This window comes from Pseudorasbora parva, chromosome 5, assembly GCF_024679245.1.
Source record: "Pseudorasbora parva isolate DD20220531a chromosome 5, ASM2467924v1, whole genome shotgun sequence".
In the NCBI taxonomy this organism is placed as follows: Eukaryota; Metazoa; Chordata; class Actinopteri; order Cypriniformes; family Gobionidae; genus Pseudorasbora; species Pseudorasbora parva.
In genome coordinates this window covers 13,039,996-13,184,174 of record NC_090176.1, presented here as the reverse complement: position 1 = coordinate 13,184,174, position 144,179 = coordinate 13,039,996, and the positions used below count along the sequence as shown (strand labels likewise).

Genomic DNA, 144,179 nt, shown 5'->3' with positions numbered 1-144,179 from the left:
TGGAAGCAAACCATCCACCCGCACCCGATCGTCACAACTTCAAATCCTCCGTGTTAAGCGCAATGCTATCGTCACATATTAGCTACACTAAAGTAGGTTGCTAAACAAAACAAAAAAAAATATTTTGGCAAAATTACATTTACATAAACCAGGGTCGACAACCTATACATCACACGGAGGAATAACCGCTAGAACGTGATCAAACACGAGATATGTTTAATTAAGTTAAAGTACACCACACATGCTGATCTTTTGAGCTAATCATTCATCATTGTAACACAGCTTGTTTTAAGTTAGTAGCTATAAATATGATTTGTGATATTTAAATTACACAAATCAATGAAAGCACGCAGCTCTGAGCTCTGAAAGCGCTGCTCATCACACACACACACACACACACACACACACACACACACACACACACACACACACGCGCGCGCGTTACAGCTTGTTCTGATATTTGTTGCGCCTAGTATTGAGAACATCTAATGGTGCATTTCCAAGATATTATCAAGTAGGATATATAAAGTCTCATTAAAGATTTCACACACATCACAATGACGGTGATCCATGTGCAAAGCTGCAAACTCCATCGCGTTCATGTGTTTGGAGTTGCTCGTATCTCCTCAGCTGACGCGTGAACTGCCGCAAATGAAACTTAAATGTTCAGCGTCGCATCCTGAAGCTCAACACACAGTTTTCTTCATTTAAAAACAGCGATATTAAATGATATTACCAGTGCTGATGCCCGCCCGCTCTCTCTCTCTCTCTCGCATTGCGGTCTTTGGATCTCGACATGAGCTGAAAACGAAAGTTAAAGAACGACACGCATTCATTGCGTTTTAGCGTGATATGAGAGTTCCGCGTCTTTATTAAAATCAACATATTAACGATTTCTCTCATCCACCTGCAATGTTTGGGATGTTTATGCACCTGAACCGCAGATATAACCGCAATCCGCTCATACTCCGAGTCCTTACACAAAAAATGTCTTTCTGCAATATCTGTGTGTAGTTAAATGGACTAAGCGAAGCATCGAGGCAGATGATTTTGCCTCGAGGATTTTTTTGATTCGATTAACTCGAGTAACTCGATGAATCGTTTCAGCCCTACTCCAAGTCTTCCGGAGGCGTGGGCAGAGCTGATTCGAAAGACTGCTGCAAACGCAACTCGGCCGTCGTCATTATGGCCCCGCCCGCCGACTCTATACACGATGTGATTGGGCCGTCCAGATTCTGAGGAATACAGCTCAGATAGGAATTGAGAGTTGCTAGACCACACTTGTGGGCAAATTAAATTTGCTGCCGCTAGGGTGCGTCTAGATTTCTAGGCTAGTATGCTGTCATTACACCACCAAATCATTACACATATAAGCAAACTGGCATGAGAACATGCACTTTGAGTCATAAAGACAACTTTGTTGAGTGGATACAGGCTAAGTATAAATCTGTGGGCTGTTAATAGTTTTATGTAGTTACAGGATAAGTACAATAAAAATAAATCATGTACAAAATCAAATATTACTCTGAATCATTGCAAGATTTGCATGCTAGATTTGCAATACGAACCAAGGCCACAAAGCAGGAAGCAGGTATGAATGGAAGTGTGCTCACACATTCAAGCTTTCGCTTCCAAGCTGAGCAGTTCTCACTATTCTGCCCTGCAATCATTGTTTAAGTGTGTTCAACGATCAAGGAAGATCCCCAGAGTGTTTTGGCGTAACAGTGTGTCAGCCGCTACTAAAAGAGCTTTACTCTGCATTCATTGCAGTTCATCTAAAAGAGCATTGTGTACATTACAGGCTTAGGCTTATCAATATAGTCTAGCCTTGTTGAGCCCCTCTGTTATTGACTAGCCTTTAGCATGTGTGTAAAAGCTCAGCCGCAAGTCTGCTTAACACTCTAGGAGACCAAAGATTAAAGTGGGGGCTTCTCAGACATGGACCTCTCCCACTCCTCAACAGGTTGTGTGCTGCCATCTTATTGTCACAGCAAGCCCAATGGTCCATTTGCTGTTCTAGATGAGGATCAGATGTCGATAGCTGCAACAGAGAGGGGGCTGTTATGCTCTGGAGATGAAGATGATGCTGAGCTTCCCACTTCAGCTGTGTTTGCTCATGCTTATTCGGATTCAGAGTTGACAGCCATGCTTTCCTAGGCTGGTGAGTGGCTGGATGATTGGTTTCTGATGGTGCAGCATGATACAGTCAAGGGGTTTGTGGGGACTCCCCAGGTTAAGTTTGCAATTGCGGTGTGCTGCCACCTGGTGGATCATCCGCAAGTCCCTTCCACCACCTGAGAGACCACAGCAGCTTTGGCTGCTGTGCCTTACAGTGCTGGTGGATGTACCGACTTTGCTCGGCCAGATGATCTCCATCTTGGTGGTCCAGAAGCAGCCTCTGGCCAAACTGGCCAAAATCATAAAATGCCTTTTTTGTCAATGCTGCCCAGCAGTCCAGAAGCAGGCTGAGGCAATCAAGAGCCTGCCTCAATGTGCGACCAGACCGTCATCTACTGCCATTTAGTCTGCTCACCACCAAGGGTGTCTGTCACCCTGCAGTAAAAAAAGAAATAAAAAGTAAACACCCACTTCATTAGCTCCCTGCAGAGAGGGAGGGACACTCCTTAACACTCCTCTGGAGACCCCTGCTGGATGATGACGATGCCCATCTCAGCCACAAATAAATCCTCTGAAAATCTTTTGTTGAGTCAAATTTCTGTTCAGCCAGCGGTAACCAAATTCCCAGTAAAAGAACAGTTTCCTCCAACTCTGGGTCAGGAGACAGGTTTGACAGTTAGTGTCGCTATGCCTAGCCACTTTCAACCCAATCTCCTTTCAACAGCAGGTAGGAGGTACTGTTCGATAGACGAGCATAGACTCACTGTGTCAGAAAGAACAGCAGTGATCAATAGGCTCTCTGCATTAAGTCTTCTCATTTATTTGCCTCACTGGAAGAGATAGCAATTGCTGAGTTTTGGTAGGGATACCAAATCGTCAGTTCAGTTCTGACGTAACACTGAACGTCTATGACTGATAGGGAACACAATAATAATAATAATAATAATAATAATAATAATTTGTTACATTTATATAACGCTTTTCTATGCGCTCAAAGTGCTTACATGGAAAGGGGGAATCTCCTTAACAACCACCAATGTGCAGCATCCGTATTTCACCAGAACGCCCACCACACACCAGAGGATTGGTGGAGAGGAGACAGCCCAGTGGAGCCAAACAAGGGAGGAGCTGAGATGAAACCGACTGGTTGACAAGCTGAGGTGGAATGACAGGCTTGGTAGCTAGAGGCAGAAACAGCGGATCCACTTGTCCAGGTGGAGCTAGAGTCTGCAAGTCCCAAGACAGATTAGAGATGCTGATTGGAGCCAAAGGACTGAAGGGAGCCAGCAGAGGCGGGGCTGAAGATCTGGTTGTTTTTGGTAGAGGAGGCGCTAGAGGGTGGGACCAGCAGAGATGAAATACAGTGCTTCCTCATTCATGATCATGATTCTGTTTCCAGTAGCACTGCAGCTTTAAGAACTAGTGTGTCTCTAATAGCACTGCATCTTTGAGAACAGCATGTCCCAATAGCATTCACTAAATTCCAGGGATTTCAAAACCACAAAGTAAAATGGGCGTGTCTCGATGCGGGGAAGTCCCCTTTCCAAAAAAGAACAACATTACAAGCTCACAATCATGCCAGAATACAGTTTTTTTTTTTTTTTTTGCACAGGCATTTTCAATCCCAGGAATCAGGATCAGCTGCCATGGATAATGAAGAAAACCGTCACACCTGCAATATGTCTGAGCACAGATGTGTATCAGGAGCACATTTCCTGATACAGTTACTACAGTATGAATGTAATATGACCTGAAACACCCGTGATCAGGACAGGTATCTGAAGTTACTACAGTATTAATGAATATGACATGAAACTCCTGTGATCAGGACAGGTATCTGAAGTTACTTGTAATATGACACGAAACACCTGAGATCATGACAGGTATCTGGAGTTATTACAGTATAAATGTAATTTGTCACGAAACACCTGTGATCATGACAGGTATCTGAATTTATTAAAATATGAATGTAATATGAAACGAAACACCCGCGGTAAGGACAGTTATCTGAAGTTACTGTAGTATGAATATAGTCTGACATGGAACACCGGCAATGGCAGATAGGTACCTGAAGCAAATGGCGTTCCCAAATTGTGTATGACCATTTACCTATGCAGATTCTAAAATAGGCCACGTCTGCCCGAGGACGCAATATCTGTTACGCTGTTCTGAAATCCCTGGAAATAAATGCTAGCCTGTTTCCAATAGCACTACGGCTTCATGATGACACCTGAGATGAAAAATGCCGTCTGTTACCATGTTAACCAATTCAGGAGCTTGCTTGCTGCTGTCACGTGATGAAGTGATGTGATTAACGGGGGAAGGTTCACCAAGAGTCACTCACTCAACATTGTGGACTGGAAAAAAGGGTAAATATCTTAATGTAAATACATTTAGAGAAGTTTCTTTAATTAAATTAACTCAAAGATTCTATTCAGCAAAAAGTTATCTTAGAAAGTTTAAACCTGACATTGACATAAAATGTAGTTTTTTCCTCTGGTGGTTATTCCTGTTCTTGTTCTCCCTATTGGTACCATTTGTTACCTATCTCTTGTATATTTCTTTCTTAAATGTATTCTTTCTTAAAATATTTCTTTCTTCACGCTTTATCTGTAATGCTTCATTGTTCTTAATAAAAAATAAAATAAAAAGTCACTCATTCAACATGGAGGAATGGCTGATATTGGAAGTGATCAGACATATGGACCCAGCACAGGCGAAAAGCTGAAAGCGGCCAGCATCCAGGAACAGCTCCTGTAGCGCCTCTAACGCACATCTATTTTGCTTCAAATGCTTACTTTATATACACGTCCAATTTACTTTGGATGCACAAGTGGATTCAAAATGTTAAATCGTCTAACTAGGTGCGATATAAGCAAATTTAACGCTCAATTTGCATTTGGTGTGATCGCAGCCTCAGAACAAGTGGGTTTCCAACAGTACTGCAGCTTTAAGAACAGCGTCTTTCCAATAGCACTACAGATTAAGAACAATCGTGTTTCTAATAGTACTGCAGCTTTAAGAACAGCGTCTTTCCAATGGCACTACAGCTTAAGAACAAGCGTGTTTCTAATAGCACTGCAGCTTTAAGAACAGCGTGTTTCCAATAGTATTATAGCAACTATAATTAATTTCAACTATAACTTTAGGAACGAACATATAGATAACAGAATCAGAATAAAAGGTGAGCTGACTCAACTAAACAATGACTGTGTATTATTGTCTTTAACAGCTGCACCACATCAGAAATTATTCAGTTTGTACCATTAATCGTTTTTCCTGTCTATCACTGCAATCTGCTTAAATACATGGAGTATAAAGTGAAGAAAACATCCAAAGCAACCTGAACTAAGTTTAATTAAGTTATAGCATGTTGCAGCGTCAAGAAATTTGCCAGTGGCAATAGATTGCATAGCCTTGCACAAGCCATTACTTAAAAAAGACTAGAAGCCTAAGCAACACGGATGGTCTTAGCAATGAGCCTGTTGCCAGTAGCCTACCCTGATAGCTTTTAGCAAAAAGCATAAAAAGGAACTTAGCTTGAAGACTTTCAAGGATGATTATGTGGGTGTTACGCAGATGCTTGATCTTCTCTTGAAATCATTCTTTATGCAGGTGAGTTCAGGCCAATCACATTGTGTATAGAGTCGGTGGGCAGGGCTTAAAATAATGACGGCCGAGTTGCGATTACGTGCTACTAGTAAACACAGAAACTGGCGAACAGCGGTCTTTCGAATCAGCTTTGACCGCGACTCTGGAAGACTTGGAGTCAAGCTTTTCTTTGAGAAAAGAACAAAGAACGCCACTGAAGTCATTGTTAAGAAGGGAAGATGTGTTCTGAGTTTTGCCGACCAGATACAGAAAGATCTGTCAACTAGCTCTGCTTCACCTTCGTTGCTCTGGCTGGTTGTAGCGCTATCCAATTGGGTGCACGCTGTGCAGAGGGAGTTTGAAAGACAACCGTTTATCCCGCCCCTCGGATTGAGCCCAATGGTGAGCTTCCAGACCAAACATCTTGATGTGGGTCTGGATTGTAAGGCTCGGTGAGTGCAGATCTCATCTAAACTGTTCTTGGTTCAGTTATGCTACATTAGTAAACTTCAGCGAGTCCATGTCAACAATGCAGTGATGTGAGATGCAATGCCAACTCAGTAACTTCCAGTTCAGGCAGCTTTCAATCAGTGCAGCAAATCACGTGTTCAAGTTTGCAAGCTTGAATCAAACTGAAGTGAAATCCATGTGGAAAATGAATTCCTCTCTAAAGTTCTTGCCAGAACTGATGCGACACTTGATAATATACATAGGACCATGGAACTAACAATGACAGGAAACTCATGCAAAATGGGAACAAACAAAACAAAACAAAACTATGAAAATAAACAGACTTAATAGAACCCTGACAGCCAGCTGACATCTGCAGATTTAAGGCCAATCTTTGTTCACAGAAATACATAAAAATCACAGATTGTTGGTTCCCCAGAGGGTATATGCTGCATTAGACATTATAGGAGTTATAAAAAAGCAAACTCAGACCCCAGCGCTTTAAATTAAATCTACTTTTAGAAAGCTTGGATTAAAAGACTGCTTTATTTTAGATAATTATTGATTGAATGAGAGCTGTTATTAATTTGCAATCACATATCTTCCTCCCTCTCTCTCTCTCTCTCTCTGTCTCTCTCTCTCTCTCTCTCTCTCTCTCTCTCTCTCTCTCTCTCTCTCTCGCGCACACACACACACACACACACACACACACACACACACACACACACAATCTGTCCTCTTAATGTTGCCAACAGATGGTTGGACAAGCATGATGTTGAGCTTCAAGGTCTGACAGCAGGAGCATTCCTCTGGGCTCAAAAAGTTACTAAAATAGTAAATGATCTAATTAAATATTACTAATATATGAGGAAAATGGTCATACTCAGAAAATATTATCCTATGTAGCTACTAATGTTCTAAACTACTGGTGAACTTTAAGATGTGATGCTCTAGGTATTCTGAGCATATTTGGGATGAAGTGGAAACGCAGAGCAGCAGCTGTTTACCTGATTGCTTAGTAATGACAGCGAGTGTGAAGGCGGCGAATGCGTATAGTTTCTCGTTTAACTTTTTTATATTTTTGTTTTTGAATCATTGTTTTTTTTACCAGAGCTTTAGTACGTAATGGCACTTGAGTCCATCTGCAGATAATGTTCTAAAGAATGCAGAAGACGAAAATGTAAATTGTCATTTACTCATATGACAAAAATAGTGCCAGTTGAGCCAGTGATAATATATTTAACAACAATTGACAGTTTAGAATGTGCCGGCCCTACTATCACAGATGCCCCAGTTTCCTCAGATGCCTCTTCAGTTCCCTCATTGTTGGGCTCATCAGATGACACAGTATTGCTCTCCTCTCCAGACAGTCATGGACAAAGATCAAAGTCATGGCCATCACTGTTTGAAATTCCAGACTTTGCCTATGACACTGAGCTGATTATGAAGTCTGCTAATGATGCATTCAGAAATTATGGAACTGCTCTTGAACAATCCAAGAGTGAAGTACGATATTCTGGAAAAAATCTTTTTTCAGAAGAAAATTTCCTCAGTTGCAGATGCATTAATAGAAAAGCATCTTTGCTTAAAGGAGCCTGGGTCATACATACAGATTTTATGAATGCAAACAAGATTAAAGTACAAGATCGGAAACTATCGGTCAAAACTCACATGTATAGGTTGCACAGAAGTAGCTGTGAACTTGGCTAAAAATTAAATATGTGCTGCTGATTAAAAATAAATAAATAAATCCTAACTACCTACCTCCAGATCTTTTGGGAGTAACTCTACAGAGTCTAGAACACAATTGGGTGGAGCTTCTTGATGAAGTAAAGATAAGGGATAACTGGAGAAATATAAATCAAAAAAGGACCGGAACTTTCTCCTAGCTCAGATACTAATTTGAATTTTTTTCAGAATATTCTACTGGAACTATACAGCGGCAAACTTTCTACAAAGGGTTATTCCCTGAAGAACAGGCTTCTTTGCTAAAAGGAAAGAAATTGATGTTGTTCTGACATTACTACTCAAAATATGTTTTAGTCAAAAAACATATTTAGCCATATGCATCTGGCAGTACAGTGTTAGTCTGCAAATGTTTGATTGCAGTCTTGTTTAATCTCAGGAAGTTTGATTTATGTTTCAAAAGTACATTTTAGAAAAACTTGAATATTTTAGGAAGTGTTACAAAGAGTGAAAAAAATATTAATTAAATCAAGGATGTGCGCTCAAGGACATACACAAGGGTATACCTGACCCCAAGCTCCTCTGGGTGGTGACCGACCTCGCTCTCCGGGTGACGAAGATCACTATTAGTCAGGAGATGTCCACCATGGTGGTCCAGGAGCGCCATCTCTGGCTCAACCTGGCCTATATTCAGCGACACGGTCAAGAGCTTTGCTCAGCAGATCTCGGCCGCCCAGAAGCAGATTAAAGCCCTTATTCGGATTAGAGGATGGATACCCGATCCAAGCCCGACGGGACCCGACGGTACCCGACGGGTCGGGCCGGGTTCGGACAGATATTTAGAAATGATGTTCGGGTTCGGGTCGGGCTCGGTCACGTCAGCGCGATATTGCACATTTAACATTTAAAACAGCTTATTTTATGGGTAGCCAATGGGCCTAATTAACTTGATGCAAAGGTTTGTTTTGTGATTAAAATACATTTTAAATATTACCCTAACCGTCTTCCTGTGTGTATACATTTGTATCTGTGACAACGCGCAACACGTGCATGTTACGTGCGTGCGCGTGCATAGTATAGTGTATTATTAGGCTACATGTGGCTGGCAGTGCAACGATGGAAGATGTTAAAAAGAAGTTGGCCTCAGGAGATTTTAAAACTGCCGAAAATGAAGGAAAGTCTACAGTGTGGAAGTATTTCTGCATAGTTGTCAAGGCTGATAGTGATGAACCTGTTGGTTATGTTCAATGTAAGGGTTGCGGATTTCTCATGAAATATGACAGCAAGAGGACCGGGAATTCCGCCCTGCAGCGTCATGTGGATAGGGTTTGTAAGTCACCCGGGCTACTGCAGCCGAGCATCACTGCCTTTGCTAGTACCTCAAGAAAAATCCCTCAGCAGGCTAAAAAAAAACTGACTGAAAAATGCGTTGAGTACTGCTGTAAAGACATAAGGCCATTTCGTTCCATTGAAGGAGGGGGTTTTATCGAGCTGGCCCAACAGCTTATTAACATGGGCGCTACATATGGTTCAGTGTCAGCGCGGGACGTACTGCCTGACCCCACCACTGTGTCAAAACAGTGTCATGAGCTGACAACAGAGAAACGCACAAAGCTTGTTGAGCAGCTAAACGACATTCTGACTGAGGTGAATTCGATCGGAATGACTACAGATATTTGGACGGAGGACTACCACAAATTAAGTTACTTGACCATCACTTGTCATTTCGTGACACAAACGTTTAAAATGATAAGCACTGTATTGACAACAGTCGCATTCCCGCTGGAAGAGGCTAAAACAGGGGAAAATATTAGAAAAGAAATCATCAGACTGCTAACGGTGTATGGCCTGGGTATGAGTCAGCTGAATAAAGTGGTGTGGGTGACAGCCCAGATAGCATGGTGACATTGATTCAATGTTGGAATTCCATCAGAATCATCATTTTGGTTGAGGTTGAAACTTCAATGCTAAGTAATATTGGATCAATGTTGAAAATTCAATGCTAACACCATACTGGGCCAATGTTGAAAATTCACTGCTAAATAATATTGGATCAATGTTGATAATTCCATGCTTTTCAGTGTTGAAAAGACAAACATTGAATCAATGCTGATGTTTGGTCAGCTTAATTCTCCACCGGTGAGGCTTACGGTCAATCTATCTGTCCCATTATTCAACATGTTAAGGCAAGTCCAAATCAATTGGGTACATTTGTGTGAATGTTAGCACATTTATTATCCTCAAAGGATACGATGAATACACCAACGAGTATGTGGATTCACAAAGAATACATAAATGTAAATTTTGTAATTGTAAGCCTTTCTTTAAATTTTTCTGGAAGAGTTAAAATTGTATGCGTGTTTGATTTCTGACTCTTCCAATAAGAAAGCTGTAAAAACTATGAATCTTTTTAAAAGGTATATTATTTTCCTGCTTACTGGCATGTAATGTTGTCATTCTGTGTTTCATGTTATTATAATAAAAAATGTAAAAAACAAATAAAAAAAAAACAAAGAACTTCTACCATAAATTTAGTCTATCAGTTTTAAATAAATTAAAATTTAGCCTATTATTATTATTTAAATCATGTAGAATGTACATGTATTTCATTATCTAAAGAATACAGTTAATAAAGAATTTAGAATATGTGTCCCTATCGAATGCGCCACAATCCAATCCAGCAGGTGGCGGTAATGCACCTTCAAGACATCCACCAATCAACCAAAGCAAGCGCAGCTGAACAGACTTCAATCGCGAAAAAGGGACACAGGACAATGACCATCTTTTTTAGAGGTAAGTGGCCTACAAAAATATAATTATAAAATTCATCTCAATTTTAATTTAGTGTTTTTATTCATCTTTATGTTTTACAACTTGTGTGCTTCTCCTCAGTGAGTTAGAGTGAACTGCAATGTTAATAATAGTCACATGAGCGCCCTCATAAGTTACACAACCAACGGCCAGGGTAATCTTAATACATTGAGTTTCAGTTTGTTTTTCACCAAACCATATCATATTTGTATTCATTTTTTTTTTCTTAAGATTGGCATATATACTGTGAATTGCGTCCGAATTCTGACTCGTGCAACTTTTTTTTTGTCGTGCGTTGTTTGTTGTGAGGTGTTCATCTATTTTATGAGATGATTTTAGTATTAAGATAATTCATCTGTGCGAGTAAAATGTGCATCTGTGGAAACGGTGCTGCACATGCATTCATTGACTTGTGAGTAGATCCTATTTGATTCATTTGGATTTTGAGGCCATATAGGATCGACTCACAAGTCAATGAATGCGCGGCGCGGATCCACAAACGTATCTTACTCGTTGCACACACAGATGAATCATTTAGAATCATCCTATATTCGTCCAGTGTATAAACGAGAGGCGATCGGAAGGTTAGATGAATTTCTGGCTTGTCAGTAATTGTGTTCGCCACTCGTGAGAGTATCTCACAGCTGAAGCAGAGCTACAACTGATTGACCTGTTAGCGCTGTGAGGGGAAATACAATCAGTTCAGCTTCAGCTGTACGATATCATCACGAGAGCAGATCACAATTACATCATTAGCTACAGTTTAATCTTTAATGCAGCAAGAAAAGAGTGAGATCTTTAAGTTCTTTAGGCAGCTATATCAAACTACAGAAATTTAGTAAACAGTTGTCCCTCCAGTTCGTGTTGTAAATGAAAAAAAAAAATCTCTTCCAAACCACCATGTAGCCTATACAGCTCCTCTTTTATTTCCTAATTTATCTATTTGGTCATTCATTTACTTGTTTCATTTTCACACTTTATTTATGTACTATTAAATACAATAATATTATTAGATAAAACACCGGATATAGTCACTTTGCTTTTTCATTCATTGTGTGTCTGCAAGTCCTTTAAAGTCTATACTAAAATGCATTAAATAGTCCTGAATTTAATGTTACCGTTTTAACTGGGATATCAAGATTTTGATAAAATTTCAAGTTTCACTTCATTTTGTAGTATGCTATATTTGTAATGTATAATTAATCACATTTCCAAATATTTACTAACTTCTTGTTGTTTTAGATGCTGTGAATGCTGATAAAAAGGAGGCATCAGAGTTTATCTTTGCTGGGACGGTGCCAAACTGTCTCCATTACAACCTGAAAGGCTTCGGGGCATTGCTCATGGTGGAACCCCCTGAGTTTGGAGTATTTTATTCTTTCTTCTACCTTCTCTCTTTCAGTAGTACTGTGTAATTTCTGTATTTATTGGCAAGTTTACATTTGTATTTACTTCCATTTTGCAGATGCACGTTGTCATGTTTTTCCAGGCTCTTCTCATTTGTGTCATAAATTCAGATGTAATTGTTTTAAGTCAATGTGAGATTTCCTGTTGTAACTGGGGCATAAATAAATACATTTGCATGTAAACTGAAGGATGTTGTTTACTTTGAGTGACTTTTTGATGCAAAATCATATCGACTGCAGCCACACATGGTCTCTGATCAAAATGAATAAAATAAAGAGACAAATGAACTGGCATAGAATCCTGCTGTACATAAAGCAAGATTGATCTATTTTTCATTGTTGAAATAACATTATTTCACGGTGCAAACCTGATGAAAAATCAATGTTATATTTCAATATTGATTCAATGATATTTTGATTGATGCATTAACATTGATTCAACATTGATTCACTTAAATAAGTGGTTTAATTTTAGTTGTTAAACTATTGATTTTAAGCCCATCTTGATCTATTTTTCATCGTTGAAATAACATTATTTCAGGGTGCAAACCTGATAAAAAATCAACATTCTCAACATTGACATCTCAACATTGATTCAATGATATTTTAGTTGATGCCTTAACATTGATTCAACGCTGATTCACTGTTTGTCTGCTATCTGGGAGACCAAGGCTCAAACATCATCAGTGCCCTCAGACCATATCGAAGACTTGACTGCCAAGATCACCTTTATAATACGGTGATGCGACACGCCCTGGACCTCACACAACTGGCCCAAGATGCTCCGACTGTTGCAGACACTCTGCATGCAACCAAGGCACTGGTCAAATATGTTAAAAAGACGGGCATGGCAGCTTTGCTGTCAAAAACAGTCATCCAAATGGCAGACACGAGGTTTAGCACAGTATATCTGACCTTAAATTCTGTCCGCTCGGTTTATCAAGAACTACGCGAAAAACTAAATGACCGTGCAGAGGGCTGGCGGATCGATGCAATATCTCCAGATGTCCTTGACTTTCTTGTTGAGTTCCTGCAACCATTTTATGATGCCCAGCGCGAACTTGAAGGGGACCAGTACCCAACCATAAATCTGGTGTTTCTGTGGTTTGAGCGACTGAAGCGTCACTGCAACAGAAAAACGACTGACAGCCCCTATCAAGCCATCATCCGCGAGCGTCATCTCACTTGGATTTTGCGTAAAGTGGAGATCCAAGAACTCCAAAAAATTGCAACTTTCCTTTGGCCTAGATATAGCCAGCTCCGAATGTTGTCCTCCTCAGAAAGAAACAACCTTCACCTGGAGGTTCGGAGACAGCTCAGTGACCTCCGCACCGAGAAGACCGCCATTGAACCCACGCCCAAGAAAGCTGCAGTTGACTTTGAGGAGTGGGAAAATGTACCTGTGGCAGATGCGACCGACAAAGTCGAGATGTACTCAACTCAAAATCACGCAATGCAGGACGACAGAGATGTTCTGGGTTAGTGGAGAGATCAGCAACTCACCTACCCGAAGCTAAGCGTCCTTGCCCGTGGCATCCTTGCCATTCCAGCCAGCAGCAGTAGCAGTGAGCGCAACTTCAGCGCTGCTGGCAGGACCATAGAGCAGAGGAGGACAGCCCTGAAGCCGTCCACAGTTGACGCAATCCTTTTTCTCCATAAAAACCTGGATTAGCCTAAACTGATGTATGGATTATGTTAATATCCCATGTTGCAGTTTGGTAGACTGTATTGTCATTTCAATAAGCTGTGTTTGTGTTACGTTGTTTTGTTCTGTTAGCTTGGGCCATTTTTGGTATGACTTTGTTAATTTAATTTCAGTTGGCTAAGCTTTGTTGTCCCGTGTGCGCGGCGCGCTGATGCGCTCATCTGTTCTGTAAGCATTTTCAGAATGCCACAGTTGCTTAATAAAAGTGGGTTTTCCACACAAACAAACGTACGTGTGTCTTTAGTAAGAGGGGGAAAAAATTATTTTAACTGTGTCGGGCTCGGGTCGGACTCGGACATAAATATCTTAATGCCTGTCGGGCTCGGGTCGGGTTCGGTTACTGCGCTGTCGGACGCGGGCCGGGCTCGGACAGAAAAATTCGGCCCGATCCGCACTCTAATTCGGATGGGATTAGATTAACATGGGGACGTGGGGGTAAAGTAATTTTACCTCAGGACGTCTGTAATATTAATGGCCAATTCGCACAGGATAAGACATCTCAGTAAAACTAGCTGAAGTGGGAGGAGTAACTCGCTTTACGCACCACGGTAACCTCCATGTCGTCATGTGCGTTTGACATTGCCGTTATCACGTGAGATAACGCAACATCAAAGCCAGTCTGAACTCCGTCTCCTATATAATATGTGTGTTTCAATAAACAGTTAGATCCAGTCTTATGATTCTGATTGGATTGTGTTGGTAATACACTGTAAAAAAAAAAAAGTCTGTAAAAATAGGGCACAATGTACAGTATAAATATGAAGGAATTTTCCGTATTGGTTATACTTATATTTGAATTACACGTTGCATTAGTTTGTGTTTGAAGGGTTAACGGAAATTTCCGTAAAATTACTGGATAATGTCCTGGCAGAAAATTACCAGTACATTTTCCATTTTTATTTTTTTCAGTGTAGACACTTTCCTAGAGCTAAAATAAGTGTTGTGCCTCTAATAAATGCTTTTGATCTTCTTTTTGCTTTAATTGATATGCGGAAAATACTGGACGTTTGCTACAGAGTTGTCCAACCACCAACAACGCAACCAAATGCTTCAGTTGCTTCCAAGCTCGCGAAATGTGCTCCGAATAGGGCTATTGTCCGTAATGATTACCGAGATGGCACATTCAGACTGGACTAAAATCACAGAGAACCTCTGGTAATAATTACTTTACCCCCATGTCCCCATGTTAATCTTATCCAGTCCAAATAGGGTTTAAAGGGATCCCCTGGTGTTGAGACTTGTATGGCTTAATATAACATAAATGATGTCTCTTACTGAATTATGTAGTAGAAAACCCATGAAAGACCTACGTTATTTTAAAAATCGATTTTGTATTTGGACCATGGGCGGCGCCATTTTGTTTGCGTTCTAGGTTGATGACGTAGAGTGGTTGAACTCCTCAATCAGCTGGCATTACCCGTAGCTATTTTTACCACAACGCAACTCGAAAATTGTTTCAGAGTTAAACAAAACCAATGAATTCCTTTGTAATTATACTTAAAACACACCCAAACATACATGTGCACACAAACTCACCTACACAAGTCACAAACAGATCGGCGGGCGCGCACACGACAGGCTCTGTTTCAATCGAGATGTTGGGCTGCTCAGTCTCCACGACAGGGGCTGAATCTGAAATCGACCCTATACCCTTAAATAGCGCATTATTTGAAGGGACGGACATTTGTAGTGTTGTCCGACACCATAGTGGACATGTTCGAGTGCAGTCATTCAGTCTCACGTTCCACCGCAATAACGAGTGTACAGCCGATTTACAAACAGCTGTCCGACTTCACGCACTCAAACATACATGTGCACACAAACTCTCTCTCTCACACAGACTCACACACACCCCAACAGATCGGCGCGAACACACACACACCCCAACAGATCGGCGCGAACACACACACACACACACGCACGCACTGCGTGCGCGCATACATAACCCTCAATCTATTCCCTGTGTTGATCCTAGATAGACTGTTGATAGTAGATTAACTGCCTAATGTGACCAGCAGAGGGAAATATCTAGGTAGGACGATGGGATAAAGTAACGTGAGGAAGAGAGGCAGGATGTTTTGATGCATGCGATTGAGACAGAGCAGTCTGTCAGTGTGTGTGTGCGCGCCCGCCGATCTGTTTGTGACTTGTGTAGGTGAGTTTGTGTGCACTTGTATGTTTGAGTGTGTTTTAAGTACAATTACAAAGCAATTCATTTGTTTTGTTTAACTCTGAAACAATTTTCGAGTTGCGTTGTGGTAAAAATAGCTACGGGTAACGCCAGCTGATTGAGGAGTTCAACCACTCTACGTCATCAACCTAGAACGCAAACAAAATGGCGCCGCCCATGGTCCAAATATAAAATCGATTTTTTAAATAACGTAGATCTTTCATGGGTTTTCTACTACATAATTCAGTAAGAGACATCATTTATGTTATATTAAGCCATACAAGTCTCAACACCATGGGATCCCTTTAAGGCCATCAAGCACATGCTGCTGCCTCCACCCAACCACCAGCTGCAGTTGGTCCGCCTGCTCTTCGCAGAGGTTGTCTTCCTGTTGCCGCCCCCATTCCCTCTAAAGCCAGCAGCAGCCTCCATTGTAGCAACAGTGTGGAGCCGGCCGTAGAAAGCCCGATTCAAATTCGATATGGTGGGTATAATATTCTGTGTTATTGTTAAGTGCAGTGCCCCACAAAAGGCACAAAAACAGTGAAATAAAAGTGTTCTAAAGCCATTCCATAGTTTAATGTAAGGTACAGGTGAATATATATTTTAAACCAGCAGTCATATCACCCTGTAGCCCAAGACTGGTTTCCCACTGAAGCCGAGCCTGGTCAGTACCTGGATGGGAGACCAACTGGGAAAAATAGGTTGCGAAAATTAGTTTGCTACTGGTAGAGGTGTTAGTAAGGCCAGCAGGAGTTGCTCACTCTGTGGTCTGTGTGGGTACTTAAACACCAGTATAGTGATGGGGACACTATGCTCTCAAAGAGCTCTGGCCTTCGGATGAAACGTTAAACCTAGGTCCTGACTCTCTGTGGTCATTAAAAATCCCAGGATGTCCTTCAATAAAGAGTAGGGGTGTAACCCCAGCATCCTGGCCAAATTTGCCCACTGGCCCCTGTCCATCATGGCCTCCTGTAATCCCCATATCCTGATTGGCTTCATCATTCGGTTTGCTCTCCACCAAACAGCTGGTGTGTGGTGGGCGTTCTGGCGCAATATGGCTGCCGTCGCATCATCCAGGTGGATGCTGCACATTGGTGGTGGTTGAGGAGATTCCCCCTTGTAAAACGCTTTTAGTGCCTCGAAAAGTGCTATATAAATGTAATGAATTATTAATTATTATTTATGTCATTAAATTAAAGTTCATATCAATGCATGCTTCCTTCCGCTGACCGCTAAGGCTCAGTCACTCTCCATTCAGCTTTAAAACTTGCGTTCGGTTACAACAGTCAACAAAGTCAACATGATAAAACTCTCTCCATGATGGTTCATTGTTCCTGTTATTATGCTTGATCCGTAGTTAACGGTCTATTGTTTCTCATAAAATGACATTTTCTTGCTGGCATTTATTGCTGTAAATCATGTTACTTTTCACGGGTGTCTGTTAGATCACAACATTGTACTAGTAATTGTATTGTTATTTACACACAGTAACTTAAATGTTAAACTGTTAAAAGTAACGCAATAATAAAATATTGCATAGTACACTACGCGTCGATATATCTTCCCTTTCGCTCGTTTCACACATACTCCGTTTGCAATGCGTATGCGGTGCTTATTTTTTCTGTACCCATGTTAACGGATTACAGCTTTCACACTGCACGCGATGCTGTCTGTCGGTCCATTCCAAGTGCCATGCGTCTGCATCAATGCGCCGATCGTTTCCGTACCGAGTCAATTTTTTGCTGTGCTGCACTGCAGCATTAAAGGTTGGAAAGGTAGGAATTGGTTAAAAAACTTTTTTTTCCAAGCTTGTTTAAACTTTCTTTATATATCAATACATAATTAAAATGTAAGTACTCTGAAAAAGAAAGTATAAAAATTGAGTGTCTGTAGACCTCTCACGACTGTTTTAAGGGGGGGGGGGTGAAACACTCAGTTTCAGTCAATCTCATGTCAATCTTGAGTACCTATAGAGTAGTATTGCATCCTTCATATCTCCGAAAAGTCTTTAGTTTTATCATATTTATAAAAGAAATATAGGCTGTACCGAGTCTTTCTGGAAAAAAACGAGCGGCTGGAGGTGTATCGTGTGGGCGGAGCTAAAGAATGATAAGCGCGCAAAGCGGTGACATCCTCAAGCGTGGAGAAACCCATGGCTATCTCAGCTAATACAGATATGATCCAGAATCAAATCTGAGGCCGAAATAAATTGATCAGGAGAAACGGCAACATCAGGACGTCCATCTCTGTGGTATGTACTGTATTTAGTGGCCTCTCCACATTTCTGTGTCTTTACTCGCAATGTATGAGGACATGATTCGGTTTATGGACTTTTGTATGCGACTAGACCTTAGAAGTAGCAAACAAAACGGTTTTGCACGTCAGACTAGTGTAACATTATACAGAACAACAATGGAGTAACCGTTAGCGCATTTGAATGACGAAGCACGCGATCGTGTCATTTACTGATGTTTACTCATGCGACGGTAGCCAAAAGCAGAGACATTTGAAGCAGTTTACCTCACCAGCTGCTTCCAAAGCAGGACCGAACCTTTATCGCTGGGACCGCTCCGTCAAAAACACACTTCTTTGGTATGATTTGGTGAAGTCCTGTGACAGCAATGGCGTGTAAATCCACTTTGAGACGCGACTGAAACGATGTTGTGAAGCTTCCCGTCATTTCTGCTTTCAAATCGGTTCAAATGCAGCGCTGCCTTCCCGGAATGCTGTGCTGAAGTCGCTTGACGTCACTCATAGGAATAAAGTGGAGCGCGGCGCGGCACGCCATATAAGTGTTCACGGACGACTGGATCTGCACCTGAGAGCAGTGTTTACGGCGTGCATTTCCTCTCTCTCGCTCTAGTCACGCGCGCGCGGGACTACCGGGAGAAGAGCCCGTACGGCCCATACAAGGACCTTCCGATCTATTAATGTCAAGTAGACCCATACTCGAAAAAACTCGCCGAAACTTGTGAGAAACCGGAAGGAGTATTTTTAACACAGAAATACTCCATCAAACGTCCAACATTAGTTTTTGAAACTTTGTCTATGTTTAGGATTGGAATCCAAGTCTTTAACAGTGTAAAAAGCTCAGTATGCATGAAACAGCATTTCACCCCCCTTTAAAGACAGCTCATTATTTCCATTCACTCCACCTTCTCCCTCCCTGGGCTCTTTCCAAAGCCACACCCCCAAAATATATGAACGCGCCTCACGACAGCTCTGCTGGAAGACGCTTTATTTACGAGCGGAGTGTAGGTAGTGACATGTCAGAATCACATGTGATAAAAAAATCTAACTTTATCAGTATGAATATAAACAAATAAGATGTCTTTTAGTACTCACTATCAAGTTATAGCTAGTTATATTTACAAGGCAAAGAAAACGGGTAGCATCATGTTTTTCCAATAACATCAGTTATACTGTGATGAAGATGAATTTCGTGTAAGATTCATAACATATACTGTGTTCTGCATGTAAGTTTTCATGATGAAAGCATTGTTGATTAGTGCCAGCTAAAGCTAACTTAGCTCTAAAAAAAGTTCCTGGATGCGGTGTACTAGCTTTTACACATGCATTTTGTTATCTAAAGTTAATTTTGCGAAATTCAACACGACAGCGCTCAACTTGAGCTAAACATATTGAGTATTTATCATCTCTACTAATGGCTAAATGTATAATATTGTAACTTTATGCTAAGTAATGTTATTAGCTATATTAGGCAGCTTCATGTGCTCTCCCAGATAGCAGGCAAACAGTGAATCAGCGTTGAATCAATGTTAATGCATCAACTAAAATATCATTGAATCAATGTTGAGATTTAACATTGATTTTTCATCAGGTTTGCACCCTGAAATAATGTTATTTCAACGATGGAAAATAGATCAAGATGGGCTTAAAATCAATAGTTTTTCAACTAAAATTAAACCACTTATTTAAGGGAATCAATGTTAATGCATCAATCAAAATATCATTGAATCAATATTGAAATATAACATTGATTTTTCATCAGGTTTGCACCATGAAATATTATTTCAACAATGAAAAATAGATCAATCTTGCTTTATGTACAGCAAGATTCTATAACAGTTAATTTGTCTCTATTTTATTCATTTTAATCAGAGACCATGTGTGGCCGCAATCGATATGATTTTGCATCAAAAAGTCACTCGAAGTAAACGGCATCCTTCAGTTTACATGCAAATGTATTTATTTATGCCCCCACAGTTACAACAGGAAAATCTCACATTGACCTAAAACAATTACATCTGAATTTATAACACAAATGAGAAGAGCCTGGAAAAACATGACAACTTGCATTTGCAAAATGGAAGTAAATACAAATGTAAACTTGCCAATAAATAAAGAAATGACCAGTGTTGGGAGTAACGCATTACAAAAGTAATACATTACAGTAACTTATTACTTTTTGCTGTAACGCAGTAGTGTAAGGTATTACTAATCAATTTTCAGTAATATTTTACTCGGTACATTTCCAGTAATGTACCGTGTACTTGTACACCCCCCCCCCCCCCCCCCACACACACACACACACACAAAAATACAATAAAACGAAAAAGGAAAAAAAGGCGATTAGAACATCAAACAGGTTCTCCCCACTCAGTGACGCACCCACTGAGGATCCTGTTGAAAGTGCCCTAGTTATTGGCGATTCTATTACACGGAATGTGAAAATAGAGACACCAGCCACCATAGTCACATGTTTACCGGGAGCCAGAGCGCCTGACATCAAAGCTAATTTAAAAGTGCTGGCTAAAGCTAATCGTAAATTCTCTAAGATTATTATTCACGTTGGCACTAATGATGTTCGACTTCGCCAGTCGGAGATCACCAAAATTAACATTAAAGAGGTGTGTAAACTCGCAAGTACGATGTCAAAAGCCGTATTTTTCTCTGGTCCTCTCCCTGCGAAAAGGAGTGATGAAATAGTTAGCAGATTATCATCACTCAATGGCTGGTTGTCTAAGTGGTGTCTGCAAAATAACATAGGTTTCATAGACAATTGGAAAAGTTTTTGGGGTAGACCTGACCTGTTGAAGATAGACGGCATTCATCCCTCCTGGGCTGGTGCTGCTCTTCTCTCTAGTAATTTGGCACATAGTCTTAGAGCTAAACCTTGACTCACTGGGGCCCAGGTCAGGAAGCAGACAAACTGGCTAAACCAACCGTCTGCTAGCTGTCTCACGTCACCAAAGTCAGCTAAATCCCAGCACATAGAGACTCTTTCACCTAGATATTATCATATAGAGACTGTGTCTGTTCCCCGAATTAGTAAATACAAAAAACCATCAAAACCATTCAACAGTAAAAATTTAATTGATGTCCAACAAATAAACAACAGATATAATATGGATGAACAATTGATAAAGCTTGGGTTGCTGAATATTCGATCCCTTTCGCCAAAAACGCTTGTTGTCAATGATATGATTATAGATCATAACTTAGATGTGCTGTGTTTGACAGAAACCTGGCTAAAACCTGACGATTACATTACTTTAAATGAGTGCACCCCCCGAGATTATTGTTACAAAATGAGCCACGTCTGAAAGGTAAAGGGGGAGGTGTTGCTGTAATTTATAATAATATTTTCAGTATTGCTCAGAAGTCTAGTTTCAAATATAATTCCTTTGACAGGGAACTACACTAACCTTTTCCACTGGTGGCACTTGCGCTACTAACTTTTTCAGTTACTGGCACAAAACATGATTTGGTCGCACAAATTATTTATAGTAAGCCACTCTGGATAATAACAATAATGAAACTGTATTGCATACCGATGTGCTTTTTTTTTTACTTGCCATCTTTTAAACCACATGCCTTCTTGTTTTCTTTAACAATGGTTGGGATAGATTTATTGCAATAAAAAATACAGTACACAATAAAGTGCAAAATTAATTTCTTTTGCATTTCAACATGCTGTGGTGGGCACAGATGGGCAGACTCCTGAACTCTTAAGGAAAAATAAAATAAATATAATCCATAAAATAACAAGAAAAATACTATCATTGTGAAGCTTCAGTGCGTTTACATGGAGCACTATAATCGGTTTAAAAGTCCAATCCAAATGAAAATGCTCCATATACACACCTCAATCTGAATAAAAATGCCCAAACCGAATGAAATTGTAATCAGTTTGAGAGGGGTGGGATAAACCTTTTCATGAAAAATGTAACCATGTTAAACGACCTGACCGGATTACTTTTCAGTGTGCGTCCTTATATGACGTGATACACAGCGCGCGCCTTCACTACTGACTGCGCGCCGCGCTCAAACGCAGGCTATAATGTTGAGAGGAAAGTTTATTTTTCTGAGGGGTAAACTTTTTATTTCTTAAGAACGTATGAAGATAATGTTGGCATAATGACAGACATAGCCTTGCTACATCCTCTCATCTTGACAGCGTTTGTCCCAGGCACTTTTTACTTTAACTGCGCCTGACAGAAGAATTTATTTTTTCTGAGATGATTATTACACTTTACAACAAATAAATAGCTTTTATAAAACCGTGTAAGTCCTGGTGGCTGTTGAGAGTTGCTATGGCATCCGTGAACACATTCAGCTGCTGGAGAGGAGCGTCGACATTTCTGAAGCGGCAGACAAACTGCTCTGTGATGATTGCGATTGAAAGTCAGCTCGGTTTAGATAACGTCTCATGTAAACAGTCCACTGAATCTTTCAATCATAATTATTTTAATTGGAATGACAAAAAAGTGTGCATGTAAACGTGGCGGCTAACGTTAATGATTCGTGTTTGAATTGTTTTGACGCAGTTACAAATTTGGACAGTCCTGCAAGCAATTGATGGCCCACAGAATTTACAGTACATACAGTGCATTGCTCCGTCTTGGTACCTTAACCACTGGTAACTTATTCTTCGAGCCACTGGTGTCGAAATTCATATGTCCGTTTCGTTTTTCCCGCGTGTGCTTTCCCTGACGAATCCCCTCAGCCACATCATTCCCACTCACAGGCTCCGTTTGACATGTCGCATCGACATCAAGTGATGGTTCTGATCATAGACCGTAAAAATGTTACACTTGAACTTCCCTTCTTACAATATGAGTCAATTGTCCGCTTAATTTCAACACGTACAGATTGTAACTTAGGCTATGTTGAGATATATATGCGATTGCTGTGTGTGTCTTAACGAGAGGTATATTATTTTTAATCAACGTACGCCTCGCCTACATTTTGGGAGGGGGCGGGGGTCGCGGGGTTGAAGCCAACTTGATGTGAATGCTCAGAGCACGTTATAAAATGTTTTCTTAAAATACACATTTCTGTATTAATAAATGCTCATAGTAAATCATAGTATATTGCCTAAAACATAAGGTAGGTACAAAAATAATCAGTGATACATTTGCGACCCCATAGAAATTCGGGTCGCAATGGCATTTCAAAAGGTCGCATATGCGACCATTTTGGTCGCAGTGTAGTTCCCTGTTTGAAGTTTTGGTGCTTTATGTAACGCTGTGTAGTGTAAATGATAAATCCCGTCTGACATTTGTGTTGGCTACTGTATACAGGCCACCAGGGCACAATACAGACTTTATCAAAGAATTTGCTGGTTTTGTATCGGAGTTAGTATTAGCTGTAGATAAAGTACTAATTGTTGGGGATTTTAATATCCACGTAGACAATGAAAAAGACGCATTGGGTTTGGCATTTAGAGACATTCTAAACTCTATTGGAGTTAGACAACACGTATCGGGACTAGACATGTGCCGATTTTCGATAATGCGATTTATCACGATAATGAATATGCACGATATTGTTATCGTGGGCACTTTAAAATATCGTAAATAATAATTTATTAACAATTTATAATTTTTTTTATAATGCATTCAAGAATACTTTGCCAATCAACCGTATAAATGCTCAACACCGCTGTATTCTGCGTCAAAGGGACACACTCTCAGATATAAACAAGCCCAACGTGCGTTTGCACATGACTGAATGGGTGAAGGAGACGCGCTGCTGAAGTGCCGCTCAGTGACAGCAGAGGGCGCTGATGAACTGCAGAATGCGGCTGTTACCCCGGGAAACCCGCAAACAAACAAAAAACGCGTGTAGTTGTTAAAACATCCATTCGTTTTTGTAATCTCAATGTTGTTCATCAAGCACCAAATACTTAATACTTAAAGACTTAATAGGCTATTTATTTTCAAACTTAAACATTTTTATGTTTTAATCTGGACTACAACATGCCCTAATAATTAGAACTGTTCTGATTATTTGTTATTGTTCAGTAAAACTTTGAGACATACGACTTCATTAGTAACTTAACATGTTAATTCATTATTACCAAACTGACAATGAAAAATACTTATAAAGAATGAATCATTCTATGTTAATTTCTTAGTTACTGTTTAATAACATTAAAATCAAAATAACCTTTGTTAATGGACCTAAGATAAAACTAACAATGATCAGTATTTCTTAACTAACATTACCAAAAACATTATACTTTCTGTAACAAATGTAGCTATTGCTCAATCTTAGTGAATGCATTAAATAATGAGACCTTATTGTAATTTGTAAGCCTACCTGTTGTTCTTTATACCCTAATTTTTTTGCAATTTAATCTGTTTGAAGATTGTACTTCTACAGCTCTGAAAAATATCAAGAGACTACTTAACATTGATTTCACAATGAGGGGTCTCTTAATTTTTTTCCTTTATTGTATTTAAACATTGAGTTATTTTTGTTCTTACAAAAATAGTTCTTAAAGCTGTTATGCTATGGCAACACTTTTTTTTGCAACTTATTTCAATATCGTGATAATATCGTATATCGTGATAAAACTTCATCAATTAATCGCAACATGAAAAATTGATATCGGCACATGCCTAATCGGGACCCACTCATCGCCTTAATCATACTTTAGATCTAATAATGTCACATGGAATAAATGTTGATACTGTTAAAATTCTGCAGCAGAGCGATGACATCTCAGATCATTACCTAATATCATGCATACTTAATTTACCTAAGGCTGCAAAGCCATCCCCTCGCTTCAAATATGGCAGGACGATAACCGCTGCGAATAAAGATTGCTTTGTACATAATCTTCCTCATCAGTTCCATCTCCTTAGCATTACAGATAGCCAAGAGGAACTTGATGCTGCAACAGAAAATATTGACTCTCTCTTTACTAGCACTTTAGACATAGTTGCTCCCCGGCGCTTAAAGAAGATTAAAGCAAATAATCCAACGCCGTGGTACAACGAGCACACTCGGGCCCTTAAAACAGCAGCCAGAAAAATGGAGCGCAGCTGGAAGAAAACAAAACTAGCTGCCGACTGTTTTTTCGCCTCCTGAAATCTGTCGACGACGTTATTAACGGCGTCGCCGAACAGACCAGAAGGCGAAATCGGGGCATCAAGGAGAAAGGTTTTATCCCTCTCCTTCATCCCCGATAAATTCAACCATAAATGTCTCTCCACAGTCACCATAGATGCCATGGAGCGGCCGATGGCACGGGCCGTCTCCTTGGTGATGCGGAGAGACAGGTCAGCAGCTTTACGGAGTTCTAAAATGTCTTCATGGGAGGGACCCTCTCCCTCATCTAGCTCTTTGAGGAGGTCGGCCTGGTATGCCTCCAAAATAGATAGTGTATGCAGGGAACTACCAGCCCACCCAGCCGCCATATATGCCCTGCCCACCAATGCAGATGTATCACGGCATGGCTTGGTGGGCAGTGCCGGGGCTTTAAGGGACGATGCCGATTCGGGCGAAAGATAGCTCGCGAGAGCATCTTCCACCCGCGGCATCGTCCCATAACCAGCCTCGCGCGCCCCCAGTACGTTAGAGTAATCCAGTACCGGGGGGTTGGAAACACGCGCTGAATAAGGCTTATTCCAGGACCTGCTCAACTCGTTGTGCAGGTCCGGGAAAAATGGTAAGCCCCGGCGAGGTGTTGGAGCCCGGCGAGAGAGAAAGCGGTCATCCAGCCTGCTGGGTGGCTGGATCTCCTGCCTCTCTTGTGGCCATTCAATATTTAATTTGGCCACAGCACGGGTCAACACCTCCACTAACTCCTCATTGACGGGTGGATGAAGTGGCGACAATATATCTTCATCCCCGCCTCGATGTCGAACTCATCTGGCTCCTCAGAACCAGAGAGCACGAACATCGGACCGCCCACCCCGGGGGAAGAAGCCGCAGCGCGGGCTTCCACACGGGGAGGACGGTCATCTGGACTGTCAGCGGATGATTGAGAAAGTGCCTCGGCAGTCTCAATCTCCGCTGACAAATCCAGTTGTGAACCCCATGATCTGAGACGCCGAGCCGCCTCAGCGACTGCGGGTCCCGAACCACGGGGTTCACGGGGCTGACCGCCATCATTAAAAACGGCCAGCCGCGAGCGAAGCACCTTGAGTGTGAGCCTCTCACAATGCTCACAAGCGGCTCCCTCGAGAGCCGCTGTGGCATGCTGCACACCCAAACATAGAACACAAAGCGAGTGTGTGTCCGTGCCCGACATAAATCGAAGACACGGAGGCACACACCGCCTGAACTCAGTGCTCTTAGTCGCCATTATACTCTATATATATTTATTTTACTTTGCTAGAAAGACGTACAACAGTAAATAGACAGGACAATATACACAGAGCGTTACTGCTGAAGAGCGATAACTGACGCTACTATGCGCCGGACATCCCTTTATAGCTTCTGGTGATGCCGTCACATCTACATCATGACGTTGCACCAATCAGGATTGGACAGGTTTCATTCATACTTCAGATGCGGTTATGCTTAGGGAGCATCCCCAATTCGTCGTTTCGACGCAGTGCGAAGTTCCCTCGATATAGGGAACCAGGAATAGAGGGAATGCCTCGAAATCACTTTCCCGCCGGAACACGTGTATGTGGCTGAAAACACATGTCGAAAACAAAATTTTTATTTAAATTTTGAATATATTATAGACCTATTAATAAAAAATGAACAAGTTCTGAGCATATAAGCACCATGCAGAAGTGGAGAGAATTAGAATTTAGATCTAAAACAGGTCAAACCATAGACCAGAGACAGATGACCCTTTTGGAGGAAGACAGAGGTGGCGGAATGTTCTCACAAGACTGTTAACAATTATACAGTCTCTTGCTGAGAGGAATCTTGGATTTAGGGGATCCACAGACAAACTCAATGTTTCTGATAATGGTCATTTTTTTAAAGGAATTGGAGCTCTTGGCAAAGTTTGATCCAGTCATGCAGGAGCACTTGGCTAAAATCAAAGATGGAAGTACACACACACACTACTTGGGGAAAGACATACAAAATGTGCTACTGAATCTGATGAGTAGTCAACTGACCAAAGAAACTGTTGCAAAAATCCACACTACAAAGTACTTTTCTATCATTGTACACCAGACATTAGCCACCTGGAACAGATGTCTTTCATAATACGTATTGTGGAACTACAGCCAAAGCCAGAAATAAAAGAATATTTTCGGGGATTCTTGGATGTGGAAGAGACAACTGGCAAGAATCTGTCTTCAGTAATCCTAAACAGGCTGAAGGACCTTCAGATTGACTTCATGGATTGTCGAGGTCAGTCATATGACAATGGGTCAAATATGAAGGGCAAGAAGCAAGGCGTACAAGCCAGGCTTCTTGAAAAGAACCCAAGAGCCCTGTTTGTCCCATGCGGGGCACACACATTAAACCTGGTTCTAGCAGATGCTGCAAGAGTTTCAAAGGATGCCATTGGATTCTTTGGACACCTGCAGAAACTATTCAACTTCTTTTCAGGATCCACTCAGAGATGGTCTATTTCGAAAAAATATGTGGACCTCACTCTTAAATTATGGAGTGACACAAGGTGGGAGAGCAGATTGCAAAGAGTTCAGGCTGTCAGGTTCCAGGTTGCCCAAATCAGGGAAGCGCTTGTAGAAGTACGGCAGAGTTTGTCTGACCCTGTTTCTAAAGCCGGGCATACACTGTGCGATTTTCGTCCGATTTCGAGCCGAATTCTGACTCTTGCGACTCTTTTTTGGGTCGGGCCGATTTTCAGGTTTATCGTGCGTCGTTTGTCGCGAGTTGTTCATGCAGTGTACAGGGGGAAACGAGAGGCGACAAACCTCTCACGATCGGGAATCGGATGGTCGGATGAATTTCTGGCGTGTCAGAAATTCTGCTCGCCACTCGTGAGGTTATCGCACAGTTGAAGCAAAGCCACGAACTGACTGCCCTATTTCCCCTCACTGCGCCTGCGCGAAAGCAGAAGTTCAACCATTTAATTTTTTAAAGCATTAAGGAAAAAACGAAAAGGGGGAGATCTTTAATTATGTAGGCAGCTATCAAATAGCAGAAATTAAGTAAACTGTTGTGCCTCCAGTTTGTGTTGTATATATCCAGTGCATATTATTCATTTAGCTGATCATTAATTTAGCTAGGCTACTTGTTTTACTTTCACTTTTTATTTTTATTTTTTAATATTAATTAATATTTAACCTTCTCCATCTTGACACAATGTCATGTTGCAATGTGTTCTTTTTCTTCATGAACGCGAGTCAGTGGATATCACGCAATGCGCAGTTTAAACGCAGTCTCAACCCCAGTCAATTATTCACTACAGAAAGTGAAAGTAAAATCTGACAAGCTTTCGGCGCATATTCTCAGACAACGAGAGATAAATGTAATTCAACATACTGATAACGCATAGCCTATTGCCTTATTTTCTTTCTTATTTATTTTCTTAATATTTCTATTTTGGTCCATATTGTGAGAAAAAAAATAGAAGAGAAGTAGGCCCATTTTGTGTTAAACAAGTTGTTTTTAGATAAATCTGCCTTTTCATTGAGACGGACATTATTATTGCAGTGTTCTGACATTATAATCATATAATTAGACCAATAATTCCTTGTTTAATCGGGCTAAATGTTTTTAAATAGTGAGGAGTAATCTATTATTTTAGTATGCAGTGTGTCGATTATGTATTATTGTTGGGGGAGGGGGCAAATTAATGTAATATCGATTTAATAATAAAAGTAGGCCTACTCTAATAATAATAATAATAATTTTATACATAAATGCTAAATACTCCTGATATCAATAGCTGATGCATTTGATAGGCTACCTCTCTTTAATACACCATGGTCTATCGTTGCCACGGGGGTTTTATTGCGCATTTTTCACCCGTACAGTGTGAGCAGTCAAGACGCGCTCGACGGTCGGACCGCACAGTGAGAGCACATCAATCGTGAGCTCTGGCTTTACATCACATGCGATCTACTCGTACAGTGTGAGTAGGTAACCTTGCTGAAATCCCATAGAAATCGCACAGTGTATGCCCAGCTTAAAGTGGAGGCCCAAGTTCTTGCTGAAGAATTGGGGTATTATCGCTTTTTGATTTGTTCTGTTGTCAATAACACACTTGTCAATAAGCTTTTCCAGTCATCTTCTATGCAACTGGACGTTGCTTCAAACTTGATCACATCCACCAAAGCAGCACTCTCACAGTATAGGGCATCTGGCTTTGCTGCAGCACAAGCAACTGCAAAGGAACTATGTGAAGAAATGAATCTAGAGGCAGTTCTCAAACAGAAGAGACTGCGTAACACCAGGAAACAGTTCTCTTACGAGGCTGCTGATGAGCCTCTGACCGACGCACTGCGAAACCTGGAAGTGATTTTTTTTTAAAACAGTCGTGGATGTTGCACTTCATTCTCTTGAGGAGAGATTTCAGACCATGGAAAATGTTAGGGACACTTTTGGTATCCTTTTGAATTTCAATGATATGGCAACCATGTCAAGAGTTACAGTAAAGAAACACTGTAAAGACATTGAGAAGGCACTCAGCAAGGAAGGACATGCAGATATCTCTGGAATTGAAATGGCTGAAGAGGTCCTCAACCTTCCACCATTACCATCAAAAAGCACAGCCCTGGAGCTTCTGAAATTCCTTCACCAGAAGTAACTACAGGAGATATTTCCAAACCTCTGGATTGCTCTCAGAATTGCAGTTACCCTGCCAGTAACTGTAGCAGCTGCCGAGAGAAGCTTCTCAAAACTGAAGCTTGTAAAAAATTACCTGCGCTCCACAATGACTCAGGAACAGCTTAGTGGACTTGCTTTAATCAGCATTAACAGAGAACTCGCACAGCAGATTTCTTATGAAGCAGTTATTGATGAGTTTGCTTCAAAAAAAGCAGAAGAGTGCCTCTTTAGGTGGCCATGGAATGAGAATAATAAGAGCTGGTCCAGATTACTTTTCAGAATTACTTTTCAGTGTGTTCAACTTAATTAAAGTTATTAATATGCATATTAAAGTAAAAATATAAAAATACTTAAAACAGGTTTTGTATAAATAAAATGGTTAGGAATCATATTTGTTTCAAGTGCTTTTTATTTAATGATGTTTTATTAACAAAGTTTGGAAGGAGCATGTTCAGATAATTAAACCTATTAAATGCGAGTGGAGCACATTCAGTTAATCAACCCAATCAACGAAATAAGATGTATATACTGCAGACTTACCTATGCTCACTGACAGTTTAACAGTATCCAGGGTTGCAAACTTTTAATTTTTGGTTGGAGTGAGATTTTTTGTGGGCCGATGGGGGGGGGGAGGGGGTTGGGGTTAGGATGCAAGTTATTTAAGTTTTGAAATTTCACATTTAAAGAAATCTAGTGTTTGATCATCATATCTAAATATTTATTAGAATGCAAAGACTGCAATATATTTTTGAGCAACTAGATTAGATACATGTATATTTATTAAAGAGCCATAAGGCACCTAATGGCATTACAAATAAACATTAATATTTTTTAGCCACAAAATGACTAATTTGCCTCTTTGAATTGGAATTCTCTATTTTAATATTAATTACTACACTAATTGTAATATAAATTTTAGAAGAAATACAAATATTAGAAGAAAAATATTTTAAGTGGTGATTTATTGACAATAATTGTTGCACAAATAGTATTTAGTACCAGAAGATCTCCTCAAAATATTCAATAAATATAATTTAATGAGTATGAGTGTGACCTATTAGTAAGGAATACCTGAGGGCTAAATACAAGAATAACATTAATGTTAACAATGTTGAATCTCTATCACTCTCCATAATAAAACGATCCTGTAAATATGGCTGACTTAATAATCAATAAACACTAACACTATGCTGTACTGTTTACCAAAACTTGCAGCAAACATCTATATGGTGAAACTGTTGTGTATCCGCTTAAGCCATTTAAATTCATTGGCACGGCGCTAGAAGTATTGAGCGCTCATGGACCACGTGACCAGCGCGCACCGCAGGGAGACGAGAGCATGCAACTCCGCTTTTCAACGACTCTGGCTTTAACATTATGCCACATTAGCGCCAAAACGCTATTTATTGTTTGAATTTCATTAAAACACATTTAAAAAAATTAAAGCTTATAGCTTTGTTTAATATCAAAAGCAGGTTTGGCAATTTGGCGTGAGATTGAGTTGGGCGGAGTGAGAGCGTGAGACAGAGCCTGAAAGCGTGAGTATCACGCCAGATGCGTGAGAGTTGGCAACCCTGCAGTATCCCTCCACCACCTCATCTCCTCACTTTGATTTTAATAATCTCTTATTGGATGTAGACAACACAATCAAAAATAAAATGCAATCTAGTTCTAGATTATTTCTATCACAAACAGGGGTTAATACTCTTACTTCGGGCCAAAATTCAGAGCCCGGAGCCCTCCCCCAGACAGTTTGCCAAATACGCATAATCTTAACTCTATTTAATTTTATGTGTAAGTGTGAATTTGTGAATTCTAAAAGATGGAGGGGAGGAGGGTGTGGCAGGGGGCCTCCAACATACATTTTGCCTAGGGCCTCCAAATGTCTAGAACCGGCCCTGGCACCCGGACAAACACTCGAGAGTGAGTGGTGATGCGGTGAGTGGATTCGAAGTTCAACACCTGTGATTGGCCAACTGCGTTGTAGATATCTACAAACATGTCTGTGATTGGCTACATTACTCACCGAGGCGAAAACACGTTGGAAATGTTATCATTTGACGAGTGCAAATACAGATACACACTAGATCATTTGATTGCTCCTTTTCGCTAATAATATGCTATTATTACGAATTCTTACAGAGAATAACATATCCTAGACAAGTAGTTATTGGCAGTGTCTCCCTCTTAAAGCTGAAGCAGCAGCAGGTTGGCTGTGGTTTGAGTGAGAAAATTACAAGCTATTATCAAGCCCATTTCAAGCTCGGAACAGCGATGTCCATTGGGGCGTGGACAAGCCTCCCCCTACCCCCCCTCCGACGCCGGGCCTGGTTTTGTGTGTTTTTGCTGCATTCACGCAGTAAACCAATGCTGCCTCTCAGTCTTTCTGCCACTCAGTAGGGCGTAATCACAGTCGCTACAGCTGACGGTGACGTCACGTGCATTCCCTCTATTGCATGACAACATAAAACATTAACCTACACCAAAACACCCTGTGACAGTTGAGTAAACTCAAATATTTAAGTACATATAACAAAGGTATTCTTTTTAAGTAAAATTATTCCAAGTTGGGTTTACTTAAAAAGTGTTTTGTACTATGAGGTAACAGTTATACCCGGTGCTTCCTCTGTGGTACTTTCCATAAAAACCATGGAGGGGCCATATTTAAAGAGCCACTACGGTTACAAATAGTAAATGTAAAGGTTATTCATAATCTGACATTGGTTAGACTTTTCCTGTGACATGGACAATGTAACATTTCTTTTTCGGTTTACTATAAATACCAATGTTGGTAAAATGTTAATATTTATAATTCCAGTACTTAATTCATCTATAAACATTCACATACTTTACTTACTCACGGTTTAACAAGTGAGTGTAGGGGAATGTGCAAAACTTTATGTTCATGTTGTCAGTTTAAACGAAACTGTTCCGATGTGAAATATCAATGCATTGTTATGGAATTATTATATAAGTCACTTAACTTGCCTTCACTGTCAAATCAACAAAAAGCTTTTAACTTATTTTTTTTTTTTTTTACTATTTACTATTATTGTTTTGCATCTTTGTAGCATCTACTGTATATTGTCACATATCTGTCTAGTTCTGTTGGGTTTTTGCTTGGGTCACATGTTCCTTTTGTCTCTGTTTCCCGCCACTTGTCTGTTTCCATAGTCACCCTCGTTAGTTTAGTTCTGTCAGCTGTGTTTAGCTAATTATCATCTGTCACCTGTCCCCCTCATTATGTCTTTCATCAGTGTGTGCATTTTTTCCTCCTTGTTCAGTCACTCATGTTCCGATAACAGTTATACTACCCGTTATACTAGAGTTGAGTTATTCTTTTATTTCCAGAAGTTCTTGTAATTCCGAAACATTTATCAGTAAACTTAATTTGAGTTCTACAGTTGCCTGTCTCTGTCGTCCTGCCTGAGCCAACTGTAACATGTATGGGGATTTTGTTTGATAAGCAGTTACAAAGTCCATGACTCATTGGCCAGTAGCTTGTATATTTCATTAGCCTCTGTAAATATGGATGGAATGGAAATGCCTCTTGTTTCAAAGACTGTGGTGAATTATTATTATTATTTAATAAATTGCATCTGGTGATGTGAAGTTTTTACCCTGAAGAGTAGCCTCAGATATTGTTCTGAATACTTTGTTTGCCACCAATAAAGGATTGTCTAGACTAGAAACAAGCTGTTCTGCATACTGCAGCAGGTCATCATCATCTTTGCAGAGCATATCAGCAAAGCCTGTGGGAAGATACAAATTCCTTTTTTTAAGTTGGCTACTGCTTTTCTAAACCATTTTAATTTAGATAAAAATGCATACCTTCGGGTGATGAGTATCACTGATGTAAAAAAGTCTGGTTTCCCAAATGGACTTGAAACATTTGTTGCTTGTGAATGTCATGTGTGTTCCAGTCTTTGCTCTATGTTCAACTATCTCTCAAGAAGGGGAAGGGATATTTCTGTAGGTTAGCAGGAAGTACTGTTATTTTTTTTCCCAATAAATATAAACAGATACATGAGGGCAGATAATGTATACGTGATTGCCCAAATCTAGCATGCAAGATACCATTATGGCCTACAAATACATTTTTTTATAAAATAAATTACAAACATGTCAATAAACATTTGCCATAAGATCAGATAACACACAAGTAATGTATATAATCTAGGGCTGGGACTTTAACGCGTTAATTAAGATTAATTAATTATGGGACTTTAGCGCATTAATTAAGATTAATGATGCAAAAAATAAATAACAATTTCAGCCACACTTATTTTTGCACCGCAGAACGTTTTTCAATGGATGAGTTTCGACGGACCGATTATACTGGAACACCAACTAGCGTTCACGAATGGTTCACGAGACGAGTCACGACAACAACACATGAACAAAGAAGCTGATGAGACCGCTTTGCTTGGCCCCGTGGATGGGAAATTTTGTTTTAAAAAAAAAACGAAAGGATGGAAGCGTCGACAAGAGCATGGCTGTGTGCAAGCTATACAACAAGGAATTTGCGTATCACTACCTCAAATATCACAAATATGCTTTTGCTACACTTAAAGGTGCCGTTCTTTGAGTGTTTTCGAAGCTTTGATTGTTTACAGTGTGCAAAATAACATGAGTTCATGTTTCGCGTGTAAAAAAACACCGTATTTTTCACACAATTGACTTATCTGTACAGCGCTGTTTCCTCTGTCCTAAAAACGGCCTGATGATTTCCTTGTTCTATGAAGTCCCTCCTTTAGAAACATGTAACGAGTTCTAATTGGGCCAGCGCTTCCCGTGTTGTGATTGGACAGCAGCTTAGCGCACTTTGCCCAGAAAGGTCCCCCCTTTCCAGTAGCTAACTACATTATACAACAAGTAGCGGAGTAGCGCGACCAAAAGCTACATTCTGTTTTTTGGGTTACTTTTTCAAAATAGTAGCTTGAATGTAACTTAACTACTTTAACTTACATGTAGCTTGTAAAGCTACAGTTTCAGAGTAGCTTCCCCAACACTGTTTAATAATAATGGCTATTTCGGTGGCTGGGATATATAAACCTACCAACATTTCGCAATAGGTTTGGAAACGCGGCTACTGAGTAGGCTATATACACATACATTAGCCCTAATGGTCAAACTGTTATCTGACAGTCCAGAAAATAAAAGTTATGTCTCCTCAAAATAAATGAGGGTACATGACAGGTGCTGTTTAAAAGAGTAGCCTATGATAGGGGGTTTTAAACTTTATGATGCCAGGGACCCCCAAATATGATGAACCTTTATGAGGGACCTATTTTTATGTTAGAAAAAAACTCCTGTTATAAGCAACTTTCACAATAAATGTATGTAAGCAGCTCACGTTCTGCATTAATAATACCGCCTTACAACCCCAGTGAGCAAGATAAAGGAGACTAGTAAGAAAAAAAATCACAACAGATAAGACGCAAACATATACAATTCAAGAAAGTACAGCAAGAAAGGAGATAAACATTTAGATATAAAAGAGAGTAGTCTTTATTCATTTTGCTTGCTTTGCTTAAATTTAGAGGAACCGTGGCCTATGATTTATCTGTGTATATTTAATGCATGGCATGTGTGTTTCACCAGCTCCATTTCCATGGGCACATGTGATGTATCTGATTCTGGATACTTCCAGATAATTAGTCTAAGACGTGTGATTTATAATATGACCACACTAACAACCATAAACATTATACACAGGGATGCTGTGACTGTCCACAAGTGAAGTGTTACAACAAAATGTTCTACTGTAACTGACGCCTCGTTCTATTTTGGATCTTTGAAATATTCAGTGTATTCAGTGTTGGGCAGTAGCAAGTAGCAACGCTACTTAGCTTAATAACATTTTTCAGTAGCCTGTCAGTAGCTCAGTTACTTTTAAAACAGTGTAGCTTTTCCGGTAGCTAACTACATTATACAGCAAGTAGCGGAGTAGCGCGACCAAAAGCTACATTCCGTTTTTGGGTTCTGAATCTGACGACCGATGAGAACGAGCCTGTATAAGGAGTCTGTAGCTGAGCGGTGGGGCAGACACTCAGCTCAATAATCCGCTCTATGCAGACGCGCTTCACTTATGAGCTGCTCAGCGGTAAAACAACATGTAAATAAACCAAAACTTAGCAGGCTACTTGCCTCACAGACATGAGATATATAATAGGCTATAGAAACCTTGAAATGTCCACTTTTAAACGAAACCATTCGAAATGAAAATAAATAGGCAAGCAAAGCACCTGCACCGTTCACGTGAGCAGCTCATGATATTCACATGTGGTTCTGTTCATAATGCTGCGCTCCATCACTGCATGTGCTGTGACTTTAACCTAGCCTGCATTCCAGCCGAACTTAGCCCCACCCACAAATTTTTTAGGTCGGGCAGTTCGGTCTGGCCTCATTATAGAGGAGTAATTATCCCTCAACAGAAACTGTTCGGACCAATGAAATCATCAGGGTGGGCTTTAGACGATGAAGGACAGATGATAAACAGTAACGTAATCATGCACGTCATCAAAGGGGCTTGGATCATGGGCATAGATTACGTAGAGGACGTGTCCCCCTCACTTTTAATAAAATGTATTTTTACTGGGTCTCACCGATCCTAGTCGACCCGCTCCGAGCGGGCTTCGAACCGGTTAACAGGGACGCTAAAAACAGCTTTCTTTAATCTCGGTTGATAGCGCGCTTCTTGAGGTCACGGGCAAGTGTATTTACATAGAAACCAATGTGAATACATCAAGATTTAAATTCAGAGAGAAAATATAATTTATGCATGACCTGTCATTTTATTCAAATCTAAATATGAGGGCGCTCTCACAGAAAATCCAAAAGTGTATTCGTAGAGGTAATATCCAGTCACACTGGAGCTGCAGCTGAAGGAAAACAATCGTTATGAGTGATGAAACGTGACGACCACAATCAGACGATTGCGACAATATATGCTTTGTGTGTTTTTCAAGTCCTCTCAATGTAGGCTATTTGTTGACAATAAAGTAAGCTGCAGCTTTTAATGTTTAGTATCTTCTGCTCACCAAGGCTGCATTAATGTAATCAAAAATAGTTAAAACTGTAATATTTTGAAATATTATTACAAATTAAATGTGAATATATAGTAATTTATTCCTGTGATCAAATCTGAATTTATCATCATTACTCCAGTCTTCAGTGTCACATCATCCTTCACTAATCATTCTCATATGAGGATTTTATAATCAAGAAACATTTATGATTATTATCTGTGTTAAAAACAGTTGTGCTGCTTAAAAATGTTGTGGAAACCATGATAGACTACATGTTATTCAGGATTATTTAATGAATAGAAAGTTCAATGGACAGCATTTATTTGCATTTATTAAATAAATTATTATCTTTTGTAATATTAAAAATATCACTTGTGATCAATTTAATGCATGTCTGATCAACAAAAGTATTAAGTTCTCTCTTTTTTTAATTTTACCACAAATGTTTAGATGGTTTCCACAAAAATTAAGCAGCACTATGAGCAGCACAACTGATAATAATCATAAATGTGTGTTGATCATCAGATCCTCATATGAGAATGATTAGTGAAGGATCATGTGACACTGAAGACTGGAGTAATGATGATAAATTCAGCTTTGATCACAGGAATAAATTACACTTTACTATATCTTCACATAGAGAACAGCATGGTTTACATCAGAATATGTATATATATATATATATATATATATATATATATATATATATATATATATATATATATATATATATATATATATATATATATATATATATAATTATTATTATTTATTTATTATTTTTTTCTACATTGCATAAAATCTATGGAGTCTTAATGCACAAGTGTTTGTAGTATATAAACCAATCATAAAATTGGCACAAAAAGTAGGAGAATAATATTATAGATATCAATTAGTGGTTATTGTTCAGCAGTGTATCTGATATCTTGCCCAAGTAAAAGCAAGAGATGCGATAAATTATATTGGTCCCCAAAAAAAAAAAATGCTATTACGACATTTCTGTCCCCCTCACTTCTGAAAAGATGGCTACGCCCCTGGCTTGGATTATATTTGTTCGAATCCTAAACGGAGAGCTTGTTTGTATATGCATTCACCTTCACAATTTCTCTCAGAAATGATGGTCATGTTGGGGGTGGTAAATGTGTGTTATTTTGGCAAGCTTGTCTGCTAAAATTCGCACTAATGGGTTCAACCCGCGGACATAGAAAACAACCCGCATGGAAAAAAACACGGACTTGGCAGCACAGTGCAGTTGACCTATGTTGACATTTGACAATGCGCTGCTTTGTTGCTCTGATTGGTTGTATGTCTATCCAATTGAGGTCTTTCCTGGTTCAGTTGAAACACGCCCCATAATGACAGCCCAATGGTGCAGTTTCAGACTCCATTGAAATTTTTTGACTAGAATTGAGTATGACCACGTCAGGTATAACCTGCATTTCAGACAAATCCTTACTAAGGTGACCACCCATCCCGCTTTGCGTGTACCGTAGGCTACAGGATTTTTACCCCTTGTCCCACGAGTCGCATATTGAGAAAATGTCCCACATTTCCATCAGTCTGTTAATTTTTAATTATCATATTAATAAATGCATCTGTTCAGAAAATTGGTAAATTGGTTATATTTTTAATATTTAATATAAATGAATATTTAAACTGTCATTAAACTAATGTCATGTTGATTTATATTTTATTTCATTATTTATTTTGGTTTGGTTTTAGTTGGACTTGGTCAAATCTCTCTCAAAAATAGAAAATAGTTTATCTGCATGATTCCTGCTGCCTTTGGGCTCAGTGATGTTGAATTTAAATGTAAAATAAAGAAATGTTATGTTAGCCTACATTGTGATGTAATGGTGTTTTCTGGTAGGGACATTTGTATCATCTGAAAGGGAAAATACAAATGTTTTAATTAACTTAGACATTATATAACAGTTTCAGAGTAGCTTCCCCAACACTGATTGTGTTTGAAGTGTTTGTCACATGTTGCACATGTACAAATAGGAAATATGAATGGGAAGTGAGTTTGTGGTCTTGTTTGAAATACATTGATCAATATGCTTGCATCGATGTCACTGTATCCTATACAGGTCCTTCTCAAAAAAATTAGCATATTGTGATAAAGTTCATTATTTTCCATAATGTAATGATAAAAATTAAACTTTCATATATTTTAGATTCATTGCACACCAACTGAAATATTTCAGGTCTTTTATTGTTTTAATACTGATGATTTTGGCATACAGCTCATGAAAACCTAGCCTGACGTGGTCATGCTCAATTCTAGTCAGAATATGAGTCTGAAACTGCTCGATTGTGCTGTGATTATGGGGCGTGTTTCAACCGAACCAGAAGACATCAATTGGACAGACCTACAACCAATCAGAGCAACGAAGTGACACATTGTCAAATGTCAACAGAGCTCAACTGCACTGTGTTGCCCATGGTGTTGCCAAGTCCGCGTTGTTTTTTTTCTTTCATTTTGACAACATTTGAAAATACAATATTGTTGCTGTTAAAACTGATCAGGTATGCAGCGCACGTATGCTTTAACTCGCCTTGTTAGAGAATTTTTAATTTTTAATGGCTATTATTGATCACACAATAAACTGACATTTAACATAAGAGACTGGGTTGTGTTTATGTCATATTTAATTTTATTATAGTGATAATCATGTATATGCACTTATTGCCTGTACCACATATTAATGTTTAATATTTTTTAATGTAAACAAAAAGAGGCTGGGTTGTGTTAGATTTCGTTTTTTATTTAAAATATATGCAGTGAAGATAATCCATATGCGTTGCTTGAACCAGATTTGTGTGGCTATTAATATTTGTTAATTGAATGAAAAGAGGCAGAGACTGGTGTTTCATGACATTTCCTTTTATTGTAGCCTAAAATATACAAAATATATAGAGTGAAAGCAGATAACTTGCGCGAGACAGGCGAAAGTACCGCTGAAAGCGGCCATAATCCAGACGCAGCTCCTGGAGCGCCTTGAACGCGCGTCTATTCTGCTTCAAACGCTCGTTTTATATGCGCGTCCAATTCGCTGTTGAAGTGTGAGTGGATTTAAAATGTTCAAGCATCCAATAGATGAGAATTTGATGCTCTATTCGCATTCGGTGTGAACGCAGCCTCTCCTCCTCGCCAACCACAATAACACTGAAGCCGAGAACAATAGTGCCTCACATTTTCTGAAATTAGCTTTTGAATGACCAGCACCTGCCTGGGATGTTTGGAGGTATATGGCCAAATTCTTATATCACGGGTTAAATTTTAAACTAGTAGGCTATAACTTATTGTATTTCGGCCACACCACAAGGTGTCACTGTGGCCTCAACGCTCTGCCACCTATTCTGAGCTTGATTGCTATATCTGAGGTCAACCACGCCCTCCTTAGTAGTGACTTACTATCACTACTACAAAAGAAATGGAAGAATAAATAAATGTAAAAAATACATAAATGTAGAAATAAATAAAACAATAAATAAATGTGTAAAATTTATTTATACATAAATAAGGAAATACATGTACATTAAATTTTTTGGCAGCTTTGGAATTCCAGATGATAAAAGCTTCAGCAATGAATTGCAACATGAAAATGTAATAATGTCACATGCCTAGTTAGCACAAAAATTTACGCAAACATGTTGATCAAGTCACTGATGCCTCTGTGCATGGGCTGAAAGCGCATCAGCTACTTACACACCATCAAGTGAATCTATGAAAGGGTACTCATGATCTATATACATAGAATAAATTAACATGAAAAAATTACACCATCATTTGATACATGTAAATAAGATTTTAATTTATTTATTTATTTAAGAATCTGTACATTTTTTATGTGTATGTGCATGGATTAATGTGTTTGCGTGTGGGCATAGCTTCATGTGTACTCAATACGCATAATGTTTGTGAGAGTGTGTGTATGTGAAAAGACTGAGGGATGCAGGTGCACCCCCATCTGTACACTCTACAGTAAAGAGTGCAGCTGCTGTGAATCAAATATTCTCCCACATCTCTGAAGCCTAACTCAAACTAATGCATGTACGTCAGAGCGGCCACACAGAGGTGCTCTCACAAGGGACAGGATGAGGAGAAGAGAGAGATGAAGAGAAGGATGAAAGGGGGATGAAAGGAAAGAAGGAAGTGTGGAATGAATACACTGAAAGAACATTTGAAGAGAAGATTAAGTACTAGTGATTGATAATTGTTATTGTGATAATTGTAATAAACGTTGTTACCCATACACTCTGTGGTGCCTTTATATTAATCAATTAAGTGCCATTTTGAAAACATCATCCATATTGCACAAACACAAAGATGATGCTTGTTCGGAGCTTTAGGAAGCTTTAAAATAATTCTAAATTGTGCCAATCAATACCATGTTCCACAAACAAGGTATAACATATTAGATGAAAAAAATGTAAGGTTTTTTGTTTCTTCTTTTTCAACAAAATGCCAGTGAAGGGAAGTACTTAAATAATAAATGACAACAATAAGAAGAAGAAAATGCTATTTCTCAACCAGAAGAGGTCACTCTTTTATTATATTGGCTCTTTTATCTATCTTCTATCTTTTGTTTATTTTTTATATAATAGCAATTTTGTCAAAATCTGGAATATTATGTCTGAATTAAGTTTAATAAACCTCTTAATGGTGCAATTACATGTTTTTTAGCAATAAACAAAATAGATAAGTAATAATGCATAATACAAATTTTACTAAACTGTTAAAAAACAATATAACTAAAAATGTGTAAAAATGTGATGATATTATTTCCTCCATAAAGGGACTATGGGAAATCCTGTGAAATCATACTTCAGAAGAGCAAGATACAACAAGTTTTAGGGAAAGTGTCAGACATCTATCTTGAGCCAAACTCCTGTGTGTCTAATTGAATAAGTAATGCAGTTCTAGCGACATTTCGTTCTGAATGGAAGCTACTAAAAGCAAAACACGTTTTTTGTGTTAGAGGAAAAGACTACTCTTGAAAAACATTTAATATGATATTGCATTTTAGCAGAGCATCTAATTCAGCAGATGCCATATGGGTAGTTCAACTTCACATATCACAAACTCAAACGAGATGCTATTTGGAACAAACCACAACCCAAGTACATTTGAAAATGTCAATACATGCAATACATGTTTAACAGTAAGTAAACAAGGCAACAAAATAGCCACAAACAGCGCCTAACACAAATTCAGCACTTTTTGAGCTGTTCTTGCTGAAATTAATAAATAAATAAATAAATAAAATAGTAATAATAATAATTAAATAAAGCTTTTTTGACTACAAATAAATGTCTGACATACCAAACTATTAGTACAAAGAAACTGTATGTGAATACATTTTAATGAAATAGTCAAACATAAAGGAAACAGGAAACCTTAAATATCCAAAGATATGGGGAAAGAATTAACGTAATATGCAACTGGAACAAACTAGCGAACAGAACTCAGTTTAATGCATGCTACAGACTGTGCGATTTCAGCAAACCTATAAAATCACTGCAAAAAACAATGTACAACATGGATCTAATAAACTTGTGTACGACATGTACTGTATGTAGACTGTACAAAGATGACACCTATTGAATCGTAGACTATGATGCAAGTTAGTATAGACAATAAAATATTATTAGCATGTGCAGGATGAATCACACTTGTGGTTTCTATGTGTTTATATATGGTTATAATTTGGATAACATATAATATGGATGTAGTCATGGCTTACAAAAGGAGCAAATGGAGTTTGAGGTAAGTAGTTGTCATTTATAGTGCCACTTCACATTGATCAATATGGCATTTCATGTTGCTTTTTGGAGGTGGAAGAGGGGCAGATAAAGGGCATTAGACAGGTGGAGATGACAGCGGGAGATAGAGGCGGAAAACCAGGCGGAGCAAACGAGTCAATGAGACCCAGTGATGGTCACAGCCGATGGAAGTGGAAGCCCAAACGGAACTGAGGAGTCAATGAGACCCGGTGACACAATGGATCTGGAGATCAAGGAAGCCAGTGTGCCAGAGGAGACCCATGCAGAGTCGAAGGAGTGATGGGACAAAGCACAGGTACAGTGTAGGGAGGCAGATGGTTGGACTCTGGGTCCGGAGTGGGGCTGGTGATGTCCTCCTCAGCGGGGCAGATGGTAAACTATGATCCGTTGTTAACCGGCACCCATTTCACAAACGCAACACCAGGCAGATGTGTCTTGGATTGCTTGCTGAACTTGGTAAAAAAAAAACAACGCAAAGCAAGTGATACGGGTAGTTGATGAGGCATGCCAGGTCTAAAAATCTCATGGCGTGGTCCTTAATGGTTTCTAAGAAAAGCAGATGGACTGATGGTAAGTCTAATATAATATAATATAATATAATATAATATAATATAATATAATATAATATAATATAATATAATATAATATAGACTCCAGGAAGGGTTGGAGAGAAGGCTGTCTCCCTCCACCCTTAAGGTCTACGTGGCGGCAATAGCTGCGCACCATGACCTGCTGGAAGCAAGAACGATGGGACAGCACGACCTGGTCCCCAGGTTCCTCAGGGGGGCAAGAAGGTTAAATCCACCTCGCTCCCTGCAGGTACCCTCTTGGGACCTTGCAGTGTTCCTAACTGCCCTGCATATGGCTCCCTTTGAGCCTCTGCAAACAGCAGAGCTTAAGTTCCTGTCAATGAAGACAGCACTCCTTGTTGCTCTGGCATCGATCAAGAGGGTAGGGGGCCTGCAGGCATTCTCGGTCGTCAAAACGTGCCTGGAATTTGGGCCGGCTAACTCTCACGTTGTCCTGAGACCCGGCCTGGATATGTGCCCAAGGTTCCTACCACTCCCTTCAGGGCCCAGGTGCTGAACCTGCAAGCGCTGCCCTTGGAGGAGACGGACCCAGCCTCGGTACTTCACTGTCCAGTACGCGCCTTCGCGTTACGTAGACAGGACGCGGTGCTTCAGGACCTCAGATCAGCTCTTTGTCTGTTACGGAGGGAAGCAGAAAGGGAAGGCTCTCTCCAAGCAGAGGCTGTCCCACTGGATAGTGGACGCCATTGGCCTGGCTTACCAGGTTCAGGGCTTGCCATGCCCCCATGGGGTCAAAGCACACTCTACTAGAATCGTAGCCAACTCTTGGGCGTTGGCGCATGGTGCCTCGCTGACAGACATTTGTAGAGCTGCAGGCTGGGCAACACCAAACACATTTGCAAGATTTTATAATCTGCGGGTGGAGCCTGTGTCTTCTTGTTTACTCGCCCCACATGGCCAGTAACTGGAAACACGCTGGTGTCTTCGCTTGCTGCGCCATTCCCCTCCTAAATGGACTGGATATGTACGCTTATATTCGCTCAGGTGAGCCTCTTCAAAGGCCCTGAGTTCCTCCAGCACTGTTGATGCCAGCACCAGAGTGCATGCCCGAAAGGTCCCAGCCCTCGAGACAGGCTAGGTGCCCATGTGTACGGTTCCCCCGCAGGCCAACCGTCACATGTGTATTCTCCACGGTAAGTCTCCTTGAGCGCGTGTCTTTCCTTGGCAAGACCCTTGCCATCCCTGGGGTTGAAAAACTTTTCCACCAGCGACTGGATACTCCAGGTTCTCCCGTATGCATTCCATACGTAGGTCATACGTGTATTCTTAAGTCCTCCCTACGGGTAGGCGCTGTGATTGCATTTCTCCAAGTGGGATATGCCTCCCAGTGTACCTTGATAGCTGAGCCGTTCCCTCGTCATGTTAAACTCTGAGGCAGGGTGCACAGGTCAGCCCAGGATGCTGGAAGACAGCCGCTGTGGCGTGATTAGACTGGGACCCATTTCATCAGTACTGATGTAACTCGTAGTGCACTGGCTGAAAGGGAACGTCTCGGTTACGTATGTAACCCTCGTTCCCTGAAGGAAGGGAACGGAGACGTTACGTCCCCATGCCACATCCGCTGTACCGCTGGTATGGCTGGGGCGGTTGGCCTCGGCTCCTCAGCAGGTAACATAAATGAGTGACTGCAATGCAACGCCGTTTATACCCATGCAATGGGGCGGGGTTGCATTAGGCAAATTCCGCAGACCCATGACATTTTCATGTCATTGGATCGTTTTGATTGAGATTGAAGGCAGCTGGCTTCCTATCGAAACCCCCATTTTGTCAGTACTGACGTAACGTCTCCGTTCCCTTCCTTCAGGGAACGAGGGTTACATACTTAACCGAGACGTTTGCGTATACTGTATTCATGAAGCAGTTTGATGTTTTGAGCCACCGTTCAGTCTGTATTTCACACAGTGTGATTAGAAAGGCCTTTGGCTGCTCTGAATCCAAAACAATCACAGAATTTGTATGAGAGAGGTGGTTACTTTTTTATTCATCTTGTATTATTTAACATATTAATCATAAAATTCATGTAATATAATTAAACTCATTTTAAGTTATACCCCCAGAGGATCACTGAGGCCCCCTAGTGGGATCCACTGGTCTATAAGGCTACATGTGCTGTACCGCTATGCAACTTAATCTGGTTAATTAAAGACTTCTTCATTAATTCTACATAACACTGGGCCCCTCTCACTCTGCAAGAGCCGAGAAAGTGCTACAATGTGATTCAATCTTGATGGACTAGCACAAACAAATAATCCAACACCATCAGATAAGGATGCTAGGACAACTGACAGACACCTTCTCCTTCACAATCTTTTCCCATCTTGTTTGGACTCTATGTGTTTAAGAATAAACACATAGAAACACCAGTAATTCTGGTGGTGGTTTGGACTGAGAAATGCATTGATACATTTCTAAAGACACTATTCTAACTTTGTGCTTTAGATCATCCAAACGAGTTCCCAATGGGAAAGAATTGTATGCCACACTATGGCCCCATTTACATTGCATGGTTCAAGTGACCCAATTCCGAGTTTTTCCTCTCATGTGACACAGATCCGATATGACATGTGAACGCAGTAAAAAAAATGCATGAATTCCGATATTTTCAATTCGGATTCAGGCCTCACTCATGTGGTAATAAATCCGATATGATTCAGATGCATGCATTAGCGTCTGCCATGTTAGCGGTCAAATCGGATATTCCCCAATAAATGACGTCAACTCAGGTGGACACAAACTGTGAATTAGGCTACTTTAACACAGCTTTGAGTTGCAATTGGGCGGGTTTTGTTGTGAAAACCTGGCAACCCCATCAAGGGCTCTCCTCTTTCTGAGTATCTGGCCTGTGAAAAAAGAGATCATTAAACCTTAAAGGGATAGTTCACCCAAAAAGGAAAATTAGCCCATGATTTACACACCCTCAAGTCATCCTAGTTGTATATGACATTCTTCTTTCAGGCAAATAAAAGTGGAGTTATATTAAAAAAGTCCAAATCTGTATAAAGGCAGGGATTGTTGCTCTGTTTTTGAAGTCCATAAAAATGCAGCTGTCCATCAAATAATGTGTTTCACACAGCTCCGAGAAAATGCCTTCTGAAATAAATTGATGCATTTGTGTAAGAAAAATATCCATATTTGAAACTTTATAAAGTAAAGTTTCAGCCGATCGCATTCCGTAGTTTATGGATTCAGTTTATGCTAAAAGTGTTGAAAGTGCCTCTGTAGTTCAAAAGCTTACATGACCAGTTACAGTTGTCAGAGGTCATGTACTCCGAGAAGGTACTTTCAACACTTTCCACAGAAGGTGATCAGCCGGAATATTTTTAAAGTTTTAAATATGGATAGTTATCTTACAGAAACACATCGATTTGCTTCAGACAGCCTTTATTGGCCATCCAGAATCATGTAGAGCATGTTATTTGGCGGACAGATGCAGTTTTATGGACTTTAAAACAGAGCAACACTCCCTGCTATTACAAAAGCCAGGGCTATTTTAATATAAGTCCACTTTTATTCATCTGACAGAAGAATATCATATACAGATTCTGATGCTGTCAGAATCTGTATATGACAGCACGGATGACTTGAAGGTGAGTAAGTAATGGGCTAATTTTCGTTTTTGGGTAAACTATCCCTTACTATCCCTGATTTTAACAATAGCATAGTAACAGGCATACTATGTGTACAGGGCCCAGGTCAGGAAGCAAACAGACTGGCTAAATCGACCATCTGCTAGCCACTTCAGGCCACAGAATTAAGATAAATCCCAATACACTGAGACTCTTTCATCAGTTATCATAATATATAGACTATATCTATTCTCCGAACAAGTATATAAAAAAATAATAATAATCTTACAGACCTATTTAATGGTAATAATTTAATTGATGTTTAATAAATTAAAAAACATATTTAATGCAGATGAATATTATATTAATTTCTACAAAGGCACTGTTTGTAAATTTTATGATCACAAATCATAACCTAGATATAGTAACAAATCTATTATTTTAAACATCGAAATTTCTATTTTTGTTTCTTTAGTTAGTACTGGCTGCAGATGATTGTGACTTTAATAACTCTGTATATAGTGACAACAATGCATTTGTATTAGCATTTATACACATTCTGAATTCAAGTTCAAGTTCTTACTAGAACCAGGAAGAATTACCATAATAACCTGGTTCTGTCAACACTGCACTGGTTCCATATTAAACATTGTATATATTTTTTAATCTTTCTCATTACTTTTATGGTTTAACTCCTTAGTACTTGAGTGAGATCTTAGCACATTATACTCCATCACTTCTATTGCAGTCACAAAATTCTGGCCAGTTGATAATACCTAGATTATCAAAATCAACTGCAGGTGGTCGATTCTTTTTTCTATTTAGCACCTAAACTCTGGAACAGTCTTCATGCAGCCCTGATTTGGGAGTTCTTGCAACTGTTGTCAGCCAGATTTGGGCCGTATCTAGACACAACAAATGCAGCCCTGAAGTGTCAGCAGAGACCGTGTCAACTAGACTCTCCCTGTGATGGCCTCATCGACATCAACATACTTGTCTCCTGCATGATGACTCCGAAATTCAACCGGATGGAACTGGACAAATATTCTGACTGTTCAGTCTAAAATAGCTTCTGATATGTAGCCAAAGGAGAGCCAGAACCCCGACTGAGCTTGGTTTCTCCAAAGGTTTTTTTCTTCATTATGTCACCTGGTGGAGTTTGGTTCCTTTTCACCATCACCCCTGTTGCCCTTTGGATTTTGGCTAGCTCATTTGGGGGCACTAAATATTTAACCATATTCCTTTCTATTAAATTCTGTTGCATTATTTTCCTGTTACCATTCTGAAGCTGCTTTGAAACAATTTTCATTGTAAAAAGCGTTATATAAATAAGGGTGATTTGACTTGGACTAGAGGATTATGGCATTGAAATTCTGTAGCAGAGCAATGACATTTCAGATCATTATCTATTATTATGTATACTCCATTTAGCTAAGTCTACAAAATCAACCCCTTGTTCCAAATATGGTAGAACTATCACTTCTACCACTAAAGATAGTTTTATAAATAATCTTTATGATTTGTTGAACTACTCCGAATATCCAATAGCTCAGAAAAACTTAATGTTGTAGCAAATGTCTGTTACTAGTGTAATCTCCATTCCCTGATGGAGGGAACAAGACTATGTGTCAAATAAGAGATATTGGTGTGTTGAATTTGCATGCTAGGCAATGCCCCCAGATATACAGGCATATAACACTATGCACAACAGGTTTTTTCTGAGGAGCCGGGCCAAGACAGCGTCTTGACCCCTTCAGAGCCAAAAAAGTGTTGTTTGTTGGCCAGAGGAGAACTGGCACCCAAACTGAGGGTTTCACCCAGGTTATTTTTTCCTCCATTCTGTCACCTGATGGAGTTTTTGTTCCTTGCCACCAACACCTCTTTTGCATCTGGCTTTTGGCTTGCTTAGTTGTGCACAGTAAATATTCAACTATATTACTGATCTGCTCGTCTTGACACTATATGATAATTGATTTGAACTGGATGATGACATTACAGTTTTCTCCAGAGTGGCTGTAGAGCCGAATCAAATTATGCTGCATTATTTTCCTGTTAACACTGTGAAACTGCTTTGAAACAATCTGCATTGTAAAAAGCGATATATAAATAAAGGTGACTTGACTTAACTTGACGTCTCCCCTTTTGACATTTCAACGTTGTGTTGAATGAGAGACACTAGGGGTTCCTATACTAAATGGTAAACGGATCAAACTTTGAACTATGTTACGAGACATGACAGTGCAGATGTGGACAAGCCTCCGCATTTCAACAGCAAGTGCAGCTACGCTAACTTGCAACCTTCCAACCTTCCAATGCCCAGGCTAAATTACCTCAGGTCTTCCTATCAAGAGAGACTCCTCACCTTTAGAAAAGTCACTCCAGCTGTAGGGCCTCTTCTGATTCATTAAGTTTATTTTTGTTTGTTTGTTTGTTTTTTACAGTCAAGTACACCTGTTTGTTAACGTTAGGGAGCATATTCCTCATTGAGAAAGGAACACTACGTAGACCACACCCAATCTGAAAAGGGAGGTTAGGAAGTGTAAAATACATTATATGGACTAACCAGTAGGAAGTACCTCATAGGGAAGAGTCTCTGTGGTGGGCATCACTTGACGACGAGGAGACTACTATCTTCACGGCAACTGGTGGGGGATCTAGCTTCGTCCGGGGAAAGACACTAGCTTCACAGAGAGGGAAACTGAACAATGAAAGCATACATAGTGCACGGGGTCATCATTCAGGAACTACTACACATGGAGCATTAGCCAGATTACAAGTGCTCAGCTGATAAGGGGTATACCATGAGTAATGGGACTGGTAGTGAGTTCCTCCACCAAACTTATCCACCATAAGTTTGCTTTAATGTGGAGGAGGGAGGCAAAGGGTTCACCATTCAAAGGAACCTCTAACTTGACCTAAAAAGCGCACATTATTACCTCAAAGAGGGGGAGGGCGCTCCTGCAAGCACAACAACCAACCAGTTACCAGAATTTTACCTGTTGTTAACTAAGATTCAAGACAAAACTGGTCCCATATGGAGATTATAGAATCTCGTGATGGTGTTGGGTGTAGCCGAGCTTGCAGCTCTACATATGTTTGCTAATGAAGCACCGTTCACTAGACACCTCCTAGGGTGTGATACTCCTAGTGGAGTGAGCTGTCACTCCTAATGGGCATGTTACACCTTGGGTCTGATAAGCCTGGAGAATGGCATCCATGATCCAGTGCGCCAGTCTCTGTTTGAAGACAGCCTTTCTTCTGCTGTCTACCAAAGCAGACTGGGCTGCATTTCCCGAAACCTTCTTAACTCTACGCCATTCTTAATTTATACCTTAAGGTATCCCTTAACAATAATATGTGTTTCCCGAAACAAACTTAGTTAAGAATACCTTATTTAAGTTGTACTTTCATAAGGTTGGTCTGGACCACTCTTAGCTATACCTTATCACTATTAAAAGTTAATTCCACTAGTGGCCTCCACTGTGCAAAAAGCTTCTTTATATGTCAGTCTACACGAATATAATCCTGAAGTTTTAATAAACACCAATATATTGTTAGCTTTTTAATTATATTATCCAAAGTTACATCAGCTGGCAAACCATTAGACAGGAAAGGCTTAGGAGTCTATTTAAAGGGAATGATTGTGGAGGAGTTTGGTCAAACTATGGCAGCGAGACAGAGAATAGTTGTGCTAAATCAAAGACGACGCTGTCCGAAGAGCCATTTAGTGTATGTGCACTATTTCATATGTGAAAACTTTAGTCCCCTGGCTACCATGTCAGAAGCTGCTATTCAAAATAAATTTTGCCTGCCACGACAGCAAATTCAGCGGCTTTTAGATCTTGTTGGTCCAACTTTGTCGAGACAAACTGGACGGAGCTACCCCCTCAGTCCTGAAATCCAACTGCTGGCGGCTCTCCCTTTTTATGCAGTGGGGAGTTTTCTGGAGGTGTTTGGGGATGAATATGGGCTGAGTAACACCTCGGTGTGGTGGTGCGTTCATTTAGTAATGAACATCCTGCTTCGTCATGCCACAGATTATATCCGCATGCCTTCCTCCAGGCACGAAGTGATGGAGGTGCATCAAGGCTTCCATGCCATTGCTGGTATCCCGCAAATAATAGGCCTTGTCGACGGGACACTTATACCCATCACCAACCCTTCTGCAATAGACCAGGCCTTCATTTGTCGTAAGGGCTTCGCGGCCATCAATGCCCAGGTGGTGGTGGACCACACAGGGAGGTTTGCGGACGTGGTGGCAAAGTGGCCTGGTAGCACAAACGACAGCTTTGTGTGGGCCAATTCAGCGGTGGTTGAAGATGCAGAAATAGGGGTTTTCGGTCAGAGCATTTTTTTAGGAGACAGCGGCGACCCTCTCAGAACCTATCTTTTAAATCCAGTCACCAACCCCACCACACAGGCCGAGCGCGATTACAACATCGCACACATCCGTACCCGCAACTTGGTGGAGCGCTCGATTGGCCGCTGGAAGATGCGCTTTCGGTGCCTGCATAAATCTGCTGGAGGGTTGCGTCTGAAGCCACAAAGATGCTGTGCAGTAGCAGTAGTTACAGCCATGCTACACAACAGCCTTGCCAGAAGAGGAGGAGGAAGAGGAGGAGGAGGAGGAGGAGGAGGAGGAGGAAGAAGTCCACAACCCACCTCAACTAAGAGATGCCCTACATGCTTCTGGTGTACAAACAAGGCAGCAAATCATTCACACTGTTTTTGGTTAATGTATTTTTTGCAACTTATTTTTATTTATTTTTTCAACGCCACCACACAACAGTCCTTTCTTTTTTTCTTTTTTTTTGCGGACATACCCTGTTATTTTGCAATTGTGCACAACCGAGTTTATTCACCATTATGTGGCATTGATCATTGCACAATTAATTAATTGCAATAAATATGCTCACAGACTCACGATTGATGACAGGAAATTTGTGGTTAATCAAATTGGTGTTTAATGAAACAAAAACAAAGAAAATCCACATCATTGATCATATATTCATAAAAGGCGTGCTTTCCTGGAAGCTGTCAGTCACCGGGTTGTTGATAATTCATCTGTAATGTAATGAAATAGTTTGAATAAAAAAAGGTAATACACAACACTGAACTGTGAGCATCATAATCACGTTTACCTTGACTTGGGATTATGATTGGAACAGAAATGCTAGGTCTTTGAAATTTTGCCTCAGACAAAGCATACTGCTTCTCCAGAATCTGAAGTTTCGCCTTTTTCACCTCCAGTGTGGCCCGGGCAAGGTTATTGGCCTCTTGTAACCCCTGCTCGATCCCCCGCAACACTTCCAGCTTCTCCTTTTCAAGCTTCACCAGCTCTTCACTGCAGACGGTTCGGATAGAACGCCTTCTGGAGCCACTCCCGGATTGCTGGTGCTGGGCAACCTCAGTCAAAGCTGATGAAGGTGCAGTCTGCAGGCGTGGTGACGCCGGTGCCAGAGAAGCCCTCCCACTGCTGGCGGAGGAAGAGGGCATGAGGCGCGTGGGGGCAAGGATGGGCTGTTCTGAGAGCCTGGAGTGGTATCTACACCTGCTCTCAGATCTATACCACCCGAGATACCCTGTGAGGCAGCTTCCCCGATGATTGCCAGGGCCTTTTCTTCATCAGGGCTGAGTGCAGGCACTGAGCTGGGCCCACCACCTGTTCTTTCCCGGGCTCTCCGAACTGCAGCACCTCTTGCTTTGGCTGCGCTAGCAAAATCGTGCCACTTTTTACGGACAACTTCCCAGTTTCTCTGTGGGCTAGAACTTGATGCTGCCATTTTAATGCCTATGTTTTCCCAGATATCCTTTTTTGTTTTGTTGGACACTGTTGTCCGAAAACTTGAAAAAAGTATATCTTTGTTCTGCATAACCTCATCTAAAAGGATGGCCATTTCGGTTTGAGTAAAGCTGGGGGCTCTCCTCTTTCTTTCTTTTTTCTCCTCCATGGTAGCAGCTGATTATATGTTTCGCGTGTTGCGTTTTTTATTGAGTAGGCCGTCCAATAACAGAAATTAGTTATTTACCCAATAATGTGATGCAGCTGCTGTGCAATCATCACTGGTTGTGGAGTAAATCAAGACACTATGGAAAATATACTGTAATAATATAAATGACGATTCTTGAGCCATCGATATAAGCCGATTCAGCACCGCCGCCACGGACAGCACCTGCTAACGTCGCACTTAAGAAGGTTTACCTTAAAGCTACACTGTGTAACTTTTTTAGTTTATTCTTAGCTAAAATCCCTTAGTTCTTTCAAAAATATATGTGCTCATTAATATATATTTACTTCTTTCAAGTAATAATGTATTCTCGTAATTTTATAATATACCATTGAAAATACATACGGGTGAGTGTTCGGATGGCGGTCACCATGTTGCTCCTCCATCTTGAAAGTACATTTGCCAAAGAGGGACATACCTGTAAATTCAAGCTTCGCTTTTCGCGTTTTTACGCTCGATGGCAGTGTGTCGAATGTGAAGAGGAGTATTGCTTGAGGCTGCTATATGATGATGGAGGATCACTCTTAAGCCCCTTTCACACTGCACGTCGGACCCGCAATATTCCCGGAACATTGCCGGGTCACCTTCTGTGTGAAAGCAACCACGTCCCGGAATTGATTACCGAATTCGACTCATGTCGGGGACCTAGTAACATTGCGGGGTATGTATCAGAGTCGCCAAGGAAGCGGAAAAGAGAATTAAGACGGCAACGCAACAGGCAAATCAACAAGACAAAAGTAAATATTGGAGTGGCCTTTCCAAGATGGAAAGAGCTCATGAGGAGCAACGATTTTAAAAAGGACACCGACGTTGCCTGCGTTCTTCTCGATAGGTAATATTAATTCAGCCTATTTGTGTATATTGGAAGTTTTATTGTTGCTTGGCTAATTATATCATGGTGTGCTGTGCATAACACTAGAACGACGTCTAGGATAGTTTTCCTCGCGTCATGATGAAAAAGTATTGTTTACCTCCGTGTTCTATGACGGATAACATGAGATTAATATTTTAATTGCATTATAATTTGTTTGCCTTGCGCTAGTGATGTCGTACAATACACAAAAGGACGATAGCACTGATAAAAGTTACTTTACTAAGATTAGCTTGCATTCGTCTGGGAACCGGATAGGGAACCGGATAGCTGATAGCTGAATGGTAAAAAATAACGAAAACGTAAAACTATTATTCATTTTACATAGATTAATTTGATCATAGATCATTTGGATAAATTAAATAACTGCAAATTATAATAGTTTTAGTTAAATTATAATAGTTTTAGTTTAGTTAAAGTAACCTCATCACTTGAAGCAACACTCACCGAAGAGGTCGAACTGGAAGCCATGACTAAATCGGCCACCGTAGGAGTTGAAACGAAATCGAAATTGAGAGGAACAGAAACTATTATTCACTGGATGGTCATATACCTTTTCACCACTAGATGGGGGAAAATATCACACAGTGTAGCTTAAAGCGACCTCCTAAGGTATAGTTCGGGGAACACACCTAGAAATGGTATACCTTCAGTTAAGTTATACCTTTAGAGTCTTCGTAGCGCGCTAAGAGACAACGTTATCGGGAAATGCCCTGATTTCCTGAAGGTCCAGGTAAAGTACATACTGGACACAACAAAGACATGGTTAGCCTAGGTCTTTTCTCATCAGGAGGGAACACTTGCAGTCCCTAAAGGGAGAAATGGGAATTGTGGGTACACATCCAGGCCAGGGTCTCAAGATAACATGAAAATCTGGTGGCCAAAATTACAGGCACTAACGGACAAGGCTAGTAGATCCAGAGCTGCTTCATAGATTAATTTAACTCATTCCATAATTGATGAGCTTTACACAGTTATTAAACCAAAGTGAATCAACACTTTTCTAATGTGTTTTTAGAGCTGCTTACAGTAGAACTTGTATCATTAAATCATTGTTTTCCTGTTTATCACTGTAAATCTGTTTTGAAACTATCTGTAGTGTATAAAGTGCTATATAAATAAAGGTGACGACTTGATTTCTAATGCACAGAGACAGCAACGCAGCTCTTTGTTTTGTTTTGTACTGTGTTCATTTCATTTGAGTTTATGCTCTTCACTTCACACACTAATTATTCCATAGGGATTTTAGAGGTTTTATAATATTGTTCTGTCCCCTGGATCACATGTTATTCAGCAAACATGAGGAGTGAATGTGTCTGCCAAATATCTTTCCTATTGTTCAGTAGAATTTATTATTCGTTTTTAAGCTATTATCCATGCCTTTCCGATAAAGGTATTTGGCTTTGGGCACATCCCTAAAACAGATAATTAACAAGCAAGTAAATACGTTTGGACAGATTAAGTCATTTTGTGTGTTTATTTTGGTTACAGTTAATCATTCTACAATATCCACAGTAAATTGTGCAGATATCCCCACACACTCTCTTCCTCAGCTAAATCTACAGTAAACACTATATAATATGGCTATAGGAATATGATTGCATTTCATAAGAATTTAGCTAAAGTATTTACCGCAATATAGTCATGGTGCATATTGAATATTTGTCCATATCATTCCACATAGTAGTAAAGCAATATCACCTAATTTCTAACTCACACTCTTACTGCAACAGGTATAATATAATATTTGATGTATATATGTATAAAATATGTTTCTGATGAAGAAAATAATGTTTCTCTGATCATATTGATCAAGCGCAAGAGAGTTGTGGAATGCATATGCCAAAATTAATTTTGGCGTGCAAATGCTACGCAGTTTTTCGCGTGTATATGATACGCACTTTATGGCGTGCATATGACATGCTCTTGGGTAGGATTAGCGGGGTGGGGGGTTTGTGTGTATAATACGGCATAAAGTGCGTATCATATGCACGTGAAAAACCGCATACCATATGCACGGCAAAACTCATTTTGCCGTATACATTCCACGAGATTGCACACTCATACTATTTATAGCAGTTTGTGAGAGTTCATGAGATCGGCTCATTATACCATATATATAAATATATAAATATATATATATATATATATATATATATATATATATATATATATATATATATATATATATATATATATATATTAGCGGTGGGCCGTTATCTGCGTTATCGTGCTGCATTAACGTGAGACTCCGATAAAGTTGGGTTGGGAGCTGGGTCTATACCGTACCAGCGTTTCCCAAGTGGGGTGCAGTCTGACGTGAGCAGGGGTGCCGTGTAAAAGGTGCCGGCACGCACTTGCCCCGCGGTTCATCTCACATCTGATGACGCATCTTTAATATGGGTTGTAATTTGAAAATAATGGTTTATGTATGTTTCTGTCGATGGATACACATGCTGGCTTCCCAGTGATACACTACAACAATAGCGATAATAAAAGAAAAACGTGAGCAAAACGGTCTTTCTTTGTAAACTGTTCAGTGCATGCGAGTGCTGCCGTATGTCCGAATATGACCTGTCATTTTGCCATCATCACCCGGGTGTAGAGCCAGAAGACGTGAATGAGAACTCGCCCACGCTGAGAGAAGATTTATCTCTATGCACTCGTCCAAGATCGCGCAAACGTCTCACAGCATGCAAATATTGCAAGTCTTGTGCTTGAATATTACAACATGTCCATCTTGATGAGTATCCAAGTAGACATAGTCTGAATATGCCTTAAGTGAACATTATACTTTTTTTAGTCAAGAAAGACAATGCATATCCCTTCATTAGGTCTTAAAGGGGCAGTAGCCTTTACTCTGTTTAATGTCAAAGAAAAGAAAAGGACATCACTTACTGCTCTTGATTATTATTGAATATTTTGTGTAAAATTTAAAATTTCTTCAAATTATTCAGGAGAATCTTCAATTAATGGTCAGTTTCATTTTTTCCACAAGTCATCATGAGATTATCATCTTAGATACAGTAATTGCAAACAAAACTAAAAAAACGACTGCCAGAGGAACTCAAAGCATAGTGAGATAGTGTAAATTTTTCTGTATATTGTGTGGTATTTAATTTTAGCTTAAATAGATTCATTGTTGATTTTGTCATTTGTTTAATAATTAAGAGTATAATAAACTTTGACATTCACAAAGTGTTTGAAATAATTAGCATTAAATTTATTTTCAAATATTCTAAATATCACCTATTATATAAAATGTATCCTACTTTTTAGGGGTTTTTTAAAAGTATTTTCAGAGTCTACATAGTTTTAATTTTTCCTGTAAAAAGTTGTCCTGTAAAAAGTTGAATTAGTATTTGTTGTTGCACTTTATAACTCTATTTAAACTAAATATTTTTGAACTGTGCAATTCAAGCAAAGGTAAATGTATATCAGTATTTCACTTATTTTGTTGCCTGGCTATCACCAGACCAATCTTAATTTGAGATTGAACATTGGTATTGGGAGTCTGCTCTGTATTTTCTACTGCACAAGAGGTGTAATCAACTGGCATTATTTAAATTACTTTGTATGCAATTGCATATTCATTCAACCAATCAGACCACAAGAGGAGTGATCAACAAACCATCGCTTCTCTATCCGTCATCATGTTAAACCCGCCAATAATGTGCCATGTGGATAAGCCAGTCTGTGATTGGTTCCTGCAAAAGTGTAACAGAAGCAGTAGAAATTCATTTGTAGGTTTCCAGACAGAGCTGCAGTGCGAAATCAAATCGCCAGCAGATAAGGCTGGATTTACCCAGTCTACTTAGTTTGACCTTAATAGTTCAAGTTTTGTTCTTGCCACACAGCACAAGAATATTCCAAAGCATTTCGAAGTATGAACCTAACATTCACTATTGAAATTTTCTCTTATATGTTACTTATTAGCCCTACTATATATCAGATGTATATGTTCCAGTCATAATTCTGATTATGGGAGTTTTATGTGCAATTTCCAGGTCGTCAACTCTTATTTATAATTCCGATACCATAAAGGCCACCTTGCTAAAATTACTAGGCACTAATTGCAGTGTTTCCTGAGAACGCCCCAGCTCTGAAATCAATATAACTAATTAACAGACAGTTCATTAATGACAGCATTTAATTAGGTATTGGTTCCAGCCTCAATCCTCATTCTTTTCCTCATTGATAATGACCACAGACCTGCAATGGAGAGTCAGAGTAATATAAAAAGACTTGGATAACCGTCAGCTAGAAGTGGTAGAGAAGATGATAGTGAGGGGTTGGTTTGACAGAGTGACTCTATTTAGTTCTGCTGCTCATGGCTGGAATGGATCTCAATCCACCTCTCATCTGTTATACACCAGCGACAAGCTTTTAAGGGTGCAGGTGTACAACACTCAAATTATTACACACTTTTTTTAAGATACTGTGGATAGAAAAAAGTGTACGGATCTCGATGGCAATCGAGGCAATAACAACAAAAAATTCTCTTGGGAGATAGGTGCTCAGAGGATGCATTAACAGGATTTAGACACCACCTCAACACTTTAAAGGATAAGCCAATCAAGTCTTCTAATGCTCGGTTCTACTTCACTGATTGCACAGACGCCGAGCTTTACATTTAAAATCTGAAAGAACAGTGGTGTTGGTGCTGGTGGGGGGAGAGATAAAATTAACCTTCCTTTAAATCCTTTTCAATAAAGGCAGAAGGTGCACTTAAGTCCAGGGTTATTAAAAGTTGAAGAGGCAGAATCAGATAATTCTCAGAATCAGGTGCTTCTCCACCTGACTTATTATGAGGAAATAATTTAATAATGTGGATAGTGTGGATTATATTGAGCCCTAATGTCCTGAAAGCACACTAAGGACGCCAAGTAATGCTTTAGAAACTATTTGCTTTAGAAACTATTTGCTGTAAATTACATTGAAAGGTCATTTCATATATAGTAGTTAGGGTGAAGAGTGTAATTTATATACCACTTATGTCACAGATATTGAAGTACAATTTATTCATGAAATATCTTCAACTGAATGAGTATTCTGTAAATTAAATGCATTTTGTGCAAGCTGAGCACATTTTTTACGTTATTGATGAAATGAGAAATACATTCACTGTTGTGTGCGTGCAAGAAATAGAACAATTAGTCAGGTTACAACTGGCACCCCATACCACAGAACCGCAGTCTTTACTCTTTTTAGAGAGACAACCTAAGAATAGCTTATGCATATGACACTGGGGTGAAAGACAGTATTTTAACATAAAAAAATCCCAAGTTTAAACAAGACGTATGAACACATTTGTGTTGAAATTCCAGGTAATTTTGCTAAATGGTAGCACTGGTTTCGCTACTCATTAGCCATTCAATTATTGCTCTGTTTTAGTAAAAGGAATAGTTCATACAGGATTTTTTATTTATTTATTTCTGATATTTCAAAATAATCTTTGAATCTCTGTTCAAAATAATGAGCTTTATCACAATATGCTAATTTTTTAAGAAGGATATATATATATATATATATATATATATATATATATATATATATATATATATATATATATATATATATATATATATATATCCTTCTTAAAAAATTAGCATATTGTGATAAAGTTCATTATTTTCCATAATGTAATGATAAAAATTAAACTTTCATATATTTTAGATTCAATGCACACCAACTGAAATATTTGAGGTCATATTACATCCGACCAATAAAAGAAAAGTGTTTTTTATACAAAAAAAGTCAACCTTCAAATAATTATGTTCAGTTATGCACTCAATACTTGGTCTGGAATCCTTTTGCAGACATGACTGCTTCAATGAGGCGTGGCATGGAGGCAATCAGCCTGTGGCACTGCTGAGGTGTTATGGAGGCCCAGGATGCTTCGATAGCGGCCTTAAGCTCATCCAGAGTGTTGGGTCTTGTGTCTCTCAACTTTCTCTCCACAATATCCCACAGATTCTCTATGGGGTTCAGGTCAGGAGAGTTGGCAGGCCAATTGAGCACAGTAATACCGTGGTCAGTAAACCATTTACCAGTGGTTTTGGCACTGTGAGCAGGTGCCAGGTTGTTCTGAAAAACGAAATCTTCATCTCCATAAAGCTTTTCAGCAGATGGAAGCATGAAGTGCTCCAAAATCTCCTGATAGCTAGCTGCATTGACCCTGCCCTTGATAAAACACAGTGGAACAACACCAGCAGCTGACATGGCACCCCAGACCATCACTGACTGTGGGTACTTGGCACTGGATTTCAGGTATTTTGGCATTTCCTTCTCCTCAGTCTTCCTCCAGACTCTGGTACCTTGATTTCCGAATGACATGCAAAATTTGCTTTCATCCGAAAAAAGTACTTTGGACCACTGCGCAACAGTCCAGTGCTGCTTCTCTGTAGCCAAAAAGTGGCTTGACCTGGGGGATGCGGCACCTGTAGCCCATTTCCTGCACACGCCTGTGCACGGTGGCTCTGGATGTTTCTACTCCAGACTCAGTCCACTGCTTCCGCAGGTCCCCCAAGGTCTGGAATTGGTTCTTCTCCACAATCTTCCTCAGGGTCCAGTCACCTCTTCTCGTTGTGCAGCTTTTTTTTGCCACACTTTTTCCTTCCCACAGACTTCCCACTGAGGTGCCTTGATACAGCACTCTGGGAACAGCCTATTCGTTCAGAAATGTCTTTCTGTGTCTTACCCTCTCGCTTGAGGGTGTCAATGATGGCCTTCTGGACAGGGTCGGGTCGGCAGTCTTACCCATGATTGCGGTTTTGAGTAATGAACCAGGCTGGGAGTTTTTAAAAGCCTCAGGAATCTTTTGCAGGTGTTTAGAGTTAATTCGTTGATTAAGATGATTAGGTTAATAGCTTGTTTAGAGAACCTTTTCATGATATGCAAATTTTTTGAGAATTTTTTTAATTTTGGGTTTTCATGAGTTGTATGCCAAAATCATAAGTATTAAAACAATAAAAGACCTGAAATATTTCAGTTGGTGTGCAATTAATATAAAATATATGAAAGTTTATTTTTTTAATTTTTTAATTTTTTTTTAATCACAATATGCTATTTTTTTTAGAAGGACATTATATATATATATATATATATATATATATATATATATATATATATATATATATATATATATATATATATATATATATATATATATATATATATATATATATATATATATATATAGTCTGTTTCTTTTTCTTTTCTTCTTATTTTAACTTTGACAGCCCCTGAAACTGCAGCATGGAGAAAAGCATCTACTTCTGTGTTTCTCAAAAGAAAGCAAGATGGTTTTCAAACAGCCAGAGAGAGAAGGAAAAAAAAACATTTTTTGAGAGAAATATTCTGAATTATACAGATAACAGCTTTTACCAATTGATTTCTCCATTTCCTTCCTTTTTTTGATAGTCTCTGTAAATATAAAAGCCATAAAAAGCTTTCCACAGTTGACAATTCTCAGTAATGTTGTTTCGTCTGTGTTAATAAATAGCTTTACTATTCCAAATAATTACTTATCTAATATATATATATATATATATATATATATATATATATATATATATATATATGATCCATATGTATAAGCACATGCATTGTAACATAAGCTGAGTATAGAGGTAACATGGTGAACAACTTAACTGTGTGACAAGAATAATCGCTAATTAGTCACGTAGGAGGAATTGTCTGCTATATCACCATATGGCTTGGAGAAAATAGTATTTGCTAACATTTCCTTGGCAAATAAATATGTACAGCTTGTCATGCCATCAGGGGAGAGAAATATTTTAACATGCACTTGAGGGTGTCATCCATACCAGATTGTGCTTGTAGTAACAACAACCTGAAAGATTCTGTTCACTGCATATGAACCCACCACAGGAACAGATGTTCTGAATTACTTTAACCTACATAAGTAGCATATACTTTGTATCTGTCTGTACACACGCTAAATTAATTATGAGAATTGAATTAAAAGAGGGCCCATTTGACAGTTGCTGAAGAAGAAATTTCTCCTATGTGAAACGATCAGAATTCATCTTTCGGAGTTTAGGTGGCAGGTGTCCGTCCATGCGACTTCCTCCCCCAGCCATTCTCTGCAGTTTCGGCGGCAAGTCCGCAACCGATTTGCTGATGGCCTCTGTGGCAATCTTAGTCGCCTTGGTAACCTGCTTTTCCTCTGAGACCCCAGGCACAGAACTAATGCGTTGGAGCTTCATGGGCAGTTCGCCAAAGCTGTATGTCATCTCTGATGTGGTGGAGCTCATTCTCAGGAGCTTCCTGGGCAGCCCGTCTCTACCTGTCATTTTCTGTACCTTGGATGGTAATTTAGTGGTGCTCTCTGAATCTTCCAGCAGCTCAAGACAGTCCAGGGAGCTGTTCTTCTCTCTACTGTTGCACAGAGATGGGGCCATGAGTGGAGAGGACATGAGCAATGCCTCATCCTGCTCCTTCGCACTGTAGGGAGGTGTGGGAACCTCAAATGTAGCGTGAAACTGAGAATAATCCACTTTAAAGAAGCCCTCCTCCAGAGAGATGACCGGGAAGAATCTGTGGCCCCAGAGCACCTCGTCCTCTGTGTATGACGTCCGTGCTTGACAAGTCATGCCTGAGAGAGAAGATACACGAAAAGAAACAACAGATGGAAGAATGAAAGAAGTGGTCAATGATTAATCAATCAGTTGGAATTAGGAAGAGCACTGCTGCACTCTAAAAAGTATCATACACAAGTATCATCTCATGATCAATAAAGTTCTTGGAAGGCAGAACTGTATTGATATTCCTCAAATTTAATGTATCCACGTACCCATGTACTATGAAATTACTAGACAATTAAGATGAAAATGTTTTGCTCTGTATCAGTTTGTGCTGTACATTCAGCTTTGCAAGCACTAACAGTCAAAGAGGGCAAGCTTTCAAATGAGCCATGCATTTTAAACAGTTACATTATGTTCTTGCGTATTTAATTCAACTGCTCAAATAATGTCAATAGTATGACCCATTAATTCTTTCCTGCCAGCATTTAAAAAAAAAAAAGGTTGCCAGCCACTGCCAGGGTTTTTGATCACTTTTACAAAAATGTAATGGCCCATATAATATTTGTTGTATGAATATTTGAGCATGCAATATATCAAAAGAAAAAAGATCAGACCCTCTGCTTTAAAAAAATAAAAAAATAAAAATGTTTTACTCTGCCTTTCATGCATTCTTTTTTTTTATCAACAATTAAATATGGGTAAGTTTAAAAAAGCAACATTTTACTATTCTGGGTCCACATTCAATTCATTAACATTAGATAGTTTTGATTTATATGATTTTTAATGTTGATGATCACGTTATTTTACATATGCATCTGCTTAAATACGATCGGTTGTTTTACTGCGTCTTTCTCGTGTGTTTTGAGATACTGTTCTCATACAAAAGATCCATAATAGTGGCCCCTAGCGTATAACAGTGAAAACATGGAAACTAGGAAAATTCAGTGTTTGACGGGGAAGCATTTTCTGACAAATAACAGAACATTCCATGTTTAGCAGGGAAAGAGTTAAAGGCTGGCCAAAATTAAACTTAACAATTAATACGCTATATAAATTAATCTTAAATGTAAAATTAAATATAATTTGAATTACATTCAAAGCCAGTATTTTAGTAGTAGTAGTAGTAGTACTATTGATCCCAGTTGGGAAATTAAAGCACGTTAGCAGCAATACATGAAGACAGTAAAGTACTCGCAGTGCACACAAACACATACTATACACATAAAATAAATAGACAAAGGGCCAAGAAAAAAACAATAATTGTCACATCTTGTTTGAAGTTAAGAAAGACAAAATAGAATAAAATATAAATAAAAACTGGTCAAACAATAAAAGCAGTAATGCACATTTTATGTCAGATTATTAACTGCATTAAGTACAGATATAAGATGGGTTTAGTGACTTAGTTCTTAAAATGAAAATTTAATTATACCTTGGCACAGAGTAGATGCATTGTAAAGTCTCTGTTGCACTGGATCAGTCTGTTGCTGAATGTACTTCTCATTCCAGCAATCATGTCATGGAGAGTGTGTGAGGTATTGTTTGCGATGTTCAACATCTTGGTCATTATTCTCCTCTCTGTAAAAACCCCCAAGCATGTCCAGATCCACTCCAGTGATTTAGCATTCAAATATTTCTGCCCTTTATCACCCTCCACTTTTTTGCTACAGACTGTTGCCACATTGTATATAAATTCAGCAAATTTCAGGTGTTATGATTGGTTGGAGCAGTTTTCAGCTCTTTCTTAAACTTCTCAACAGACAGCCCGCTTCATATTGCTTTTAATCAATGCATAAATGATAAAATAATATCAATGCTATCTTTAAAGTCTGATTTTAGTTGGGCAAGACAGATGTTTGGGTAGGCTCAGCCCACCCCTCGCTATGCCTGGATCCAGTCCACATTTACAGCCATTTTGAAGACCTTTTAATTGATGGATGAATAAAGCATATATATAATATTATGAATCTTTTAATGATACAATCCAAGACAATTGAACAAATCTATAACATTTAGGGGAAATTATAAATATTATTCAAATTTCAGACACATGATTTTTATATCAGTGGTGCAATATATGGCTTTTTGCCACTTATGAAGAAAGAGATTTAATTATGAAACATCTCAGTAATAATTGTCTAGGTCACAAGCTTTGAATTTAAATCTTGCCAGCCACACTTTCTATTGTCTCACAACGTTTAAACATTCAGGCACCATCTTTACTTTATCAAGCCAGAACAAATAGAAACAGATTAACAAAATCAGATTAGCTAAATGTTGCTCTCTCTCTCTCTCTCTCTCTCTCTCTCTCTCTCTCTCTCTCTCTCTCTCTCTCTCTCTCTCTTTTGCTTTGAGATTAATTGTCATATTTTGATCCACAGTTTGTGTTAGTTTTAGACAGGCAAAGCTATAATACAATCCATTGCGCAATGTAAATATGCTAAAAAAAACAACCAGTCTTCTAAACATGACATGCTCTCAAAGACTTAAGATTTGTTGTCTCTTTGTCCTCTTCGTCAGTTTAGAAAATTTTAAGTGTATCAAGGAGTCGTGCATGGTCTTTAGATGGGAGAAGAACCTCGGTTGCATAATCCGCTGATGGACTTGGAGATTTTGAAGTCGGCGTCAATGAGGACTGTTTTAAGGAATGCTGGGATTACAAAGATCCGACATTTGATAACAAAAAAAGAATGGATGTGTGCTGAGCTGGGTGTGAAGTGAAGTCAATTTGTTTGACTGAGAGACTGTTGCATGATCTTCTTGAATGCTTACCTATGGATTTTAAACATGAGTTTGAAACATCAAATGAAGATAGAGGCCTCCTTCCCAGAGTTAAAAATTGCACCTGTGTTTGATGATTTTCAAGAAAAGGCTATTTGACTTGATTTTATTTGATTTTCTGGTTATCTGTGTTTTTCTACATTTAATAGCAGTGTAATAATAGTAATAATACAAGTAGAAATTAGACAAGACGCATATTCTGATAAGACCAATACAAAAAGGGTCAAATTAAATAAATCAATATTTGTCTCTTTTAAATGAATAAATTCCAGTTTAAGCTTGCTTATATCTAAGCAAATGCCTTAAGTCAGCTGCCATTTATAGGCTAAGTATAGTCTTCTGATTTTCAAGTAAAAAAAAGACTTTTCAGTGGACAACCCTGAATTTAAATTGATACAATCTCTGTTAAATTAATACAATGATGAAAAAATGTTACAATGGTGGAATAAAGAAATGTCATGTGCACTCATGAGAGTATCATATACGCTTTGTTTTCTATATCATTTTAGTTACCGTATTATTAAACAGTGTTAGTTATTGCTTAATTAATTTTTGTTGACATTAGTATATAAAAATTAAACTATTAAGTGTTAGTTCATGTAAGCTTAGATCAATTAAAAAAAATAACAGATTTTCAGAACAGATTTTTAACTTTTGATTTTAATAATGTATTATTAAATGTTGAAATTAACATACTAAGATTAATAAATGCTTTAAAAGTTTTTTTCGCTATTAGTTTACGTTAAGTAATGTAGTTAACTATTGTTAACAAATGGAACCTTATTGTAAAGTGTTACCGTTACAAATTAAGGTTTGGGGCTTTGTTCAAACCACCAAACCTACTTATAAATTACAGCAATGCTTGTAAACACCAATAATAATTGGATCATGCAATCAAAACATCTTAGGTTATGTATGTAACTCAGTTCCCTGTGAGGGGAACTCAACAGCACGTCATGGCTTGATAATATGGGAACACTTTGCATGAACTGGCGTCTGAAGCACGTGTTTACACCAATCAGGAACTTTTGAAATATAGTAAGGTCTGAGGTGCAGTATAGCTTTGACCTGGAGCAAAGTCTAGGCAGGAAGAGGCAACTGACAGGGCCTGCAAATCTCCTACTCTTTTTAAAAAAAATAGTCAATGCTAGTCAATGTTAAGAAGAGAGACACTTAAGCTTTTCTCACAAACTGATTTCAATGGCTCAAATTTTGCTTCTTCTAATACTCCCAGGACCAATTCTAGGTCCCAGGAAATAACTACGAATACTGAATCTACAATAGGTAAGCAGCTTGGTGTGAAGAAATCAACTCTGGGAGCAATTATAGAAAATGGAAGACATACAAGAACACTGATAATCTCCCTCGATCTGGGGCTCCACGCAAGATCTCACTCCGTGGAGTCAAAAGGATCACAAGAACGGTGAGCAAAAATCCCAGAGCCACACGGGGGACCAGGTCAATGACCTGCAGAGGAGGTTTCGAGGAGAAAGAATACTGAGTTGCACCATGCCTACTGTGCATAGTGGTGGAAACATCATGCTTTGGGACTTTTTTTCTGCAATGGGACCAGGACGACTGACCGTGTAAAGGAAAGAATGAATGGGGCCATGTATCGTGAGATTTTGAGTAAAAGCCTCCTTCCATCAGCAAGAGCATTGAAGATGAAATGTGTCTGGGTCTTTCAGCATGACATTGATCCTAAACACACCGCCCGGGGAATGAAGGAGTGGCTTCGTAAGAAGCATTTCAAGGTCCTGGAGTGGCCTAGCCAGTCTCCAGATCGCAACCCCATAGAAAATCTTTGGAGGGAGTTGAAAATCTGTATTGCCCAGTGACAGCCCCACAACATCACTGCTCTAGAGTAGATCTGCATGGAGAAATGGGCCAAACTACCAGCAACTGTAAAACCTTGTGGCAACTTACAGAAAACCTTTGACCTTTGTCATTGCCAACAAGGGGTATATAACAAAGTATTGAGATTAACTTTTGTTATTGACTAAATTATTTCCCACCATAATTTGCAAATAAATTATTTAAAAATCAGACAGAATGTGATTTTCTTGATTTTTATTTTTTACCTCATTCTGTCTCTCATAGTTGAACTGTACCTGTGATGAAAATTACAGGCCTCTCTCATCTTTTTTTTTTTAAGTGGGAGAACTAGAAAAATTGATGGCTGACTAAATAAAAATGTTTTGCTCTACTGTATATACCGATGCTCCCATTAACAAACATTTACCTAAAATCTGCAGGAAGAAATTCTGGGTTATAACCACCATTTCCCTTGCGTGTGTGATTATGCGTGTGTGATTGTGTTCAGCTGCATTTTGGAGCAGAGCATACAGTCAGTTTGGTAAAACTCCTCTGTGCAATATGCATATAGTGTAATGTACTTGCACAACATGGTTTCAACATGACATGATTTCATTTCTAATCTACCCAACTCAGTAATCAACACACTATACTGTATTTTCTATAGGGGAAAGGGGGCTATAAAATTAAAGAATCAGTAATAATTGCTAAATGGAGATTTTCCATGTGCTCATTTGAATAGAAAAAAACAACTGGAGCTAAATAAAGGAAGCATGGTCTTTATGTGTGTCTGCGAGGTTGAAAGCAAATATATTCAGCAGTAAAATCAGTCTGCAAAGGGCACCCTTGCCTGAAATCATTAATGAACTTTGGAATCTTTAGTGGTGTTTGTATAAGGCAAGCATCATTACTGTAGACTGTGGAGCTCTTACACCCTTATCTGAATAGTGTCTAGTCTAGTTTAGCTGTATTACATTTACATTTGGCATTCCAGTATGTGAGGTGCCAGATATATTCCCTGGATTACAATGCTTTGGACATATTGCAGAAGTTGATTTACTGAAACTTGTCAAACATTTACTGAATTATTATTATACAAATATTTTAAAAATATTTAAGGATTATTCAAAATTATTTTCAATGTATTTAAAAAAAAAAGAAATATAAGATAATGACTTAGTGTGATGTTTGCCTACTTTAGAAACCTTCCCACGGTAAAATATATAAATATGGATGAGGTGAGATAAAAAACAGATAAAATAGATGACAAAAAGCCAAGCATGAATTCCAGTGCAGTAGTGGTTCAGTGTTAACTGTCAAAGAATGTGACATAAGATCCTAAACATTTCCTATTTGACAACTGTTTTATGATATAGATGTTAAATGACCAACAGTAGTTAAATGACCAACAGTAGTCCAGAGGGATGCAAACTACTATTTCACCATTTGCACAAAAATATTCAGTTACATAATTTGTAATTATCAATTTGACAGGACAAGAAACATTGGTGAACATGGTTAACTGGCTTTCCTAATAGCATTTCATATATATATATATATATATATATATATATATATATATATATATATATATATATATATATATATATATATATATATATATATATATATATATATATATATATATATATATATATATATAGTGCCTTGCGAAAGTATTCGGCCCTCTTGAACTTTGCGACCCTTTCAGGCTTCAAACATAATGATATGAGACTGTAATTTTTTGTGAAGAATCAACAACAAGTGGGGCACAATCATGAAGTGGAACGAAATTTATTGGATATTTCAAACTTTTTTAACAAATCCCAAATTGAAAAATTGGGCGTGCAAAATTATTCGGGCCCTTTACTTTCGGTGCAGCAAACTCCCTCCAGAAGTTCAGTGAGGATCTCTGAATGATCCAATGCTGACCTAAATGACTAATGATGATAAATAGAATCCATCTGTGTGTAATCAAGTCTCCGTATAAATGCACCTGCACTGTGATAGTCTCATAGGTCCGTTTAAAGCGCAGAGAGCATCATGAAAAACAAAGAACACACCAGGCAGGTCCGAGACACTGTTGTGGAAAAGTTTAAAGCTGGATTTGGATACAAAAAGATTTCCCAAGCTTTAAACATCCCAAGGAGCACTGTGCAAGCGATAATATTGAAATGGAAGGAGTATCAGACCACTGCAAATCTACCAAGACCTGGCCGTCCCTCTAAACTTTCAGCTCATACAAGGAGAAGACTAATCAGAGATGCAGCAAGGAGACCCATGATCACTCTGGATGAACTGCACAGATCTACAGCTGAGGTGGGAGACTCTGTCCATAGGACAACAATCAGTCGTATACTGCACTAATCTGACCTTTATGGAAGAGTGGCAAGAAGAAAAAAGTGTTGTTTAAAGTTTGCCACAAGCCACCTGGGAGACACAACAAACATGTGAAAGAAGGTGCTCTAGTCAGATGAAACCAAAATTAAACTTTTTGGCAACAATGCAAAATATTATGTTGGGCGTAAAAGCAACACAGCTCATCACCCTGAACACACCATCCCCACTGTCAAACATGGTGGTGGCAGCATCATGGTTTGGGCCTGCTTTTCTTCAGCAGGGACAGGGAAGATGGTTAAAATTGATGGGAAGATGGATGGAGCCAAATACAGGACCATTCTGGAAGAAAATCTGATGGAGTCTGCAAAAGACCTGAGACCGGGACGGAGATTTGTCTTCAAACAAGACAATGATCCAAAACATAAAGCAAAATCTACAATGGAATGGTTCAAAAATAAACATATCCAGGTGTTAGAATTGCCAAGTCAAAGTCCAGACCTGAATCCAATCGAGAATCTGTGGAAAGAACTGAAAACTGCTGTTCACAAACGCTCTCCATCCAACTTCACTGAGCTCGAGCTGTTCTGCAAGGGGCAAAAATTTCAGTCTCTCGATATGCAAAACTGATAGAGACATACCCCAAGCGACTTACAGCTGTAATCGCATCAAAAGGTGGCGCTACAAAGTATTAACTTAAGGGGGCCGAATAATTTTGCACGCCCAATTTTTCAGTTTTTGATTTGTTAAAAAAGTTTGAAATATCCAATAAATTTCGTTCCCCTTCATGATGTCCTACTTGTTGTTGATTCTTCACGAAAAATGTGTTTCATATCATTATGTTTGAAGCCTGAAATGTGACAAAAGGTTGCAAAGTTCAAGGGGACCGAATACTTTCGCAAGGTACTGTATATATATATATATATATATATATATATATATATATATATATATATATATATATATATATATATATATATACCAATCAGGCATAAAGATCCAGGTTACTTGGCTGTAACCCTGTTCCCGGAACAAGATGCTGTGCTGCTTAGCGCATTGGGGAACATCTTTAATCGTGACCAGCTGTGAATATTGTGTAACACGTTAATAAAATAATCTTGTTCTGCTTTTTCAGGGAAAAGGGTTACAGCCAAGTAACCCTGATCGTTCCATTTCAAAAGCCATTATCTTCAAGAACCATAATCTGTTGGGCCAATACTATCAGTAAGAGGCAAGAGCCCTGTTGGCAAACTCTGGCTAAAACTCTCGGGAGCAGCGAAACTAGAGAAAAACATACAAGAACATTTTGGGCCATGTGTGTGCCATTGCATCCAGGCCCAGGGGAGCTGGTGACTCAGAGAGAAGAAGAGGGGACATTGTACTGTCTGAGAAGAGGTGAAGAGGTCCACCTCCGCTTCATAAAATCTGGTCCAGATTGGTTTCACTACTTCTGGGTGGAGTTTCCATTCCCCCATCTGTAATTTCTGTATCAGGAACTTGTCCTTGGCCCAGAGAAAAATCAGCCTCACTATTTTGTTCATATTGCGTGAGAGCAGTTTTACACAGCTTTGTTGGGAGGGTAGGTCTCTTTATAGAAGATGCTGTACCAGGTGAGAGATAGCTCACGAGCATCTCTTCAACCTGTGTCCTCTCCACATACCCCCGCAACTTGGCACCCACGATAGTCGAAAAATTCGAGACTTAAGTTGTGATCCCTCCCCCCTGCCACTGGACAGAAACCTATCCTCAAGTTTAGATCGTTTAGGGGTCTCTTGTTCACGAGGCCAGTCAAGCTGTAATCTGGCCATCGAGCGAGTAACCACCTTGAGAAATTCCTCGACAATTTATGCGAGGAACGCTCAGAGGTAGGCTGCTTGCAGTTTGCAGACCCAAAAGAGATTTGTCAACGTCCTCTGCATGAGCTGAAAAGGCACTGGTACAAAAAAAGTTTTGCTTTATACAGCAAATTTTTCCAATCTGTGAGGAGGTTATTTTTTTTGTATAACTCATTCATATACTCGCAACTTACAGGACTTAAAGGATATGCTGCTAACATATTTGTGTCAGATACCACAGGGCACCTTCAAGGGTCAAGTGGAGTCCATGCCTCGACAGGTCAGGGCTCTTTTGCCAGCAAAAGGGGATCAACAAAATATTAGGTTATAATGTTATGTCTGATCTGTGTGTCCATATATTATTTAAAATAGTTAAAATGCATTACTCTATAATAAATAATACCAATTACTTATTTGTAGCTTTTTAAAAAAAGTTTATATTTATTATATATGTTTGTCAAGAAACTCAAATGCACTAAAGCAGAAATAACCAGTTTACATTACTGATGATTCAAAGAGAACCAGTGACTGGAAAGTGTTTGTAACATCCTTTAAATAATAGCTGGAATGGAAGGTGAATGGAGCTGACACACAATAATCCAGTCCTTCACACCAGTAGACTAAAAAGCAGAGGACTACTCATGATAATGTGAGGTGAGAATTCAGTCTTTTGGGATTAGGACAGCATAAGGATAAAGAAAATCCCAGTGCTTCTCAGGCAGTGACCCGACATGGAAGCTCACAAACACTAAACATTGCTTGTGCAAAAATATACAAGGACTGATGATAATGCTTGGCCTGCATCTCCTTTCTGCACTATTTTCATACCACTAATACTATTTGAATGTCAGTAACAGACACATGGCATCAAAAATGTACCTTTATACATCAAAAATTAGGTTCTATGGTGTAGAGCTCCCCAAGTTGGAAAGTGTGATGTGCATGTGTGTGTGTGTGTGTGTGTGTGTGTGTGTGTGTGTGTGTGTGGTGGGGTGGGTGTGAATAGAAGGATGGCCTTTACATTTGCAGTGTTTTCACACTCTGCTTCCTCGCACTGTTACACACAGACACACACACATTCAAATGAGGCCATGGTCTTGAGTCCCAGAGGTTTTAAGAGAAGTCAAGTGTTACAAATACGAAATGAAAAAAAAAATGCTTATTTAAACTTAGCAAAGAAAAACAGAAAATGAAAAAGGAGCCTGATGTGGATGATACTGGTAATGAGAGTGATTTTTCTGATTCTGGTGCTTCTAGTTGTTCTCAGAATGAATGGACATTATGACAAAATTATGACACTGATGAAATCAGGAAGTTTTTAAAACTGACAAAAAATCTGAGGTTTAGCTGGTAGTCTACAGGAAGCTGACTATTTTCCAGACATTAAACGTTTTGTGGAGAACACTTCCTTATTTGAGAAAAATCCCTCACTCATGAAAGTAGTTTATCGTTTAAAAAAAATCGTAACCAAACTTAAACAACATCTGAATAATAATAAATGGCAGTAATCTGGCTGAATTTATTGTTTCACATGGGTGATATTCGCATTGCATCCCCGAATGTTAATTGAGCTGGAGATTCTATAAAATGTGCTGCAATATATTAAATTATTTATCAAATTTATGTTCCCCTTCAAAAGAGAACTCTCACTGTGTCCAAGAATACATCAGAAAACATCTCAGCATGACGGCTGTTGGACGCTACTATTGAATCATGTCAATCCTATTGACCGGTGACAGCCCATGATGTCATCAATATGCGACCAGGAGGTATATAAGGGTGCCTTGCAGCATGACATTCATCTTTTTCGTCTTCAGGGACTGCTCTGTTTGAAGCTCTTCTTCTTTTGTTTTTCTAACGAAATGCGCAGAGATGGCTAAGTGCTTTCAGAAGTGTGCTGAACCGTGTCCCAGGTTTTTGACGCCCGAGGACACTAACACGTTTAGTTTTCTGCCTGGGTGAAGAGAATGCAAGGGCAGTTCTTGAGGGAGCTGCCTGTGCGAATTGTGAGAGTTGTTTTATCAAAAGTCTCTGCTCACATCTGGTCCTCTTCTATGTGACTTGCTTCATGGGGCTCCGGGATGGACTTCATCGATCGTCTCGAGAGAGGTGTTGTTCTCTTGGAGGCAGTTGATGCCTCCAAGAGCGGGTGATGGCGGGTGATGAGGGTGAGCTGTGGTGAGACTGTGGTTCCTTCACCTCAGCAGTGAATGCTCCTACAGATGAGCAAGGGATGACTGAAGAGGGTGGTGAAGATCTGGGGAGTCCAAATCCTCTCAGCCATCGTGCCCTGTGTTTGAGGAACTGTTGGAGGTCATGGGATGTGCCCGGGCTCGTAACAGCCAGTTTTTCAAACCTGCCATCAGGAAGCTGCCCCTGCAGGCCTGCTATCAGGTAGGAGGCCCCACCAAACCTCCTTGAAGGCAGGCTTCCAGTCGCCAGTCCCCGAGACAGTTAGCAGGGATTGTAAGCAGGTAGTAGGCCTCACCAGGCCTCGGTTTAAGCTCGCTATCAGGTAGTAGGCTTTACCAGGGCTCCCCTGGATGCGAGTTCCCCCATCCGCCTTAACAGCAAGCATAAATTTCTAACAGGAAGCAGGCCTCACCGGGCCTCTCTGAAGTTGAGCTCCTGGAACAGGATGCTCTGGCAGCGGGCAAGTGTGGCTATCAGGTAGCAGGCCTCACCAGGCCCCCACTGACTGAGGGGCTTCAGTCACTGGACAGTTATTATGGACTGCTTATAGCTAGTAGGCCTTACTCCAGGCCTCCCTGAAGGTGGGCTTCTGGAACAGCATGCTCCGGCAGCAGGCACAAGTGCAGATCAGGTAGTAGGCCTCACCAGGGCTCCTTAAGGGCCTGTCGTGGGGTAGCAGGCCTCCCCTGAGGGTGTGTTCCTGGGTTTTAGTCACCAGTTGGCTAGAATAAGCTGCTAGCAGGTAGTAGGCCTCACCAGACCTCCCTGAGGTTGAGTTCCCAGGTTCCAGTCACTGCGACAGCTAGTCTGTTCTGCTATCAGTTGGTAGGCCTCACCAGGCCTCCCTGGTGGGGAGTTCCTGGGCTTCAGTTACTTTGACAGTTTGCATGAGTTGTAAGCAGGTAGTAGGCCTCAACAGGCCTCCCTGAAGGTGAGTTCCTGGGGTTCAGTCACTTTTACAGTTCACATACGTTTTTAGCAGGTAGTAGGCCTCACCAGGTTTCCCTAAGGGTGCAGTCCCGAGTCTGGTATGCTTGAGTAGCTAGCATACCTTGCTATCATTTATCAGGCCTCACCAAGCCTCCCTGAGGGCTTGCTGTTGGGTAGCAGGCCTCCCCTGGGGGCATGTTCCTGGTCTGCAGTCACTGGACAGCTAGCATGAGCTGCCAGTAGCCCTCATCAGGCCTCCCTGAAGGCATACTCCTGGGTTCCAGTCACTGTGACAGATAGCATGAATCGCTAGCAGGTAGTAGGCCTCACCTCTCCCTGAGGGAATGAGTTTCCAAGGCGGGAACTAATAACTGGCTTTACGCTGACAGCTAGTGGGTACTTGCTATCAGGGTTCCGGCCTTAGCCAGCAGCACCTGAGGACGGTCTCATACCCTAGCGCAATGAGGCGCCGCTTCTGTAATATGGTACCTGGCATACAATTTTTGTAATGCACACATGGTCTATTCTCTTTGTCCTGCACATTACATTTTCTTTTGCTTCTGTTGGCCATGTGCTCATCTGTATCTATATATCAATAAAGCGTTCCAGCCATGTTACATTACCAGTAGGGATGGGCGATATGGCAAAAATCCATATTGCGATATACATTGCCGCTTCTTGTGATAATGATATTTATCACAATATTTAAATTATAATAGACCTAAGGAAAGCCAAAATGCAAAATTGTTTTTTTTTTTAAAGAAAGAAAGAAACGTTGCATGTATTTTTGGGAACATTTATTGTGCAAAACTGTAATTAAACAACATAATGTTGCAGATAAATACAGTTCAAGTACACTAGCTGCAGAGACTTTAACAAAGAAAAATCTTAACGGATAGTTCTCCCTGAAATCAAAAAAAAAAAAAAGTAATTGTTATTCACCCAGCTGTTGTTCCAATTGCCCTATGTTTTTTGGACCTCAAAAAAATCCTTACTAGAATTGCAGTGAATGGCGACCAGGCTAGACCTTTACTGTGAGATGTGTGCCATATATAGAAAGTGTTCAGGAGGCATACTATAAGGTTTTGCGAGAAATAAACTGCATTATTCAGTCAAAACACGCATGTTCCTGTGATGAGTGCGAGCCTTCAGCAGCCGCCAGCACTCATACTCATGCTGCCTTTACGTGCTTTTGGAAATTTGCTAATTCCAACTTCTGAAGTCGTAATTACGAGATCATTGCATTCAAGTTTCAAAATTTTAGGGCGTTCATGTGCATTTACAATAATTCGGAGAGCATGTGAAGGCCACATTACTATAACTTGCACTGTTGTCATGGCATCCAGGATAAGCGTACACATACAAACACACACACCATTTCGAGAAATCAGGCTCAATTGAAACAAACGCGACTCTTGTCTTTTCTACAAGGTTTATGATAATACATAATAAAAAATAGGGTTAAACCTCCTGAAGTGGATGTTGTGAGGTGGTAGAACAGATTAGTCGTGTCACCTCTCTTAGCCAGAACTTTTGCCCCACACACTCTAGAGTATAGTTTGCTGCTGCTCATCGGACGGCTTAAATCCAAATAATGGATGTTTCAGCAGCTTCTCCATTTCGCTTTCATCCGTGTTTACTCAAGATGACGAATATGATGATGCGTTGCAGCTCGTGGCTCACTTTTGTGGATAGATCTTAAAATCTCTATCATAAGCCAATTTTGTATAATTTATATTGCATATCGTTCATATCGCCCATTACTAATTACTAGGTGTATATAAGTAACAGCTATTTAGATGACATTTAGACTCCTATTTAGACTTTTCTTTCCAAACCATTGAATCAAGTTCTATCATATATTTAGGGCCCAAGCCCTGAAAGGGCGCAGAGCCCTATTGTTCTTCTAAGGATTATTATTAGGGCCCAAGCCCTGAAAGGGCGCAGAGCCCTATTGTTCTTCTAAGGATTATTTGTTATTATTATTAGGGCCCAAGCCCTGAAAGGGCGCAGAGCCCTATTGTTCTTCTAAGGATTATTTTTTGTTATTATTATTATTTATTATTTTTTTACGCGACTATTTGGGCATTTTTGGGGCCCTTCCCATGCTCGAAAACTCTTGAAACTTTGCACACGCATCAGAATGCGCGGCCATCAGGGCCGGGCTGAGGCTGGGACCCGGGCGTGGCAGGGGGGCTCGACAGCGCCCCCTAAAGTGGGGTCTGAAAACGGGGTCTATAAATCAAACACACTTGCACGCACATGTATGAAACTCGGTACACATATAGAGCTCATCGGGCCGAACAACTTTCGTGCTCTAAGTCATGCGTCAGCACAACAGGAAGTGAGCTATTATGGGTTGTTCGGAAAACGCATGCTGTGGAATTTGCGATACTCCTCCTAGACGATTCACCCGATCAGCACCAAACTCGGTCAGCAGGAAGTCAAGACACTGAGGATGCTAAATTGCGAGCAACTTTTTGATATCTCAAACGGTTTGGCCGTGGCGAAGAGACGAATTTATGGCGAGAAAAGGGAAACAGGAAGTGTGTAATAACTTCTGCATACATTAATTCATTTTGATGAAACTTCAGCTGTGTGTTCGTTGTAAGAGGCCGATCACATGGATATGACTTTTGTGAGTCAAAGTTATAGCGCCACCAACTGGCAGCAGGAAGTGTCACTTTTGTCCAAAGAGGAGGGTTAGTTTTATCTACATTCACCAAACTCGGTATATATATATTACTTTTCGAGCCGGACAACTTTCTAATTTACTGTCATTAGCTCTGACCAACATGAAGTCAGATAATTTGGTTGGAAGATAACACAAAGTGGAAAGCGAGCTCTGAGTTTTTACCTTCTCCTCAAAAGCGATTCATTCAATCTCCTCCAAACTCGGACAACATGAAGTAAATATACAGAAGATGCTAAAATGCGAACGGTTATTGGATATCTCAAACGGTTTTCCCGTAGCAAAAGCCTAAAAAACACAAAATAGGGACACACGTGCCTGGTTCATAAATAAGGCTATACTCCCACCTGCTGGTTATTCTATATATCACACTGGCTGTTTTTCTGTTTTTTTTTCCTGATTTTTCAACACTTATGCTCTCCCTTAAATGACCAGTAGAGGGCAATATTGTATAAGTTTTCAAGCAAAAAACCTTGCCTCTCTGGGTGTGTGAATGGTTTTCTAACCTGGTGGGGACTTAAATCTGAATGCACACAGACTCATTGGGACTTCCCAATGGGTACAAAAGCTTATAAATCAGACAGAATGAGTTCTTTTGAAGAAAGTTTTGTGTGATGGGTAGGTTTAGGGGCAGGAGCAGTGTAGGATGACAGAATATATGGTTTGTACAGCATAAAAACCATTACATCTATGAGTCCCCAGAAAGATAGTGAACCAGACATGAGTATGTGTGAATGTGTGTGTGTTTGTGGGTGGGTGTGTGTGTGTTGTGGATGGGGGATGGTGGATGGGCTTAACTGATAAGAGTTGCCTGCAGCATACTTCAGCATTACTACTGTGTGTGTGTGTTCGTGTGTGTGTGCGTGCGTGCGTGCGTGTGTGTGTGTTCTTTTTTCTAGCCTGGTGGGGACTTCAACCTGAATGCACACAGACTCATGGGGACACGTGTCACTGATTTCTACAGTGTGTGTGTGTGTGTGTGTGTGTGTGTGTGTGTGTGTGTGTGTGTGTGTGTGTGTGTGTGTGTGTGTGTGTGAGCCACTCTTCTGTCTAAAAAGATTACCTCTCAATGCTGTGCTCTGGCCTGCATTCAAGGATAAAAAAATTTATTCTGGGTTTGAATAAAAAAATGAATGTATAAAACCAGTTTATTTGTAGGGCATTGACAATATTGTTTTATATAATTAGTTAAATAATTGTGTTAATACAAATAATTATTAATAAAAAATATAAATATAAAAAAACATTACTAACAAAAGAAAAAACCCATTTAATTGTCTTTAAAAAAAAAAAAAAAAAAAAGTAGTGTGTGTAACTTAAAAAATGAGAAGATTAATGCCTTTTGTTTAAGGACAAAAATGAGAACCAATGAGCTACCGGCATATAGAATAACCAGAAGGTGGAAGTGTAGCCTTATTTAGTAACCAGGTTGGATATGTCCAAGGGAACACTGTTTTGAAGATTAAACTATTGTTGTTATTGCAACACAGTGTTTTCAGACAGTGAAATAAAAACAATGTTCGCTCACTGTTTAGATTTTGTGTCTGTCATTCCCCTCCCCCCTCACTCTCCCTCTCTCAGGATCACTCTATGTGTGTGTTTGGAGGGGGTCTCTCTCCCTCTCTCAGGATCACTCTATGTGTGTGTGTGTGTGTGTGGAGGGGGTCTCTCTCACTCTGTGTGTGTCGCCTTGTTTTTTGTTTTTTTTTTCATAATTTAACCCTTTCATATCATAGGCTATATCAGCAATTTCTATCACTTTATTGTGAAAAATAAGTTTAAAAAATGTATTATATATATATATATATATATATATATATATATATATATATATATATATATATATATATATATATATATATATATATATATATATATATATATATATATATATATATATATAACACTGGTCTTCTGAACTTACAATATTTTGAGCTGCAAAAAATGCATTTGCACATAATTGAAAGTGACCTATTATATCCTAATACTTTTAATTGTTTTCTATAACATGGGCTTTAAAGAAGGTCATGTGCTGTGTTTGCAAAGATCACGTATGTCACCTCTTTACACTAATAATTTATTGATATAATTCAAGTGGATTAAAAAAATAATTTCACATGATCTTATAAAAGTGGCTGTTTATAATAAACTTCTATAAATGATATGCACGCATATTACTCTTACCTGACACTGATATTAAAATCATTGTTGCGGTCTCTGTGATTTGGCTTAATTTATTTTTAAGAGAAGTGTAAGGATAATACAACTTCAGCATTTGGACGGTATTCTGCACTCATTTTGAAATTGACATTTGACATCATCTAACATAAAATTAATGAATAAAATGTAATTGATCTCAGAGATGTGAGTGTTGTGGTTCCTGGTCATAGCAGCACCAGTTGCTGCAGTTAATGAGGTGAATTCAAATGACTTTGACATAGTCCCATTATTTATTTTTTCCCATATTAAATGCCTATTGCCTGCTGTGCACAGTTAAGCTGATGCCACCGGGGTGGCGGTGCCACCGGCTTGGGCCCGCCATCGCTGCTCGCAGCTTTAATTATTATTATTATTTTTTTTTTACGCGACTATTTGGGCATTTTTGGGGCCCTTCCCATGCTCGAAAACTCTTGAAACTTTGCACACGCATCAGATTGCGCGGCCATCAGGGCCGGGCTGAGGCTGGGACCCGGGCGTGGCAGTGGGGCTCGACAGCGCCCCCTAAAGTGGGGTCTGAAAACGGGGTCTATAAATCAAACCAACTTGCATGTACATGTATAAAACTCGGTACACATATAGAGCTCATCGGGCTGAACAACTTTCGTGCTCTAAGTTATGTGTCAGCCCAACAGGAAGTGAGCTATTACGGGTTGTTCGGAAAACGCATGCTGTGGAATTTGCGATACTCCTCCTAGACGATTCACCCGATCAGCACCAAACTCGGTCAGCATGAAGTCAAGACACTGAGGATGCTAAATTGCGAGCAACTTTTTGATATCTCAAACGCTTTGGCCGTGGCGAAGAGATGAATTTATGGCGAGAAAATGGAAACAGGAAGTGTGTTATAACTTTTGCATACATTAATTCATTTTGATGAAACTTCAGCTGTGTGTTTGTTATAAGAGGCAGATCACATGGATATGACTTTTGTGAGTCAAAGTTATAGCGCCACCAACTGGCAGTGGGAAGTGTCACTTTTGTCCAAAGCGGGGGGTTAGTTTTATCTACATTCACCAAACTCGGTATATATATTGTACTTTTCGAGCCGGACAACTTTCTAATTTACAGTCATTAGCTCTGACCAACAGGAAATCAGATAATTTGGTTGGAAGATAACACAAAGTGGAAAGCGAGCTCTGAGTTTTTACCTTCTCCTCAAAAGCGATTCATTCAATCTCCTCCAAACTCGGACAACATGAAGTAAATATACAGAAGATGCTAAAATGCGAACGGTTATTGGATATCTCAAACGGTGTTCCCGTAGCAAAAGCCTAAAAAACACAAAATAAGAACACAAGTGCCTGGTTCATAAATAAGGCTATACTCCCACCTGCTGGTTATTCTCTATATCACACTGGCTGTTTTTCTGTTTTTTTTCCTGTTTTTCAACACTAATACTCTCCCTTAAATGACCAGTAGAGGGCAATATTGTATAAGTTTTCAAGCAAACCTTGCCTGTGTGTGTGTGTGTGTGTGAATGGTTTTCTAGCCTGGTGGGGACTTAAACCTAAATGCACACAGACTCATGGGGACTTCCCAATGGGTACAAAAGCTTATAAATCAGACAGAATGAGTTCTTTTGAGGAAAGTTTTGTGTGATGGGTAGGTTTAGGGGCAGGAGCAGTGTAGGATGACAGAATATATGGTTTGTACAGCATAAAAACCATTACGTCTATGAGTCCCCAGAAAGATAGTGAACCAGACATGAGTGTGTGTGTATGTGTGTGTGTTTGTGGGTGGGTGTGTGTGTTGTGGATGGGGGATGGTGGATGGGCTTAACTGATAAGAGTTGCCTGCAGCATACTTCAGCATTACTACTGTGTGTGTGTGTGTGTGTGTGTGTGTGTGTGTGTGTGTGTGTGTGTGTGTGTGTGTGTGTGTGTGTTGTTCTAGCCTGGTGGGGACTTCAACCTGAATGCACACAGACTCATGGGGACACGTGTCACTGTAGGGACCTAAACTGAGGTCCCAATGGGTACAAAAGCTTATAAATCAAACATAATGAGTTCTTTTGAAAATGTAAAAATGCAGAAAGTTTTGTGTGATGGGTAGGTTTAGGGGCAGGAGCAGTGTAGGAGGACAGAATATAATATATGGTTTGTACAGCATAAAAACCATTACATCTATGAGTCCCCAAAAAGATAGTGAACCAGACATGAGTGTAAGTGTGTGTGTGTGTGTGTGTGTGTGTGTGTGTGTGTGTGTGTGTGTGTGTGTGTGTGTGTGTGTGTGTGTGTGTGTGTGTGTGTGTGTGTGTGTGTGTGTGTGTGTGTGTGTGTGTGTATGCCACTCTTCTGTCTAAAAAGATTACCTCTCAATGCTGTGCTTTGGCCTGCATTAAAGGATAAAACATATTATTCTGGGTTTGAATTAAAAAAATTAATGTATAAAACCAGTTTATTTGTAGGGCATTGACAATATTGTTTTATATAATTAGCTAAATATTTGTGTAAATACAAATAATTATTAATAAAAAATATATAAATATAAAAAAACATTACTAACAAAGGAAAAAACACATTTGAGTGTCTTAAAAAAAAAAAAGTAGTGTAACTTAAAAATCAGAAGATTAATGCCTTTTGTTTAAGGACAAAAATGAGAACCAATAAGCTATTGGTTTGATTTTGTGTCTCTGTCACCCCCCCCCCCCTCTCAGGATCACTCTATGTGTGTGTGTGTGTGTGGAGGGGGTCTCTCTCACCCTGTGTGATGTCACAAATGTGTGTGTGTGTGTGTGTGTGTGTGTGTGTGTGTGTGTGTGTGTGTGTGTGTGTGTGTGTGTGTGTGTGTGTGTGTGTGTGTGTGTGTGTGTGTGTGTGGAGGTAGTCTCTCTCACTCTGTGTGTGTGTCACCTTGTCTCTTGTTTTTTCATAATTTAACCCTTTCATTTCATAGGCTATCACAAATATCTATCACTTTATTGTGAAAAATAAGTAAAACAAAAACATATATTATATCTTTAATTAAATACTGGTCTTGTGAACTTACAAAATTTTGAGCTGCAAAAAATACATTTGCACATAATTGAAAGTGATATCCTAATACTTTTAATTATTTTCTATAACATGGGCTTTAAAGAAGGTCATGTGCTGTGTTTGCAAAGATCACGTATGACACCTCTTTAAACTAATTATTTATTGATAGAATTCAAATGGATAAAAAAAAATGTTTTTCACATGATCTTATAAAAGTGGCTGTTTATAATAAACTTCCATAAATTATATGCACGCATATTACTCTTCCCTGACACTGATATTAAAATCATTGTTGCGGTCTCTGTGATTTGGCTTAATTTATTTTTAAGAGAAGTGTAAGGATAATACAACATCAGCATTTGGACAATATTCTGCACTCATTTTGAAATTGACATTTGACGTCATCTGACATAAAATTAAAGAATAAAATGTAATTGATCTCATAGATGTGAGTGTTGTGGTTCCTGGTCATAACAGCACCAGTTGCTGCAGTTAATGAGGTGAATTCAAATGACTTTGACAAAGTCCCTTTATTTATTTTTTCCCATATTAAATGCCTATTGGCCTGCTGTGCACAGTTAAACTGATGCCACCGGGGTGGCGGTGCCACCAGCTTGGGCCCGTCATCGCTGCTCGCAGCTTTAATTATTATTATTATTATTATTATTATCTTTTCGCCTTTTGGGCATTTTTGGGGCACTTAACGTGCTCGAAAACTCTTGAAACTTTGCACACGCATCGGAATGCGCGGCCAACAGGGTCGGGCAGAGGCCTTTGACCCGGGCGTGGCAGGGGGGCTCAACAGCGCCCCCTTGAAAAACAGGGTCTATATATTAAACACACTTGCACGTACATGTATGAAACTCGGTACACTAATAGATCTCATCGGGCCAAACAACTTCCGCACTCATAGTCATAAGCTTCGCCCAACAGGAAGTGAGCTATAATGGGTTGTTCGGAAAACGCATGCTCTGGAATTTGCGGTACTCCTCCTAGACGATTGACCCGATCAGCACCAAACTCGGTCAGCCTGAAGTCAAGACATTGAGGATGCCAAATTGCGAGCGACTTTCTGATATCTCAAACGGTTTGGCCGTGGCGAAGAGACGAATTTATGGCGAGAAAAGGGAAACAGGAAGTGTGTTATAACTTTTGCATACATTAATTCATTTAGATGAAACTTCAGCTGTGTGTTCGTTGTAAGAGGCCGATCACATGGATATGACTTTTGTGAGACAAAGTTATAGCGCCACCACCTGGCAGCAGGAAGTGTGGCTTTTGTCCAAAGTGGGGGGTTAGTTTTATCTGCAGTCACCAAACTCGGTATATATATTGTACTTTTCGAGCCGGACAACTTTCTAATTTACAGTCATTAGCTCTGACCAACAGGAAGTCAGATAATTTGGTTGGAAGATAATAAGAAGTGGCAAAGCGAGCTCTGAGTTTTTACCCTCTCCTCAAAAGTGATTCATTCAATCTCCTCCAAACTCGGACAACATGAAGTAAATATACAGAAGATGCTAAAATGCGAACGGTTATTGGATATCTCAAACGGTGTTCCCGTAGCAAAAGCCTAAAAAACACAAAATAAGAACACACGTGCCTGGTTCATAAATAAGGCTATACTCCCACCTGCTGGTTATTCTATATAGCACACTGTGTTTTTTTTTTTTTTTTTCAACACATGCTCTCCCTTAAATGTCCAGTAGAGGGCAATATTGTATAAGTTTTCAAGCAAAAAAAACTTGCCTCTGTGTGTGTGTGTGTGTGTGTGTGTGTGTGAATGGTTTTCTAGCCTGGTGGGGACTTCAACCTGAATGCACAAAGACTCATGAGGACTTCCCAATGGGTACAAAAGCTTATAAATCACACAGAATGAGTTACTTTGAAAAGGTGAAAATGCAGAAAGTTGTGTGATGGGTAGATTTAGGGGCAGGGGCAGTGTACGGGGACAGAATTAATGTTTTGTACAGCATAAAAACCATTACGTCTATGGTGAGTCCCCAGAAAGATAGTGAACCAGATATGAGTGTGTGTGTGTGTGTGTGTGTGTGTGTGTGTGTGTGTGTGTGTGTGTGTGTGTGTGTGTGTGTGTGTGTGTGTGTGTGTGTGTGTGTGTGTGTGTGTGTGTATGTGTGTGTGTGTGTCTGGCTGTGTGTATGTGTTGTGGATGGGGGAATGGGGGATGGGCTGAGCTGATTTGAGTTACCTGCAGCATACTTCAGCATTACTAGTGTGTGTGTGTGTGTGTGTGTGTGTGTGTGTGTGTGTGTGTGTGTGTGTGTGTGTGTGTGTGTGTGTGTGTGTGTGTTTGTGTGTGTGTGTTGTTCTAGCCTGGTGGGGACTTAAACCTGAATGCACACAGACTCATGAGGACTCGTGTCACTGTAGGGACCTAAACTGAGGTCCCAATGGGTACAGAAGCTTATAAATCAGACAGAATGAGTTCTTTTGAAAAGGTGAAAATGCAGAAAGTTGTGTGATGGGTAGGTTTTGGGGTAGGAGCAGTGTAGGAGGACAGAATATATGGAGTGTACAGCATAAAAACCATTACGTCTATGGTGAGTCCCCAAAAAGATAGTGAAACAGACATGAGTGTAAGTGTGTGTGTGTGTGTGTGTGTGTGTGTGTGTGTGTGTGTGTGTGTGTGTGTGTGTGTGTGAGAGAGAGAGAGAGAGACACTTTTCTGTCTAAAAAGATTACCTCTCAATGCTTTGGCCTGCATTAAAGGATTAAACATATTATTCTGGGTTTGAATAAAAAAATAAATGTATAAAACAAGTTTATTTGTAGGGCATTGACAATATTGTTTTATATAATTAGTTAAATAATTGTGGTAATACAAATAATTATAATTAAAAAAATATAAATATAAAAAAAATTACCCCCCCCTCTCCCTCTCTCAGGATCACTCTGTGTGTGTGTGCGTGTGTGTGTCTGTGTGTGTGTGTGTGTGTGTGTGTGTGTAGGGGGTCTCTCTCACTCTGTGTGTGTGTCACCTTGTCTCTTGTTTTTTCATAATTTAACCCTTTCATACCATAGGCTATCACAAATATCCATCACTTTATTGTGAAAAATAAGTAAAACAAAAACATATATTATATCTTTAATTAAATACTGGTCTTCTGAACTTACAAAATTTTGAGCTGCAAAAAATACATTTGCACATAATTGAAAGTGATATCCTAATACTTTTAATTGTTTTCTATAACATGGGCTTTAAAGAAGGTCACGTGCTGTGTTTGCAAAGATCACGTATGACACCTCTTTAAACTAATTATTTATTGATAGAATTCAAATGGATAAAAAAAAAAAATTCACATGATCTTATAAAAGTGGCTGTTTATAATAAACTTCCATAAATTATGTGCACGCATATTACTCTTACCTGACACTGATATTAAAATCATTGTTGCGGTCTCTGTGATTTGGCTTAATTTATTTTTAAGAGAAGTGTAAGGATAATACAACTTCAGCATTTGGACGGTATTCTGCACTCATTTTGAAATTGACATTTGACATCACCTGACATAAAATTAAAGAATAAAATGTAATTGATCTCATAGATGTGAGTGTTGTGGTTCCTGGTCATAGCAGCACCAGTTGCTGCAGTTAATGAGGTGAATTCAAATGACTTTGACATAGTCCCTTTATTTATTTTTCCCATATTAAATGCCTATTGCCTGCTGTGCACAGTAAAGCTGATGCCACCGGGGTGGCGGTGCCACCGGCTTGGGCCCGTCATCGCTGCTCGCAGCTTTAATTAGGGCCCAAGCCCTGAAAGGGCGCAGAGCCCTATTGTTCTTCTAAGGATTATTTTTTGTTATTATTATTATTTATTATTTTTTTACGCGACTATTTGGGCATTTTTGGGGCCCTTCCCATGCTCGAAAACTCTTGAAACTTTGCACACGCATCAGAATGCGCGGCCATCAGGGCCGGGCTGAGGCTGGGACCCGGGCGTGGCAGGGGGGCTCGACAGCGCCCCCTAAAGTGGGGTCTGAAAACGGGGTCTATAAATCAAACACACTTGCACGCACATGTATGAAACTCGGTACACATATAGAGCTCATCGGGCCGAACAACTTTCGTGCTCTAAGTCATGCGTCAGCACAACAGGAAGTGAGCTATTATGGGTTGTTCGGAAAACGCATGCTGTGGAATTTGCGATACTCCTCCTAGACGATTCACCCGATCAGCACCAAACTCGGTCAGCAGGAAGTCAAGACACTGAGGATGCTAAATTGCGAGCAACTTTTTGATATCTCAAACGGTTTGGCCGTGGCGAAGAGACGAATTTATGGCGAGAAAAGGGAAACAGGAAGTGTGTAATAACTTCTGCATACATTAATTCATTTTGATGAAACTTCAGCTGTGTGTTCGTTGTAAGAGGCCGATCACATGGATATGACTTTTGTGAGTCAAAGTTATAGCGCCACCAACTGGCAGCAGGAAGTGTCACTTTTGTCCAAAGAGGAGGGTTAGTTTTATCTACATTCACCAAACTCGGTATATATATATTACTTTTCGAGCCGGACAACTTTCTAATTTACTGTCATTAGCTCTGACCAACATGAAGTCAGATAATTTGGTTGGAAGATAACACAAAGTGGAAAGCGAGCTCTGAGTTTTTACCTTCTCCTCAAAAGCGATTCATTCAATCTCCTCCAAACTCGGACAACATGAAGTAAATATACAGAAGATGCTAAAATGCGAACGGTTATTGGATATCTCAAACGGTTTTCCCGTAGCAAAAGCCTAAAAAACACAAAATAGGGACACACGTGCCTGGTTCATAAATAAGGCTATACTCCCACCTGCTGGTTATTCTATATATCACACTGGCTGTTTTTCTGTTTTTTTTTCCTGATTTTTCAACACTTATGCTCTCCCTTAAATGACCAGTAGAGGGCAATATTGTATAAGTTTTCAAGCAAAAAACCTTGCCTCTCTGGGTGTGTGAATGGTTTTCTAACCTGGTGGGGACTTAAATCTGAATGCACACAGACTCATTGGGACTTCCCAATGGGTACAAAAGCTTATAAATCAGACAGAATGAGTTCTTTTGAAGAAAGTTTTGTGTGATGGGTAGGTTTAGGGGCAGGAGCAGTGTAGGATGACAGAATATATGGTTTGTACAGCATAAAAACCATTACATCTATGAGTCCCCAGAAAGATAGTGAACCAGACATGAGTATGTGTGAATGTGTGTGTGTTTGTGGGTGGGTGTGTGTGTGTTGTGGATGGGGGATGGTGGATGGGCTTAACTGATAAGAGTTGCCTGCAGCATACTTCAGCATTACTACTGTGTGTGTGTGTTCGTGTGTGTGTGCGTGCGTGCGTGCGTGTGTGTGTGTTCTTTTTTCTAGCCTGGTGGGGACTTCAACCTGAATGCACACAGACTCATGGGGACACGTGTCACTGATTTCTACAGTGTGTGTGTGTGTGTGTGTGTGTGTGTGTGTGTGTGTGTGTGTGTGTGTGTGTGTGTGTGTGTGTGTGTGAGCCACTCTTCTGTCTAAAAAGATTACCTCTCAATGCTGTGCTCTGGCCTGCATTCAAGGATAAAAAAATTTATTCTGGGTTTGAATAAAAAAATGAATGTATAAAACCAGTTTATTTGTAGGGCATTGACAATATTGTTTTATATAATTAGTTAAATAATTGTGTTAATACAAATAATTATTAATAAAAAATATAAATATAAAAAAACATTACTAACAAAAGAAAAAACCCATTTAATTGTCTTTAAAAAAAAAAAAAAAAAAAAGTAGTGTGTGTAACTTAAAAAATGAGAAGATTAATGCCTTTTGTTTAAGGACAAAAATGAGAACCAATGAGCTACCGGCATATAGAATAACCAGAAGGTGGAAGTGTAGCCTTATTTAGTAACCAGGTTGGATATGTCCAAGGGAACACTGTTTTGAAGATTAACCCCTTAAGTGTCACTGGCCCACCGGTGGGCCCATTTGCCACTGCATGTTTAAAACAATATATCCTATATTTATCCTAATCTAATGTTGACAAACTATATATCATTCGAAAGCTTACGAACTCAAGATTCATCCTGTGCAAACCGATTTGAAATCGGACCTTGCATTGCCATGGAAACGGTGCTCTAAATTATTCTAGCGGGCTCCTCCCCAAGTGGCGTTGTCATGTTTCATATTTATTTAACGTATTTCTTTAATTTATAATAAAAACCTTTTTTAATCTTGACAAAACGCATATCGTCGGAAAGGTCTTAGTCTCACGGTTCTATATCTGCAAACTGTTTTGTGATATTTACACAAAAATATATACATTTGACACAGGAAATTCCATTTAAAAAAATCAATGGAATTTCAATGACACCCGGTGGCTATTTGTGGTACAACGCCTAAACAAAATCTCATGGGAACTTCAATTTTTGTGATATCAACTTCAAATTTGGAACACAAATTGATTAGACATATGGCTTTGATTTGATAGTAATTTTAGAGTCCACATTATTTTGTAACATATATATTTTATATTAAATATTAAATATCTAGTACAGTATATTTGATTTACAGTACATTTAAACTTCCATAACTTTTTTAAACTTACATTTTTCGAAGTGATTTCACTTGAACAATACTCTGCTGACTGTCTTCTTTAAAATGAGACCAACCTTATGTATATATTCCAAAGCATTCTTGAATTGCAACCATTTAAGTTTGGATAGTGAATTTTCATGAATATTTTCAAAAGGGGGGGTGACACTTAAGGGGTTAAACTATTGTTGTTATTGCAACACAGTGTTTTCAGACAGTGAAATAAAAACAATGTTCGCTCACTGTTTAGATTTTGTGTCTGTCATTCCCCTCCCCCCTCACTCTCCCTCTCTCAGGATCACTCTATGTGTGTGTTTGGAGGGGGTCTCTCTCCCTCTCTCAGGATCACTCTATGTGTGTGTGTGTGTGTGTGGAGGGGGTCTCTCTCACTCTGTGTGTGTCGCCTTGTTTTTTGTTTTTTTTTTCATAATTTAACCCTTTCATATCATAGGCTATATCAGCAATTTCTATCACTTTATTGTGAAAAATAAGTTTAAAAAATGTATTATATATATATATATATATATATATATATATATATATATATATATATATATATATATATATATATATATATATATATATATATATATATATATAACACTGGTCTTCTGAACTTACAATATTTTGAGCTGCAAAAAATGCATTTGCACATAATTGAAAGTGACCTATTATATCCTAATACTTTTAATTGTTTTCTATAACATGGGCTTTAAAGAAGGTCATGTGCTGTGTTTGCAAAGATCACGTATGTCACCTCTTTACACTAATAATTTATTGATATAATTCAAGTGGATTAAAAAAATAATTTCACATGATCTTATAAAAGTGGCTGTTTATAATAAACTTCTATAAATGATATGCACGCATATTACTCTTACCTGACACTGATATTAAAATCATTGTTGCGGTCTCTGTGATTTGGCTTAATTTATTTTTAAGAGAAGTGTAAGGATAATACAACTTCAGCATTTGGACGGTATTCTGCACTCATTTTGAAATTGACATTTGACATCATCTAACATAAAATTAATGAATAAAATGTAATTGATCTCAGAGATGTGAGTGTTGTGGTTCCTGGTCATAGCAGCACCAGTTGCTGCAGTTAATGAGGTGAATTCAAATGACTTTGACATAGTCCCATTATTTATTTTTTCCCATATTAAATGCCTATTGCCTGCTGTGCACAGTTAAGCTGATGCCACCGGGGTGGCGGTGCCACCGGCTTGGGCCCGCCATCGCTGCTCGCAGCTTTAATTAATCTTGTTGTTTGACTTGTTTCCCTCAAAAATACAACAGATTATGAAAGTAAATTAGGTTGTGAAAGGAAGGTGACGTTGCAGTTTATAATATGCTCTGGCATATGACAAATCTTTGTATATATAGTTTTGTATCTTTTTATCTATTTTTTTAATTTGCTGTGCTGCTCTCAAGAGATGAGCAAAATGCAACTTTCCCTAATGTGTCCCATCATAAACTTTATTTGAAAATATACAGACCCAAATTCCAGCAGAGCTGCAGGGTGTCTTTCCCATTTTTATAATCTTGATATAATTCATCCCCATATTCTATTTAGAACAATAACACTGCAATTTTAGTCAATAAGGTTAAGAAAATATCAATAAAAATTACTAACATTATAAAGGAACAGCTAAAGAATCACTTTAAACAATCTATGGATTCCTGAACTTTGAGACCCAACCCTTTTTTATTTAAGTGGTTTTCCTTTTCAGTTAAGTAAAGCTGAAGAAGAGAGACAAGATTTGTATGTATGGTGTCACTGGGATAGGCAGAGAGAGACACAGAATAAATGAGGTTGTAGATCAAGTGAGGTCAGAGAAGAAAAAAAACTGCGAAAAGAGCATTTATTTTCTCTTTTCCTTTGACGGAGGCTTTTCCAGGGCTCTGACAGGCGTAGCATAACAATAGGACAGAAATAGCAACTATCTTTCCCAGAGGATCACCTCACAAGGCGCCACTCCAACCAACAAAATGTTCATGAGCCCATGTGTTTATCTGCAATTGATTAAAGTGCTCATCAGAGGTGCTCAAACACAATCAATCAATAGTACTAAAGTCCCAAATACAAAAGCTACAGTTGTAATTTGACCAGGGACAATACAGATATATATGTGATAGTATTTAAGCAATACTTGACCAATAAATGATTTTATGATCAATAATTGTGCTATGGAGGGTAAAGAGAGTAGAATTTTTTCATTAATACTAGCCGTTTGTTTAAATAAATCTTAGGTAGGCCAATTTAAAATAAAATATGCCTAAATCTACAAAAAGAGTCAATAAGATGGCTAAACATGCAGAGAAGCAGGAGGAGTTGTAAGACAACCAGCCCTCAAGCAGTCAGTTACCTTCAAACTTTGGAAAGGTGGATGAAGGTGTCATTGAAATGTCTGTTAATCCTTCCATGGTGGATATTATGGCCACTAGTTTTAAAATTCATGGAAATGTGAAAACACTCGAGGAAAGGAATTGCAGACTTGGAAAATAAGTACATGCTTCAAAACAAGATGCATAAGCAACATAAGTTACTGAATGACTTGGAATCTTGCAGCAGGTGTCAGAACATTCAAATACTAAGGATTCCTGCAAAACTCCTAACACATCTTCCATTTTTAAGAATGACTTCAGTGACATTCGTTCTTCTTTTCTCAGAGAAAAGCTCAACTTCCAAGTCTTCCAGAGTCGCGGTCAAAGCTGATTTGAAAGACCGCCGTTCGCCAGTTTCTGTGTTTACTAGTAGCACGCAAGCACAACTCTGCCATCATTATGTTAAGCCCCGCCACCGACTCTATACATGATGTTATTGGCCTAACCGGAGTTTGGTTTTTACAGCTCAAAAGGGTATTGAGAGTTGCTAGACGACACTCGCGTCAGATTAGATTTGCTGCCGCTAGGGTGCATCTAGATTTCTAGGCTAGGAATGCATCATCAGTCTATCACAACAGTTTCTGCTAGAATACATGGGCTCACATATGCATATTTTTCCAACCTGTCGGACTCGGTAAGGAAACAACGCAAGTATTTTGATGATGTTCTGCAGAGGTGCAGAGTGGCCAAGTTCAATTATGGTTTTCTCTTCCTGGGTATCAATGGGTATCAAAAAATGTATCTTTATATAGAACTGTTGAGTAAAATTTTTGCTAATTTTGTCTTCAATCTTATATAGCTAAAATTGTTCACCCAGATCATTATTTACGTCCCTAGGGCCAGGCTTTGGGACAATTCTCAAGTCATACCTCACAAGCAGGCCAGGCTATGGGTCTGTTTTAAGCTTCTCCTTCTTTTTATATCTTATACATTCCTTAATTAATGTATGTATGCCATGTATAACATGCCTTGGTGGAAACAACACATGTTGAGACTGTCAAATGTCTGTCAAAACTAGCTAGCTAGCTTGAGTGTAACTAAACGAGCCAATGGACATTGGCATGCAATGATTGGACCAGTTGCTCATGTCAAGCGTGCAGGTATAAATGAGGCACAGATGCTCGCATCAAATCAGTTTTTTTGCTGAGAAGCCAAGTAAGTGAACTGGGATCTAGAGGCTGACATTTTTTTCGGGAATCCCTTACGAAAGGAAAATATATTTACCAATATATTACTTGAAATATATTATAGTATATTGTAAATACATGGAATAATATATTGATGGTATTATACAATATATTATATATTCCTGTAATATATTGCAAAATATATAAATGGTTGCCGCTTTCATATACTGCGATATATTGGAGAATATAAAAATTAAATCCCATATATGTGAATATATTGCCTAATGTATTACATGATATTTTCCAATATACTGCAATATATTTTTGTTTCGTAAGGGATCCCACTGTTCATGGGAAATAAAATCACTACAAATCACGTGATTGGGACAGAAGCGGAGAAATAAAATCACTATTAATCACGTATGTGGGTTATCTCACTTTGATGACACATCTATGGTAAACTTTGTTCAATGCATGCTAATGCTTCTGTATGTTCGAATATGACCAGTCGTTTTCGCTGTCATTACCTGGGTGTAGAGCCAGAAGACACGAGTGAGAACTCCCATGCATTGTGAGAAGTGCACTCGTCTCACAGCGCACACATATTTAGTTCTCTTTCAAGTCTTGCGCTTGAATGGACAAACTCACTCAAATAGTATAACAACATGTCCAGCTTGATGAGTATCCTAGCAGACAGTCTGTATATGCCTTAAGTAAACTGTTACTGTACAGTCGAGAAAGACGACACATATCCTTAGGGCATTAGGTCTTAAAGGGGCAGTAGCCTTTACTGCTGTCTGTTTACAAGACATCACTCACTGCTCTTGATTGAATAGCTCTTGTAGGTTTAATAAGGATTAATCTTTATTTTAAACAGTTAAATACACAGTTAGTTTACATTTGATTACTTTATTCCATTTCTGTACCTTTCTGCAGGCCAGTAGTCCTGTACATTATTATTTATTGTACACATGAGTGAGGTCAGTTTAAACATTTTAGTTTGTATTTTATTTTATACTGTGCATTTTTGCAATGTGCTGAATAAATATTTGCATAATTTGTAATTGATTTATTATTTGAAACTTTAATATTAATTTATGCAATTGCAATGCCTTGGTTTTAGTGCATAAAATCTGTCATAGCCATAAATGCAATGGTACTAATAATTGGCATAATTTATTTTGGTGTTTCGGTTTTCGGCCTTGGTTTCCTGTTTTTCGGCTTTCGGTTTCAGCCAAGAATTTTCATTTTGGTGCATCCCTAGTCTGAAGTAACCAAAAAGAAGGCATGAATACGCATAAGCCAGCTGCAATACATTTACTGTGTGTGTGTGTGTGTGTCCCTGTGTTTGCATAGATGATTTATGTGGAATTTAATGTGTGTGCATCGTTATTATATTGAACTGAAAGCTATCTTATAACAAAATGACATTTTGGGTTTTTATTCAACTGGGCATGGGTATGCAAAAAAACACAACACGGGAATGGGAGGGAACGGGAGTCATTCTTCTGGGATTGGGACGGGACTGGATGGGAAATTTTTCCCATTTTTTGTGGGATTGGGGTGGGACGGAATATTTTTTGTGGGAGTGGGACAGGAAAGGTTTGAAAATCCACTCCCGTGTCACCCACTACTGGGACATGAGCAGGGTACAGAGGGGAATGAGGGTTAAATACGTAACCAAGACGTTCTCATTCAGTTGGTCACTTCTCTACAAGTAGGAATCCCTACCAAAGCGCCATGGCCTTTGCTCCTTACAGTGCCCCGTCCATCATCCTGAGAAGTCCATCAGTGCTGTTCCACATGACCTGCTCAGTGATATGCCTTCCTATAAGAAAAATTATGGTGGCACATCATACCCTGAAGGAGTTATGTGGGGCAAAACGTCTATCCAGATTAAAACTATCCAGTGAGCCATCCTCTGTTTTGAATCAGCCTTTCCCTTTTGATGACCTCCGTGCCAAAGAGCTGACCTGAGGTCCTGAAGCATTAAGTTCTATCCACGTACAGTCACAGACTAGGTCTGGCTCCTCCGGGGGCAGCGCTTGCAGGTTCACTACCTGGTCCCTGAAGGGAGTGTTAGGAACCTTGGTCACATAGCCAGGCCGGGGTCTCAGTACCACGTGGGTATCACCCGGCCCGAACTCTAGGCACGCACCATCTCTGAGGCAGAAGTCATCTACTTCAAGTCATCAAGTCATCTACTTCCTCAGATGAATCTGCCAGGGAGGGGCTGTCGCAAGGATCATTGGTTCTGGGAACCAAGTCTGGTTGGGCCATTATGGCGTCACCAACAGGACCTCCTCCTAGGACATTTCTGGGGAGGCAACCTATGTGTCCTCCCCAAACTGACTCCAGATCAGCTGGACCACCTGGGGGTGGAGTCACCATTCTCCCTGGAGTGCAGGCCACACTCTTGAGTGCACTGGGGACATGAATGACCTGAATCGACCTCAGACAATTCTGACTCCAGAGGAGGAGGTTGTGGGAAAGTTGCAACATGTGAAGGGAGCACAGACCACCTTGTCATTTGATGTGCGCAATGGTCGCAGTGTTGTCCATGAAGACCAATACATCTTTGTCCAGTAACAGCCTTTTGAGGTGGCTCAGTGCAAGACATACTGCTAGCAACTCGAGGCAGTTGATGTGCCAATGCAGGCCCATACAAACCATACAAACCCAAAACCAAAAAGTATTCCTTTTAGTAATTACGATATCAATAAATCTTTTGCAGGTCTACAACTGTTGTGTCGTGATGTAGAACATGCTGCAGATGTTCTACATCACGACACAACAATTGTAGATCTGCAAAAGGATTATTGATATCTTAAATACTAAAAGCAATACTAAAATATTATCTTATATGGCAACATATCAAACTTAAAAACGATTTTGGGATGATTTTGACCCCACGGCAAGTATAAAATAGGCAAAATAAGTGCTAGTTCAAGTTTAGAGCACTAGAGTATATGAAATAGGTCCATAAAAAAATCCTCTTCCCTCTGAATCTGATCTATATGCTAAGCGTTGTTAATCTTTTCGCGGCTCTCCACGCAGAAACCGCTCTCTCTCGCACGCTACATGTAGTTAGAATTATCCTCTGTAATCAAGGGCTGAATACGAAATCGGCATCAAAAATTATTTGAGGGGACAGTCATTTGCAGGTGTGTCCAAAACCATAGTGGAAGTAGGGATGGGCGATATGGACTTAAAATTATATCCCAATATTTTCGGGTATTTATCACGATAACGATATAAATGACAATATAAATATAGTACCACTCACTGTTTTTGGCTATAAGAGATAGCTGCATGCAGTCTTGAGAGCCTCACAAACATTGATCTAAAAGTAAAATGTATCATCAAATAGACTACTGAAATATATCAATTACATAAAAAAATCAATTACAAGTTTGAAATGTAAACAGATTCTGTATTTATTCACTCTCATTGTGCAAACGGCAAAAGTAGCAATCCCAACCATGCTTATTCGTTACAAATTTACACAAGAGTGCAAATTAAACCCTTTAAAGTAACAGTTACTTTAAAATTACACACTCTTGTCTAATGGAACAAAAGCTAAGGGTAGTGAAATACATTGTAACAAAAAGTAACAATCCTTTCCTTCAGTTAGGTTACATGGTGTAAATAGCGCAAAATTCAGCAAAATAACTAAATAAAATAAAATAATTCAATTAAAGTGTAAACACCGATATAATCTTAAATTGTAAAAACAAAAAAAACAAAAACAAAAACAAGCACACATACTATTTAAGCATGTGATCCAGGAAGTAGCAGAATTCAAAAAGAGAACACTGTTCAGACCTCACACCTTAAGATTTCTTGTCAAGAAGACTAACATATTCACTGTAGCTGGTTTCAGAAGGGACCTTTGGCATGTTACGACATTTCCACTAGCACTGAATACCCTCTCTGAGGGTGTACTTATGGCGTGGATGCACAAGTATTTTTTTTTGCTAAACAACTGATGTTAGGGAAATTCACTTCATGTACCTTCCACCATGTGAGGGGGTTGCTCTCACTATCTGCCAGTAAACAATGCAAGTAGCTGTTCAGTTCAGCCTCGATTTTCTCTGTGTCAGAAAGACTGGTGGTCATCTCAGTAACTGGTTTCTTGAAAAAGCTTCCAAGACTCTTCCTTTGCTTCTTTGAAGTACTCTGGGCTTCTTTTGTAGATTCACCAGATGTTCCAGGGGTAGCAGAGCCAGCATCACTTGTCTTGACAGAAAAGGACTCCACCTCTCTGACCACTCTAGCTCTGATGACCAGGATCTCTTCTTGATTCAAATACTGCTTGCGGAAGCGTGGACCAAGAAATGTTGCCATGTTGATTAGTTTCTTAACCTCTGGGTCACTGATGGCCATCTCTTGCTCAAGCAGGCGCTGTATCATCTTCTGCCTTGATCCCCATCGTGTTGGTGATTCAGTCACAAGTTTGTGTGGAGGAAGGCCATGTTCTACTTGAGCATCTTTGAGTGCTCGCTGCTTTTTCCAGCTGTGTGAGAATGCACAGACGACCTTCTTACAAACCCCCAAAGCTCTGTCAATCCTGGGATCCCTCATGCTCCTCTCTGCAAAACAACAACAAAATGAATGAAAGTGCAGTTAAAATTACACAATCAGGGCTTGAAATGTACTTTTTTTGTTATAATGTTAAAATTATATATAAGAAAAAATGTAATATAACCACACATTTTAATACAACAAATTTTGTATTTAATATGATCACAATTTAATAAATATTTTGAAAGTTACTATTTATTATAATGCTTTCATTTCCAGTAATTCAAAAAGTATATACAGAACATGAAAAAAAAACACATTATTATCACTGACTTAAGTGTAGTGCAATTTTATCATATATAAAAATACACAGGTGAGTGTTAATATCAAGCCTTTCAGCAAACAAACAATATGTACAAATTACCTCTAATGATACGTATGCTACTACGCTCAATATACATGCATAAAATACATTGACACTGAGAGAAAGAGTATACTTACCAATAGCAATGTGTAGACAATGGCCAAAGCAAGACAGTCTTGTCCACATACTATATTAGCGCCACTGTCCATTGTCAGGCACACCTGTTTCTCCTCATCTAAATCCCAATCTTGAAGAAACCGCTTTAAACAACTCGCAATGTTTTCTTCCCTGTGGTCATCTGGAAAAAAACTTGTCTGGAGGCAGAAGCTGTTCAAACTCCAGTCGTTTGTTATGTAATGCGCCATGAAACTAATGAACGCTGTGCTACTCCACATATCTGCAGTTGAGGCATAAAACTCCACCGTAGACATCGTTGTTTGTAACCTACTACGGCACTCATCATACATCGCTGGCCGTTTTGGAGAAATACTTTCTTGAAGGCATCTTATATCTTGCGTCGAGTTTATGGATCATTCGCTTGAATCCCTCTTTTTCGACAGTTTGGAATGGCAACATGTCTTTTGCCAAACTAAACGCCACCACCTCTGTTAGTTTGGCTCATCGATTACTTTGTTTATCTTAAGGAATGCAGTGTGCAAATGTGCTGGCAAATTTCATCTGAGTAGGAAATGTCTAAACTTTAGGCTTACTTGACGACTCTTTCTCCTCACGCATCTTTATATTTTCGCCATACTCAGGTTTGTGTTTTTGTTTCAGATGGTGGAACAAATTGAATGTGTTTCCACCCTTTTGTAGCCACCTTTTTGTTTTGCAAAGTTTGCATATTACTGTCTTTTGCTCCAAATCTGATTTTCTATAACCAAACCAGTTCCAAATTGTTGAGGGAGTGCCTCGTTTAGCGGTTAACTCCTCCTCAGCTTCACGCCCGCCTTCCGCCATTCTTGTTTTCGCTTTAACTTGTTACACGTGAGCTGCGAATGGGTTGCAGACCGACACACATAGAAATACGTCATCAAATATGATTTATTGTTATTATCGTGGGAAGAAAAATTCTAATTTGGATTTTTACCGGTATATCTATAACCATAGGATATCGCCCATCCCTAAGTGGACATTATTGAATGCACTCATTGAATCTCACATTGCACCAAGCCTGCAGCACCCCTCTCAAAAACTGAAGCTTCACGCTTCGATCGCGCACATGTGAGCGGTCCCAGTATAGCCGCCCCTCATTTTTCTACATTTCCAGAACTGTTTATTTCACACCAACATAATTAATTGTTCTGGATCTGTGAGAGTGTGGGCGGGCTTTTAATATCGCGACTGTACTTCCTGCTCTCTACTGTGCAACTTCTGTCCCCAAAGCACTACTGCGGAGACTCTGTCCCAAGATGTTAGTGCCGTGCAGGCTGTCTGAAAGCTTCAACTCTACCAAGCGGAAACGGATGATGTCGCGTCGTACATATTTGTTTACGGTCCATGCATTGCACCATAATAAAGAGTATACAGCCGGTGTACACACAACGGCCGTCCGATTTTACGCACTTGTTTTCATCCACTCTTTCAAGCGAACTATATTAGTGGCTAGCGTAGGGAAAAGTGAATGATGTGGGCGATTTCGGATTCAGCTTTGCGATCTCAGCTGTGCTCTCACAGTGCAACAGTGAAAATGGACCTCTCCCAACAGTGTCGACATATTAAATATTTAAAGCGACATATACCGGTGCTGCAGTATCATCGAAATTCATATCATAACAAAAATAAATACCGGTATTTAGTATGAACCGGCATACCGCCCAGCATTATGCTATATGGTTTAAATAAATTAATAAATTAATCGCTCAACTTACTGGTAAACTGGTCTCCAAAAGAGCATTTTATCTAACTAATGGCTCTCTCCTTTTTAGCCACATCCATCTTGATGCCCTCTTTTCTGTCTCAGTGGTACAGCAGATGGCTCTCTTTTTTTTTTTTCCCTCAAACCCCAAATTACAGAAGGCTCTAGCTAATGATTGACCTGTGAATCCCCTATATCCCACCAAAAGTTTAATTTCTGGTGCAAGATGGTGACTGCAACATAACTAGGGAACTTCAGTGGCAGTTCGAGGATCACCAACATCATGATCATGCCTCCATCGATGTCGCCCTTTTCCTAATGCCTTCCTATATCAGCTAAGGATGTGCTCCAGGGTTTCACGTTTGGCATGCACATTTAGCATGTACAGTGGGCATGCTTATGACTATACTTTGCTCCATATGTGGTGATTTGATGGACTTGGAAGAACATCATACACCACCCAAATAAGAAAGTCACTTTTTCTCAACTGCATTCTTACACCTTAACCAAGCTCCCTGTTGCTTCGTTCCGACCACCTTGCAGGTTCTTGCCACCACCGTTTTTCTAACCTCATCCTGAATTGCAGCGTCCTTCCTCTCCTTTGCTAATTTGTGGTGTAAAGGATCCTAGCCCCGCATGACTTAGTGTGACCACTTCAACCATCCTCTTAAAATATCATGCTTAATTAAAATTAGTTCCTTGCCATTTCCTTAATAATTAGAAATTTGCTAGTAATTTCTAGTGTTTTTTTTTTTTTTTTTTTTTTTTTTTTTTTTTGTGCCAACCTATGGAAGCGTATTGCAATCACTTGAGAAAAGAAAATCTATTCTATTTTTCTGAATTAACGAGTTAATTATCTCAGAATTACGAGAATGTTTCATGAATAAAAAAGTTTTTGCTCCCGCCTTGAAATTTAATTGGGTTTTATTTTACTTTGGGTTTGAGACTGGGAAATACTGTTGTCTTTAAGTAATATAAATGGTATTGTTTTTAGTGTGTCAACTTTGTGCAGACACCTCTAGACAGCAGAAAAGAGTGTCAGCAGTGTCTGCACAAAGTTGATGCACTAAAAACAATACAATTTATATTACTTAAAGACAACAGTATTTCCCAGTGTCAAAGGAAAATAAACCCGGATTAAACTTAAAACGCAGGACATGTTTAATTCCATGCAATCCAGCTAAAATAGAGCTCTTAGCAGGATTTTAAAGGATCTCATTAATTCCGAAAAACAGAGCAAAACCTTTTTATTTATGAAAAATTATCTTGTAATTCTGAGATAGTTAACTCATTAATACTAACTCATTAATACTAATACTAACATTAATAAAACTCTTTTTTTTTCCTTAAAAGAATGCAATACGCTTTCATACCATGCTTTCTGTAGTTATTTATGATTGTTTTACAATGCTGATAATGAATTTAGAAAAGCTTCAGTTTAGCTGCATTTGTTGGATTTCTGTGGGTATTGTCTGTTTGTATAAAGTTAGTTTGTTTACGTGTTAGTTCATCCAAAAATGAAATTGATGTAATTTATGACTCACCCCAATGTCATTCCACACCTGTAAGACCTCCGTTCATCATCGGAACACAGTTTAAGATATTTTAGTCCCAGAGCATATGCGGTCTATGCCCACTTTACTGTCCATGTCCAGAAAAGGAATAAAAATATCATCAAAGAAGTCCATATGTGACATCAGTTGGTAAATTAGAATCTCTTGAAGCATCAAAAATACATTTTGGTCCAAAAATATCAAAAACTATGAATTTATGTAGTTTTTGGTTAATGAATCAGTGAATTGATTAATGCTTTGGGTCGCCAATGTCATGTGATTTCACAGCCTGGTCTCATCCTTAATACGTAGGTATTAATACGTTACTTTCAAAGAGACTAAACGTACGTCTTAGTACGTTTGGAGAAGTGCTAAAATGTAAAATATAGACGTATTTGCAACCTTTAAACGTAGTATTATTACATTTTTACAGCTAAAAAACGTAAAATATTTACGAATCCATCATGAAATCTTTTTTTTAAGAATACAAAACTTTATTCTGGTAAAAACATTTTTTTTGTTTTGTTATATCATAAAGATATCTATATAATTTCCCTTTGACCATTTTATTGATTAATCTACGATCCCTTAACACTACCCCAAACCTAAACCTACCAATTTAATACAGAATATAAAGAAAATAGCATTAAAATAGCATTAAAAAAAATATTTTGAACGGCTAATCCTACACTTACCCCTAAACCTACCCATTAGCATTTATTAAAACAACGTACTGTTATAAATCAAAGCATAACAGACAGACCAGTGTACTCACAATAATTTATTTATTGCAAAAATGTCAAAAGCGGTACCAAAAGTAGTTCAAATGAAGATGTGTTGCAGTTGCAGTCCTCTCTGGTGGTATATAACGTTAATAGTTTTGTATGAGGTAACGTTACAGAGCAGAATGTTAGCTATTAATCAATGAAAATATTAATCCGGCTTCTCTCCGTGAAGTTGCGCGTTTCCCATTTCAAATACAAATCGACTGAAACACGACATGTCAAAATCTGTGACGAAGCAGGCGAGAGCCAATGAGCGTTCGATGCCACTGCCGTAAATCATGTCGTAACGCTTCATGAGGGCGCGTTTTTTAAATTTGAATTTACGAGCGCGAGATTTGATGTTTGCCGTCGCGCTACTGAGAGGAGATGAAGACTAATGGAGATGAAGATCACCGGGCTCAATTTTAGATTTGTTTCTCGCAAACATATGGATTCTAACGATTTGGATTACAGCAAACGAATAAAGTGTTGCGTTTTGTGAATTGATGTTGTGTTTTGGTGTATATTGTGATCGCCAGTTGCTGAATACAGCAAACAACAAGCTAAATACTACAAAATGGTTGGCAAGAATGTTATTCATCTGACGGTTTTAAAATTCAGTCTTCTTTTAACATTATCTAGTCACCCGAAATGAGTTTGTAGTGATGTCACGAGAGCAAAATGTTATTTTATATTTCTGTCATTTTATATTAGGTTGATTAACTTAGTAAAATGCATTTAATAAATGTGACTGAAAACATGTATTGATGTGACTATTGGATATAAAATAAACAATATTAATGCCACGATTTATGGGAGCCGGTGGCTGGCTGCTTACACGTTAACAGATACGTCGATAATTTACATTTTAGTGCTGTCAATACGTCAATATTGTACATTTTAGTGCTGTTAATAAGTCAGTATTGTACGTTTTATTGTGTGTAAAAACGTTAGTAAATGTACGTGTAGTAGAATCACACTTTACGTAAAAATACTCACGTATTTTCATGAGATCACGTTGGATTTCACCAGTTTGGCGGTTTGACGCAATCCGAACTGCTGAAATCACGTGACTTGGCGACCCGAATCATTGATCGATTCACACCGTTTGAATCTTTTTGGAGGAACACAGAAGAGAAGACAATGCTGAAAAAAATCATAGTTTTTAATATTTTTGGACCAAAATATATTTTTGATGCTTCAAGAGATTCTAATGAACCAACCGATGTCACATATGGACTACTTTGATGATGTTTGTATTCCCTTTCTGGACATGGACTGCATATGCTCTGGGACTAAAATATAAAATATCTTAAACTGTGTTCTGATGAGGTCTTACGGGTGTGGAACGACATTGGGGCGAGTCATTAATGACATCAATTTCATTTTTGAATGAACTAACCCTTTAATTGCTGTAACAATTGCCAATTGATAACAATTTATATATTGTGAGTTATATTGTGAGGGGTGGCAGTGGCTCAGTGGTTCATGTAGCTTGTCTACAAACTGGAAGGTTGGTGGTTCAATCCCCGGTTCCACCTGACCAAGTGTCAAGGTGTCCCTGAGCAAGACACCTAACTCCAACTGCTCCTGACAAGCTGGATGGTGGCTGACATTGCTGTCAGAGTATGAATGGTTGAATGTGAGGCTTTGTATGTAAAGCACTTTGGATGGCCATAGGTCTGTTGAAAGCGCTGTATAAATGCAGTCCATTTACCATATAGATAAAAAAAGGCTTCTGTTTTTGAATGGTTAACGGCTGGGTTCTGATGTTTGCAGTGCAGGTGGGCTAATCGCAACATTTATGACTGTAAACCCCATGAGCCCATCCATGAACTCTGTACAGAACAAATCATTTATACAACAGAACAGCATCAGCTGCACTGCTGAGCCAATTATTTTTTTCTCTACTTTCTATGTGTATGACAGATCCTTGGAAGGTATTTTTGCTCACCAAACAGGGTTCACATGGGGTTGTGTGCCACTCCGAACCCACATATAATTCATCACCATTCTGCCTAGCCATAGCACATCCCTAAAGACACAATTACGAAGCCTTTTTCACCTGAGAGATGACCCCCACATGCGCACACACACACACACACACACACACACACACACACACACACACACACACACACACACACACACACACACACACACACACACACACACAATGCTGCTCTTCTCAGTTGTCTTTATCATCATGTCAGATGGGGGCTGCTCGTTCTTAAGCATAACCAGTCGTTGTTGGGACTGGGGCAGCACAGACTGTCTAAAACTGTGAAGTGTGAGTTATTTTAGGTAAAAATGCAATATATGTAATTGTAGTCAATTATTGGTAACAATTTACAATAAGGTTTCATTAGTTAAAGTCCCTATACATGTAATTTTGAGATTTGCTTCTAAACACATTATAAATGTTAGGAATGTATTGCTGAAACACACGTTACAAAGACTGTGAACAGTGTAATACTGAATTGTGGCGTTAGGCCGTTAACATTTTTTTCACCATTTCTGTGTTCAGGATTTTTTTTCTTTTTTTTTTGCAGGGTTAAAACAGTGACGCACTGTCGCAACTATGTGACGCAATGACACACTGCAGCCACTGAGCCTGGCTGCGGCTGACTTAAAGCAATGCATGCCGGTTAGAAATTTTGTCCGACTTGAGACAGCGCTGACGCCACGTGACTTATGCCATCAAAGTGCTGTGAAAGCGAATCAAGAGCAGCCGGCTGGGTCATTATGCACTGGTTCACGATTGGCCGGATGATCACAAATCAGTTTTTTTATAACAGTAAAATGGGATCCGCAGTCGATGTCAAACATACCTGTTTTCTTGTGTGCTTACAGCAGCTTTCCAGTCAGTGGGCGTGGTGTAAGCAGGCTATCCACTTGTCACCCAAAGTGGCCACGCCCTTAATATAGAGCTTTAATGCTTTATGTAACTGAATGAGTTATAAAAAAAATTCACTCTCCTTACAGTTGTTATGAAGGGCAAAATTGGGCATTTTAAAAGGGTGGTAAAACACAATTTCACTTTTCTAACTTTAGCTAGTTTGTAAGTTTGCTGTTTGAGCATAAACAAAATATGTGAAGTTACAACGTTCAAAGTTTAAATCAAAGGGAGATATTTGCTTTTAAAGAAATACATTTCTAAGGCTACAGCAAATGGCCGCTAGGGCCTACAGACTTTCCCACAAGGGTTATGACATCATCAGCTCCAATATTTACATAAACCCCTCCTCTGAGAATATAAAATTATTATTTTTTTGCTGTGGAGAAGAGTTGTTGTGGTATAGTTAGTAGTCTGGGGTGTTGTGCAATGCAGACAAAACTATTATTTATTTTCTTCCAGATTGCAAGTCTACTTTGTTCAGCCTTCCTAGGGACAGGGGAGTTAGGGATCAATAGTTAAAATTTATTTTTAACTCGGTCCCTCATAATTATTACCCAAATCTCTCTATCTGTGCTGCACATTTAAAGGAGGAAAGCTTCCACAATCATCGAGAGTTCAATGGAGGATGCACAATGGCTTGTCCTGAAAGATGGAGCAGTTCCAAATTTAAAAACAGAAGCTCTTTACGGGCCACAACCTGTAAGTATTATTTATTTTTCGTAATTATGATGGGTTTTCCTGTAATAGTTTGTATTGTTAATTGTACGTTGTAGCAAAGAAGTTAAAAAAAATGAAAACGCTGTTTGGCTCTGCAAACAAGTTTATTAAATGTTCATTCAAACTCAGAGGTGGACAAAGTACACAACTCTATTACATGAGTAAAAGTAAAAGTACTACTGGTCAAATATTACTCTGTTACAAGTGAAAGTTTGATAAAATAGATTTGTACTCAAGTAAAAGTACAGAAGTATTTGTTTTCAAAAGTACTTAAGTATAAAAGTAAATTTCCTTTTTTATGCCAAAGCATTATTTTATTATTGTTGTATAAATGCACATTATGTCATCATGGCTTAAGCCAGTCAGTGATGCTCCATCTGACATACTAGCATACGACTAACTTAAACTCATTTAAATACTTGTATAAAAGTTACAAAACTCTTTACAAAGCTGCTGTCACATTAAGGCCAAATGCATGGATCCAATACACTAATACACATCTGATATTCTCCCACCTTTACTCTTCTCTTTCTCCCAGATGTTTATATTTTTGATATTTTATAAGACATGCACCAAGTGTATGCCAACTAAACTAATCTTGATTTTTTTTTAAACTGAAACATACTTTCAAAGTATGGCTATGGGTACACACACTTGTGCCTAAGAACCGTCTTCTTCCATTTTGCTATGAACTGATCAGTGTTCAAAAAAAGTTGGGAAAATGTATATGACCCTATAAGAGTGATTCCTGACAGACTGTCTGAAACAACAACAGCAAAAAAACTTTTAAAGAGGGAAAAAATCATCCTCCGACTTTAAGAGCTGCTACAGAAACGACTTTCGACCTAGATAGAAATGTAGTGGAGTAAAAAGTACGATATTTGTCTTTCAAATGTAATGAAGTAAAAGTCATAAGTTTCCAGAAAAAATAATACTCCAGTAAAGTACAGATACTCAAAAAGTGTACTTAAGTACAGTACTCAAGTAAATATACTTAGTTATTGTCCACCTCTGTTCATACTTAACTTTACCCGACAAACACCTAACATTACAAACGTATTAAAAATCTCAACAGCAAACTTGGAATTAGTGTAAATTATTCTTTGATTTGATTTTTAATCAGCTTTTATGTATTGTTTATCTACATGCTTGTTTACCTACAGTTTGATTTGGCTACTATAGCAAAGCCAATGTTTAGTGTCTGAGTTGGGTCAATAGTTCCTGCGACAGATATTTGGCTATAGTTATTCTAAAAATACAAAAGGGGCCATTCAGTAGCGATCACTATAGTTCCAGTAAAGGTAAGGAGTTTCAAAAAATGTGTGCACTAGGCGGTTAGCGAATCATAACACGGCTGGGCCAGATAACCAGTCTGAGCCCATTGCATATTTTTGAGGGACCGGCATTATAGAACCCAGAAACCATCAGACCATTTTTACAGAGCAGTGACAGAGCCGTGTAGAATAAAGGTAAAATATTTGAAAAATAATGCTTTTAAAAAAAAAAAACGAAGCATGATCTCATTACAGTGCAGCCGACAAACACAATCAAGCCTTCGAAAGAATGTGCTTTACCACCCCTTTAACATATGGCGCTTAATGAGATTTTGCTCCCTTTTGGAATACCCCACCCTAACCCTAATCCACATTGAACGTCTATGTAAATACATAGGGTGAAATGCTGTTTTATGCATACTGAGCTTTTTGCACTGTTAAAGACTTGGATTCCCATCCTAAACATAGACAAAGTTTCAAAAACTAATGTTGGACGTTTGATGGAGTATTTCTGTGTTAAAAATACTCCTTCCGGTTTCTCACAAGTTTCGGAGAGTTTTTTTCGAGTATGGCTCGACTTGACGTTAACAAGAGCGGAAGGTCCTTGTATGGGCCGTACGGGCTCTTCTCCCGGTAGGGTGCGCGCGCGTGACTACAGCGAGAGAGGAAATGCACGCCCATAAACACTCTAGGTGCCAGATCCAGTTGATCCAGGCGCCGCGCTCCACTTAATTCCTATGGGTGACAACAATTGACTTCAACGCTTCAGCACAGCATTCCGGGAAGGCAGCGCTGCATTTGAACCGATTTGAACGCAGAAATGACGGGAAGCTTCACAACATCGCTTCAGTCGCGTCGCAAAAGTGGATCTCCACCGTTCACTGCTGTCAGGACTTTACCAAATTAGGGCTGGGCGATATGACGAAATATATCGTCTGGACGATAGAAAATGTCTATCGTTTTGGTAAATGGACTGCATTTATATAGCGCTTTTATCCAAAGCGCTTTACATTTTTGCCTCACATTCACCCATTCATACACCGACGGCGATGTCAGCCATGTAAGGCGCCATCCAGCTCGTCGGGAGCAGCTGGGGTTAGGTGTCTTGCTCATGGACACTTCGACACTTGGTCAAGTGGAACCGGGGATCGAACCACCAGCCTTCTGGTTTGTAGACAACCTACATGAACCACTGAGCCACTGCCGTTTTATATAAGGCTCTATCGCTTACGCCACAATAAGGCGTTTATGGCAGAATTTTACGTCAAGATGCCCATGCACGCTGCAATACATAAACAAACATGGAGGAAGACGGTTGTAGACGCGGTTCAGACCAGGGTAATTCTCAGAGTAATTATGCCAGAGTGGTGGCATAAGTGCTCAAAACAAACTTCAGACATGCTTTTACGCGTGGCACACCATATACGTTAGCCATTTATTGAAATATTTAAATGGCAGGTGTAGGGATGGCGAAAACTAAACATTTTCTTGACCGACCACCGAGCCTCATTAGCCGGTTGAAATTTACATTTACATTTAATCATTTAGTAGACGCTTTTATCCAAAGCGACTTACAAAAAAGGGGAGAGCAATAGAAGCAACGAAACAAACAAGGTCAACAACCTGTAAGAGCTGTAAGAAGTCTCAATTAATTATCACAGTACATATTTTTTTTTTTTTTTTTTTTAGCCATCTACAATAGCCACCTACAACAAAAACTCATGTACGCAAAATACAGAACACTGGATTTTGATAGCGAAGATAACAACCCATTAGGACTAAGGCTGTAGCCCCAGCTGTTGTCGTTAATGCAGATTCAGTGGCCCAATGGGTTGGTTTTGTATGGCATTCTAGCTAAACGCGCAGCAATAGCCATCTACAACAAAAACTCACGTACGCAAAATACAGAACACTGGATTTTGATAGCTATGATAACTATGTAACATACCCGCCTGAAGGCACAAATCCGGATGAGAGACGTAGATATGATCCAGGAGTGTGCGCTTTTTGGTAAAAAATAATAATAATAATAGTGATTTCATGCCTCTTTGGAATGGAACCACAAGGCACCGCTCACTCGCAGAACGCAAGCTTCTGGAGGGTGTGTAAGTCTGAACAAGTGAGTTTAGGTATATTGGTGCAGAACCAGTGGTTGTTTTGTAGGCGAGAACTAGTGCCTTGAATTTGATGCGAGCAGCCATTGGCAACCAGTGCAGTTTGATGAAGGTTGAAACCGGTTAACCAATTAGTTTAAAAGATGCTGCACTATTTGAACTAACAGCCTTCTCTCTCTCTCTCTCTCTCTCTCTCTCTCTCTCTCTCTCTCTCTCTCTCTCTCTCACACACACACACACACACACACACACACACACACACACACACACACACACACTGCCCTAGCGCTGCCGCCTTCCTTCCACTCACGTTACTTCCCTCACAGCGCGAAACACGAGTCCTAATACGAGGTAATACTAACAATCATAAAGAAAGACAATCAACACCTTATGTGTTACCACTGAAATGTAGATGCAATATATTTCTAAATGTAAGCCCATCTTAAGCGAAATGCGCGATTAATACTGTCGTCTGCCCTGACTCTAACCTTGAGTGTTTTAGCCTGTTTACTTTTTGCAAACCTTGTGAGCGCGCAAACCCAAACGCTGTGACCTCGCGCCAAATGTTAATTAATTGGTTTATTAAGTACAAACAGGCGAGTTATGAAAAATTGAGTGCGTGGGATATGTTCTCTTCACACAAAAAGATTTTGGAATGAGATGGCTAATTGTAGTAGTGTTTAGTCCACTGTATAATAGCCTAATTTAGAGATCACTTTTTTTTTTTAACCGACAACTTTGATCGGTTAACGTTGATACGGTCAACCATTGGTCATCGGTTAACATCCCTAGGCAACTTTACCAACAGTCTTGCTTGAAAAAAAGGTCCTAAATAAAATAAAAATGTAGTCCATACTACGTTTATTTGTTTTGTATATCATTTCAAACTGCATTTCCACATTGCAATTTTGTATAGACTATTCATAAACTGAATTAACAGAAAAATTGCTATATTGTTATGTATATCGTTATCGGGATATCAAAGGAGCTATATCGGGATATGAAATTTTGGCCATATCGCCCAGCCCTATACCAAATCATACCAAAGAAATTTGTTTTTGACTGAGCGGTCCCAGCGATAAAGGTTCGGTCCTGCTTTGGAAGCAGCCGGTGAGTAAAACTGCTTCAAATGTCTGTGCTGTTGGCTATCGTCACGTGAGTAAACATCAGTAAACGACACGATCGCGTGCTTCGTCATTCAAATGCGCGGCTACTTTATTGCTGTTCTATGTATAACGTTACACTAGTCTGACGTACAAAACCGTTTTGCTTGCTACTGCTAAGGTTTAGTCGCATACAATAGTCCATAATCCGAATCATGTCATCATAAACTGCGAGTCAACACACACAAATGTTGACAGGCCACTAAATACAGTACATACCACAGAGACGGACATCCTGCTGTTGCTGTTTCTCCTGTTCAATTTATTTCAGCCTCCGAATGATTCTGGATCATATATCTATTAGCTGAGCTCGATAGCCATGAGTTTCTCCACGCTTGAGGACGTCACCGCTCGTCATTCTTTAGCTCCGCCCACACGATACGCCTCCAGGCGCTCGTTTTTTTCCGGAAAGACTCGGTACAGCCCATATTTCTTTTATAAATATAATAAAACTAAAGACTTTTCTGAGATATGAAGGATGCAATACTACTCTATAGGTACTCAAGATTGACATGAGATTGATTGAAACTGAAATTGATTGAAAGTGTTTCACCCCCCTTTAAAGGGGCTCTATGTAAGTTTTTGACTCAACTAAAGTATAAAAATACCAAAATGTTTGCAGATATTTAAGAAACATGCTAAGTTAACCTACTTGTTTATCTGAAGAACACTGCTATAGTTAATTACTATCCTGTGAAAATGTGCGTTCTGTGTTGGAACTTCTGTTTTGGTTTTGGTCTGTGTAACAGACCCATTGTCAGTTTATCCAACTGTATTTTGGCAATATGTGGCCATTTGGCGGCAAACACAGTGTATTTCATTTCAGTTTAGTCCAGTCATGGAAGCTGCCAAACGAAAGGGGTCTGAGTCAGAGAGCGAATGTTCCTGTCTTAAAAAACCTTGGCCTATGTATATATATATATATATATATATATATATATATATATATATATATATATATATATATATATATATATATATATATATATATACCCTACGAGGGTCCACTCATTTCCTACCCATGTAAAAATCTCAAACATTACTTCATGGTACCTGCACTGTCCAATATTGACTGTCCATCAAGTGGAACAATTTCAGAATGGTCAGAATCTGATTCGATATTCATTTTCAAACCAAACTGTGAAGTGCATACTATGAATAACAGTCTAAACCAGTGGTCACCGACCTTTTCAAGCCAAAGATCACTGACCTCGGCCTTGATGAGAGGCAAGATCTACCTATAGATTTTTCATGGCCGATGCATTTTTTTTTTTTTTAAGCAATTGTAAAGCTATTTCCGATACCTGATGCCAAATTTATTTTTAAGCACATTTATTTCTTGTTTATTTGCTCTATAACAGGCCAAAATGGCATTGAAAATGTAGCCATTTGAAATGAGAGGAAACCACAGCATTTGAATCACAATCCAAACAAAGATACACCCATGTAGCATGAGCAGTTGTTTTTTATTTAAATTAGATTGCATAATTTCAATGACTTTAGCTTTGTGAAATTGTTACATAGACACCTGCACAAAACAAAAACAGATGGACTGAATAAAAATGCAAATTCACTCTCTGATAGCAGGTGGTACTTATGGAAAATAAGTGTTTCTTTTGGTAGCCTACTGCTGTAAAAATGCCATTGAAACTATTCTGAAGACAGTCAGTTTCATTCAGAAATACAAATTAATTCAGAAACCCCTCTCCCCAATTAAATATTTATATTTTTCTTCCTATATTTCAAGCATCAGTGATCTTGCTTATACCTGGTCTAGCGTACTTGTGTTTTTACAGATTAGATATCTGTTCTGATTTATTAGGATGATAACATTTTCATTTGGTCACATAAATGTGTCTCCGCAAAACGGATATAAACCCTTTACATTATAATACAACCCCCCCACCCCACCCCACCCACCCCCCATACACACATCATTTTTTTTTTCTTTATAGTAATTAAATAATTGTGTTCAGTTTGAGAACAGACACTACAATTAAAAACTAACCGTGTCTGCTCAAAACAGCGTGAGTGGAACAAGAGTTGCAGCACAGACCAGAGTCAGATTTCTTTCACCATGAAAGTGAGGAGCTGAATGACAAGATGTGAAATGTAAAATTCCTTCCAACTAAAAGTGCCTACTTAAGTGAGTTTGTCATTTTGCAATTTTGTTGTGTGTTTTTCATTAATAATAATAGGCTAATGAACCCACAATTCAAGCAACCCGCCCCCTAATTGGCACTAATTCTAAAGCGTAAGTGCGCACGCATGCACTGCTATTAATCCACGGCCACACTGTCATTCACGGTCTGTGTCCACTGGAGTATATTCAGTTCATTCTTATGGAAGCTCAACTTCTATAGGAATTCATTGAAAAGAATCACTTTGATCCACATTGTTATGAATGCCTGAGCGGCCGTGCGCATTTTACTATCGGTTCAGAATTAGCGATTTAAAAGCCCCTGCCGATGATACCGGTATTACCGGTGTTGTATCATGTCAATTAACTGGTGGATTTCCTCATCGTCACATCCCTAGACAGATGTAAATGTCAGGAATCTATAGCAATGACAATTTTACCACAATGACTATGGACCACCAATGACTATAGACCACTTGTTCTTTTGTTAGTTGTTAGGATCACTGTCGAGTTCAGCTGCCTTTAAATTAAGAAGATAATAATTAGTTTTACTCCCATTTTTGCAGATAGCCCTATAAAATCCAGTCATTTTGCAGGATGTTTTGCCACTAAATCCGGCTGAGGGGGTGTGTACTGTTGGGAAAGTGATGTCAATGCATACCCTCTATAGCCTGAGTTTGAGGCTTAGCTTCTCTAGCTGGTGGGACCATGGCTGATGCGTTAGACGGGAAAAGACATTTAGCTCAGGTTACAGAAGCGCAAGCCAAGATTAGCTGCATTTAGACCTTCAAAGATGAAACAGGTCATGAACACATCTAAGCAAATGGGCCAACGCAACACACTACAATGAATGCTTCAATACCATACAGCATCATCATGCACCTGTTCAAAAAGACAAATAACATAGGTTATAATGTTTACTTAGTCTCAAACAAATGTGCTGGTTGCAGATTAGGGATGTTCCCAAAGCTGAATACCTTAATTGAAAAGGCACGGATAATGGCTTCAAAACAAATTATTTGTACCGAATAATAGAACAATTATTCAGCGGGCAGTCAGTCACTCCTCATGTTTGCTACATAGCAGGTGAGTGTAAAATGAATGAGTGTAAACTCTACGAATGAGTCAAATATTGTTTTAGTTACCGAGTCATTCTATAATTAGGGCTACATTTCATGTCTGTGGACTCAAATATCTATTTTACCAATTTTTCATTAACTTTTCACTTCAAGCAATGATTGCTTTTATATCAGGGGATATTTCTTATTAATTTAATACCAAAAAATAACAGATACCTATATTTTATCTTGCAAAAATCTCATATTCTATACTGGAATTTGCTGTTTTTGTGCTGTCCGATTTGGTAAATGTGAGCTTCTGATCTTTAGATTAACACTTAAATGCATGTTTCTGAATATATCTCTTATAAATATTTGTCCAAAATAATCATTAAATTATGAGAGAGGTGTTTTTGCTCATGCATCTACATGATATCATCCATTTTGTGTGTGTCCGAGAAATCAGTGCCAACCATGTTACTCCCTATAAAACCCCCTATTAATATCAGCAATGGTTTGTTCCAAAGTCACATGTCATTCCTTTATTTGGAGGTAAATTTGAAGTCAGTGTGGTAAATTATTAGCCTAGAAATCTAGACGCAGCCTAGCAGCAGTAAATCTAATCTGCCCGCGAGTGTCGTCTAGCAACTTTAAATATCCTTCTGAGCTGTATTAGCCTAACTCTTGTCAGGCCAATCACATCGTGTATAGAGTTGGTGGGTGGGGCCATAATGACGACGGCCGAGTTGCGTTTGCGTGCTTCTAGTAAACACAGAAACTGGCGAATGGCGGTCTTTCGAATCAATTTTGAAGACTTGGAGTTAAGCTTTTCTCTGAGAAAAGAACAAAGAACGGCACTGAAGTCATTCTTAAGAAGGGACGATGTGTTCTGAGTTTTGCTGACCGGATACGGCAAATGTTTAATGTGTCAACAAGCTCTGTTTCACCTTCGTTGCTCTGGTTGGTTGTAGCACTATCCTATCGCGTGCAGAGGGAGTTAGAAAGACAACCGTTTATCCTGCCCCTCGGATTGAGTCCTGCAATTAAAAGGTGTTCTCAAGTAATTTACAAATTTACGGTTTAAGCCCCGCCCACATCCTGTCTTTTCTGAATACAAATAACTTTTAGATTATTACAGATACAGATAGAAATATCGGCTCCACTACACACCACTATTGGCACATACAGTCTTGTTCAAAATAATAGCAGTACAATGTGACTAACCAGAATAATCAAGGTTTTTCGTATATTTTTTTATTGCTACGTGGCAAACAAGTTACCAGTAGGTTCAGTAGATTCTCAGAAAACAAATGAGACCCAGCATTCATGATATGCACGCTCTTAAGGCTGTGCAATTGGGCAATTAGTTGAATTAGTTGAAAGGGGTGTGTTAAAAAAAATAGCAGTGTGGCATTCAATCACTGAGGTCATCAATTTTGTGAAGAAACAGGTGTGAATCAGATGGCCCCTATTTAAGGATGAAGCCAACACTTGTTGAACATGCATTTGAAAGCTGAGGAAAATGGGTCGTTCAAGACATTGTTCAGAAGAACAGCGTACTTTGATTAAAAAGTTGATTAGAGAGGGGAAAACCTATAAAGAGGTGCAAAAAATGATAGGCTGTTCAGCTAAAATGATCTCCAATGCCTTAAAATGGAGAGCAAAACCAGAGAGACGTGGAAGAAAACGGAAGACAACCATCAAAATGGATAGAAGAATAACCAGAATGGCAAAGGCTCAGCCAATGATCACCTCCAGGATGATCAAAGACAGTCTGGAGTTACCTGTAAGTACTGTGACAGTTAGAAGACGTCTGTGTGAAGCTAATCTATTTTCAAGAATCCCCCGCAAAGTCCCTCTGTTAAAAATAAGGCATGTGCAGAAGAGGTTACAATTTGCCAAAGAACACATCAACTGGCCTAAAGAGAAATGGAGGAACATTTTGTGGACTGATGAGAGTAAAATTGTTCTTTTTGGGTCCAAGGGCCACAGGTAGTTTGTGAGATGACCCCCAAACTCTGAATTCAAGCCACAGTACACAGTGAAGACAGTGAAGCATGGAGGTGCAAGCATCATGATATGGGCATGTTTCTCCTACTATGGTGTTGGGCCTATTTATCGCATACCAGGGATCATGGATCAGTTTGCATATGTTAAAATACTTGAAGAGGTCATGTTGCCCTATGCTGAAGAGGACATGCCCTTGAAACGGTTGTTTCAACAAGACAATGACCCAAAACACACTAGTAAACGGGAAAAGTCTTGGTTCCAAACCAACAAAATTAATGTTATGGAGTGGCCAGCCCAATCTCCAGACCTTAATCCAATTGAGAACTTGTGGGGTGATATCAAAAATGCTGTTTCTGAAGCAAAACCAAGAAATGTGAATGAATTGTGGAATGTTGTTAAAGAATCATGGAGTGGAATAACAGCTGAGAGGTGCCACAAGTTGGTTGACTCCATGCCACACAGATGTCAAGCAGTTTTAAAAAACTGTGGTCATACAACTAAATATTAGTTTAGTGATTCACAGGATTGCTAAATCCCAGAAAAAAAAATGTTTGTACCAAATAGTTTTGAGTTTGTACAGTCAAAGGTAGACACTGCTATTTTTTTTAACACACCCCTTTCAATTAATTGCCCAATTGCACAGCCTTAAGAGCGTGCATATCATGAATGCTGGGTCTTGTTTGTTTTCTGACAATCTACTGAACCTACTGGTAACTTGTTTGCCACGTAGCAATAAAAAATATACTAAAAAACTTGATTATTCTGGTTAGTCACATTGTACTGCTATTATTTTGAACAAGACTGTACATTTGAGCTATTGTTAGCTGGTCAAGTCAAGTCACCTTCATTTACAAAGTGCTTTTCACAATATAGATTGTTTCAGCTAATGTTAACTTCAAGAGGTTTGAGTTAATGTTTTTCATGTCAATGGTTCCCTTTCAGTCGGTCACGTTCGACGTACGTCAGAACTGAACCGACGAATGGGATCTTACTTTAGAGACCAATCCTACTTCGAGCATCTAACAACGAGCCAATGAAATTTGGCATGCGATCACGCATTCCACGCTCCGCCCCGCAGCGCGGGTATAAATAGGAAGTGGAATGGTAGATCAGCGCTTTCTACTTCGGAGCCGAACAGTTTTCATTGCTGTTTCTACGAAGAGCTTTCTGACTACGAGTCAAAAACATTCCTGTGAAAGAGTTTGCCAGTGCGGGTGATACGGCGCGTCAGCGAGAGACCGTCCACTTCAGTGATAGAGTGTACAAAGAGCTGTTGGTTCGCTGAGCGTTTCCTTACACACACATTACAGTTGGTTCGCTGGGCGCTCACACATACATATCACTGAGAGCTCACGCAGGCTTGCACTATCGAACTGCGTGGAGCCGCGGTCATCTCCCTGAGTGCTTCAGCACTAAAAGAGCAACTTCCATTCACAAAAGAGCAACACGGTTTGACCCTGCGTCTTTTTCAAGATGTCATTCAAGCCGTGTGTTTCTGGATGCGGTCGATTTCTGTCTCCGCTTGACGGACACGTTCGTTGTCTCTCGTGTCTGGGCGCACAGCACGCTGAGGCTGCGTTCGTGGATGAGACATGTTCCCATTGCGGGAATATGTCCATTGCAGTGTTGCGGTCCCGTCTCCAGTACCTCAGAAGAGGTGGAACACCATCGTCCATCCCCCGATCTAGTGGTCCTCCAGCTGCAAAGCAGAGGGCTACTACTTTGGCTGATGACCTTGGTGGGGACCTGAGGGTGTCGGTCAGGGTAAACCCGACGGGTCTCACGGCTCCTCGGGCCCCTCCCCCCTCCACTGTACCGGTGGAGCTTCCGGAAGGGCGCGCTGACCTCCCACGTGGAGCGCCAGTCGTCTCTTTTGGGGCTCCGGCGGAGGACCAGATGTCGGTTGCTGCATCGGGGGATGAGCTAATGGGTTCCGAGGATGAAGACTCGGCTGCGTTGCCCCCTTCGGGTGTGACAGCGTTGCCCGAGTCTGACCCGGAACTTACGGCTATGCTTGCCCGGGCCGCCGCAAGTGTCGGGCTTGAGTGGAACCCTCCACCACGTCCCGAACCTTCGCGGCTGGATGATTGGTTTCTCGGGACGGGTCGCGCTGGTTCTCAGCGTCCCGCCCCGGTGCCTTTCTTCCCGGAAGTGCATCAGGAGCTCACGAAGTCCTGGGTAGCGCCGTACAGCGCACGCCAGCGATCGACTGACTCCTCCATCCTCACCACTCTCGATGGTGGTGCAGCTAAGGGTTACGAGGGGATCCCTCCAGTCGAGCGGTCGGTTGCGATGCACCTGTGTCCTAAGACCGCTGCGGACTGGAGGCACGCCCCGCGTCTCCCCTCCCGGGCGTGTAAGTTCTCGTCCGGCTTGACGGGCAAGGCTTACTCAGCCTGCGGAGAAGCTGCATCAGCTTTGCACGCCATGGCGCTCCTGCAGGTCCACCAGGCCAAAGCGCTCATGGAACTGCACGAGGGTGGTTCCGACCAGGCAGTTATGCAGGAACTGCGAGCCGCGACGGACCTCGCCCTCCGGGCGACGAAAGTCACGGCCCGCTCCCTGGGTCGGGCGATGTCCACCTTGGTGGTCCAGGAACGCCACCTGTGGCTGAACTTCGGCGACGCCATCGAGGACTTTGCCCAGCAGTTCTCGGTGGCCAAGAAGCAGACGGAGGCCATCAAAAACATCCTGCCCCGGCGGCCCGCTGCTGCCTCCACCCAGCCGCCCGGGGCAGCCCCCCAGTCTGCTCGTCGCCGAGGGCGTCCTCCAGCGTCCGCCTCCGCCCCTGCCAAGCCCAAGCAGCAGCCTCCATCCGCGAAGCAGGGCGCCGGACGCAAGGGGGCCGCCCAACCCGTCCAAGGGCCCGCCAAACCTCCCGGCAAGCGTAAGGGGAAGCGGCCCTGAGACGGGCAGCCCAGGGAGAAGAGGAGCTGCTCTGAGGGAGATGATGTCCGCATCCCTCCCACCCCCCCGGAGGAGGACCGGGGGGGCAACACTGGTCACAACATCTCTGCCGCTGGCTCTCCGGAGTCCAGCGGTACCCACATTTTCACCAAAAGAGCAATTTCCTCTCTCTCTGGGCCCCAAGAGGGTCAGGTTGGCAGTGTGCGACGCCCACGGGCCTTGTCACTCCTTTCCTACCCTCCCGTCGCCAGGGGGCAGCTGTGTGGGCCTCGAGGACGCCCCCGGGCCTTCTCACCCACACACTGCCTCTCTTGTGAGCACTCAGTCAACACTCCGGGCCGCCCACGGGCCTTCCGGGTCGGGGCTGAGTGCTTCACTTCCCTGCCTCCGGGCAGTGGACAGCAGAGTGGGCTCCGAGGACGCCCCCGGGCCTTCTCACCCACTCTCTGTCCAAACCAGGAGTGCTCAGGCAACACTACGGGCCGCCTCCGGGCCTCCCGAGTCGGGCCAGAGTACTCCGCTTCGCTGCCCCACCCCGGGCACGTCTGTGGTGCCGTTGGTCCCGCTTGTACGGTCTCTGGGGGCCTGGCTAGGTCTCCCCAGGCCGTCTCGCTGGCTCATCCGTACCATCAGACTCGGCTACGCGATTCAGTTCGCACGCCGGCCACCCAAGTACAAGGGCATCCTCTTCACCTCCGTGCGAAGCAGCGATGCTCAAGTCTTGCGGTCAGAGATCGAGGTCCTACTGGCGAAGGACGCGATCGAGCCGGTTCCTCCAGCCGATATGAAGACGGGGTTTTACAGCCCCTACTTCATTGTGCCCAAGAAAGGGGGTGGGTTACGGCCAATCCTGGACCTGCGAGTTCTGAATCGGGCCCTGCACAAGCTCCCGTTCAGGATGTTGACGCAGAAACGCATTTTCCAATGCATCCGTCCCCAGGATTGGTTTGCAGCGATCGACCTGAAGGATGCGTACTTCCATGTGTCTATTCTCCCTCGACACAGACCGTTCCTACGCTTTGCGTTCGAGGGGAAAGCATATCAGTACAAGGTCCTGCCCTTCGGGCTGTCCCTGTCGCCCCGCGTCTTTACGAAGGTCGCGGAGGCAGCCATTGTTCCACTCAGAGAACGCGGCGTTCGGATTCTCAACTACCTCGACGATTGGCTGATCCTAGCCCAGTCGAAGGACCAGTTGTGCGAACACAGGGACCTGGTGCTCAGTCACCTCAGCCAGTTGGGCCTTCGGGTCAACCAAGAGAAGAGCAAACTCTGTCCCACACAGAGGATCTCTTATCTCGGTATGGAGCTGGACTCGGTCAACCGGACGGCGCGCCTCACCGAGGAGCGAGTCCAGTCGGTGTTGAACTGCTTGAATATGTTCAAGAGCAGGACAGCGGTCCCACTGAAATTCTTTCAGAGGCTCCTGGGGCATATGGCATCTGCAGCCGCGGTCACGCCGCTCGGATTGCTTCATATGAGACCGCTTCAACGCTGGCTCAATGGCCGAGTCCCGAGGTGGGCGTGGCAGAGCGGTCAGTACCGGGTCCCAGTGACTCCTTACTGCCGCCAAACCTTCAGCCCGTGGTCCAGCACTTCGTTTCTCCGGGCCGGGGTGCCCCTAGAACAAGTGTCCAGGCATGCTGTGCTATTCACGGATGCCTCCACCACAGGCTGGGGGGCCACGTACAACGGGCATGCAGTTGCTGGTCTGTGGACGGGGCCGCAATTGCATTGGCATATCAATTGCCTCGAGTTACTGGCAGTACATCTGGCACTCCGCCGCCTCAAGGGGCCGCTGCGTGGCAAGCATGTACTGGTCCGTACGGACAGCACCACGGCCGTTGCGTACATCAACCGTCGGCCATTCATGTCCCTGGTGTGCTGAACCAGACAGCCGACGAGCTCTCTCGTCAGCCGACACCTCCGGGAGAGTGGCGACTCCACCCCCAGGCGGTCCAGCTGATATGGGACCAGTTCGGAGCCGCACAGGTCGACCTGTTTGCCTCTCCGGACTCGACCCATTGCCAGTGGTACTATTCCCTGACCGGGGGTACCCTCGGCACAGATGCACTGGCGCACAGCTGGCCCCGGGACCTACGCAAGTATGCGTTTCCCCCAGTGAGCCTTCTTGCACAGACTCTGTGCAAGGTCAGGGAGGACGAGGAGCAGGTCTTGTTAGTTGCGCCGTATTGGCCCAACCGGACCTGGTTCCCAGAACTCACACTCCTCGCGACAGCCCCTCCTTGGCCGATTCCCCTGAGGAAGGACCTTCTTTCTCAGGGACGGGGCACGCTATGGCACCCGCGTCCAGACCTCTGGAATCTTCATGTCTGGTCCCTGGACGGGACGCGGAGGTTCTAGATGGACTACCACAAGCTGTCGTAGATACCATCGCTTCAGCTAGAGCCCCCTCTACGAGGCGCCTCTATGCTCTGAAGTGGAACCTGTTCGTTGAGTGGTGCGCTTCCCGCCGGGAAGACCCCCGAAGGTGTTCGATCAGTGTCGTGCTTTCCTTCCTGCAAGATGGGTTGGAGAGAAGGCTGTCTCCCTCCACCCTCAAGGTATATGCTGCAGCAATAGCAGCGTACCATGATGTAGTAGAAGGTAAGTCCGTGGGGAAGCACGACCTAATCGTCAGGTTCCTCAGAGGTGCGAGGAGACTAAATCCTCCTCGTCCATCCTCGATACCCTCTTGGGACTTAGCTCTAGTGCTCCGAGCACTTCAGAGCCCTCCCTTCGAGCCCTTGGCGTCTTGTGAGTTGAAAATCTTGTCAATGAAGACAGTGCTCCTGACGGCATTGGCCTCGATCAAGAGGGTAGGGGACCTGCATGCACTTTCGGTCAACGAATCGTGCCTAGAGTTCGGGCCAGGTAACTCTCACGTCGTCCTGAGACCCCGGCCCGGATATGTGCCCAAGGTTCCTACCACTCCCTTCCGGGATCAGGTGGTGAACCTGCAAGCGCTGCCTTCGGAGGAGGCAGACCCAGCCCTGGCTTTGCTGTGTCCGGTCCGCGCTCTTCGCGCTTACGTTGACCGGACCCAAAGCCTTCGGACCTCAGAGCAACTCTTCGTCTGTTACGGAGGCCAGCAGAAGGGAAAGGCTGTCTCCAAGCAGAGGTTAGCCCACTGGTTAGTGGATGCTATAGTCTTGGCCTACCAGTCCCAAGACGTGCCTTGCCCGTTCGGTGTAAGAGCTCACTCCACTCGGAGTGTTGCTTCTTCCTGGGCGCTGGCTCAAGGCGCCTCGCTGACAGACATATGTAGAGCTGCGGGCTGGGCGACACCTAACACGTTTGCTAGATTCTATAGCTTACGTGTAGAGCCGGTATCTTCCCGCATCCTCGCCCCCAGGGGCCAGGAGCGCTAAGTGCCCGTTCTAAGTGTCGGCTTGCGAAACGCCACTCCCGCCCGCTGGGCCGGATACGTGCGTCTATTGTCTCCAGTTGTGTTCCCCGGGAAACCGGCTAACCCTGTCGAGCTCCTCCGTCACCCCTCCGGTGTCAGACGTTGCGGACCGTCTGACGCCAGGCCTGCACCCGTATGCTTGTGAAACGTGGCTGTAGGCTGGGTTCCATATGTAGCGGTTCCCTCACGGCAACCCCATATGTGTATTCTTCCACGGTATCAGCTACCCTTCGGGCTAGCCCCGTGTCTTTCCCTCGACAGAGCCCGCTCTGTCGTCTCTGGGCGTGTTCTTTCCCCCCTTCAATCAGGCTGGAACCACCCCAGAGACTGCCATATGTTGCACTACCCTGCCAGGTTAGTCCTTATGTGTACTCTGCCACCTCTCCTTCCCTGAAGGACGTGGCCCCGCAGCGTACCCTCTCTCTCAAGAACGAGGTAGGCACGCTTTCCCAGCGTTATCCAATAGTCATTCTGAGTGGGTCTTGCAGAAACAGCAGTGACTGTACTTCCTGCTTGGAGCCCTGACTTCCGTACCATACTAGACGGTGCAGTGCGCTCAAGCAGGACGCTGGAAGGGCCAGCATCCTGGCGTTTTCCATAGGGATCCCATTCGTCGGTTCAGTTCTGACGTACGTCGAACGTGACCGACTGAAAGGGAACGTCTCGGTTACGTATGTAACCCTCGTTCCCTGAAGGAGGGAACGGAGACGTACGTCCCATCGCCAGATGCTGTGCTTCCGCTGGGAGTCCGGTCACCTTTCGGCTCCTCAGTAGGAAAAGCGCTGATCTACCATTCCACTTCCTATTTATACCCGCGCTGCGGGGCGGAGCGTGGAATGCGTGATCGCATGCCAAATTTCATTGGCTCGTTGTTAGATGCTCGAAGTAGGATTGGTCTCTAAAGTAAGATCCCATTCGTCGGTTCAGTTCTGACGTACGTCTCCGTTCCCTCCTTCAGGGAACGAGGGTTACATACGTAACCGAGACGTTTCATTCACTATAGTGAAGATTTGATTTATATTGAGGCAATCGGTTTCCTCAAAAGAAATAAGTTATCCTAACTTGTTGGGTTTTACAGCTTATGCAGTGAAGGGCCACTAGCTCATCTCAGCATATCTATAATTCAAGGTATGGTTTTACTAGCAATATGTGCTATATTCCATCCATTGGTTTCTCCATTTATGAAACTTCTTATCACTGGTTGCAGAACAGCTGAGGAAAGCTCTGAACTTACAGTCTGTATTTATGAGGGCCTTATCAAACTGATCTCAGTGCTGAGCTAAATTTACACTTTGCGTTTAGGAGGGTTTTGATTATACTTTGTGAATGGATTTTTGCTGCAGGCTGCATCCTTCCAGAAAAGCATCAAAGCCTTTCAAAGAGAAAATAAGCGGGAAATCCCCCCCTATGCATGAAATGATAAGGTGGCAGGGAGACTGGGATGCTGGGATATTTTAAATGGAAAATTTAAACAGCAAACACATTGATGCATGATTGTACTAAGAAGGACACAATACTATAATCCAAGAAAATAAAAACATAAATAAAACAGATGACTGTTTTCAACAGAATGCAGATTCCATCACAGAGACCCTGAGCTGAAAAACCTCTTTTTTTACTGTATTCAACTCTTTTTCTATTACAGTCGTTAATACAGTCGTGTTTTTTCTCTCAAAACAATTAAGACAGCTATCTGAACTAAGGGTCTGAGGGTATGTTTACACCAGAACGAAGTACTAGAAACAAAATGATCACACAAATCTGTGAAAATTAGTGTTATGTATGCCAGGTCAGTAGTCGGAGATGTTGCTTTGTCATGAAATCCCCAGAGAACACGTAATGTGCATGTATGAACATGTAACACGCATGTGCATGATGTAACCGTTTTCACAAATTTGTGTTTTTGTTGTTAACATGGACACAGCAAAGGTATTATTTTCAAAACCTTGCATTTTCAGGCCCCCAAAATTCTGTTGCTGTGTAAACAAATCGCCAAAACTTATAATACGTTTTCTGTTTATCAATTGAAAACATACCAACAGATAAACACACATATAAAAAAGAACAGCGCTTCTGCTTAATTATATCTTAATGCTTTTTTCTCAACACTTGAATGTCGGTATGAGCCATAAAAAAGCTGAGAAAATCACTTTTTTGTCAAAGACTAACTTACATCCATAAAAATCATAACAATGATCAAAACACAGATGGAGTAAGTGTTAGATCGAGTCACCCCAAAGCTTCACAGTCCTAGAGCTCGTACTGGGGCAACATCATATAATTAAAAAAGTGCAGTGCGTTAAACTTCTATTTTTGGTAACCTACTTGAATGGCCATTTGAATGTTTATTGTACAAAAGGCAAGCAGTTAAATAGTGTTTCTTCTTTATTCATTGAAACCTCTATGTTTACAGGCTTGTGATGTGGTGCTATGTTTTATGTGCCGAAACCAATATTTTTGGTACTGCCAATTGTTTTGTCATGGTCCATGTGTGCAATAAACATTGCACTTCATGAGAAAAAAATAGTTGCAGAGAATCGTGATATCAGTTCTAAGCTAAAAAGTCTTGCGTCACTCTCACGGCTTTCGCTCGTCCTGCTAATCACACAAATAAGAATAAAAATTGCAAAAGAGGAAAAAAAGTTGCAAAAAAGTCAATCTTAGATATAGTAGAATAAAGCAAAAATAAAGATACAATTAATTACAAAAATCAATAACTGCTCTAAAAGATGCTCATAGGTCATAATTTTTAAAAGCAATGATTTTGCGACCCATTTTCCTTGGCGATACCAATTCATTTGCAAAGCTCCTTTTAATCTGCATTTCAGTCAAGTGCCTTCATGCCTCCTTGCAGTGCAGTTAGAGAATTAAGATGTCCATCAAGATGGCTGAATTAAATTGGTTTCCAGTTCAAAGGCTTAATGACCAAGCAAATGAGGAAGCATCAATCGGAGTATTGAGAAGAACCCAGTATTGTTTTAACATGGGGGAGGAATCAAGTGACTGGGGCGTGTACAGTGGGCATGCCTCCCTCAAAGTTACACCATCAGATTTAGAAAAACACTCCAGTCATCATGGCAGAGCAGAGTCATGAGGGTGTATTTCAGGTATGTAAAGTAGATCATTTTCTTTTAGTTCACTAGCATTAAAATATGTATTGTTTTGTTTTTATTGAATGTGTATGAACGGTGTTTGTCCATGGCCACAGGTGGTAGCTTGTCATCTGAGCAACAAGTCCATTCATTCAATTTCTTCAATACTAAATTATTTATCTTTATGGTGTGGGGTTGTTTTTGTTGGGCTTGACTCCTTAGTTCCAGTGAAAGGAACTCTTAATGCTTCATCATACCAAGACATTTTGGACAATTTCATGCTCCCGAATTTATGGGAACAGTTTGGGGGTGGCCCCTTCCTGCTCCAACATGACTGTGCACCAGTGCACAAAGCAATGTCTATAAAGACACGGATGACTGAGTTTAGTTTGGAGAAACTTGACTGACCTATTAGTAACTATTATGTCCAAGTATAATATGATGTATAAATGTAGATTTAAATGGTTATTAATCGTTTTCTTAAACTTTCTCAATGGTCTTATGCACCACTGACAACTCCTGAATAACTGATTTGCAATGTAATACTTAAAGCTGCAGTCCGTAACTTTTTGCACTCTAGTGGTTAATAAACAGAACTGCACGGGTCTTGCCGAAGAACATTGCAGCTGGAGCTACTTCTCTCTGTTTATGTCTATGGCGAGTCACGCAGGGACTGTGCTCCTCCGCAGCGGTACCTACCAGTCTGGCCTGAAATAGTCCCAATATAAACACTTATTATAAGTGTACCATAATGATTCAGGGTAAGACAAAAACACGGTTTGGAAAATGGATTCATTTTGTACATTCTCATTATATAATTTTTGTAAATCTTGAACACAAAAAAGTTACGGACAGCAGCTTTAATTTAGAAATAACAAAATGATCAATAATAAAGAATGAAAATACAATTAATAAACTCATTATAGATATGCTTATAAATCAAGAATAAATCACTTATAACTATTCACGAACAGCTTATTAATGCTTTGAAAAGACTATTTACAAATGCTTAACTATTTATTCATAGCATGCAGTTATTAAAAAAGTTAGAATATGTTAGGCTATGATTAAACTATTTAGATATTTTTGAGCACCTTACCAAACCCATACCCCTAAACCTAACCATTTGTGAATGTAACGAAACAAACAATATAAAACACAGAAACAAAAAGATAGATTACAACTACAGTCACAATATAATTTTTTTACAAATATATTCAGAGTCTTCTGAGACCAAACAATTGCTTTGCATGAGGAAAAACCCAAAAGCAAACTCCACCTTCATACTGTATGCCATAATGCTTAAATTACAAAGACATTCAATAATTGCCACCTGCAGAAACATTATGTAAGTATTACGTTAAACTTTAAATTGTGAGAAACCTTGACTAACTTTTATTTCTAACTAATTTAACTATATAGAAAAAAACCTGACAGCTCACCCTCTGCTAAAACGGAACTAGAACACAGACTATTATACAGTAGCTTCATTTAACTTGACAATCTTTAGTATAGACTTTATCAGTGACAGCCTTCACAGTCTGGTGGAATTATTTTTCATGACATTTTAAAGTTTGTGCAGTTTTATTTTAAAGAGCTCCTGCACTCACTGACAAAATTTCTCAAATCAGCACGACGAGCACAAAAATCTACTTCCAAAGCTTTAGTTGTTGTGTCAAGACTATTCAAGATTATTTGCTGAGCGAACTGAGAGCTCTCAAAATAGACATCTCCTTTAAAAAAAGTGTTGAATGTTCCCTTATCTGTTTCAAATAAATACACAAGGATTACACCAATAACAATAGTGTCTGACTGCAATGTATTTTTCAACATCCAATGCTACATAGAGAACAAGCATAGAGAACGAACATATATATTTACGGTATAGAGTATAAACAAAAATATTTGAATGTACTGAAATACACATGTATAATGAGCATAGAAGTGAACAATTTATTTCACAAAATGTACTAAAAGAAAATATCTGAAAACGTTTAATACCTTTAATTGACACAAGGAGGAACTAATGCATCTGTTAACAGACACCAAATGGGCATGGTTATCATTACCAAATATTTGTACATTTTGCGATCACACACTCCCACTTGAGTTGTGGTTCTTTTCAAATTGTAGAAACTGACAATATTAAATAAACTATCAATACTTGAACATAAACGTGGCTCTTGTATGTATCTCTGAATTGTTTATGTGTGACCGATGTCAAGACACTGTTGCCCTCTCTGTACCTCTGCCTCTTTCTATGTTCTGTCTGGAGCACATTCCTGATCAGCTGTCTGAAATAAAGTTATTTGCACAAACTTTGCAGGGCTTCATAATAATCATATGTTCAAAGACTGCATGGAAACTCAAGGGGGGGGGGGGGTCAAATTGGGTCGCCATAGAAACAGTATTACAGCCACCAGAAAACTGAGAGTCTTGGGATTCTGTACTTTCACTGTTCATCAGTTATTAACGTCATCTTGTGCTACTGCCACATGAGTCCACTACAGCAGAAATGCTTGTCAAGTGATGTCTGAGATGTTGAGGATTGGACTCAATGACTTCTGCAGTGATTGAATCGATATCAAAGATATGTGAAAGATATAACATGCACTGCACAGTTATTTTACAATTAATTCGTCAGGACCAGTATATTATATAAATGATCTCACATTTATAGTGACTCAATTTAAACTGTATATATTTCACAATTAGTTTATGAAGATTGACTTCTCTTTTACTCAGAACAACATGGCCATAATAAAATGCATCAGATTGTGTTACATAGCAACTTTGCAGGAACTACTAGCAATATGGACCACACACACACACACACACACACACACACACACACACACACACACACACACACACACACACACACACACACACACACACACACACACACACACACACACACACACAAACATCTCGTTCGGGGGACTTTCCATAGACGTAATGGTTTTAACACTGGACAAACTGCATATTCTCTCCCCTTACACTAATCCTATACCTAAACATATCCAACCACAGAAAACCTTCGGCAAAACTCATTCTGTAGTTTTTTAAAGCATGTTTCCTTATGGAGACCTCAATTTACCCCCACGGAGACCCAAGTCAGTGTGCATTGAGATTAAAGTCCCCACCAGGATAGTTTTTATGTATATATTTGCTGTAGTGTGTCAGTAGAAAAGACATTTTTTTCATATTTTTCTTCATGTAATCCTAGATGAACATTCTGATCTCTTTGTGAAGCACACTAGCTTGTTGTCAGACAATGTTAGATGATGGGTGGGGGTGGGGGGATCTAACACTCTATTGAGTTAGTAGACATACGGGTACAATTATGAAAATTTCATGTCACGAGTATAGTGACCCAAATAATCTCAATTATCAATATTATCATGGCTTTGTTCAAATAAAAGTTTTCTAAAAGAACTACTGCACACACTGAAAACATTTCAACAAGTTTTATTTTGTGTATGGTGTACAGAAAAGGATATATAAAGAGGTAAGATTTAAAACATTAATCTCAAATTTAATATGTCCCCGTAATTATTTATGTGGTAAGTGTACAATGTATATGCAGGTCCTTCTCAAAAAAAATAGCATATGTGATAAAAGTTCATTATTTTCCATAATGTAATGATAAAAATTAAACTTTCATATATTTTAGATTCATTGCACACCAACTGAAATATTTCAGGTCTTTTATTGTTTTAATATTTTTGATTTTGGCATACAGCTCATGGAAACCCAAAATTCCATCTCAAAAAATTAGCATATTTCATCCGACCAATAAAAGAAAAGTGTTTTTAATACAAAAAAAGTCAACCTTCAAATAATTATGTTCAGTTATGAACTCAATACTTGGTCGGGAATCCTTTTGCAGACATGACTGCTTCAATGCGGCGTGGCATGGAGTCAATCAGCCTGTGGCACTGCCGAGGTGTTATGGAGGTCCAGGATGCTTCGATAGCGGCCTTAAGCTCATCCAGAGTGTTGGGTCTTGCATCTCTCAACTTTCTCTTCACAACATCCAACAGATTCTCTATGGGGTTCAGGTCAGGAGAGTTGGCAGGCCAATTGAGCACAGTAATACCATGGTCAGTAAACCATTTACCAGTGGTTTTGGCACTGTGAGCAGGTGCTAGGTCGTTCTGAAAAACGAAATCTTCATCTCCATAAAGCTTTTCAGCAGATGGAAGCATGAAGTGCTCCAAAATCTCCTGATAGCTAGCTGCATTGACCCTGCCCTTGATAACACACAGTGGACCAACACCAGCAGCTGACATGGCACCCCAGACCATGACTGACTGTGGGTACTTGACACTGGACTTCAGGCATTTTGGCATTTCCTTCTCCCCAGTTTTCCTCCAGACTTTGGCACCCTGATTTCTGAATGACATGCACAATTTGCTTTCATCCAAAAAATTGTCAGTGGTCCAATACTTTGGACCACTGAGCAACAGTCCAGTGCTGCTTATCTGTAGCCCAAAAGTGTCTTGACCTGGGGAATGCGGCACCTGTAGCCCATTTCCTGCACACGCCTGTGTACGGTGGCTCTGGATGTTTCTACTCCAGACTCAGTCCACTGCTTCCGCAGGTCCCCCAAGGTCTGGAATCGGTCCTTCTCCACAATCTTCCTCAGGGTCCGGTCACCTCTTCTTGTTGTGCAGCTTTTTTTGCCACACTTTTTCCTTCCCACAGACTTCCCACTGAGGTGCCTTGATACAGCACTCTGGGAATAGCCTATTCGTTCAGAAATGTCTTTCTGTGTCTTACCCTCTCGCTTGAGGTTGTCAATGATGGCCTTCTGGACAGGGTCAGGTGTCTTACCCATGATTGCGGTTTTGAGTAATGAACCAGGCTGGGAGTTTTTAAAAGCCTCAGGAATCTTTTCCAGGTGTTTAGAGTTAATTAGTTCAGATGATTCAGATGATTAGGTTAATAGCTCATTTATAGAACATTTTAAAGATATGCTAATTTTTTTTGATAGGAATTTCTGGTTTTCATGAGCTGTATGCCAAAATCATCAGTATTAAAACAATAAAAGACCTGAAATATTTCAGTTGGTGTGCAATGAATCTAAAATATATGAAAGTTTAATTTTGTATCATTACATTATGGAAAATAATAAACTTTTATCACATATGCAAAAAATTTTTTAGAAGGACCTGTATAGACGGTTTCAACGGTAACAACATAAACAAACGCTACTGCGCATGCGCGCTTTTGTGGCCCAAACTTAACTTCCGGTAGACATCAATAACACCAGAGGATGCGTTATCTTTCTTATGCGTTAGCATCTTTAATTTTGATTGTGCACCATTATCTTAATGTATAGATTTTTTTTTTTGTTTCAGCATGTTTATTATAAATAATCTCCCATTTATGTCTTTAAAATAGAGTGGGAAAACGCCCCACTTAAAGGGTAGGTCACCCAAAACTGAAAATCCTGTCATTCATTACTCACCGTCACGTTGATCCCAGAGTTTCCGCTAGAAAAAAATGGTGCCGGTCAAAGTGACCGGCAGAGGTTTCGTTTTCCAGACATTTTGATGATATGCCGGTCAAAAACTCCTGAAAGCAGTTTATGTAACTTATAAAAAAATGACCTTGTTTATTAGCCGAACTTTCAAATAGACGGAAAAAAACATGAACGTCCGATTGGCGTCAATCAACCAATTTTTTTTTTACTTATAGGCGTAATTTGCGGGTGGGACAGGTGGGACATGTCCCTACCACTTTTTTAAAACATCTTGCTTCACGGATTAACCTAACTAATACAAACAATGCAGTTCAATGCAGCAAACGCGGCTCATGCAGTCTTCACACAGACGAGCGCTTTAATCTAACGCTTAACGCCGTTGCAGAGACTTTCTGTTTGTTCCGGTCAGATCGCGAAACAAAACGCACAAAAACTGTTCCTGCTCTTGATGTACAACCACTGATGGTATTCGGTTTTGATGAGAGAAAAAATAGACCACGAGGGCAGATTAGAAACAAGAACTTCTGACAAGTTTAACAGACTAGACCAGTGATTAAGCAAAGTGTGCAAATCTATTTGCCTTTATTCACGTGAAAAATCTTTAGATGCAATAATTAAACGCAATTAATAAATTTAATTATAAACTCAGTATGTCTCATTTAGTTGGTAACATTTAAATTGGCCACAGTGTGAAATGACAAAATCATATAATAGAATATAACAGTATACTGATAACTACAAGCAGGTAAGCACTACAAGATGTTTTTGAAATCATTAGAGAAAACGACAAAATTACTTATTCACAAAATTACGTGTGTGAATAAGTGCTGTTTAAAATGTGCTTGCACCCGATCATATTCAGTAGAAGGTAAAAAAAAAAAAAAAAAAAATTCCCTTAAACTTTAACATCCCGCTCATGCCCATCGCCGTGATCATCTGTATAACGCTGGTTGTTTACCGTGAGTTCTGAACACTGCACCATGTGCTTATTTAAATCTTTTCATTTCTACACATTAGGCTACATATTCCTCATGTCTGAGGCAAGCCTGCCGAGTTTCAGTTTATTTGAGACGCGCTTCAGTTCATGATGAAAGCGATGGCTTCCGCGACCTAGTCTACTTATTTATTTCTTATTAATTAAATACATGCAATTAACCGAAGAACCCTTTATTAAAATTAAGAGACAATTTGTACAAAACAAAAGAAAGGCTTTTTACAAAACAAAACTTAATATTAAACTAAATATAACCACCAAAATCATTTCTGACCCACTCGCATCTTTGCACTTATAGCCTATCATAATCAGATGAAATCTAAAAATAATATTATAATATTTAAACATAAATATGAAGAAAAAAAAACATTGTTTAATGGCTACAACAAGTATAGTAAGCTACAGATTTATGTCATGTCTGAGCTGGATTTGAACGAACATCATTTTACCGGTGGGTTCACAGTAGCCTATATAAAGGCATGCGCACTCGCCTTTCAATTATGCAATGCGTCGGCATAACATGTTTCTTTGTTTCATAATATAAGAATAATGTTGGGAAACTTGTGTCATGTGCTCTCTGCTTGATTTTTAATATTTATATCATGTTAACCAAGAATAGTACTTTAAAATGTATTTCTACTGAGTAGTGCGCCATACAAACAGACACAGACCGGAAGTTAACTTCGGGCCAGGCGCTTAACCGTAGCAACGCGCGTGCGTTCGATGAAACCGTCTATATAAAGCTCAAATTGACAACTTGTAAGGATTTATTGATAAAAAATAATGCACTCCCAAGGTGGTAATGTGGTCACAACGCGAAGCTGTTGTGCCTTAGTTGTCCATTTTTCAATATATATATATATATATATATATATATATATATATATATATATATATATATATATATATATATATATATATATATATATTAGAGCTGCATGACAACGATGTGCCTGTGTTTATGAACCTTTGACAAAATTATAACAGAACAAATCTGTGTTTGTACTCCCACTGAGCCAGAGAGCAGATATCATATATAGCCTATGTATGACACAGCGTCGCAAACATTATTTTTAACTATACGGTATTTTTAATTCTGTGTTATAAATATTTATAATGTCACAGAATAATTGGAATAAAAGTTTATATGTATCAATTGCATCTTGCGCCACCAGGTGGCGACAAGTAACTATATAAAAAAGTATTTGTCATTGAATCATTCATTCAAGTAGTTATTAAAGATTGACTAGTTAAACCTAGGTCTCAGACACAAGTTAGGGTTAGGGTTCATAGCTAGTTATATTTCTTAATTATGCTAATATCGTTCAGATGGCCTGTCTCAGTCCTAAATTTGCTATTACTTGCTACTACTTGTTTGTCCTGCATTAATTTCTGCATAGTTACCTATTAGTGATGGACCGTTATTCTAAAGTGTTACCCAAACGACTACTACTTTTAAAAATATTTATATTATTTTTGTATTATGTATCTGTGTACTGTACATTCGTACCAGTTACGAGAGAGAGAGAGATTGTGAGAGAGAGAGAGAGAGAGAGAGAGAGAGAGAGAGAGAGATTGTGAGAGAGAGATTGTGAGAGATAGAGAGAGATTGTGAGAGAGAGAGAGAGACTTCTAAATTAAACACGGAGTTAGTGTTCAGATGTAGATTTTGGCACTGTTTATGCCAACTGTTTAATATGAGCCAAAGTACCAACAAGTCTTCCAGCCTTGGAGGAAGATAACGAGATGGAAAAAAGTAATGTATTTGAGACTTTCTTTGGGTTGTTGACAAAATGGCAATGAAAAGCACTAATGTGGTCTGTTAACATGTAGGCAGTATCATTAAGCTGGCATGCTATTAGTCACCAGCACAGTTTAGATTGAAAAATCATAGTGCTGGCCAATCTCCAAACATTCAACTGTACTATTTTATGTTTGATAATATCCTAACATAAAAGTTATTCTAAATCAATAGAATATAATTTATGAAAACTGACAACCACCAAAATTAGCTTTATAGGGGGTTCAAAAGCCAAATACAGTTTGTTCCAGAACGCATATGAGTGCTTTACTTTTTCTTTATTTTTTCACCAAGAATATTTACTGGTAAGCTCTGAAATTGAGCATTAGCTTAAACAAAAAATTAAGGTAAAAAAGTAGCACACTGAGAGCTTAATGGACCTAATAAGCATCAATCAAATGAATATGAAAACCAGATATACTGTAGGACATATTGAGTTCAAGACATGAGCGTGAACTATGGATCCCTGTTAAATATTATAGTGATTTTCATTCTAAGAGATACACACTGACACCAGACTGGATTTAACAACTTCCCCAAGCAGCATGTCTACAATTACACTTCATTGGTGATCAATAGAACACAATCAATCATGTGCACTTCAAGGCCAGAGAGACCCAATGTCTCCAATTTTAGTAACTCGTCTTAACAGGATGTGGTAGACTTTCTAAATGAATAAATATAATGCCCCTTGTTCTAGTGCATGCAGCTTAGGGCTGGAATACACTACACAGCTTCTAAAATCAGAACAGATTTGAAAACCCTATACATGATCCTCAACAAGTTCTTACTCCCAACTCGTCACATATTGGCGCTCGGTCAGGACCCTTCAGCATCACTTTTTAACGCACAGGGTACCCCTTTAGCGCCATTTTATGATGTGCAGGGTACTATTAATTTCAGTTATTTACCCAATGCATCAGATCAAGACATATTTAATTTGAATTATGTAAAAGTAGACATGATTTTATTAATATTTATAGGCTACTTTTTATATGTTGGAGCAACTAACCCCACTCTTTCCCTAAACCTACCCACTTCTAAACAATATTAAAAAACATTATATAAGTATTAACTCTTGTTACATTCCAAGTCTACTAAAGTCATATAATATCTTCATCTAAAGAACAGAGTTAATGTTAATGTTTTAATCACTGCAATGATGATCCCGCCGCTCCGTGAACGCACGCACGCACTTAGCCATATCTCATTCAAAAGATACACCATGACTCTTTAGCATAAAGCAATCCCTTACGAGACACACAAGAGCCAATGACATTTTACAAACAAAGCAGACATAATGACGCAATTGGTCACGAGTCATACGACAGCCAATGTAATTTCACTATGAAATCTGACGTAACGTTTCTTCAGGCTGGAATTTTTAAAGGTGCACTGTGCAACTTTCCGTCCACTGGAGGGCGCCTATTCAAAACAAATGCGTAGTTTGATGATGCAAAGTGTGAGCGCAGCATCTTGGGAGATGTGGTCTTCTCATCACAGCCGGTGGAAAATAGGACTCAGGCAGAAATCACGTTCATGCATGCGGTTATTAACATTACTGTAGTCTAAAGCAGAGCAGGACAGAGTGTTGTAAACCTGAGCACAGCTGCTGGAGCGATTGTTAAACAAATACCCGCCTCGCCGGGACTTTTATTATGAAGGGATGGGACACAGTCACCGGTCGCCTGCACTGATCCGCTCTTCCGGTTATGATTTTGAGGTAATGGACCTCTGTTTATCATATTAGATACATTTAAGTGTGTTTAAAGCGATGTTATGACTTTACTCCGTGCGTTCACTTGTTCACACTGCTAAGAGTAAAGCGCTCCTGCCAAATAAAAGCCGAAACCGAGGGTAGCGCAGATATGACGCAATTGACAGGCGACTCCCTCAAACGCTATTACGCAATTTACAAATAGTTGGAAACATCTGGGATATTGTAAGAACTCAACTGAACAAAATATATAACACTGGCCTAGTGGTTTTTGGATATTTTACTGCAAAAATACTACATAGTGCACCTTTAAATGTGTTCAAAATCATAAACCAATATATGATCATCATGACGATAACATTCCCATGCCCAATGCGTCTGTGTATGACGCCAAAGGTTTCTCATTTAAATCAATGGAGCACCCTGTGCATTTAAAAGTGATGCCAAAGGGTCCTGACCAAGCGTCAATATGTGATGAGTTCGGTGTGAGAACTTTGTTAATGGGTACATAGAAAAACTGAGAATTTATAGACTAAACAACTTTTAAGACCAGACTTTTAAGTCGTTCTGAAATGCAGAAACATTTGCTTGGTTTCTTAGAGTGACGCATGGAAAATGAAAACAACATGTTCTAAAATTGCCTAAAAATATCCATGTCTGATATCCTATAGACCGTGTAAACCCAGCCTGATCTGCCAGTGATTTGATTTTTGCCCATCAACTCAGTCTGGAAACCTTTTCATTCATTTCTACTGTTTCTGTTTCACTTTTGCGGGAAACAATCACAGACTGGCTTATCCACCTGGCTCGCTATTGTCGGGTTTAAGACGATGGGTCGTTGCCCGTGGATTGTGCTTCTTGTGGTCTGATTGGTTGAAGGACTATCCAATTGCATACTGAGTCATTTGTATAATGCCAGTTGAACACACCTCGTGTGCAGTAGAAAATACAGAGCAGGCTCCCCAGACCAATGTTCAATCTTAAATTGAGCTTGGTCTGGTGATAGCCAGACAAACCTTCCTATGGATGGAATGAAAATCTGGAGCTAAAAAGTCGACTGCCAAAATCTGCATACTGACTTTCAGCAACTAGCGTTGACTCATCAAGACTGTAAATCAGTGAAAAACCAAGACAAAAGTTGTGTAGTGTATTCCAGCCTTTAACTCCCACAGGTCTTTTAAATGTAAAATCAAAATGCAACAGACAATGCGTGATTAAAATAGCAGACAGGGTAACTTACCAGTCGTTTCAACAATGCCCTCCAAAATCACAACAATTTCAAACTGTTCCGTCTGCATGGATCGCTGCGAGAGCTCATAGAACGGACTCTTCATGTCGATCACATGACAGATTGTGAGTGGTGACACGAGAAAGAGTTGGTCCGCTCCGGTGCTGAAGCCAACATCCAGCTCCAGCTGATCCAGGGGGAGGAACTCACCCTCGGGCGTCTGTCGGGACTGCAGGAGCGAGAAGAGGGGAGATGGGGCGTAAACATCGCTTTACAAACTGTACGGTGAAGTGAGCTGTGAGGATAGACAGTCAGTCATCAAAGGAGAGACAGGTAGGAAATCAAATTAGAGCTCAAAGTTTACAATAAAAGAGCTAATGTTATTTCTGTATACCAATCACTAGGTTTCCTTGGTAACACTTTACAATAAGATTGAATTAGTTAATATTAATTAATGCATTACTTAACATGAACTAACCATGAACAACACCTCTTTTCCGCAAGAGTTAATCTCAACTCTCACATATATTAATGCATCTATTCACATTAACAGTGCAATTAGTTAATGCATTAGTTAACATGAACTATCCATGAACATCACCTCTTTTCAGCATAAGTTCATCTTGAATCACACATATATTAATGCATCTATTCACATAAACAGTGCAATTAGTTAACATCAGTTAATGCATTACTTAACATGAACTAATCATGAACAATGCCAGTAGCTTTACTATTTTGGTATGGTTATTTTACTCTACATATTTACATTAGTTTATGTAGCAGTTGACACACTACATAAGAACATTTATAACTCACCATCTGACTCTAAAGGTAATGATTTTGTGTACCTTATCAACATGATTTATTAAGCCATTGATTTGGGGCTGTTGGTAAACAATTCTACAGTGGAAACCAAATTAACATCATCAGATAGGTTGTTCAGGTTTTATATGCATTTTGTGACCCTTATTTTAAAATCTACCAATTTAACTAATACAACCTTATTGTAAAGTGTTACCGGGTGGCTATTACTTTTTGAATACAAGATTCCAAAGAGAAACTATGCAGTGTTGTCTTCTTGCTGTTTAGATTTTGGCCTGCATACTTCAATATAGGTCTGCATGCTATCAAGGCAGCCATAGACAAGGCAGTCATAGACCGGGACTGAAAACATATTTCACGATGACTGGCATCTTTAAAATTAAAATAAATAAAAAAATCGCTCTCTCCTTTTTTTATTAAATGAGAGGATGTCAAGAATCACATCACAAGCATTGGCTGAGTCTGTAGATGAACAACAGAGGGCAGAGTAACACTTTGCTATCACAGTGCTTGTCATATCACACATATTTCAGGTATATATGTATAAGGAACACGTGTTTTTAAAGTGTTTTTAAATACAGTAAAAAAAAAACTGTTGCAAATACAGTAAAAACAGATACATTGTAAAATATTACCACAATTTAAATATGATCCTTTATTATGCAGATTTATGAAGAAGAAACATTTCTTATTATTATCAATTTTGAAAACATTGGGAGGGGTGTGTGTTGTGCTGCTTAAAACGATTTAATGAATATAAAGTTCAAAAGAACAGCATTTATTTGACGCTAATTTGTGTTTTAACATTACAAACCTATTTCTAAACTGCCACTTTTGATTAATTGAATATGTCCCTGGCTGAATAAAAGTATTAATTTCTTTATAAAAATAAATAAATAAATAAAACATATTTACCCTAATCTTTTAAACAGTACTGCATCACAGTTTCCACAACAACAACAAAAATATTAAGCAGCAAAAACTCTTTTAATCATTAATGATAATGTATCTTGAGCAATAAATCTCCATGATTTCTGAAGGATCATGTGACTCTGAAGACTGAAGTAATGATGCTAAAATATTTAGCATTGCCATTAATAAATGACATTTTAAATTATGTTAAAATAGAAAAGTTATTTTAAATTCAAATTGTAAAACTATTTCTCAATATTTCAGTTTCTTACTGTATTTTTGATCAAATAATTGCAGCCTTGCTGAACATAAGATACTTTTTTGGAACATTACAAAATCGCTTTCATCCCAAACATTTAACTGGTAGTGTACTTGTTTTGAAATATACAGTATGCCTAAAGAAATTATTTATACATTTTAAACATACTAATATCAATAAATATTGAATGCAGTCGTTTTCTGTGCAGTGTCCATGTTAGACCTATTAGACAATATTTGCAAAAACACAAAAAGTATCTTTGCAAGCAGCTTCACAACATTAGTTGACAATTTACTGTAGGTACAATCTGTTAATGTAAATTACGCACATGCCGAATTACAAAAGGCCGGCTCTTACCTTGAGTAATTTGCACCGGATCTGTGCTGAAACCATGTGACTGTTGCGCAGATTTCCCACCCTGAACATCAGCGTGAGTTTGCCGTCACGCATGGAGATGACTGCATTTTCACTAAACATCAGAGTCTCTGCCCTCTTCTTGGGTTGAGACATCTTAATAAACATACAGCCTATTAAAAAGGCATCCACTATGGAGCCCAGGATAGACTGAAATAGGAAGAGAATGATTCCTTCTGGACATTTATCAGTGATGTATCTGTGGCCATATCCTATAGTGGCCTCTGTCTCAATGAAGAAGAGGAAAGCAGAGGGAAAGTTATAGACGTTGGCCACGCATGGCGTGTACTTCTCATCGTGGACTCGGTACAGGTCACCTCTGATGTATGCAATGACCCACCACATTGAAGCCATGAATAACCAGGCCACTGTGTATGTGAGGATGAAGATGAAGAGGTTCCATCGCCATTTGAGGTCTACTAAAGTTGTGAATAAGTCTGAGAGATATCTACTGGTCTCTCCACCCAGGTTTCCGTGCTGGACGTTACATCGTCCATTCTTGTCTACGAATCGCTGCCGTTTCCTCTTCTTTTCCTTCTGATGGCTGGAGGATGTGGTGGTCACTACCTGATAATCGCTTCCAAATTTCTTACGAAGTGCAGACATTTTATCCTGCAGAGACAGCAGTAAAACGAACTTGACTTCCTGATATTTTAGCAGTGTATTAGACCTGTCATGACCTTTTCAGTGGATAAAGATGTTATAAGTAAAAACAAGACCATATAAATAGAAGAGACCAAAGCTAGTCATCACATAAAGAAGTTGTCACAAGGTCTTTATCTCTTAAGCTTTTGAGTCAGAATTAAAACAATAAGAAATGTCAATTTTAACTCAAAGGCTATTTCAGGTCAGGGCAAGTTTTTGCATTTGTTTAATAGTAAATGTATTCAGTTGATTTATTACAATTTCACCAACAACATGGTTTAGGTGTCAGTTTATATAAAGATGTCCATAGTGTAATTACACAAATAAGCACTAAGTAATATGTAAAGTACGTACATGTGACTTGTAACAAGTACACAAAAAAAAAAAAGTGTTACAATTTTATATATTTTTAAAATTGTACATTTTTTCTCCCCTGGTTGGCTGTTTCGTTAATAGTTTTGCGCCATAATTCTTTAATTTTTTAAAGAATTCTTTAATTCAGACTTTAATTGTTTGGCTGTAAAACCACTAAATAGCCTGTGATAGTGTAAATACATGTTATGGAAGATGGTGTTTGTACTTTAAATATAAGAAAGGTAAAGTATTAATGGACAGTAGATTCCATAATAATACATTAAACTCACTATAGCTTTTTGTAATCATAAATTATAAACAATGACTTTCAAAACATACCCTAAAAAATAGTCCGTGGAAATTGTGAAGATAGTCCCGATCTAATGAAAATGTGAAGAATAAGAAGAGAATAGTCTTACCTATATTTCACCATACAGTGATTTCTCCTCTCTTCTCATTTCCTGCGTATCATCTCAGACTAAAGCGCAATTCAAAGAAAAACATTCAACGAGGGAAATAAATGTTCCCTTGTTGGGGATACAAGCGGGAAAGTCTCCACAGGCGCTGTCCAACGGCTCGGGTCCTGATACACTCAGTCTGTCTCTACTCATCTGTTCATTGAGTTTCACAAACCGAAGCTCAGAGTTGTGGATGGTTTTCGTCCGTCCGATCACAGATTAGCGCATCCGTCTGTCCAGCGATTTGCGCAACAATTGATGGATACAAAAACTAGTCTAGATGCGTTTCAACATCTGGCTGAATGTTCTTCACCTCTGTTTGTTCACCAGTACAACATGAAACTTGATCAGATTATGTTGCTCAGAGCCTGTGTGGTGAAACCAAACTGATGGTTTTGAATTCATCCGGACGCGCCTCGGAAAGACAGATTTACACTGTTTTGCTCCCAAACCCAAAGGTATGTTTTTCCTGTGTAATCGAGCTCGTTGCAAGAGGATGTTAAAAACGCCAAATGGTTGCAGGGGCGGCCAGTTCGTGAGAGGGAGTGTGAGGCTGCTTCTTTGTCTCTTCTGTTCTCTTGTGCACTGAGCATTTCTCTCGCAGCGCCTGAAGCTCCTCGCAGGATACTGAGATGCGTGTTATTCAGCAGGGGTGGGCGGAACTTCACAATCACAATTCGCGTTTATTGGCCAAGGAAGTTATGCTTACAAGGAATTTGACTTTAGTTATTTATGATATTGCAAACAACCATTATACCATATTCAGTAATACACAGAAAATACAGTGCAACTGGCCTAAACTATAAGCTACGGGATGTGTAATGGTGTAAAGCATTAGTCACCAACCTTTTTAAGCGCAAGATCACTGACCTCGCCCTCAATGAAATACGAGATCTACCTATCGGAAGAGTTGAGAGAACAGAACAGCACATATTGTACTTCTTACTTGAGGCCTTTATCTCGTTATCTCGTTGCTATAGCAATGCTAAATAAATAAAGACAGAAATAAAGAAAACATATTTATGCTATTTGTTTTTTAATTACAGAGGCTGTGTGGCAACTGTCAAATTGATGCAACCAAGAGAACTCTAACACTTGCAGTTAGCAGATTTAATTAAGTGGCACTTTTCTCACTGCGAGTGTTACAGTTTTCTTGGTTGCAAATAAATCACACAAGGAGTATATAATATAGACTTGGATTCTCATTGACTTGGACAAAGTTTTAAAAAAAACTCTGTATTTGTAGCTCGTCTAATGCTGAAAGAGGGAGCGATTACAGCGATTAAAGGGTTAGTTCACCCAAAAATGAAAATTATTTCATTAATTACTCACCCTCATGTCGTTGGACACCCGTAACATCTTCGTTCATCTTCAGAACAAATTAACATATGTTTTTTGAAAGCTGATGGCTGAGAAAGGCTTCAAAAAGGCCTCCATTGGCATTCAGCACATCTCCACTGACCCACTCACCAGACCCATAAAAGGCACTAAAGACTTCGTTACAAAGTCCATCTCAGTACAGTTGCTGTACAATAATTTTACAATGCGACGAAAAAAGTTATTGTGCGCACAAAAATCAAAATAACGACTTTATCCACTAAGTTATTGACGTGAACTCGACGCATGCGCGAGAATATGACGCAGCTCCACCGTCCAATACATGACCCGCAAGAGGAAGAGCGCCGCTATCGCGTGAGTTCCAGGTGAGTTCACGTCCGAGACCTACAAGGAAGACAATATCTTGGCGGATAAAGTCATTATTTAGATTTTTTACACAAAACTATTCTCGTCACTTCGTAAAATTATTGTACAGCCACTGGAGAGAGATGGACTTTGTAACGAAGTCTTTAGTGCCTTTTACGGGTCTTGTGAGTGGGTCAGTGGAAATGTACTGAATGCCAATGGAGGCCTTTCTGAAGCCTTTCTCAGCCATCAGCTTTCACAAAAATATCTTTATTTGTGTTCCGAAGATGAACGAAGGTGATACGGGTGTCCAACGGCATGAGGGTGAGTAAGTAATGAAATAATAACTCAATGGTTTATTTAGGATAATGGTATTTTTCTCTACGATTAAAGATGTCAGAGCTTTCAGACATTCTCAACAGAATAGCTGCATGCGCTCTCCACCCACACAATATTTTCTTTCTTTCCCGGAATGATTCGGTACAGCCTATCTTTAGTTTATAAATATAATAAAACTCAAGACTTTTTTGGAAATATGGAGGATGCAATACTACTCTATATGTACTCAAGACTGACATGAGATTGACTGAAAGTAAATTAGATTGTTGTCTTTCCCCCCTTTTATATTAACAAGTTAACATCAATGAAACAATTTCATTGGATAAAAGGTACTTTAAAGTGGAAAAGGTCCTCCAGATTATAAAAAATATATTTTATGTTTAGATAAGTGAGTTAATGAAATACATAGCACATTAGATGATTGAGTCTTTATGTCCATTATACCAGTGCAGCAACGGTACAGAATAAATGAAAGCTACACATACATGGGGTATTCCAAATGCAACTGAACACCAGGGAGATGTTTATCCTTTTTGCATACAGCATAATCTTAAACAAATTATGGTTACTGGTTACACAACAAATCAAACACACTAATGTTCAAAACCACAGTAGAGATAAAACATGATTTATCTTATAGTCTGTTGTCAAATTGCTATAATCTTTCTTTTATCAAGATCAAACATGTTGTGTGTGTGTGTATGTGTGTATTTATAGATTGTGTGGATGTCAAATGTAATTTACCCATCAAAGGAGAGCGATGACCAGCCACCTGCCTGACATATTGCTGTAGTCTACCTGCCTAATTTGATTTGTGTTGACAGTCTGATTTACTGAGGCCTTGGGTGGATGTAGATTTAGGTTGAAGAATCTCAACACTTTCTGTAAACAGAAAAGCTCTTTGGATTACACCTAAGTAAGGCAGTCCTCTGAAATTATATTTTCTATAAGAGTCATTTGCACGTCTCCTCTGAAATGTGCATATTATTGTACATACATCATCCTGATTTATCAAGGCATTAAAATCATATTTACACTTTAAAGTTTTATTTTTTATTTGTGTGTGTGGGGGGGGGGGGGGCATGTTTTTGTGAAATATGAGGACACGTGTATAATGACATGGGTATGACATAGGTATTACAAGGAGAGGGTGAAATATGAGGACACTGGCCATGTCCCCACTTTTCAAAAGGCTTATAAATCATACAGGATGAGGTTTTTTTGAGAAAGTAAAAATTCAGAATGTTTCCTGTGATGGGTAGGTTTAGGGGCAGGGGCAGTGTAGGGGATAGAAAATATGGTTTGTACAGTATAAAAACCATTACGCCTATGGAATGTCCCCACATTTCACAAAAAAAATTGTGTGTGTGTGTGTGTGTGTGTGTGTGTAAGTATAGACCTTGTGTCACAAATCAAGAAAAATGTTCCATTCCACTACACCTGGAAAAATGAACAGCAACTCCTCCCATCATTTACTTATATCCCATATTTAGCGACTTCAGCACAGCATTCCGGGAAGGCAGCGCTGCATTTGAACCAATTTGAACGCAGAAATGACGGGAAGCTTCACAACATCGCTTCAGTCGCGTCGCAAAGTGAATTTCCACGCCACTGCTGTCACAGAACTTCACCAAATCATACCAAAGAAGTGTGTTTTTGACGGAGCGGTCCCAGCGATAAAGGTTCGGTCCTGCTTTGGAAGCAGCCGGTGAGTAAAACTGCTTCAAATGTCTCTGCTTTTGGCTACCGTCGCATGAGTAAACATCAGTAAATGACACGATCGCGTGCTTCGTCATTCAAATGCGCTAATGGTTACTCCATTGCTTTTCTATATATAACGTTACACTAGTCTGACGTGCAAAACCGTTTTGCTTGCTACTGCTAAGGTTTAGCCGCATACAATAGTCCATAAACCGAATCATGTCCTCATAAACTGCGAGTAAACACACACAAATGTTGACAGGCCACTAAATACAGTACATACCACAGAGACGGACGTCCTGCTGTTGCTGTTTCTCCTGTTCAATTTATTTCAGCCTCAGATTTGATTCTGGATCATATATCTATTAGCTGAGATCGATAGCCATGGGTTTCTCCACGCTTGAGGACGTCACCGCTTTGTTCGCACTCGTCATTCTTTAGCTCCATCCACACGATACGCCCCCAGGCGCTCGTTTTTTTTTCCGGAAAGACTCGGTACAGCCTATATTTAATTTATAAATATAATAAAACGAAAGACTTTTCAGAGATATGAAGGATGCAATTATAGGTACTCAAGATTGACATGAGATTGACTGAAACTGAGTGTTTTACCCCCCCCTTTAAAGCAAGACACAATAACTGAATTTAAAGCAGAAGCTACTGAAAGTAGTAATAACACTTTATTTTACAGTCCTTTTCCGCCTGTTCATCCCATGTACTTAATATAGCAATTACAACAACTAGGTAATAACTAGGTAACAACCCTAAACCTACTCCTAAACCCATGTAGTTACATTATATTATTAGTACTTTTTAGGGTTTGGTCACTGTAAACACACATACTGTAGAATAAAGTGTAATATTAATAACACTGTACAATATGAGTGGTGTCTTTACATCAAAGAGCTCACACAGATAAAGTCTGATTTCTGATTGACTGAAAACTATTTCCTCGTTTAGGTTTTCTTCAGATTCCAAAGCAATCTGTGGTGGTGGTGCTGAGGGGTGGTTGTTTCATGTCAGGGCTGGGGTGGGGTGTATTAACGTTTTATTTTCACATTTAAAGAAATCTAGTATTTGACCATGTATAACATCTATTTTGTAGGTTTTACAAATAAGTAAGCAGTTATGATCTGCAATACTAGCAACTTGACTATTATTTATTAAATATCCATACAGGCACTTTATGGGTAATGGCATTACAAATGAAAATTATTATTTTTCTGGCCTCAAAATGCCTCTTTGCATTGGAATTCTCTATTTTAACCTTAATTACTAAACTAATTGTAATATACATAATATAAATATTATAAGAAAAATATTTTAAGTGGTCATTAATG

General features: G+C 39.7%; 1 protein-coding gene across 1 annotated transcript; it reads right to left on the bottom strand.

Moving 5' to 3' along the window:
- Window positions 1–61,351: 61,351 nt before the first annotated feature.
- On the bottom strand, window positions 61,352–139,870 carry kcnj3a (potassium inwardly rectifying channel subfamily J member 3a). Its single transcript, XM_067443275.1, has 4 exons — window positions 139,078–139,870; window positions 137,603–138,271; window positions 135,262–135,478; window positions 61,352–62,378 (listed from the first exon to the last, which is right to left on the bottom strand). Exons 2-4 carry the CDS (start codon window positions 138,263–138,265, stop codon window positions 61,786–61,788), a joined length of 1,473 nt encoding a protein of 490 aa, XP_067299376.1. The 5' UTR covers window positions 138,266–138,271; window positions 139,078–139,870; the 3' UTR covers window positions 61,352–61,785.
- Window positions 139,871–144,179: the final 4,309 nt, after the last annotated feature.

Bases quoted from the DNA above. Each gene is read 5' to 3' on its own strand.
- kcnj3a (XM_067443275.1), bottom strand. From the start codon at position 138,265: ATGTCTGCACTTCGTAAGAAATTTGGAAGCGATTATCAGGTAGTGACC. The intron at 135,479-137,602 runs GTAAGAGCCGGC...TCGCTCCTGCAG, and splicing joins TCCGGTGCAAATTACTCAAG to TCCCGACAGACGCCCGAGGG. The intron at 62,379-135,261 runs GTAAGTTACCCT...CTTCTCTCTCAG, and splicing joins GGGCATTGTTGAAACGACTG to GCATGACTTGTCAAGCACGG.